The following is a 107,114-nucleotide window of genomic DNA, read 5'->3' on the forward strand; positions in this document are numbered from 1 at the left end:
TCTATCCAGCAAGGCTATCTATCATTCAGAATTGAAGGAGAAATAAAGAGCTTCATGGATTAAGAAAAGCTAAAATAATTTACCACCACCAAAGCAGCAGTGCAAGAAATGTTGAAGAGACTGTTGTAAAAAAAAGAAACAGAAAAAAAGAAAAAAACACAGGACAGAAAATTAAAATGGCAACTAATAACTATCAGTAATAACCTTAAATGTAAATGGCTTAAATGCTCCAATCAAAAGACATAGGGTAGCTGATTGGATAAGAAAGCACATGACCCATATATATGCTGACTACAAAAAGCTCATCTCATAACAAAAGACACACAAGATAAAAGTGAAGGGATAAAAAAAATTTACCAAGCAAATGGAAATTTAAAAAAAGCTGGTGTAACAATACTCATATCCAAAAGCTAGACTTCAAAAAGAGGGCTATAATAGACAAAGGAGATCATTACAAAATATTAAAAGAATCAATCCCACAAGAGGATATAACACTGGTAAACATACACGCACCTAATATGGGAGCTCCAAAATATATTTTAAAATGTCTGGAAGACTTCAAGGAAGAGATAAATAGCAATACGATATTTAGTGGGTAATTTTTTTTTTTTTTGTACAGATAGAGTGGGAGGGAGAGAGAGGAAGGGAGAGAGAGAGAGAAACATCGATGTGAAGGGACACATCGAGTGGCTGCCACCCGCACGACCAACCAGGGCCGGGGACAAACTGCAACTTAGGTACATGCCCTTAGCGGGAACCGAACCCGGGTCTCTCGGACCGCAGGCCGACGCTCTAACCGCTGAGCCAAACTGGCCAGGGCTATTAGTGGGTAATTTTAACACCCCACTTACACCGCTGGATAGATCTTCCAGACAAAAAATTAACAAGGACATAAAGTCTTTAAATGAAAACCTAGATCAGTTGTTCTTAATTGGTATTTACAGAACATTTCGCCCCAAAGCTGCAGAATATACATTCTTCTCAGGTGCACACGGTACATTCTCAAAGACCACATGTTAGGAAACAAAGTAAGTCTCTACAAACTCAAAAAGACTGAAATCATATCAAGCATCTTCTTAGACCACAATGGCATGAAACTAGAAGTCAGTTATAACAAAAACACACAAAAACATTAAAACACTTGGAGGCTAAATAGCATGCTATTAAACAACAAACCAGACATCAAGAAATTAAAAACTTCCTGGAAACCAATGAAAATAAACACACAACAACACAAAACCTATGGGATGCAGCGAAAGCAATCCTGAGAAGGAAGAGTATAGCACTACAGGCCTATCTCAAGTAACAAAAAAAAATTTCTAGTTGACTCTCTAATCTTACAACTTAAAGATCTATAAGAAAAACAAAAAGAAAAACCCATAGAAAGTAAAACAAAAGAAATACTAAAGGTCAGGGCAGAAATAAACGACAGAGACTAAAAAAAAAACAGTTCAAAAGATCAATGAAACAAAAAGCCTGATCTTTGAAAAGATAAACAAGATTGACAGACCTTTAGGCAGACTCACCAAGACACAAAAAAGAGATGACCCAAATGAACAAAATCAGAAACAAAAGAGAGGAACTGACACCACAGAAATACGAAGAACCATTGAAACATACTATGAACAATTATATGCCAACAAACTGGACAATCTTGGCAAAACAGACAAATTTCTAGAAACACAATCTGCCAAAACTAAACTGGGAAGAGATAGAAAACTTAAACAGACCAATAACAACAAAGAAAACTGAAAACATAATTATAAAATTCCCAGCAAACAAAAGCTCAGGCTTTTGGGGGAGTTTTACCAAACATTCAAAGCAGACGTAATACCCATTCTATTCAAACTATTCCAGAAAATCCAAGAAGATGGAAGACTTCCAATTTCATTTCATGAGGCCAGCATAATCATAATTCCAAAACCAGATAAAGACACTACAAAGAAAGAAAACTACAGGCTAATATTTCTGATGAATACAGATGCCAAAATCCTTAACAAAATATTAGCAAATTGGATCCAGCAATACATAAAAAAAAACTTCTCCACATGACCAAGGGGGATTCATCCCAGGCATGCAAAAATGATACAATATTCGCAAATCAATGTGATACACCACATAAAATGAAAACCATATAATATCAATAAATGCTGAAAATTTCACAAAGTTTTCTGATAAAAACAGTAATGTGGGAATAGAGGGATCATATCTCAACGTAATAAAGGCCATATGTAAAAAACCTAAGCAAATATCAATCTTAATGGGCAAAAACTAAACATTCCCCGTAAGAACAAGTACAAAACAGGGATGTCCACTGTTGCCACTCTTATTTAACATAATATTGGAAGTCTCAGCCACAGCAATTACACAAGAAGAAAAATAAAAGGGATCCAAACTGGAAAGAAGGAAATTAAACTATCATTATTTACAAATGACATATTATAATACATAAAAAACCCTAAAAATTCCATCAATAATCTACTAGACTTAATACATGAAATTGCAAAAGTAGCACGGTACAAAATTAATGTCAAGAAACCGACAGCATTCTTGTACACCAACAATGAACACACAGAAAGAGAAACAAATAACAATCTCATTTACCATTGCAGCAAAAAAAAAATTAAGATATCTAGAAATAAACTTAACCAAAGAAGTAAAAACTCTCTTCACAGAAAAATACAGGTCATTGAAAAAAAAAGAAGATATAAAAAAGTGGAAGCATATACCTTGTTCATCGATTGAAAGAATTAGTATCAAAATTCCATACTACCCAAAGCTATATATAGATTCTATGCAATTCCCATCAAAATACCAACCATATATTTCATAGAACAAGAGTAAATAGTCCAAAAGTTTCTATGGAATCAAAAAAGGCCCTGAATAGCTACAGCAATCTTAAGAAGGAAGAACAATGTAGGAGGGATCACATTACCAGACATCAGTACAGTAATCAAGACAACCTGGTACTGGCACAAGAACAGGCATATAGACCAGTGGAACAACTGGCATATAGACCAGTGGAACAACTGAGAACCCAGAAATGGACCTAAGGCAATATGCTCAATTAGTATTTGACAAAGGGGGCAAGAGCATCAAGTGGAATCAAGAGAGCTTCTTTAATAAATAGTATTTGGAAAATTGGTCAGGTAGATGCAAAAAAAATTAAGCTAGACCACCACCTTAAACTTTACACAAAAATAAACTCAAAATGAATAAAGGACGTAAATGTGACCTGTGAATCCATACAAATTCTAGAAGAAAATGTAGGCAACAAAATTTCAGACATCATTCGCAGCAGAACTTTCCTGACACATCATCTAAGGCAACAGAAACAAAGGAAAAAAGGAATACATGGACTACATCAAACTCAAAAGCTTCTGCACAGCAAAACATACAATCATCAAGATTGAAAGGAAACCCACTGTATGGGAGAGCATAATTGCTAATGATACATCAGATAAGGGGTTAATTTCCAAAATATATAAAGTACTCATACAACTCAACAAAAGGAAGACAGAACCCAATCAAAAAATGGGCAGAGAAACTACACACCTCTCCAAACAGGACATACAAATGGCTAAGAGACATAATGAAGAAATGCTCAACATCACTAATCGTCAGAGACAAGCAAATTAAAGCAACAGGTATCACCTCACAGCTGTCAGAATGGCCGCCATCAACAAATCATCAAACAAGTGTTGGCGAGTGTGTGGAGAAAAGGGGACTCTAGTACACTGCTGGTGGGAATGCAGACTGGTGCCGCCACTATGAAAAACAATATGGTGTTACCTCAAAAAATTAAAAATTGAACTGCCATTTGACCCAGTGATCCCACTTCTAGGAATATACCCTAAGAAGCCTGAAACACCAATCAAGAAGACTATATGTACCCCCATGTTCATAGCAGCACTATTTACAATAGTTAAAATCTGGAAACAGCCCAAATGTCCATCAGTAGATGAGTGGATAAAAGCTGTGGTACATATACACAATGGAGAACTATGCAGCTATACTAAGATAGAAAGATCTCTTATCCTTTGAGACAACATGGGAGAACCTGGAAAGTATTATCCTAAGCGAAAGAAGCTAAGCAGAGAAAGACAAATATCACATAATCTCACTTAGTTCTGGAATATAATGAACTAAACAAACTGATGAACATAACAGACCCAGACACATAGAAATAGGGTACAGACTGATTTTCCTCAGCAAGGGGTTGGGGGCAGAGATAAATCACAGAAATGATGGACAGAGACAACAAAACTGGGGATGAAATGGTAGGGAATGGGGAGGAGTGAGTCAATGTGGGAAAAAAATAAACATCTGTAACAGAAATAAATTAAAAAATGGGAAAAAAGGATTATAGATTAGAAAAAAATTTACTAAAAATAAATTAGCAAACATTTCTAGAGTTGAAGATCTTTTCCTTTAAAATCAAAGATATTTTAGAACTAAATAGAGGTGATTACTACAGAGTAGTGTCAATTTATTAAATATCATTAACTATATTTTAAGGTTCTGTTTGTTATGGTTCCTAAATCTTAACTCAATAAACATCAAAATGTCTCAATTGTTTTTTCTTTTTCAAATTTTAATATAGTTTAAATGTTTGTGTTTCCCTAAAATTCTTATGTAGAACCCTAATCCCAATATGATTTTAGGAGGTGGGCCTCTGCAAGATAGATATGGAGGATAGAGTCCTCATGATTGAAGCCACTTACCTCATAAAAGAGACCCCACGGTACTTGCACCATGTGAAGACACAAAAAGAAGGCAGTCCAAGAACTAAAAACTGGCAATTGATCTGCTGAGTATCATCTTGGACTTCCCAGCCTCCAGAACTGTGAGACGTATTTGCCAGTACATGGTACTATTATAATACACCAAATCAACTGAGAAAACACCTAATAACTTTTACTTAGCTTCTGATTTTTACTATGACAATAACTCATTGTATAGTATATTAGTGTCCTCCCAACTGGGCAAAAAGGGTAACTCTAGGAAAGGGCATTTTGCTATGGAGATAGCAATCATCATCACAAACTGCTGTTATCAACTTAGTACTGCATATGAATGTTACATGCTGGGAAACAAACAAACAAACGAAAAAACTTTACCTATCATGTGACCCAGAATCCCTCTTCTCCATGTAAACCCAAAAAATATAAAAACACTATTCATGAAGATATATACATTGCTATGTTCATTGCAGCCATACTCACAATAGCGACGACTTGAAAACAACCTGAGTGTCCTCTGATGAATAATTAAATAAAAAAGATGTGAAATATATTTACAGTGGAATACTGCTCAGCCATTAGAAAGGATAAAATACTGCCATTAGCAACAACATGGATGAATCTTGACAATATCATGCTAAATGAAAATAAGTCAGATGAAAAAGGACAAGAACCAATTACACTCATACATGAAATATAAAACAGTAAGCAACAAATGAACAAACAAAACAAAAACCACATAGTGGTTACTAGAGGAAATGGGACTGGGGAAAGGACGAAGAGCATAAAAAGGGTCAAATATATGGCAACAAAAAGACGAGATTATGAGTGGTGAGCACACAATGCAATGAATAACGTTATCATAGAAATATACACTAAAACTTATGTTATTAGCTAATGTCACCCCAGTAAATTAAAAAATACATATGTAAAAATATTTTATCATGGGAAATTTATCTCAGAAGAATTAGAGATACTAAAAACCTCTTTTGTGAAGATAAAAATAAAAATAAATTTCAAGGACATGTTGATTAAAAGACTCATTGATTAGCTTTTAACAATTCTGAAATATTATTTGCAAAACCATGAGATTAACATTTACATCCAAGTCACAATATTAAAATTAAGCATTTTCCATTCCATTGCTATGTAAAATGAATTAAGAAATAGGAAAACAAAAATAGTACACTGTTTTATGTTTATTAGATTTAATAAAACTGCATGTTTGTTTTTTTCTTAAAAGTGTAAACAATACTGGTATCAAATAAACTAACCATTAACAGAAAATATTCTAATTTTATTTTGCATGTTATTCTCAAGTACACATTTACAATAGTGTCCACTCTTCTAAATGAATTTCATAAGTATTTTACTTTAAGTATTTTACAATGTGTACAGAGGAAGACATATTTAATAGGCCATTTCAATAAAACAATAACTTATGTTCTTGTACAAATGTGTACCTCTTTAAACACCACTTTTTTAGCTTTGCTAGTCAAATTGTTTTAAAAATTAAAATAGCCTGTAACTAATATAGTACATAACAGTAAGTATAATTTCACTTTTTCTTTATAAATGTTTAATCATATTCACTTGACCAAATAATTACCTTTTTAAAGGTTTCAATACTGTGCTAAAAACAAAACTGTGTGACTTCAGCCTCTGAGAAAATAAAGTATGTCAAGTGTTGTGTTCTTTATTTTAAAAATATAAATAACTATCTTATTCTAAAATTTTTTAATGTAAACTTTCATTTAAACATTTCTTTTATATTACTTCAGGGGAAAAAAAAAGAAAGATTTTTTAAAATTCTCACACAAAATAACATGTTTTTAAGAAATGGACAATGAATGAACATTGAAAAAGGGGTAGAACATATATGAAGGCCAAGAAGGTATGAGTTACCAAAATCTTTCTTGTGGCTTTGGTTGGCATTAGGTTTAAAGCACTGTGTCTCTTAAGCATTTGATTTAGAACTAAATTAATCTAGCATTCACAGGCTCTTCAAACCCTCAAATATTTAGATTCTTAAACCTACAAATGTAACTTCTGAATATGAATATTAGTGGCACAGAGGCAGCAACAGTTAAAAACTTTATAGCAAGAGTAGAAGGAAGCACCATAATGAAGTTGCATGGTAGCTATCACTGGAAATTTTTAATCTTCCACAATGTGCCATAGACAATTTAAGTAAACTAAAAAGTATTTTTATTTGAAAATTTGTATTCATAAAATCAAATTCTAATTTAATGTCTGAATTAATTTTATATCTATATTTATGACTCACTGACCATTTAAATGTCAACTCTCAATAAAAAAAGAACTGTGACTTGGTGATTCCAAATAAAACCTGACATTTCATTATGTACATCTTTATCTTAAAAACAAACAAAAAACAAAATAAACCCACACAAGTAGAATGTTAAAATCTTTGCATCTCTGCTGTTAAAAATCGCAGGCAGAACTAGTAAAGTATAAATTAGCACCCATTCTCTGGTACATGAAACCATTGCTTTCTAACTCCTTTCATTGTAAAGACACCTTTTTTCATAGCTTTTGAGTAAGAACCAAGAAGTTTATGTCTGAATAGTCATCCACTTTTTAAAAAAACAAAATCAAGTTATGAAGCTGAAATTGTAAGAATACATTCTATTTAGAAATACCTTAACTTGTTTTTCAATTACCAAAGTATTTTTTTTTTAAATTACCTTGAGTCTTTAAAAATACTAATGTCTTTATTCCCCTTGTTATGCTTCAGCTGAATTTTAATCTCTCTGAATAGTAGCAAGATTGTAAAATGTTCTGTACATCCCTGGATCTTTCTGTTTATTGTACATTTAATAGCTTTCACTATAAACTTAAATTTAGAATTGTGTATATACATATGTAAAATAAGCAACATAGAAGCATATATAAAATTATAACACATTTATACATCCAGTTGCAAAAAATCCTTTGAGCCACAATTTACCTCAAAAATCAGTTCACAGTAAGTCTCATATGAACTCAACCATTCCAAAACAGGAATAATCAAAACCTTTCAATAACAATTTCTAAAAGTGTGTTGTACTGGTAAGATGTAAACACTGAAAAGGAAGTAGACGAAAGCGTATTTTGTCTTTTCGAAAAAACAAAAATTAAATACAAACCTACCGAAGTTCTCATAAGAAAAATTTCATTGTCATGTGGTCTAAAAATACTGATAAGAAAATGACTTTTATATTATAATTAGACCTGACAGTAGTAGTATCTCCCATTCCTATCAGCAGATATTTCCACTGAACATAAAAAATTCATGGAGCAAACTCAAAATGATCAATTTTAGAGTTACCAATCTTATGCATTTTCATCTTTAAGTAGTCTTAGAAGAGTACCATCAAGGTGAATAAAGTAAATAGTTAAATACTAAAAATTCTAAGACATAAAAATAGAATCAGGGATTATTTAAATAAAAGCAACCTGATTGTTGCTACTTTACTCTCATTAAACAAACTAAATAGGATACAGAACACCCTATGTAATTAAATGTAAAAAATCAACAAAAACCAATACTCCATTTGTACACAGTATAAATCAATGTACAGTACTGTATGTGAACGGGACTGATTGGCTTTAAAATAAATTTTCTGCTTTGAGGCCAGCATCCACAAATGTCTGTAGAAGCATTGTCAGGGCAGGTCCACTTCTTTATGATGCCGCATTATGTGCTGGTTCTTTTCCGAAGGTCTCCGGAACCCTTTCTTACAGTACTCACAACGGTGAGGGTAGTCTTTCGTATGTATGGAAATAACATGTCGTTTAAAGCCTGAGGCATCTGTAGTGCTATACTCACAGTATTCACACTGATACACTTTCCTGCCACTGTGTGTCTTCATATGCTTTTTAAGCTCATTCTGTTGCCTAAATCCCTTTCTACATCTCTTACACCTAAATGAAAGGTCTTTTGTGTGAACCGAGAGAATATGGCGACTTAGAACAAATGGATCTGCAATCTTAAAGTCACAGTGTCTACACTGGTGCATTTTTTTACCCTTGTGGGCAGCCACGTGTTTCTTGAGTTCTGAAGGCCTATGAAAGCCTTTATCACACATGTCACACTTGTGGGGGTAGTCCTTCGTGTGCACTGAAATTATGTGTCGTTTCAAATCACTCGAGTTTGAACTCTTGTGGTCGCAATGCAAACACTGGTGTGTTTTGCTTTCTTGGTGAGTAAGAGCATGTTGCTGCACCTCTTTGGTATCTGAGAAATTCAGAAGACATATGTCACACTTGAATGGCATCTCTTTACTATGCTTAGTTTTTACATGCGTTTTCAAGTTAGAAGAGTCTGCAGACCTATATTCGCAATGTTGGCATTGGTATGGCTTCTCTCCAGTATGGATTCGCATGTGCTTTTTGAGCTCTGATGGATGACGAAAACCTTTACCACACTCTACGCAAATATGAGGAAAGTTCTTGCTGTGGACTGCCAAAAGGTGGCGATTCAATAACCCTTGTTCAGCTGTTTCATAGTCACAAAATTTACACTTATGAACTTTATTGGCTCCTTTTTCCTTATGCACCATTTTGTGAGTAAACAAAGCCCCAGCATGAGAGAAATGCTTCCCACATTCATCGCACTCGATGGCTTTCTCTGTCTTGCTGGTCAGCTTGTGGCTTTCCAGGTGGTTGTGTAAATTTATCTTCTTGTTGGTAGTGTAATCACAGTCAGTACAGTGGTATTTCTTTTTGGCAAGGTGTTCAGGATGATTTTTCATGTGTCTTTTCAAAAAACCTCTGGACTTAAATTTTTTCCCACAAATCATGCAAGGATAGACAGTTAAGGGATGTCCATCAGGGCCAATTATTATTGCTAAGAAAAGAAAAAAAAGGCTCATGAGAGATTAAAACAAGTTCTGCTTTGATTTCTTCAAGAATATAAAGTGTATACTTGAAACATTATGACAAGCACTACTAAATTAGATTAACATTACTTTATTATGGCAACAAAAGAGATATAGCAACCTCATAATAAAGAGAATCTGTTCCAGAAACTTCATTCAGTATAACTGTACCAATCTCACTCCCAGGTAAAAATAAAGTACCAATTTAATTTAGGTATGTACCGTAAATGATTCATAAAAATACAGCTCAAAATTACAACTCTGTTTATTCCAAGACAAATTTATACTACCTTAAAATTCAACCACAACTATCCTGGCCAGTTTTGCTCAGTGGTTAGAGCATTGGCAGCATTGAAGGGTAATAGGTTCTATCTCCAGTCCTGGTTGGGGTGCATGAGAGAAGCAACCAATCAATCTTTCTTTTTTTTCTTTTTAATATATTTTTCTTTATTAATTTTAGAGAGGAAGGAAGAGGGAGAGAGAGTAGAAACACTGATGAGAGAGAACACTGACTGGCTACCCTCCTGCATGCCCCCCACTAGGGACTGAGCCCACAACCTGGGCATGTGCCCTGACCAGGAATTGAACTGCGACCTCTTGGTGCATGGGTCGACGCTCAACCACTGAGCCAAATTGGCTGGTCAAGATGTCTCTCTTTCACATAGATGTTTTTCTTTTTTTCTCTCCCATCCTCTTCCCTTCCACTCTATCTAAAAATCAATAGAAAAATATCTTCCAGTGGCAAATTAACCAAAAAAAAAGTTCAACCACAACTCTAAAGAACATTTTAATATGCAAATTAGTCTACCAGACAATGAAAGAAATATGCCCCCCAAAATAACCAAAGTATCTGTCTTATTCCTCTGTAAATGATGCCTGATTTATGCTGAGAACAACAGATTATTTATATTTATTCACTGAAAATTAACATCATATTTTAGAAACTTTTCATTTCTACTAAAATAATCTGAGATTTTAATTTTTTCCTGAATCTCTAATCCAAAAACAATTTCTTTTTTATCCAAGGAAATCATTCATGAATATCACCAAGTTCTTAAAATTATATTTGCTAATTCAATACTCAAAAGCTACATATGGCCTAACAGCTAAAACGCCATCACAGTACCTTTGTGGATACATAATTAGTTTCATCTGAGAGCTCACAAAGCACACTGTGCTGTGGAACTCGTGTGCCCTCACCTGTTTGGTACTGCCTGGAATCAGGTCTTCTCCTTTTCTTTGGTTTTTGTTTAGCCAGTCTGCCAAGTCCAGCAGACTCATCTATGTGCAAGAGGGCACTTGCAGTGCCATTCCGGTTTTCAATTCCATCAGAATTATTACCTAACAATGTGCATTAAAAAACATAATTATACAGTATTCTTTAATTATAAAGAATTAGGAAATCTTTATTAACTACAGGAATGAAAAGCCATGATACTCATGAATGACGAAAATTCCCTATCTAGTTAATAAGTTTTATAGGCATATTTATTTATAAGATTCTAGAAAATATGTAACTTTCAAATCTAGCATAACATACTTCATTGTGACTCAAAATTATAAAGTCTTGGTCCAGCTATATTCAAGATAAAAAATTTCAGGCTGAAAGCCTATACACCCTTACAGAAAATAGACATGAAGGAAATTCTTATTAAAGTTAAAGAAAAAAAACATAAAACTACATAAGCTTCCTTTACTTTTCTTTAAATCACTGAACTGGTACTTCAAATTTCCGAAACCTATGCTATGCTATAAAAACAATTTTTCAAAAATAATTTATGTTTAAGAACCATGAACTATTTTAGCTGCTGTCACTTACCATAAGCTGCTGCCCATGCTATTGGCATGAAAGTCTTTATTTCATTGTCATCAATTTGCTGTTCATGCACAGCAGCAGCAGCTGCTGCTGCTGCAACAGCAGCATCTTCTTCTCCCACAATCACTTCCATATAAACTTCATCAGCAATTTCTGCAACATCTAAGTAGTAAAGTAACAGAACGCTTTGGGACCAGGTTTATAAGACACCAAACATGATTTGTTATTTGAATTCAGTTAATAGACAAAGACAAAAAGGTTCAAATGTTACATATCTAGAACATTATTTTCATAAAGTAAAAATAGTCTTTACATTGTTGAATGAATCATTCCTTGTTCTGCCTTCAACATAATTTCTTTTTCAAGTAAAATTCTAAGCATACTTTAAGAGTAGCTGATTTTCTTTGGAATATGGCATACAGAATATGAAATATGCCTACAATAGTACTGCATTTCTTCAAATATGCATTTTCAACTAAAAGCACACAGAAACATATAAACAGGCCATCTACTTACTTAAATCTTCACCTTCTTGCTGAGAGTCATTGACAGTCATATAAACCATCTTTTCCCTTGGCACACGAATACTGCTATTCTGGTCAAGTAGTTCCCCACAATCATTCTCAGGCTCACTCTCCACAATGTCTACAGTGCCACCTACCAGGAAAGAGGACAGCTCCAAGAATTTATGTGAAAACTTAATTTCACCTGTTTCACTTTAAAAAATCATTAGCTCTTCTAACACTTGTTTTACATTAGCATATTGAAAATGTTTTAAAACTCATCTTAAAAAATATATATATAAATGTTTTCGTCTAAACCACCCCAAAGCAATCTGGTTGACGTGTTTGATTAAGATATTAAAATACTGAGAGCTTCCTCTTACCTAAGTCATCCTCTCCAGGATCAGCTTTAAAAATGTATACTTTAATAACTTCAGGACAAGTGCCATCCACTTTACAAGAACTGATTTCCGACTCTGTGTCCATAGCCATTACAGAGGCATCATTCTGTTCTATTTTGCCAGTATCATCCACTAAAAATTGGGAAAATAAATAAATAAATAAATAAATAATATCAGATACTTAAATAAAATATTACCATTTTCTAAAGTCCTTTCTACAAATATAATCTTTAGCATAACATATGAAACTGGATGATTTAAAAAGTAGAAGAAAAAATGAATACATTTTGAGGCTTCTAAAAGTGGGAGGAGATAGTAAGGTAAAAATATATTTTTCTTAAAGCAAACACCTGGTAACCTTAAAAACGAACAAAAATAATGAAACAACATACCTTATGCAAGGATATAATTATATCCATTAGTTATAAGCATTATTATATTCTTGAACATCTTAGGAATATCCTAGTAGCAAAATCAGCAAACACTGGTCTTATTTTATTATTACTACTTAATGTTCACTGCTCCTTAATAATATATTTTCTTATCCATTTCTATTAAAATTGTAAATTTTTTTAAATATCAAAATATTTTCAGAAAGATACACTGCAATGGTGAACATAAATTCTACTAAGAAACTGTTTAAACATAAAACTACACATACACACAACACATGATTTCACAAAAATAGTGAGTATAGCTCAGCAGTTAGAGCATTGCCACATGAACCAAAAGTTGTGGGTTCGATTCCTGGTCAAGGGCACATACCTCACTCAGTTGTAGGTTCAATCCCCAGCCCCCAACACAGTCATGCAGGAGGCAACCAATCAATGTGTCTCTCTCATATTGATGTTTCTCTCTCTCTCTCCCACTCCCTTCCTATCTTAAAAAAATATATATATCCTCATGTGAGGATTAAAAAAAAGTCTGTGTCTCTGCTGATAAATGCAGTCAATGTATATTTAAACATCCTTACATACCTTAATGAAGGTTGACTATTTTATGTTTGGGGGGGGGGAAATATCTACCTTTTCTTACCAATAAATGCACGCATTGAGTCCGACCAGCTCAGATTCAGAGAATACAGAACATTTCGTATTTTAAACTTAATCCAAGTAGCAAAAGAAAGAGTGTGGCATTACATTTAAGATTTGGAAAATTAACAAAAGTAAAAAACAGTGTGCAAAAGAAACAAAGTTTGGATGGGAATAAACAGCAAAAATAAAATATCCACAAAATGCAACCTTTCCATTCACTGCTATCCTCTTATGGTCATCCAATGGAACAAAATAAAGTTTAATGAAGAGTAATGAGCCCTGGCTCGTTCGGCTCAGCGGTTAGAGGGTTGGCCTGCAGACCAATGAGCCATGGATTTGATTCTGGTAAAGGGCATTTACCTGGGTTGCAGTTCATCCCCAGCCCTGGTCGTGGTCATGAGGGAGGCAACCAGTCGATGTGTCCCTCTCACATCGATATTTCTCTTTGTCTCCCTCCATCCCACTCTGTCTGAAGACAAATAAAAAAATATCCTCGGGTGAGAATTAAAAAAAAAGGAGTAATGAAACAATTTAACGCACCACAAAAATTAGATTTACTAATGTTGAGTACATCAGACAAAGAGTTAAGAATGTTCTTTGTGCTCTACACACAATTGGCCTGACAGAGCAAAAGATCAGTAACACATAGTGGAAAAAAACAACCAAAGATAAGAAAAGACGATTGATTTACTTTATTTTTAATACACTCAAACCTTTTCATTTCCTTTACAGTTTCGTTTCTTATGTTCCCTCGAGAACAGGTGTATTTTGTTATCCTTTTGGTTGTACATTTGTTCAATTTAACAAAAAATCACAACTATAAATCAGACCTTGGGCTAGGTAGAATTTAAAAATATAAAAAATCATGAACTTAATAAGTTTATAATACAGTAGAAAGACAGATAATTCAGATGATTATTTTTAAATGTGATAATACTAATAATATAGCTAACATTTACTGATTACTACAAGTACTACTTATACTACTATGTCTATGAGAAAGGTGTTAAACTATTGCCAACACTGTATACAGCAGACCAAACTGAAGTTTATAAAAGTTGAATGAATGACTTATCTGAGGTTTTGTGACCTCAGATAACAATCAACTTTTGGTATCTTAAGAATGTATATAAGGCCATCAGTGTGGCTCAGCGGATTGTGCATTGTCCCATGGAATGAGAAGTCCCGTTTGATTCTTGCTCAGGGCACATGCCCTGGTTGCTGGCTCTATCCCCATTATGAGGCAACTGATTGATGTTTCTCTCTCCCAAAAATGTCTCTCTCTCTCCAAAAATATCAATGAAAACATATAAAAAAAATAATAATAATGTATATCCTTTTATGAGATTTAAGTTGTTGAAGGCAATAAATCGATGGTTTCCATAAGTAGAGATCAGATGAATATGTTCATGATTGAAGCACAACTCAGCTAAGCCAGTGGTAATAATTTTGACCACTATTTAATTCTGTCTTAAATTCTTGCTTATGAACAAAGAATTTAGATTTTTACATCTTTAAAATACTTCTGAAAATTCTTCATATTTAATGAGATCAAAAATTGCAATTGTCGAAATCAACATTCTTATGTAAAATTACACAAAACATTGAAATAAATTTAGGATTTCAAAAGCCAACATTAAAAAGTGAAAATAGCCCTGGCCAGTTTGGCTCAGCGGTTAGAGCATCGGCCTGTGGTCCAGAGAAACCGGGGTTCGTTTCCCGCTAAGGACACATACCTCAGTTGCAGTTTGTACCCAGCCCTGGTTGGTCATGTGGTTGGCAGCCACTGTGTGTCCCTTTCATGTTGATGTTTCTTTCTCTGTCTCTGTCTCTCTCCCCCCCTCCCATGCTATCTGAACAAAAATGGAAAATTGTCCTCAGGTGAGGATAAAAAAAAAAAGAAAATACATTTTATCTAATTTACTTTCTTATCAGTAATCAAGACCAACCCTATGCTACATAAATTACTTGCAAAAAATTATTTTTAAACATCTCCTAAAATCTTTCTTACAGACAAAAACAGTAACACAAAACATGTGCAAAGTTAAGAAGAAACACATGCATTGGCTTATAGTAACACAAATGTTCATAATAAAGTGTTTTTAATAAATGCTATACAGGGTTAGACTAAATGAAAATTCTAAGGTATACATTTCTTTAAGAAGTTTATTTTTAGAAAGAAGCTATAATCAGAATGGATTGCAAGATGAAGAAGATTGTTCAATTTATAAAAATATGCATGTTCATGGTCTACATGAGTAATAAAAAAAGAGAGTTGGTGAATTGTGAATAGTTGGGTCAAGATCTCAGATAGAAAAGAAAAAAGGTTAAACTAGGAGAAAAGATAAAATATTCCTCAAGGGAAAAACACTATTTCTTTTGAAACCTTAGTAATATTGATATTTAATTTCTGTCGATATGATATTTTGAGGGAGAGGGTTGGACAAGAGCTTGGAATACAAAAAGTAGGAAGAAATCCTGACTGCTGGCTTCAACTACATAGTATACACAAAAGGCAAAGACTCTGGTAAACAGTAAGAGAATGACAGATTGGGTTAGTCACTTAAGAAGTGAGGACATTGAGCAGATATAAAAAAGCTTAATCATACCGAGGTTCTAGGAGCTTAGCAAGGTAAATTCTTTACAATGAATAAATTTGTAAATGCATACATTTGTAAATACATTACCTTCCCTAAAACCTGACTATAACTATCTAAATTATTTTTATATCTAAAATATTTTGTCTATGGTTTTTAAATATACTTTATGAAAATAAATAGGCATCATGTCTGTAATTCTGGTGTGATGTGTATATAGTGTGTTTTTCAAAGCTAAATTTTTTAAAAACATATTCAGCTAACTGAGGTATTTTGCTAAAGCTGGCATTGAAATGTTAAACTGAGATGGCATTACAGGATGAAGATCTCAGCAAATAAGAGAATCAGGAATAAATCTTTAACGTGTTTAGAAACTAATCTCTGAGGAGTTTGATACTCTATGATGATAAAGTTGGCCTCCTTTGGCAAATCTGTTAACAGTGACTTTAAACAAGGACTGAAAAATAAGTGTTACATCTATACACTAGATGTTCTTAGCAATCTCTGTAGGTAACCATAAAATAAAATTCCTAAGGAATAGAAAATCTAATAATTTTACAGCTTGCAAAATGTCACATATTACATATAGTCTGTAAAAGATCTTTATGGTTACTTCTGTTTTTAAACTATGTAATAAAAACACACAGAAATACAACATCTACCCAGAAAAGAAAAGCTATTCTATTACTAAAGAAAAGCACAATTCACCTTAAAATTTTAACCTTGAAAAGGTGTCCTAGTAATTCAACAAGTAAAATTATTTAAACATGATTATTATCAAAGAGGCTTTAGGTATCATGCAACCATGAACATTCTCACTGATTTTAAAATTGCCATTAAAAATTAAAATTTAAAACCAGACCAAAATAAAAGCCTGAATGAAACCGAGTCACCAGATAATGTAATTTCTGCACAACTGCCTTTTTAAAAAATGCAGTACCAAAGAACTAGAGCTTTTAGAGTAAGGCCTATCTCCAAATAAAGAAAATGTAATTTCTAAAAATTGAGATTGCTTCTAATATCTATCTTTTGCGTGGCATTTCACACTTTAGCACTTCAAACATTTTATACTTCTGAATACCTTGTATCACTTTTCCCAGAGAAAGAAATTAAAGCTTTGGATGGTATATGACATACAAGTAAGTGAGTGCCTACGGAAGAGTTTAGGGGAGAAAATGAGAAAGATATCTGTCTTTAGTACTCTATTTCACTTTCATCTGTTACCTCACTTCTCTAAGCTTCTAGAGAAAACTCACTAAAATTTTGCAAGAGAAAAGGATGATATACTGGATTTGCACAGAAACTACACTAATTTAACCTCATGTAAACACAAAAATCTTATTATTCTCAGTGTCCCTACTAAATTATATGACTTTCTTCTCCATTTATTTAAACTGTTTAATCTCTTAAGATTGGATTGTTGTTAGTTCATCAATCACTACACATCCAAGGAACATAACAAATGTCTATTTGGTTTCCTTCTCCCCAGGTTTCCCACCAAATACCACTTGTCACTGCTATAATCAAATTTCCTGAAACAAAGATCCAGTCAGTCACCTTACCCATACTTCTTTTCCTACCATATAAAACAGAAATCATCCTAGCAACTGCCCAAACTGCCTTCTGCTATTAGTCTTCTTTTCCAACACACCTACCCCCATCAAAATATCCAGATGCCTGATATTCAGCAAGTCTTCACTCCTTTATACTTCCACTTCACTTTTTTAAAAGACTATAGTTCTGGCCGGTTTGGCACAGTGGTTAGAGCGCTGGCACATAGACTGACAGGTCATGGATTCAAATCCTGGTCAACATCGCATATACCTGGGTTGCAGGTTCCACCCCCAACTCAACCAGGTTAAGTGCAAGGGACCACCAACCAATGTGTCCCTCTCACACTGATATTGCTCTCTCTCTGTTCTTCCCTCCCTTCCACTCCAAAAATCAATGAAAAATATCCTCAGGTGAGGATTTAAAAAAACAAAATAAAACACTACATTTGTAGATCTACTGTATGCAAATCCAATGACCTGGAACTATCAATAAAATTTAAAGTCTATTCTAATATTTCTCTCTCTCCCTCTCTCTCTCTCTATATATATATGTGTGTGTGTGTGTGTGTGTGTGTGTATATATATATATATATGTGTATGTGTGTAAAATAATTGAAAAAATATATTAACTGTTGTAAATAAAAATCATAGTGTTATTTCATTTTATTTTAAAACAAATACAACAACAAAACCAGTTTAATTACAAGGTTGATCATTCTAATATTTCGTTGCATGTTCTTCCAATTCCTACTGTCATCTCTCATTTTATCATACTTGGAGAGCCACAATCCTATTTAAGGCAAATTTTTACACCTGTATGTATCTAACTAAATCTGCATTAAGAAAAAAAAATGCCCACATTAATGGCCCATTTTTAATACTTGAAAATACTCTATTTGACATTTTTATCCATAAACCTCCAACACCAGCTACTAGGCTGATTTATTTCCCTGGGAGTAACCGAAACATCATAAAAGATAATCCACCAAATTTCACTCTACTTGCCTGACAACTAAATTCACAAATTTTGTCTTCACTGAATGTTTCCACACACAAATTGTGCTCCCTGTAAATTTAAAACTAATCACCCTGCTTAAGCACAAAATAATACCTTCTCTACTTTTGGCAATTATCTTACCAAATAATACCTTCTCTACTTTTGGCAATTATCCTACACTACCACTTATCTAACATCCTCTGTACAAATATTGTATCAACAAACAAGCTTTTTCTCTCTACTCACAAGGTTCAAAACTATCTTCTCTTGAATTCCCCCATCTCCCACAAGCTACTGCTTCATTTCTCCAATTCTTCTCATTCCACTTACCCTAAATTCTCTTCAGTAGGCTTTTTGCCCATGACTTCACCAAAAGTATTCACCAACATCAATCACAGCCAATTCTCAGGACACATTTAACTTGCCCTAGCAACAGCACCTGACAGATGTTCACTGTCCTCTGTGGTTCACTTTCCTCACTTGGTTTCTGTAACCCAACCCATTAGCTCCCTTTTACTTCACTGGCCATGCCTCTTCATTCCTTTGCCACTGCTTCTTTTCCCCTACCACTTAAAAGTAGCAAACCTCAGAGTATAATCCTCGGTCTTCTTTCCTTTATCTATAATCAATTATACCCCTATGTGAAGGCAGTCAAGATGAAAGGAATGTTCATCTATTTTATTTTATTTATTATGGATCCCAGGGAGTCTACAACATTGCTAGGCATATAGAAACAATGCAACATTCATTTGTTAAATGTTTAAGCACTGATGTTCAAGTCACTTATGAATCCAAGACAAACAGATTTTAAAATACATGCCTATATAAGCAAAAATATGAAAATAATGAGTTTGGAATAATATTTGAAAGACATAGCATCACCTTATCTCAAACACTTTATAGTTAATATTTTGTAAATACTTTTTGTTATGTAATCTTAATGTGCTATTTGGTATAATTCAAAATTAATTTTAAAAATTACTATCAGTTATTTTACCCATTTATTCATTCTTGCATCCTTTCTATTGTTCTGTTTCCTCTAATAATTACTCATGTGTAATTATTAAAATTCTGGATAACCTGTGAATGACTTAAATGTAAATTAGCCTTTAATCTGTTCTGAGGTAGCAAACAAACTTCATTATTTACACCATTTGCTGAGGTGACCATTCTTTTCTCCACTGACATATCTTCATAGCCATGTAAAAAATCAGTTGACCACAGACAGATGAATTTGTTTCTGGGCTCTAGATCCTATTCTACTGAAGAACATGTCTATCCTTAATCGTCGGCAAGAGTAAGCTGGCTGGGCATAAATGTTTAGCTATAGTTTCATCCTAATTTTTACACATTGTTGTACTACCTTATGATATTGTGTATTTTGATGTGACTGACATATCCTTCAAGTTCACTAACATAATTGTGCTTATGAGTTGTTTTATCACTCTGTCAATTTCTTAGCACAATGAACTGCCTCAGATAATTCATTATTCTTTTTTAATATTGAGGTAAAATTTACATTCTATAATTTACCTGTTTACAGTGTGTGAAGTATATTTCAGTAGTTTTTAGAAAATTTACAGTTGTGCATCAATCTCCAGCTACTTCCAGAGTATTTCCATCGCCCCAAAAAGATAACTCTGTATTAAGTTAACCCTTTCCACAATCTCTCCCAGTAAAAGATTAGGCAACCACTACTCTATATTTTATTTACAGATATACCACCCTTCTAGGCATTTTACATATTGCTAACACTTCCAAAGTTCATCTATGTTGTAGCATTTACCAGTGCTTCATTTATTTTTATGGCCAAATAATAGTCCACTATATGGTAATACAACATTTTTAAAAACTAATTCATCAACTGATGAGCACTAGGGTTGTTTCCACTTTTTGGCTATTAGAATTAATAATGCTATTATTAGGATTAATAATGCCCTGGCCAGTTTGGGCTGTTAAAACTCAGCTGTTAAAAGTGTCAGCCTGCCAACTGATCAGTTGCAGATTCAATTCTGGTCAAGGGCATGTACCTCAGTTGTAGTTCATCTGGCTCTGGTAGGGATCATGAAGGAGCAGCCAATAGATGTGTCTTTCTCACATCAGTTATTTCTCTCTCTCTCTCCCTCTGTTTCACTCTATCTGAAGATAAACAAACAAAAAAATATCCTCAGGTAAGGATTAAAAAATAATAAAAACAAACAAACAATGCTATGAACATCTGTGCAAATACTGTTGTGTCAAATTATGTTTTCAACTCTCTGGGGCATGTTCTTAGGAGAATGGGTCAAAAGGCAATTCTATGTTTAACTTTTTGAAGAATTGCCCAATTTGCCCTGGCCAGTTTGGTTCAGCGGTTAGAGCGTCGGTCTGCGGTCCGGAGAGACCCGGGTTCAGTTTCCGCTATGGGCATGTACTTCGGTTGCAGTTTGTCCCCGGCCCTGGTTGGTCGTGCGGGTGGCAGCCACTCGATGTGTCCCTTCACGTCGATGTTTCTGTCTCTCCCTTCCTCTCTCTCCCTCCCACTCTATCTGTACAAAAAAATGGAAAAATATCCTCGGGTGAGGATTTAAAAAAAAAAAAAAAAAAGAATTGCCCAATTTTTCTGAAGTGACTACACAATTTTCTGTTCCTGCCAGCAATTTGTAAGGGTTCCAAAGTCTCTTTCTTGCCAGTTTTCCTTTTTTAAAAATCCCATTTCACTGTGTGTGAAGCCATATCTCATTATAGTTTTGATTTACATTCCCCTATTAACTAATGATATTGTACATCTTTTATGGGCTTCCTTGCTATTTTGGAAAAATGCTCAAGTTCTTTGCTGATCATTAAATTGTGTTGTTTGCCTTTTTATTGCTTTGTTGTAGTTCTTTGTATATTATTTCTCAGATTCTTAGATAGAAGCTTTACAAATATATTCTCTCCCATTAAGTTACCTTTCCATTTTCCTGACAGTATCTCTGAAGCAAAAACATTTTCAAATGTGGTGAAGTTATATGCATCTTTTTTCCTTTTGTTCCTTGGACTTTTGGTACCCTATCTTAAAAATCACTGTATAATCCTACTTCAACAATACTTCAGCTATGTTTTATTCTGAACTTTAGAATTTTAGTTCCCACATATCAGTCTTTGATTTGTTTTGAGGTAGTAAACAAACTTCATTATTTACACCACTTGCTGAGGTGACCATTCTTTTCTCCAGACATATCTTGATAGCCATGTGAAAAATCAGATGACGACAGACAAATAATCTGTTTCTGTGCTCTAGATCCTATTCTACTTGTCTATCCTTCAGCCAATAGTGCACCCTAAATCACTGCAGCATTTTTGTTCAGCTGGGAATACTTTGATATCCCCTTCACTTTTTAAGCTTTAGGTGGACATAGAATTCTTCGTGACATTTTGAATTCCTTCAATATTTTGAATATATCACTTCATTGTCTTCTCATCTCTCCTGTTATCTAATGAGCAGCTATTTTTAAGGAAGGATCACTTCTATGATGTCACTTCTGTGTGACTTGATTTCAAGGTTTTCTTTTTGTCTTTTGACAATTTAACTAGTTCTCTAAATTTCTAAGCAGATATGTGTAGATGAATACTGCTTGGCAAATTTGCAAACTTTTCAGTTGTTACTTCTTGAAAATTTATTTATTTAGTTATTTTCCTTGAAACAGTCTTTCGGCCCATTTCCTTCTTTCCTTTCCGTCGGGGACCATGTATGATGGTATTTTTCACAGTGTTCCATAAATTAATGCACCTACATTCATTTTCCTCACTCCTTTTCCAGTCTCAAACTGGGTATTATCTAATGTACCCTCAAGTTCACTGATTCTTTTGCCTGATCAAACCTACTTTTACACTCCTCTGATGAAATTTTTATTTCACTTAAAAAGTCCAAATATTTATTTAATTCTTTTAAAATTTATTAATAATTTTTTGTTTTGAAACATCATAATTTCCTTTGTCTACATGTGGTTTATTTTAGTTCTTTAAAAAAATTTTAAAACTTAACCAAAGTAAAGAACCTATTTGCAAAAAACTACAGGACACTGAAAAAAGAAATACAGGAAAATATAAAAAAGTGGAAGCACATACCCTGTTCACGGATTGGAACAATTAACATCAGTAAAATGTCCATATTACTCAAAGCAATTTATAGATTTAATGCAATCCCCATCAAAATACCAACAACATATTTCATGGAACTAGAACAAATACTTCAAAAGTTCATATGGATGCAACAAGAACATGCAAAGACATTTGAACACATGGAAGCTAAATAGCATGTTATTAAATAATGAATAGGTTACTGAGGAGATTAAAAAAAAAATCAAAAACTTCCTAGAAACTAATGAAAATGAAGACATAACAACACAAAATCTATGGGATGCGGCAAAAGCAGTTCTGAGAGGGAAGTTCATAGCAATAAAAGCCTACCTCAAGAGAAAAGAAAAATTTCTCATCGTCTAACCTCACAACTTAAAGAATCAGAAAGCAAACTATAAGAAAACCCCAGAACAAGTACAAGGAAGGAAATAGTAAAGATCAGAGCAGAAATAAATGACATAAAGACCAAAAAAACAAACAAAAAACAAAAAACAATTCAAAGGATCAATGAAGCAAAGAGCTGATTTTTCTAAAAGGTAGAAAAGATTGATGGACCCTTAGCTAGACTCACCAAGAAACAAAGAGAGAACCCAAATGCACAAAATCAGAAATGAAAGAGGAGAAGTAACAACTGACACCATAGAAATACAAAAGATTGTTAACAACTACTATGAACAATTATATGGCAACAAATTCCACAATCTAAGCGAAATGGACAAATTTCTAGAAACATATAGTCTCCCAAAACTGAACCAGAAAGAGATAGAAAACTTGAACAGACAAATAACAACAGATGTAATCAAGACACTCCCAGCAAACAAAAGCCCAGGCCCCGATGGCTTCACGGGAGGAGTTTTACCAAACATTCAAAGAACTAACATCCATTCTCCTCAAACTATTTCAAAAAATTCAACAAGAAGAAAGACTTCCAAACTCGTTTTATGAAGCCAGCATAATTCTAATTCCAAAACCAGAAAAAGACACAACAAAGAAAGAACACTACAGGCCAATATCCCTGATGAACATAGATGCCAAAATCCTGAACAAAATACTAACAAATCAGATCCAGTAATACACCAAAAAAATTATTCACCATGACCAAGTGGGATTAATCCCAAGGATGCAAGGCTGGTACAATATTCACAAATCAATAAATGTGATACACCACATAAATAAAATGAAGAATAAAAACCACACAATCACATCAATAGATGCCGAAAAAGCCTTTGACAAAATACAGCATCCATTTCTGATCAAAACACTCAGCAATATAAGAATAGAGGGATCATATCTTGACATAATAAAGGCATATATGAAAGACCCACAGCCAACATCATACTCAATGAGCTAAAACTAAAAGCATTTCCCTTAAGAACAGAAACAAGGCAAGGATGCCCACTTTCACCACGCTTATTTAACATAGTACTGGAAGCCTTAGCCACAGCAATCAAACAGGAAGAAAGAATAAAAGGGGTCCAAATTGTAAAGAAGAAAGTGAAACTGTCATTATTTGCAGATGACATGATACTATACATAGAAAACCCCAAAGACTCCATGAAAAATTTACTAGACTTAAATGAATTTGAAAAAGTAGCAGGATACAAAATTAACATCAAGAAATCGATGGCATTCTTATACACCAATGATGAACTCACGGAAAGAGAAACTCAGAAAACAATCCCATTTACCACTGCAACAAAAAATTAAGATAACTAGGAATAAACTTAACCAAAGAAATAAAGGACCTATTCGCAAAAACCTACTGGGCAATGAAAAAAAAATAGAGAAAGATACAAAAAAGTGGAAGCACATAACCTGTTCATGGATTGAAGAATTAAAATCATTAAAATGTCCACACTACCCAAAGCAATCTGTAGATTCAATGCAATCCCCATCAAAATACCAACGGCATACTTCACAGAATTAGAACAAATACTTCAAAAGTTCACATGGAACCAAAAAAAACCATGAATAGCCACAGCAATCTTGAAAAAGAAGAACAAAGTCGGAGGGATCACATTACCAGATTTCAGGTTATATTACAAAGCCACAGTAATCAAAACAGCCTGGTACTGGCACAAGAACAGGCATATAGACAAATGGAACAGAAGAGAGAACCCAGAAATTACCCAGGGCAATATTCTCAATTAATATTTGAAAAAGGTGGCAAAAGCATACAGTGGAGTAAGGATAGCCTCTTTAATAAATGGTGTTAGGAAAACTGGACAGCTACATGCAAAAAAAAAATGAAACTAGACAATCAACTAACACCCTACACAAGAATAAACTCAAAATGGATAAAAGACTGAAATGTGACACATGAATCCATAAAAACTCTAGAAGAAACTGTAGACAACAGAATTTCAGACATCATACGCAGAATGTTCACTGATACATTACCTAAGGCAACAGAAACAAAGGAGAAAATGAACACATGGGACTACATCAAACTAAAAAGCTTCTGCACAGCAAAAGATACAACCATCAAAACAGAAAGGCTACCCAGTGTATGGGAGAACATCATTGCCAATATTTCAGATAAGGGGTTAATTTCCAATATATAGAGAGTGCTCACAGAACTCAACAAAAGGAAGATAAAGAACCCAAATAAAAAATGGGCAGAGGAACTAAACAGACACCTCTCCAAACAGGAGATACAAATGGCTAAGAGATTTATGAAGAAATGCTCAATATCACTAATCATCAGAGAGATGCAAATTAAACCAACAATGAGGTATATCACCTCACACCTGTCAGAATGGCTGCCATTAACAAATCATCAAAGTACAAGTGTTGGAGAGAATGTGGAGAAAAGGGGCTGTAGTGCACTGCAGGTGGGAATGCAGACTGGTGCAGCCACTATGAAAAACAATATGCTGTTTCCTCAAAAAATTAAAAATTGATCTCCCATTTGACCCAGTGATCCCACTTCTAGGAATATACCCTACGAAGCATAAAACACCAATCAGAAAGAATATATGTACCCCCATGTTTGTAGCAGCACTATTTACAATAGCTAAGATCTGGAAACAGTCCAAGGGTCCGTCAGTAGACAAATAGATCAAAAAGCTGTGGTACATATACACAATGGAGTACTATGCAGCTGTAAGAAAGATAGATCTCGCTCTCCCCCTGGCCGGTTTGGCTCAGCGGTTAGAGCGTCGGCCTGCGGTCCAGAGAGACCTGGGTTCAGTTCCTGCTAAGGGCACATACCTCGGTTGCAGTTAGTCTCCGGCCCTGGTCAGTTGTGCGGGTGGCAGCCATTCGATGTGTTCCTTTCACATCGATGTTTCTCTCTCTCTCTGTTCCTCTCTCCCCCTCCCACTCTACCTGAACAAAAAATGGAAAAATGTCCTCGGTCGAGGATAAAAAGAAAAGAAAAAGAAAGATCTCTTATCCTTTGAGACTACATGGAGGGACCTGGAAAGTATTATCCTAAGCGAAACAAGCCAAATAGAGAAAGACAAGTATCATATGATCTCACTTATTTGTAGAATATAATGAACATAACATTCTGAGGAATGGGATAGTCCCAGAAATGAGGAAGTGGGGTATAGACTGACAATCCCCAGAAGAGGGGGTGGTGGGTGAGAGATAAACCACAGAACTTATATGCATGTATGCATAACAATGGACACGGACAACAAAGCTGGGGACAGGGCAGGGAGGGAAGGGGAGGAAGGGAATCAGTGGGGGAAAAAGAAGAAACATCTGTAACAAAAATAAATAAATAAATAAGTTTATATGGAACCAAAAAGACCCCGAATAGCCACAGTAATCTTGAAAATGGACAAAGTAGGTGAGATCACAATGTACTGCCATTTTACCCAGTGATCCCACTTCTAGGAATTTATCTTAAGAAGCCTGAAACACCAATCAGAAAGAATGTATGGCCTAGCTGGTGTAGCTCAGTAGCTGAGCGTCAACCTATGCACCAAGAGGTCACTGGTTCAATTCCCTGTCAGGACCCATGACCAAGTCGTGGGCCAAATTCCCAGTGGGGAGCATGCAGAAGGCAGCCAATCAATGTTCTCTCTCATTGATGTTTTTATCTCTCCCCCTGTCTTCCTCTCCTAAAATCAATAAAAATATATATATATTTAAAAAAAAGAAAGAAAGAATGTATGTACCCCCATGTTCACAGCAGCACTATTTATAATAGCTAAGATCTGGAAACAGCCCAAGTGTCCATCAGTAGACAAATAGATAAAAAAGCTGTGGTACATATACACAACGCAGATGAAAGAAAGTAAAAGATCTTTTATCCTTTGAGACGACATGGAGGGACCTGAAAAGTATTATCCTAAGTGAAACAAGACACAGAGAAAGACAACTATCATATGATCTCACTTATCTATGGAATATAATGAACATAACATTGTGAGTAACAGGGTAGACCCAGAAATAGGGAAGTAGGGTACAGACTGACAACCCTCAGAAGAAGAGGGGCTGGGGGGAGGAAAGAGATCAACCACAGAACTTATATGCATGTATGCATAACCAATGGACACGGAAAACAAACCCAGGGATGGGGTGGGGTGGGGTGGGGTAGGGTGGGGAGAAGAGTGTCAATGGAAAAGAAAGGAGAAACATCTATAACAAAAATAAATTAATGAAAATAATAATTTAAAAAAGTTAAAGTACATAATTTTTTTTTTTTTTTTTAATTTTTAAAGTTACTTTAAAATCTTTATTAGTAAGTTCACTGTCTTGGGATTCCTCAGGATGAGTTTCATTTATTGTACTTTTTCTGTGTTTGAACCATGAGATCTTGTCTTTGTATGCCTCATCATTTTTGTTGAAAATTGATTTTCAAATACACAGTGGCAATGCTTAAAATAATTTTCTCCTATTTCCATGGTTTGGTGCTTGTTGTGTAGTAACTTTTATGAACCTATTCCATAGTTTGTATTGTGTCTGTGTGGCCACTAAAGAATCTAAGTGGTCACTATTGACTGGACTGAGTTTTCCATACAACCAGGAATTCTTCTGATTCTGTCAAGAAGCTCTGTGGACACGTTAAAACACATCTTTAACATTTAGTCAGGCAATTTATACTCCATAATGGCTTCTACTTCCTGCATGCGTAAAACTTCTAGGTTAATTAAAGGTTCATTCAGGCCTTGCCCAGTTTCTCTCTATCATGGGCATATCCTTTGCTTTCCACATTCAAGAGTCCCAGGTATATGTCCCAGCTTTTCAAAACTCCCCATAGATATCTCATTCAAAGATTTTTCTAAGCTTTATGGATATTACACCTAATGTTTGGCCTAATTGTATCTACTGTCTTAGTTATCAATGATGTTCAATAATTTTCTCTAATCTTTCTTGAAAACTCCAGAGAAAATGCTGCTCACTAGCAAGCTCAGAATCTCCATAAAAATAAAGATAGCCTGGCCCTCGCTGGTTTGGGTCAGCGGTTAGAGCATCAGCCAACAGGCCAAAGATCCCTGGATTCAGTTCCTGGTCAAGAGCATGTACCTCTGTTGCCGGTTCAATCCCCAGCCCAGTTGGAGTCATGCAGGAGGCAACCAACTGATGTGTCCCTCACACATCAATGCTTCTTTCCCTCCTTTCTTTTCTCCCACTCTATCTAAAAAAATTAATAAAAAAATATTCTGAGTGATTTTTTTTTTTTAATGTATGCCAAAAATGGAGTTGGCCTTACACACAGTTCTTCAAGGAATCATTATAGACTGGCCAAATAATGACAATTCTCTTGAAATAAACTTTAAAGGAGCTCTGACAACTTTCTGCCCTCTTGGTACCAGGTTCTTGATTTACCACACAAAAAAAGTGGATGTTGACTTTTAAGGTTAATTTGCACAACTCTGGGGGAGTGAATGTGAACACTGCAAGTTTAAAAGACCACCAAATTTAAATGCTGTTACCAAGATTTAGCCTTTTTTCTTGAATAAACAACTTCCTATAATGTTAAAAGTTAGTTTCTGAAAGTAGTGTTCTGATTTCGCATATATAGAAGAGAATTTTAATAATTGTTCCTCATAACTTTGTCATGTTAGTTGTTTTCTGCATGTTGGTTTTATCTCCTGTTTCTGTCTCTCATATCTTTCTCCATAATCATGTTTATGTCTTTCAACCATTTCACTTTGCAACTAGTAAAGTCTGATCACAAGAGCCTTGATTATAATCAATTTCATTATTGTTGCTGCTATAGTAGTTTTTACTTTGATAATGTTTTTATTTCTCTTCAGTTTTTATTCTGTACTCTAAGTTTAACTTCCTTCTCCTTTCATTGCCATGTATTATCACCTGTGAAAATATGTATCTACTGCAATACAGTCTAAATACTTTTCAGTCATAAAGAAAACTTTTTGTCTGATGAATAAAAATATCTTTCTAAATTTTATCAGAACATATTTTTAAAAATTGATCAAGATATCTGTGCTAAAACATTCTTATTTAATCTTCAGAAGTGTTTCCTTTATTTACATTTACTGTTAAAATTCCAAAATTATCTCGTTTTACCAGTTAACCCATCCCCCAAAATCTGGAGAGACTTCAAATGGGAATTTACATATGTATCCAATTAGCTATAAAGAAATAAATACATACATTAAAATATAAAATATGCAATATATCTTATCATCTCCTCTATTCCAAAAACTACTAGATGCAACAAATAAACCATAAATTGTACTGATCCTTAGAGTCTGTGTATCAGATATGATGGTATGGCCTTCATTTATAAATCAAACACTGAACCACTTTTTATTAAATATTCATTAGAACCAAAGTCATAATTAACTAGAAGCTAAAAATAAGCCGACTAATCAAAACACCTAAACTAGATGGCCCTGTAGGAGGCTTGATGTCCATGGAATTTCAATTATCAAGTTAATGTATTTGTTAATTCAACAAATACTATTTTATACCAAGTACACATAGTTTGATGGGTCAGATTCTGTCCTCAAACAAGACATAATCAATATAAAGCAATAACAGTATCTAGACCGTAAGATTGTACATATGGCAGTTATACTGTAACAATGAACATGTGTGTCCAAATACACTACAATAGCATTAAAAATGAACTATTTTTGTCATTTTAAGTAAGATCTTTGAAGGGAAGAAGTTTACCAATATGGACTCTATAACAACTATTAGGTATATATATATAAATCCAATGAATTACTAAAATTTCTTAAGACAACAGGAATGATTCTTAGATCTATATATGTTGAATAAAAAGTCACAGAAACTGAGGTACTTCCATTTCTTATGCTATGGAAAACATTAAGATTGATGCAATAATAGCTTCTTCATTTTCTCTATTGTACATAAATCAGATCAAGGCCATACTTTCTGTATCTAGCCTCTACCTGCCAACCCTAAGAGGCCAACTCCAAACCTCCTCCCCAAAGAGGATTTTATATTAGAGAAATTATTTTTTTCCTAGAATAACAGGATACCAAGAAAGCTGTTATCACTCCATAAAATCATCTTATTAAAAAATTATATTTTAATATATATTACCCATTAAAATTAAATCTTAATTCATTATGATAAATGCTACCCTGACCCTTCTTTCAAACCTAGTTATAAGCTCTAGGTCAAAAACTGTAAATTATTATTATGTTTAGTAATACTCAACACTTTATCTAGAACAAGGTCATAACAGAGGAAAAAAGATCAATGAATGTTTATTAAATCAGTACAATCAGGCTCTTGAGTTATAATGCAAGTTCAGTTAGATACAGAAAATTAGCATTATCATAATGCTGGGCCATGATGGCATACTTGATCACATTAAAGGTAAATAAATGTCTGCTCTCTGCCCCAAAATTTCTATAATAGCTTTGCTGTGTTATGCTCAAAGACGCAAGAAAAAACACACTTGCACGCAGTATTAAGAGGAATACTCTGAAATCTGCACTACAAAACTTGATTCCAAAAACTAGTAGTCCTATGAGTTGATAATTTAGGATTACCAAGTTATTTAAATCATGAGATAGGTGACAGGAGCAACAAACAAACTGAAATCCCAGTAATGTAAAGAACGTATCTAGCCCAGCCGGTGTGGCTCAGTGGTTGAGAATCAACCCATGCACCAAGAGGTCGCTGGTTTGATTCTCGGTCAGAGCACATGCCCAGGTTGTGGGCTGAATCCCCAGTGGGGGACATGCAGAAGGAAGCCAAATGATTGTTCTCTCTCATCAATGTTTCTATCTCTCTCTCCCTCTCCCTCTAAAATCAATAAAGAAAAAAAAATTTAAAAAAAAAGAACGTATCTAAAAATGGTTGTTTGAAGGATTAGAGACACCTACTGGGATTTACTAACAGAAAACTATTATAACCTCTGCTACTTAAGCAAAATTCTATTTATGTCCCAACTGTAAAGTCATGAAAGCTAGCATGCTCTAAGAAGGAACAAACACAGTATATAACTATTTATATTAAGTTTTTAATCGATCTGAAATCTATATAGTTGTTTATGATCTTGCAGATGACTATTTTATTTGAAGATATTAAAATAATATAATTATAAAGCCAATAGTGACTTTCTTTTTAAATGATTGTTATTTTGAAAGAAAAAAAGAAATTGTGGAAGAAAGATAGTGAAGAATTGACTGTATAATGAAGACAATTTTTTTCCCAAGTTGAAATCCTTTCAAGTTTCAGATTAGGTAGCTCAAAGCCTATTCACATCTTTCATGATTTCTATCCTTTTCACCTTTTATCTTTCTAATCATTTACTCTATCCTTATATAGTAATAATTCTTTACTTTGTACCATTTCACTTTTCTTAACTATGACTAATCTTATAGGAGTCAGACTAAAAGAACAATGCTCACAGTCTTGTGTGATTTATCTTAATTTTAAGTCATGGAAATATCACACAGATGTAACAAGAAAAAACAGCCTTCAAAAATACCTTTAACATTTACTATATCCCAAGACTTACAGGAAATCATAAGGTAGTCCTCACAGTTGCTTTTATCACCATCGTGCTGGTCCACAGGGATCCCGTTGGCATCTATGACTGCTTCAGAGGCACAATCTGCTACCAATACTTCTTCTGAAACTACATCAGTTGTCAGAGGATCAGTCACGATTTCTGCGTCTACTACACTATCATGAACAACGTGTTCAATATGTCCAATGTCAGACACATGTATAGATTCACTTGTCAAGACGTGTTCTGGCATAGACATTGAGGCTGAAGCAATGTCGGAAGCTAAAACATCATCTGGGACTGTGCAATGTGCTAAAGAAACTTCTTCGGTTACATCTGAATAAAGCACTTGCTCAGGAATGATGACATTTTCAGATATATCTGCTTCTTCTAAGATATCTGAGCACTGAACATCCTCAATAACAACATCCTCAATAACATCTTGAATTACAACTGAGTCTGGGTCATCAGGAACAAAGTTATGTACAGTTATATCTGAATCCACAACATCTGAAACAAAAACAGTTTCTTGAACTTCCACAACAATCTGATCACCATCCATGTGTGTAGCATCAGTTCCTTAAAAAAACAAAAATTAAAATGACATATTTCAGGTAGGCATGCACGACTATCTAAAATAATGTAAATGTTGTTTAATTTGCACCCAGAAAATAGGCTAGATCTTGTTTTCTCAAACATTAAAATATATTAAAGAAAAAGCGAGTCTACTTTCGACTCATAAAAGATATAGAAATTTTAAACACCAGAACTGTTTTTTACTCAATCCTAATCAATAGTGGTAAATGCAACTGATAAAGGCAAAATTGTGGAACAGTTACAGGAAATTATTCATGAAAATAATTTTTAGAACATCAACGTAAAAAGTCCCCAGGCAACTAAAATAAAATCTTAAGGGATAATAAAAATTAACCAAATAACAAATTTAAAAAAAAATTTAAATCATTTTCCTTCATATTTGTTTTGTTTTCTTTTACCCAAACTCTTTCAACATGTTTCCTTCTTTTCATCACACAGAATTATTTTCTTTCCTTTTTTTCTTTTAGCCTTTATAATCTTACCATTCTATCATAGAATATATTATAACAGTATCCTCCATCTATGACTGGAAATTTAGAAATTACGCTCCGAACTTGGGATATACAATGATTTGGGCATAAATATGACTGGAAATATATGTTATCCTCTGAAATTAGCATACTAAAGAACTAGAACATAAATTAAAATAGTAAGGCCACAATTAAAGAGGAAAGAAGTACAAATGGTTAGGAGCTCTATAGATAAAATTTAAAAAGTGCAGCTGCTAAAAAGTGGTAGATGAAGTGAGTTAGAGCAGGGCCTGCCCTAACTTCACCAGAATAGACTACTCTTCCTATACAGCCTCCTCCCAACTCCACATCCCAATCCACAGGCAGTTCTCAGAATATAAGAAACCCTACTCTTCAATTAGGAATGAAGGTAAAGAAGTAAATCAATAGAAGCCTAGTGAGATTAAATGACTTCACCAAGATCACACAGTTGTCTGCCCAGCATATGGCACTCGGTAAATATTACTCTGAATGAATGCCATAAGTGGAAACAAAAATAAGATATCCTTACCAAAAACATAAGATAAAACAAATATGGTATCTTGGTTACTAGTCTAGAGAAAAGCAAGCATGAAAAGCTCACCTAAAAAGCTATTCAGTTGATTCATGTTCCTGGTTATGACTCAGAACAGCTGAGTTTAAGCAGATACCTAACAATCACTGTGTGCCACTGGCCAGGCCATTAGAGAAACACAGATTCTTCAATAAATAAAAATGAAAAGGACCAAAGAATAATAAAGGCTGTAGAAAGTCTTTAATGTTAGTTAGTATCCACTTGAATTACATATAGAATGATTTATTTATATTTAATCTCTATATAACTACAAAATGCTTTATAATCACTTATCTTCAATGTCTGTAATAATTCACATCAAGAAATAGATCATTTTAATCTGTCTTAAAGATATAAATGTCAAAGCATTTAGTGGCAATAGCACTGTTAAAAAATCTAAATCAGACAAGGGTTTAGACAGTTACTCGTTTTGTGACCTTAGGCAAGTCATTTAACCTCTAAGTTTGTTTCCTGGTCAGTAACGTGTAGATAGTAATATCTGCCATGCATACCTCACAGGACTGTTGTGATGATCAAATGGGAATGTATGGGAAGTGTTCTGAAAAACTGTAATGAGAGGTTTCAGTATTAATATGACATTTAAAAAACAAAGGCCTTGGTAGATTGACTTGCTCAAAGATGAACACCGTGGTGTTAATAATCAGGGCTAAAATGAAATAGCGTAGCCTACTTTGCCTATGACCCAGGCTTGTTTGTGGCAAGGTTAAGCTAACAAGTACTCTTTTTCTCCAAAGAATTTAGACTCTCTTTCAAGCACATTAATTATACTTCACTATGTTTAAGTGAAGAATTATAACTTTGAAATATATTTCCCCTTATTTAAGCATAAGTCAGTAAGAAGACTATACTCTACACACAAACATCAGCACAAACACACAGGATTTAGAAAATATAATGATTATCCTCATGTTTCCTGATAAAAATCAGTAACTATGCTTTAATATATGGCAATATGATCACATAAAATTCAATGAATAAAATCATTAAAATATAACATAAGATTATGTAACAGTAAATACTTTCAAATAAAATGTAGTGCAATTCACTTCACTGTATTGTATACGTAGACTCATGGGATTGTGAATACTTCTATTTTCCATTGTTAGAAGTTTACAGATATAATTTTTCTTATGCTGTCGAGTGAATGAGGCCAGATCCAACTTCACTAATACAGAAGACTCATTGTGGAAAGCCTTTTGAGAAATAAGATTGTGAAAGTGGAGGACCCTGGGTTTATACTTTATCTCCTGGGTAATGAAGAAGAAATGACATGATCCATGTGTTACTTTTAGGATGAGCATTCTACTACTGTGATAGATAAAGAAACTAATGCCCAGCCAGTGTGGCACTTTTCCCCTCTCCCTTCCTCTCTCTGAAATCAATAAAAACATATTTTTAAAAAGAAGAAACTAAATGAGGAAAATATTTTAGTATTACAGATTAAAAATGAGATAACAGTGCTGTGCAAATAGTAAGAACCACATAAAGAGCTCTAGGGTAAGCAGATTTGCCAGCCCATGCACTCCATTATACCCACCTTGGAAGATACCATGCCCTAAATCACAGGAATTATGAATATGTCACATTATGGCTTATGCCATGACAACTTATAGGTGTAAATAAAGTTATGAATTTTAAGAAAAGGCAATTTTACTGGATAATTTGGGTGGACCTAATCTGATCAAATAAACCCTTAAAGCAGAGCATTTACCCCACCTGGCTTCAGAGCCGAAGCAGAATTTTAAGTATGAGAGAGAATGAACTCACTATTGCTGGAAGGGGCCTCATGTAAAGCATTAGAAGGAACACAAGCAGCTACAAGGAGCGATGACCAGAAATGCTGATGACAACCAAACAGAAAATAGAAACCTTGGCTGAATATAAAGTGAAATCAGCAACTATCGGAATTAGCTTGGAATCAGAGTAATCCTGGAGTCCCAGAAAGGTACAACACCCTACCAACACCTTGTATTCAGCCATATAAAATTTACAAGAGATAGCCCAGTAATGCCATGACAGTTTTCTGACCTACAGAAAATGTGAAACAATAAATATTGTTTTAAACTGCTAAGTTTGTGCTCAGGTGGTATGGCTCATTGGTTGGGCATCAACCCATGGACCAAGAGTGTACAAGTTTGATTCCTGGTCAGAGCACATGCCCAGGCTGCAGGCTCAATCCCCATTTGAGGGCATGCAGGAGGTAGCCAATCAATGTGTCTCTCTCATCAATATTTCTATCTCTTTCCCTTTCCCTTCCTCCCACTATCTGAAAAGAAAAAAAAAAAAATCAGTGAAACATATTTTTTAAAAAATAGCCCAGCCCTGGCTGGTTTGGCTCAGCGGTTAGAGCGTTGGCCTGCAGTCCAGAGAGACCCGGGTTCAGTTCCCACTAAGGGCATGTACCTCGGTTGCAGTTTGTTCCCGGCCCTGGTTGGGTCATGTGGGTGGCGACCACTGGATGTGTCCCTTTCACATTGATGTTTCCCTCTCTCTCTCTCTCTCTCTCTCTCTCCCCCCCCCACCCTCCCTCCCACTCTATCTGAACAAAATATCGAAAAATGTCCTCCGATGAGGATTAAAAAAAAAAAAAAAAATAGTCCAGTTGGTGTGACTCAGTAGGATTGAGTGCTGTCCTACGTAGTGAGAGGTTCCGGTTCAATTCCCAGTCAGGGCACATGCCTGGGTTGTGGGCTCAATCCCCAATAGAGGGCATGCAGGAGGCAGCTGATGGATGTCTCTCTTTCACATCAATGTTTCTATCTCTTTTCCTTTTTCTAAAAAAGTCAATGAAAACATATTGTAAATAAATAAATAATAAAATAAAGATAAACTGCTAAATTTGTTTAATGTGAAGGGCAGTAACAGAAATAAATACATATTTTGATCCTAACAATGTGAAGTGGCTTTGGAATCTGATAATCCTTTGAACAGACTAATAGTACAAATACAGATGTTAACTCATGCCAATAAGAACTCAGAAGAAACAACCAAGGTACATAAATCCTACATGGAGTTAATAGAATAAGCTGTCTGTACAGGCTGTTAATAGAAATAATAGTTTTAAAAAACTGTTAGGGCTTAACATCAAGTTAGAAACATGTAACTAGATACTGAAGGAAAGACCATCCTTGTTATGTTGTGATAGACATCTCAGCAAAATTGTATACTGCAGTTATATAGAAGGGATAAAGTATAACAATGAACTAGGAGACTTCAGTAGAGTAGTGAAGATGTGGCCTGGTTTCCTCTTACTGTTTAAGTAAAATCCAAGAATAAACAAACAACAACAAAAAAGTAGTAGGACTTAACAGTGGGAAGTTCTCAGCCTATACTAGTAGAAAAACAAAAGTTAAAATTGAGATTTGTTGTCAGAAAAAAATGTTCTAGCGAGAAACCAGCTGTGACTCTACAACTCTTCACAGATTTCTAAAAGATCAAAATATAGTATCTTTTGAGGCTTTAAGGGTGTGCCTCACACAAGGTAGGGTGCTTCAAAGGAGTTTAAGGGCACTGTCCATCAGCCATCTCAGTAGAAGTCAGAAAAAGACAGTATTATGTAAATAACTTTCTTTCTAACAAAGTAAATTCCCATGACATAAATAGGAGACGCATAAAATTCTCCAAAAAGTTAAACCATCAGAAGCAATGCTAACTTGGATTGAAATGGGAAGAGAGAGTATAAAATAAAGGAAACTGCTGGACTCTCCTAAACTCTAGTGATAGGAAGAAGGCTTATAAAAACTATACAGCTATAGCCCCAGCCAGTTTTGCTCAGTGGTTAGGACATTGGTCAGAGAACCAATGAGTCTCTAGTTCAGTTCCGGTCAAGGGCACTACACCTCAGTTGCAGTTCATTCTCAGGCCTGGTCGGGTTGTGCAGGAGGCAACAGGTCCACATGTCTCTCTCTCACAGATGTTTCTCACTCCCCGCCCCCCTCCCTCCCACGCTTATCTGATGATAAATAGGAAAATATCCTCAGGGAAGATTTAAAAAAAAAAAAAGAACATAACTACATAGTTAAATACTTGCTATCTTAGATGAAAAAAACAAAGATTACTTACAGAGGGGGAACCCTGAACCATCAAGAATTATTCCCAAGGCTGAAACATAATGGAATGTTCCTGGCTGATTTTCAGAATTTCCTTAGACTAGTAACTCTATTTAACTTTCTTTATACCCTCTTTGAGCCAGAATATTCAAAACTGCCCTACCTTTTCTGTTGGGATCAGATGTTCCTTTAGCTTTATAAAAAGTCCACAAATGAAAAGGAATTGTGCCCGAGTTGTATTTAATGAACAAGAGTCCAGCGTGTTAAAAGCACACAATTTAGATATTTGGTATTTCTGAGCTGCTAAATTTCAGGTAAAAATCCGGGATGTTCAATCTGAGAACTTTAGAAGAGACTGGATGAATTTTACATTTAGGAAAGACATAAATGCTTGTAGACTAGATATAGACAATGGTAGAGATAATGGTCCTTCAAAGACATCCAAATCCTACTTCCTAGATCTTTATTTTTCTTCCCTTTATGATTTTAGAGAGAGAGGAAGTGAAAGGGAGAGACAGAAACATCCATGAGAGAGAACATTGATTGGCCGCCTCCCGCAAGCCCCCCACTGGGGGTTGGGCCCACAATCTGGGCATGTGTCCTGGCCGGGAATTAAACCGGTGACCTCTTGATGCATGGGGTCAATGCTCAACCACTGAGCCACACTGGTCGGACCTACTTCCTAGATCTTATACATATGTTATGTGACTTAATAAAGGAAACATTGCAACCCTTGCTGGGTGGCTCAATTGGTTGGAACATCATCCCATTCACCAAAAGGTAGCAGGTTTGATTCCTGGTCAGGGTATATATGGGAGGTGAAAGGTCGAAGTTTCTCTGTCATATCAATGTTGCTCTCTCTCTTCCCTAACCCCCCCAAAAAACCAATATAAACGTATCCTTGGGTGAAGATAAGAAAAAAACAACAACCCTGCAGATGTACTTTGATAGGTCGATTATCTTAGGTGGGCTTCTATCTGGAGTCAAGAAGATATGATAGAAGAAAATGTCCAAAAATTTCAAAAGATGAGAGGTTCAACTTACTTTTGTCACTGTGAACCACATGCAAAGCAGGAGAAGAAATATGGGCAGTCTCTAGAAGCAAAGAAATTGCCCAATTGCGCTTGCTAATAGTAAGAAAACAAAAATCTCCACCTTACAACTACAAGGAACTAAATTTAAGTCTGCACGTCTTAAATGAGGATTCTCCCTCAGAGGCTGCAGAAAGAAATATAGCCATCAATGCCTTGATTCTTACTTGTAAAAACAGAACTCTGTTGAACCAAACTATAACTGGACTTCTGACCTACAAAACTGTAAGGTAAAAAACTGGTGGTGTGTTGTTTTAGGTCATAAATTTGTGGCAATGTATTATGTCAATAATGGAAAACTTACACAAACAGTACCAAACAACAAATACTTTCAGATGAGATCGGGTGCGTTCAGGGTGGTATGGCCATAGACACAACAAATACTTTCAAAGTGTCTTATTAGTGTTCTCTGGATTTAGCAGTATAAGTGCATAAGATGAGAATTACTAAAGATATCTTAAGATTTTGATGATGATGATGTTACTGATTATTTTGGCTATAAGATTTTAACAAAATAACAAAAGACACTTAAGTATGAGTCAATATAAGATCTCAAAATTCAAGCAACCCCTTATTTGGTAGATAGAAAGCAGAACAATCCAAGAAATAGATATACCTATTCCATCAAAAAATGAGTTTGATTCTTGTGGCTGCAATTCAATTTCATCTTCATCCATGGTCTTTGATTCTCATTAGTCACAGTTCCTAAACTAGGGAATAAAGTATATCAAACATTAACTTTTTTATGTCACATTTAAAATGTTAAGATATTTACATTTTTAAAATTCTCAAATTTCTTGATTCATCAAAACCTGTCAATGGGAACATACTGATTTCCAGTGACATATGGATAGCTATATCATAAGACAGGGCAGTTAAATCAAGTATGTTCACAATGGAATTTTTTTTGTTTTAATCACTGTATCAAAATATTACTTACATAAAGTATATAAATAGGAAGTACTTTTCATAAATTAAGTGGCTTAATTTATATATGTAAATTTATATTACCATCATTCAGATTAATATAAAGAACAGTTCTTGCATCCCAAAAGACTCCCACACGCCCTCTAGCCTCCTTTCAATCAGCAGCTTAATGACTCTTTTCAGTTCAATTTTAACACATTCAGGAAATAAATGAGAAATTTTCAGCAAGATTTTATTACCCCATTAAATTTAATTTAGTCTGCAATCTTCCTACCAATCAATTACAGAATGGTAAAAATTCAAAATTCAAAACAATGGTAAACACTCTTAAGATTTCTGTTTAGCTTACAATGACTTCTCTTAACTGACCTTCAAATTGAAGAAATAATTCTCAAAGTATATTTATATTGTCCATACCACAGCTATAAAAAGATAAAAAATAAATTCACAACAAAACCAAAATCCCATCCAAAAGATATCTGAAGCTATAAGTAAGAGTTGAGAATGTATCCACTCTGCCTCTCCCTCAATGAATAAAAATATAACAGATGAACCTGACAGCTTAAGGATATTTATCAAATTTGGCTGAGGGTAACAGGAAAAACAGTCAGTTAATAAAATAAAAATAAAAAACCCTGGCCAGTTTTGCTCAGGGGTTAGTTAGCATGCTGGCCCGAGGACGGAAGAGTCACAGGTTTTATTTCCAGTCAAGGGTACATACCAGGGTTGCAGGTTTGATCCCCCTCCCTGGTTAGGGCATGTTTAAAAGGTAACCAATCAATGTCTCTCTCACGTCAATCTTTCTCTTTCTCTGACCTAATCCACTTCCTGCTCTTCCTTCTTTTCTCCTTCCCTTCTACTCTATCTAAAAAGCAATGTAGCCCTGGCTGGCTTGGCTCAGCGGTTAGAGCGTCGGCCTGAGATCCAGAGATAACCTGGATTCAGTTCCTGCTAAGGGCATGTACCTCGGTTGCAGTTTGTCCCTGGTCCTGGCTGGGTTGCAAGGGAGGCAGCTTCTCAATGTGTCCCTTTTACATAGATGTTTCTCTCTCTCTCTCCCTTCCTCTCTCTCCCTCCCACTCTATCTGAACAAAAAATTTCCTCAGATGAGGATAAAATAAATTACAAAATAAAAACCAATGGAAAATTGTCCTCGGGTGAGAATTTTTTTATAAAGTTAAAATGCCAAGAAAAACAACAACAACAAAAACCCTAGTATATGCCTAAAAGGAAAGTGAGTAGATAGAGGGAGCAGAAAAGGGATAACAAAAGCCATGATTTACCTATGTTGTAAATATAGCACAAACCTCCTAACTGGCTTTTCTATATCAACTTTCTCATTTTTTAATTCACCTTCAATAGTGCTATTAGATGCAGTCTCTCAAATGTTTATCATTTCTGTGAACAACATTAAAAATGTATTATTCTTGTTTAGTTTTCAAATAATGTAGTGCATTGAATATATGTCATTATATATTGTACATGCTCTTGATTTGGGACCTTGATCTTGAAGACACAGCTTCTCTTAGAGGGGCTATCTAAATTCTATAGATAGCATATCTTCCTCTGTGAGTACATCTCTGATAAATAAACAAACCAATCAGAGTCCCCACCCCGAGCAAACTTACCTACCAAGCCAACATTCCCCACCATTCTAAAATATGCCAGGGGCCAGGTACAAAATAATTAGGTTTATCTCCTATAACTGTATTCCAATTCAAAATTTAGCATATATGCTTAAGCTTGCCCATTCTTTCCTGCTAGGATCTGGATTATGCTGTCCCATCTCCTCCTTTGCCTTTTTACAACCTTGGTCTTTACCCCAGCTGAACCTTTATGAAATGGCATGCCTCTCTCTTTCTCCTCTCATCATTTATCTTCCTTCATTGACGATCAATTTTTTATCTGATGTTTTACCATACTTAATTAAAACAAACCTGGAATACATTTTAACATATGTAAAAAAGGAGTGAATTTTCATACAGTGGAGTAAAGACAGCCTCTTTAATAAATGGTGTTGGGAAAATTGGACAGCTACATGCAAAAAAATGAAACTAGAATATAATAAACAGTCTGAGGAATGGGGTAGTCCCAGAGACATGGAAGTGGAGTACAGACTGACTATCCCCAGAAGAGAGGGTTGGGGGTAGAGATAAACCATAGAAGTTACATGCATGTATGCATGAACAATGGACATGGACAACAAAGCTGGGGAGAGGGCAGGAAGGTGGGGGCAGGTAATCAGTGGGGGGAGAAAAGAGAAACATCTGTAACAAAAATTAATTAAATAAAAAATAAAATAAAAAAAGGAGTGAATTTTCTAAAATATAATTTAAATGTCAGATTTCTGTTCAAAAATTTTTAAAGGTTCCCTGTTACTGCCAAATAAAATTCAAGCTCTTAGCCTACAATCCTGTAAGATCAGGCCCTATTTTTATATTATTTTCATAATTTCCCTTTACTACTCTTCTCCTCCTCTTCACCCCCCATCCAACCCAATGTCTGTTTCTTTCTCTCTCTTAAGCCAAAAAGAAATACCCATTTTCTTCATAAAATTAAAACTCTATTGATTTCTTCTACCTAGTTTCTTTTCCCATACTGTCTGTTTGATTTCCCCCTACATCTTCTTCCCCCATACACACACAAAAAGAAAATGCTAGAAACAATCCCTCCTATACCTGAATCTCCACAGCACTTTATATTTTTCTCTTCACTGTGTTTTTAGCATATGTCATGGTTATTTATGCCTTAATGTTCAGATATCAAACTTATAAGATTTATGGCAATGCACAAATAAAAAACTCAATAGTAATTTACACCGTAGAAAAATGAATTTACCTCTGAAACATATCCAATAAATTTTCCAGAAATAGTATATTTTATGACATTTATTTTTTAAAACTGCAAATTAAGAGCTTTATTTGATAGCCATTAGTATGATGATTAACATTTTTTCAACCACTAGAAAATGGAAAATGTACTTGCTTTAAATAAGTTGTCACTACTTCATCTCCCCTGAGTCTCTCTGTCTTTGTACTTCTTATAACTCTTCAAAATATGATTTTTAAAAAGATAACTGCAAAAATATATTGTAAGCATAAATTCATAAAATTAACTCAATTAACAATAGAATAAAAATTATGGAATTGGACACATTGGAGTAATTAAAAAAAAATTTCACTTTACTCATACAACCCCTATACCCCCAAGATAGCACAGCTATGCCAACAGCCCTTTTGACCTGTGATTTCTTCCACGAAGAGATTGTCAGTGAGCCCCCAGCTTCCCCATATGTACAGAATGCTAAGGCTGACTTCTTTTTCACATAATCCAGAATACTGAGTATGCAATACGACTGGGGAACAGTAGCCCACTTTTTTGGAGGATATCAATTGGCTGAAATCCTATTAATTGCTTCATGATACCCTAGAAACCCACCTATAAGGTGCTAGGGACACCTACCCTATGATCACCCCAAGTGGCCAATGGCCACTCACCACTGCTCCATGTGGCTTATGCAACACACCTCATGGTTGATTTCTGTATGTACTGCTGACAGCAGGCCTGAAGGCAACCATGAGGCTCTCAGTATCCACTCTGGCATTGCAGGATTAAGAGAAGGCATACCATTTTAAGAAATTCCCAAAAGAGGATCAGATCTCGACATAAAAAAAGGCCATAGATGAAAGACCTAGAGCCAATATCATACTCAATGGGCAAAAATTAAAAGCATTCCCCTTAAGAACAGGAACAAGACAGGAATGCCCACTTTCACCACTCTTATTTAACATAGTACTGAAAGTCTTAGCCACAGAAATCAGATATGAATAAAAAATAAAAGAGATCAAAATTGGAAAGGAGTAAGTGAAACTGTCATTATTTGCAGATCACATATTATACATAGAAAGCCCTAGAGACTCCATCAGAAATCTACTAGACGTAATAAATAAATTTGGCAAAGAAACAGGATACAAAATTAATGTCAAGAAATCAATGGCATTATTATACACCAATGATGAACTCACAGAGAACTAAAAAAAAAATCCCATTTACCATCGTGGCAATAAAATTAAGATATCTAAGAATAAATTAACTGAAGAAGCAAAAGACCTATTTGCAGAAAACTACAGGACATTGAAAAAAGAAATAGAGGAAGATATAAAAAAGTAGAAGCATATACCTTGTTCGTGGATTAGAAGAATTAACATCATTAAAATGTTCATATTAGCCCTGGCCGGTTTGGCTCAGTGGTTGCAGTGTCGGCCTGCAGTACAGAGAGACCCGGGTTCGCTTCCCGCTAAGGGCACGTACCTCGGTTACAGTTTGTCCTCGGCCCTGGTTGGTCGTGCGGGTGGCAGCCACTCGATGTGTCCCTTCACATCGATGTTTCTCTCTCTCTCTCTTCCTCTCTCTTCCTCCCGCTCTATCTGTACAAAAAATGGAAAACTGTCCTCAGGTGAGGATAAAAACAAACAAACAAACAAACAAACAAAAATGTTCATATTAAACAAAGCAATCTATAGATTCAATGCAATCCCCACCAAAATACCAACATATTTCACAGAACAAATACTTCAAAAGTTCATATGGAACCTAAGAATACCCCAAATAGCCACAGCACTCTTGAAAAAGAAGGACAAAGTGGATAGGATCCCAATACCAAATATCAGGTTATACTACAAAGTGACTGTAATCAAAACAGCCTGGTACTGGCACAAGAACAGGTATCTAGACCAGCGGAACAGAACAGAGAACCCAGAAATAGACCCAAGATATTACACTCTAGCTAAACAAAAAATGGAAAAATGTCCTCAGGTGAGGATAAAAAAACAAACAAACAACAACAACAAAAAAAAAACAACCTAGTACTGGAACAAAAACAGGTATATAAATCAAGGGAATAAAACAAATAACTTAGAAATTATCCAAAGTCATTATGCTCAATTAATATTTGACAAAGGTGGCAAGTGTATACAATGGAGTAAGAACAGCCTCTTTCACAAATGATATTGGGAAAACTGAACAACTAAATGTAAAAAAATAAAACTAAACCATAAACTTACACCCTACACAAGAATAAACTCAAAATGGTAAAAGACTTAAATGTAACTCATGAATCCATAAAAATCCTTGAAGAAACTGTAGGCAACAAAATTTCCAACATCATACGCAGCAGAATTTTCACTGACACATCACCTAAGGCAACAGAAACAAAGGAGAAAATGAACAATTACATCAAACTAAAAAGCTTCTGCACAGCAAAAGATACAATCATGAAAATGGAAAGGCAACCCACTCTATGGGAGAGCATAATTGCCAATGATGCATCAGATAAGGGGTTAATTTCCAATATATATAGCGTGCTCACAGAACTCAACAAAAGAAAGACAAAGAACCCAATTAGAAAATGGGCAGAGGAACTAAACAGACACCTCTCCAAATGGCCAAGAGACATATGAAGAAATGCTCAACATCACTAATCATCAGAGAGATGCAAATTAAAACAACAATGAAGTATCACCTCACACCTCTCAGAATTGCCGCCATCAACAAATCATCAAACAACAAGGGTTGGCGAAGGTGTGGAGAAAAGGCAACTCGAGGACACTGCTGGTGAAAATGCAGACTGGTGCAGCCACTATGGAAAACAATATAGTGTTACCTCAAAAAATTAAAAACTGAACTTCCATTTGACCCAGTGACCCCACTTCTAGGAATATACCTTAAGAAGGCTGAAACATAAATCAGAAAGAATATATGTACCCCCATATTTGTAGCAGCCCTATTTACAATAGTTAAGATCTGGAAACAGCCCAGGTATCCATCAGCAAACAAATGGATAAAAAAAGCTGTGGTACATATACACAATGGAGTACTATGCAGCTGTAAGAAAGAAAGATCTCTTATCCTTTGAGACGACATGGAGAGACCTGGAAAGTATTATCCTAGGCAAAACAAGCCAAACAGAGAAAGACAAGTATCATATGACCTCACTTATTTGTGGAGTATAATGAACATAACAGTCTTAGGAATGGGATAGTCCCAGAGATGTGGAAGTGGGTTACAGACTGACGATCCCCAGAAGAGGGGTGGTAGGGAGGGATAAACCACAGAACTTATATGCCTGTGTGCATGAACAATTCACCAAAAAGCTTCAGGTCCATCCCAGCGGAGGCTATGCACGGGAGGCAACCAATCATTATTTCTTTCTCATGTTGATATTTTCTCTCTCTTGCCTTTCCTTTCTAAAAGATCAATGAGAACATATCTTCAGGTGAGAACTTTTTTTTAACTTAAAAGAAAACATGGTGGGGAAACAATCCAAACATCACTGGAGTTGACCCCAAAAAAGGATATAGAAGCAGAAAGCTTACTTACTTAAAAAAATAATGGCCGAGGACCTCACAAACCTATGAAGATTAGGATAGCCAAGTTTATCATAATATCATAAATCTCTATTAAACTTAATCCCAAAACAATATTTTCCAGGTCACACTATGATAAAACTGTCAAAATTTTAAAAAGAGAATTTTAAAAGCAGCAAGATGTGGATGAAAAGGGTCCCCATACTAAACATGACAAACTCAACTGGAGGTCTGTGTGGCAGCTTTACAAACTCAGAGACCTAAGGTAACCACAAAGGATGGTCTGAAATTAAACCGTTTAACTAAAAGCAGTTTATGGTAGGTAGTCATGTCCTAGGCTGTCATTTTCCTTGACAAAGATCAATCTCTTCCTTCACTGAGCCTACTGCTTTTTGCACCTACGAAAACCTATCTTTGGAATGTTGAAATAATTTTCCTTTTTCTGGACCCCTCAAAGCACAGGCACCACCCTGTGAAGACCACAAATTCCCTCATTATTATCCAGTTAATTGTTGACTCTCAACCATCCAGTACCCATCTATATAAAATAAGTATGTGCCTATCATTTTACTTTTATCCAATCTCAGAGGTTTCCCCGCTTTGCTTTCTCCCACCTCTTCTATCTATCACCAGTGGATTTTATGTAACCCACTTCACTCACCTCTTTTTATCATAATGTATAAAATAATGTGCAAAACTGCCATTCACTGGAGCATAATCTCAATCCACTGAGATTTTGCTTCCCAACAATTGTTGAGTTTGGCTCAAATAAATTCACAAAAGTCCTTCACAGGTTTAACTTAAACAACCACTTAAACAACCAATGGGTAAAAGATCGCAAACAGAAATTCAAATTACTTTGAAACAACAAAAATTAAAATACAACCCCAAAATGTATTGAATATAGCAAAAGACAGTTCTAAGAGGAACATTTATAATGTTAAACACCTACATTAAGAAAGATCTCAAATAAGCAACTTTACTTATCAAGAAAGTAAAAAAAGAACATACCAGGCCCAAAATTAGCAGAAGGAAGGAAATAACAATGATCAGAGCAGAAATGAATAAAATAAAGACCAGAAAAGATAAACAAATCGAAAAGGTGGTTTTCAGAAAAGACAAACAAAATTGCCAAACCTTTAGCTAGAGAAAGAAAAAAAAGATTCAAATAATTAAATCAAAATAAAGAAACTTGAAAACTGATCCTGCAGAAATACAAATAAGATATTAGAACAATGAGCAACAATATGCCAACAAAATGGACAACCTTAATGAATATAAATAGCCCTAATACACATCCTAGCAAAATTAAATCACGATGAAATAAAAGATTTGAATAGACTAATAAAGAAAAATGAATCCATAAATAAAACCTCCTCACAAAGAAAAAAACCTGGGACCAGGTGTTTTCGGTAAATTCTACCTAACATTAAAAGAATAATTAATGTTAATTATTCCCAAACTCTTCCAAAAATAAAGAGAACACAAACTCATTTTACAAGGCTCGCATTACCCTGATATTAAAGATAAATAAGGAAAGCACAAGACAGAAATATTACAGGTCTTTATCTCCAATATAGACACAAAATTTCTCAAGAATATTCTAGCAAGTCAATTCAATGGTACATTATTCAACAGCATATTTAAAAAATTGTAAGTGGCAGACAGTTCAATTCAGTAAGATAAAAGAAATAGTAACCAGAACTGGGAAAGAAAATTGCCAGTATATGCAGGTAACACTATTTTATATAATAAAATCCTAAAGATGTCACCAAAAAACTCATTTGATCTAATCAACGAATTCAGGAAAGTTTCAGGAAATACTATTTACAGAAAAGAACCAGCTGAATTGCTATATGCTAGCAAAGTACTATTTAAAAAGTAAAACAATCCTATTCACAATAATTTTAAAAAAACAATAAAATACTTAGGAATAAATTTAACCAAAGAGAAGTAAAAGATCAGTTAGTCCACTGAAAAGTACAAGAGTTTGATTAAAGAAACTAAAGATAACACAAATAAATGGAAAGATATACTGCATTCATGGACAGCAGAATTCATTATTATAAAATATTTGTACTACCCAATGCCACCTACAAATTCAATGCAATCCCAATTAAAATTCCAGTTTTGTTTTTCACAATAACAGTAAAAACAATCCTAAAATTTGTATAGAATCACAAAAGAATCATGAGCCCAGAAAAAGCCCACACATATGCCAGCAAATGAGATTTTAAAGGGGATCCAGGAATACCCAATAGAAAAAGAAGTCTTGCCCTGGCCAGTTTGGCTCAGCGGTTAGAGCGTCGGCCTGCAGTCCGGAGAGACCGGGGTTCAGTTTCTGCTAAGGGCACGTGCTTCGGTTGCAGTTTGTCCCCGGCCCTGGTTGGTCGTGCGGGTGGCAGCCACTCGATGTGTCCCTTCACGTCGATGTTTCTCTCTCTCTCCCTTCCTCTCTCTCCCTCCTACTCTATCTGTACAAAAAATGGAAAAATATCCTCGGGGGAGGGAGGGAGGGAGGGAGGGAGGGAGGGAGGGAGGGAGGAAGGAAGGAAGGAAGGAAGGAAGGAAGGAAGGAAGGAAGGAAGGAAGGAAGGAAGGGAGGGAAGTCTTTTTAAGAGTCTTGAGAAAACTGGACAACCACTGTGAAGAATGAAACTGGAATCCTATCTTAAGCCATTCACACACACACACAAAAAAACTAAAATAGATTAAAGATGTAATTATAAGATCTGAATCTTTTAAAACTCCTAGAAGAAAACGGAGGTAAAAAGTCCATTGACATGGCTCTTGGCAAGATTTTTTTGGAGATGACATAAAAAGCATGAAATAAGGAAGATGGCAGCGGACAGGCCCGGAGGGGGTTGAGTGTGTGAGAGAGAGAGCAAGTGTGTGAGAGTGTGAGTAGACGTGAAGGTAGACAACAAAACCCGAGCAGTGCAGAGGCACGTAGCAGAGTGTTCCTGTGCTGTGGAACGGAGAGGCTGGCTACTGCAGTAAGTGGCCCTTGACGGTGCTTCACCCTGCACCGCGGGGAGGTCCCACCATTTCAGAAGATCCCAGGTCTTCCCTGGGAGGAGGCAGTGGGAGCGGCTAGGGCCCAGTAAACTGAGCCCAGCAGCGCTCCTGGCACCATCAGACCAGTGCAAGGTAGTGGAGCTCCCAAGGTTCTGGTCGCAGTAGCCGCGGACAGCCAGAGCCCAGCACCATCCCCCATATTAGCAGCCCAATCAGAGTGGAGATATACACCCAGCAAAAGAGGCTGGGAGCAGACATCCATCCCCAGGAAACAGAAGCACATACCAGCAGCAGAGACCCATCCCCAAAAACTACAGCAAAAGCTGAGCAGGAGTTGAGCCCACTGGGCAGCAGCACTCCCCAGCTGCCAACAGTGGGACCTGGGGCTGCACAGAGGCCTGTGAGGTCCAGTAGTCCACAAGAGCAATGGGAAGCAGGAGCCCTAGAGAGACTGGTGTGATCCAGCTGCCTTCCTGCGGGAACTGCAGGGCACCAGAGAGGCCTGTGCTAGCCAGCAGGGACTATAAAATCCAGTTACCCACAGGACCGGCGGGGCACTGAAGCACCAGAGGCCTGAGCAACTCAGCAGTCCATAACACAGGCGTAGAGCCGGCCACCCAAAGGGACTGTGAGATCCAGTTTCCTGCCAAACCTGCAGGGTGTGGGGGCACCTGAAAGGCCCATGCGACCCAGCTGCGCACAAGATAAGCGGAGAGGATGTGAAAATGGAGGCAAAGAGAATAGAAGCTATACAGACGATCTCCTAAAACCAAATGGGAATTACAACTAAAATAAAGACAAATCCTCAGAAAAAAGCAACAGAGAAGCAGCAGGACAGGACCATATAACCAGGAACACTGGTAGAAACTGCAGAAGTGCAAGAGGGTGGCGGGCTGGGAGCCAATGGACAGCAGCAGTCTTAGCTATGAGGAGCACACTTGGGAAATAAAGACCAAGCCTGCTCCACAGTGCAGAGCGCCTGCAAAGAGCCCTAAATTAGCCACAGCCACTCACCTGGATGCTATGGCACAGGGAGGGCAGACTGGGCTGGAACTCTGTGGGGACTCCCAGGATTTGGAGGGCACTCAGAGTTTTTGCTGATTGTGGCCACAAAGGACAGTGGCCAGTATGCTCCTTCCCTGAGCTGTGGGGAAAAGTATCAACCCCCACCCCCTTGAAGATTCAACCTTTTTGAGGTGAGGCAAAGAAATTCAAACTGAGGCTCATTAATGACAAGCATCTATACCATCCTCTGGAAATCCTCTTATGCAGAACACCAGGGCTACATTCCAAGGCACCAGGTAACTGAGACTGCTAGCCTCCAGGAAAAAGCTACAGGATAACTGAACCTTTCCTGGGCTTACAAATCTACCCAGGAAAGTAAGACTTGACAGCGGAGTTTAACGTGGGCCCACAAGGCTCATCCAAACCCAGTAAAGAGAGCCGCAAACATCAGGACCCCAACACCCACAGAGAAAATTTGGCAGGCTCCAAAAATCTCTGAGATAGCCAAAACGGTTAAACAAAGAAACATCCCAAATGAAAGAACAAGAAAAATTTATCAGACATGAAATAATGAAATGCAGCTCAGGAAATTATCAGAGGTAGAGTTCAGAGCCATGATCTTGAGGAAGCTCAACACCATGACTAAGGACATCAGCACCATCAGTAAAGATACAGAAACACTGAAAACCAACCAAGTAGAAATAAAGAATAACATAGCAGAAATTAAGAACACATTGGAAGGACTAAACAGCAGAGTAGAGGAAGCTGAGGACCAGATCAGTGAATTAGAGACAGGGTAGAAAAAAAATCAACCAATCAGAAAACCAAACACAAAAAATAATTAAAAAACAGGAAGACAGCCCTGGCTGGTTTGGCTCAGCGGTTAAAGCGTCGGCCCGTGGTCCGGAGAGACCCGGGTTCGGTTCCCGCTAAGGGCGCGTACCTCAGCTGCAGTTTGTCTCCGGCCCTGGTTGGTCATGCGAGTGGCAGCCACTCGATGTGTTCCTTTCACATCGATGTTTCCCTCTCTCTCTCTTTCTCTCTCTCCCTCCCACTCTGTCTGTACAAAAAATGGAAAAATGTCCTCGGATGAGGATTAAAAAAAAAAACAGGAAGACAGCTTGAGAGAACTGTGGGACAACTGGAAACATAATAACTTTCGCATCATAGAGATCCCCGAAGAGGAAGAAAATGGATTAGAGAATATATTTTAAAAAACAGCAACAGAAAACTTTCCTAACTTGGTAAAGGAAGAAGGCATTCAAGTTCAAGAAGCAGAGAGAGGCCCAAGAAAGAAAACCCAAAACAGGCCCACATCAAGACACACAGTCATTAAAATGTCAAAAATTAAAAACAAAGAGAGAATACTATAGTTAGCAAGAGATAACCAACAGGTTACCTACAAAGGAAACCCCACAAGGCTTTCAGCTGATTTCTGAACAAAAACACTAAAGGCCAGAAGTGAGTGGCATGAAGTAATCAAAGTCATAAAAAACAAGGATCTGAATCCAAGACTACTCTATCCAGCAAGGCTACCATTCAAAACAGATGGTCAAATAAAAGGCTTTCCAGACAAACAAAGGCTAAGGGAATATATTAACACCAAACCAGCACTGGAAGATATGCTAAAATGACTGCTGTAGTAGAATAGGAAGAAAAACAAAACCACACTAAATAAAAATGGCAATAAGTAAGTACATATCAATTATCACCTTAAATGTGAATGGTTTGAATGCTCCAATAAAAAGACACAGAGTAGCTGACTGGATAAGATAGTGTGACTCACATATATGTTGTTTACAAGAAACCCACCTCACAACAAAAGACTCACATAGGCTGAAAGTGAAGCGATGGAAAAAAATCTTTCAAAAAAACAAAAAGTAAAAAAAACTGGGGTAGCAATACTCATATCTGATAAAGTAGATTTCAAAATGAAGGGCATAACTAGAGACAAAAAAGGCCACTACATAATATTGAAAGGATCTATCCAACAGGAAGATAGAACCTTGGTAAACATATATGCACCCAATTCAGTAGCACCAACATATAATAAATATCTTCTGGAGGACTTCAAAGGAGAAATCAACAGCAATACAGTCACATCACTGGATACATCTTTTAGACAAAAAATTAACAAGGGAACACTCTAAATGAAGCGCTAGATCAAATGGATTTAATAAATATCTACAGAAACAGAGAATTACCCCTCAAAACCACAGAATTCACATTTTTCTCAAGTGCACATGAGACATTCTCAAAGACAGACCACATGTTAAGGTACAAACTAAGTCTCTACAAGTTCAAGAAGACTGAAATCATATCAAGCTTCTTCTCAGATCACAAGGGCATGCAACTAGAAATCAACTGCAACAAGAACATCCAAAGACATTTGAACACATGGAGACTAAATAGCATGTTATAAAACAACAAATGGGTTACAGAGGAGATCAAGGAAGAAATTAAAAACTTCCTGGAAACCAATGAATATGAACACACAACAACAATAAATATATGCAATGCAGCAAAAGCAGTTATGAGAGGGAAGTTCATAGCAAGACAGGCCTACCTCAGGAAACTAGAAAAGTTTCTAACAGACTATCTAACTTCACAACTTAAAGAACTAGAAAGCAAACAAAAGAAAACCCCAGAGCAAGTAGAAGGAAGGACATAGTGAAGATCAGAGCAGACATAATTGACAGAGACCAAGAAAACAATTCAAAAAAATCAATGAAACAAAGAGCTGTTTTTTCAAAAAGATAAATAAGATTATTGGACTCTTAACTACACTCACCTAGAAAAAAAGAAAGAGCCCTGGCTAGTACAATATTCGTAAATCAATAAATGTGATACATCACATAAACAAAACGAAGATAAAAATCATATGATCATATCAACAGATGCTAAAAAAAAGCATTCGATGGCTGCCATCAACAAATCATCAAAAAACAAGTGTTGGCGAGGGTGTGGAGAAAAGGGGACTCTAGTACACTGCTGGTAGGAATGCAGACTGGTGCAGCCACTATGGAAAACAATATGGTATTACATCAAAAAAGTAAAAATTGAACTTCCATTTGACCCAGTGATCCCACTTCTAGGAATATACCCTAAGAAGCTGAAACACCAATCAGAAAGCATATATGTACCCCCATGTTCATAGAAGCACTAATTACAATAGCTTAGAAAAAAGCCGTGGTACATATACACAATGGAATACTATGCAGCTTTAAAAAAGAAAGATCTCTTATCCTTTGAGACGACATGGAGGTACCTGGAAAGTATTATCCTAAGTGAAACAAGCCAAGCAGAGAAAGACAAATATCACATGATCTCACTTATTTGTGGAATATAATGAACAGAACAGTCTGGGGATTCCCAGAGATGTGGAAGTGGAGTACAGACTGACAATCCCCAGAAAAGGGGTGGAGGTGAGAGATAAACCACAGAACGTATATGCATGTATGCATGAACAATGGACATGGACAACAAGGCTGGGGACAGGGTGGGTGGGGGTAATCAGTGAGGGAAAAATGAGAAACATCTTTAAAAAAAGAAATTAATTTAAAAAAAAAAGCTGTGGTACATATACACAATGGAATACTATGCATCTATAATAAAGAAAGATCTCTTATCCTTTAGGATGACATGGAGGGAACTGGAGAGTATTATCCTAAGCAAAACAAGCCAAACATTGAAAGACAAGTATCATATGATCTCACTTATTTGTGGAATATAACGAACATAACAGTCTGAGGAATGGGGTAGTCCCAGAGATGTAGAAGTAGAGTACAGACTGACAATCCCCAGAAGAGAGGGTGGTGGGGGAGAGATAAACCATTTAACTTGTATGCATGAACAATGGACATGGACAACAAAGCTGGGTACAGGGCAGGGAAGAATAGAGAGGGGGGAATCAATGGAGAAAAAAGCAAAAACATCTGAAACAAAAATAAATTAATTAATTTAAAAAATATTACAAAGAAAGAAAAGAAAAGCATGAACTAAAAAGGGGAAAATTAAAAAAATTGAGGATATCCAAAAAAGGCTTCTGTATCAGGAAAGGAAACCAACATAATGGAAAAGACAACCTACAGATCAAAGAAAATATTTTTATTAATATTATCAAATATGGGATAATATCTAAAATATATAATGAACTCATATTACTCAAGAGAAAGAACAAGTAATCCAAATAAAAAATGGGGCAGAGAAATTAATTTTATCAACTAGGACATACAATTGGCTATTAAATATAGCTGTGGAATCTTTCTCATTGTCATTAGAGAGAGAGAGAGAGAGAAATTCCAGAGACATCACCCTGTATTTATTAAAATGGCTATAGTCAAGTAGACAACAGATGACAAGTGTTGGCAAAAATAAAGAAAATTAAATCCTTGAGTTTCGTTTGTAGGGCTGTAAATTAGTGCAAACACTATGGAAACAGTATGAAGGTTCTTCAAAACAATAAAAAAATACAACTATAATACGATCCAGCAATCCCAGTTCTGGGTATATATCAATAGAAATGAAATCACTGCATCAAAGAGATATCTGCATTCAAAAAAATTGAATCATTCACAAAAATTCACACATGGAAATAACCTACATGTCTATCAATGAAATATATACGTACAACTGAATATTATTCAACCATAACAAGGAAGGAAACCCTGCCACTTAAACATGAATAGACCTTGAGGTCATTATGGCAAGTTAAATAAGTCAGACACTATACAGTCTTACTTATACACCAAATGTAAAAAAGAAAAAGAAAAAAAAAGCTAACCTCACAGAAAGAAAGAAGAGAATAAGAATTAAACTGAAAGGGACAGAAGGGCTGGGGAAATGGGAAGCTGTTCGTCAAAGATTACAAACTTCAAGTTAAAAAATGAGTTGAGCTCTGGGAATTTAATGTATAGAATGATCACTATAGTTATCAATACTACATTACATACTGGAAAGTTTCTGAGAGTAAATATTGTTTGATCACAAATAAAAAAAATTATAATTATGTGATGAAAGAAGTGCTAACATTGTTATCATTTCATAATATACATATATCGATTTTGTTGTATACCTTAAAGTTTATATGGTATGTTGATGGCATTTCAATAAAGCAAGGGGGTGGAGTTTAACATCCAGAATAACCTTTTTTATTCATCCTCGCCTGCTTTTCTTTGAAAGTTTTAGAGATAATTTTGAAACTTTTTTTCCTTTTTTTTTAAATTAACATTCTAATTTGCTTCCCACCTTCCCCCAACTGCAGAGGCTCCTCTACCACCCCACATTCAGGATTGTGCATTCAGCCATCTTCTCTTCTGCTTATCTTATCCCTGTGGCTTCGACTACCATTTACAAAAGATGATTCCTCAAATCCACAAACTCAGGGTAGGACCTATCACTGCTGATTATATTCATCTGAATAATACCCAGTTTCTCTTGACAAAATCACTATGGTTTTATGTTTAACCCTGTCTGTTAAGATATTAGTCGTCTTCATTCTTTCTTCCCAATTTCACGATAAGATCCTTTCTTTTATTCTCATGATTACTTTAATCTCAGCTCCATTATTTCTTGATTCCTGAGGCTGAAAATAGTCCCTCAAATGGCCTTGCTTCTTTCTGCCATTCCCACGGACACAAACAAAAGACTAGAACCCAGTTAAAGGAAAGTATGATGCCAAAGTACAGAAGCATTTCTTCCATGTACAAGAAGACTAATCCTCCTGAAACACTAATTTGATCATGACACACCCTGCTGAGATAAAGTCATCACTTTCCCATTACTTAGGGTGCTCTACAATATGAACCCAAGCTAATATAACAGACTTATTGCTATTATCAAATTTTGCCACCTAAATAGCCAGCATATTCTTCAATCATGGCTTTTGTGATTCTCAGTAAATCTACTTTGGCATTTCACATCCTAAAATTTCCTGAGAGGTGAGGTTTCAACAAAGTTACACCTATTCATCTATCATAAACAAAGTCAATAATACAGTCAATAACTGCACAGATATTTACATACGCAGAAAGATGCTAGAGATGTCAGACACTTAGGGGTTTGGTAAGAGCAACAGGTTCATATAGCCAGCCAAATATGTCAGAGAGCTAAATCCTGGCAATAAAGAAAAATAAATAAGTTAGTAATAATAACAACAACATCAACTGAAGTGAAAAGCTAACATTAACTACTGAGTAGCACTCCAGGCCTTTTTCTGCAGTCAGCCACTAATTCAAACCTTCAAGTGTAAGAGACAACTTCAATTTCTCATATACATTTACATAGTCTTGCCTTTAAAAATGACTACCTATACCAGTTTTATCAACACAAACAATCATTCAGCAATGCAGTCAACAAATTATTTCCCCCTCAACTTCACTACTGATAAAAACTAAAATAGGCAAAGAAATTTTTTTACACTTCTAAGTATAAAATAAAAAATTACCTTATTTTAATAACCTTTCTTGGGATAGAACTGATAATTCCCTCCAACAATTAGAATAACACCATCTTCTTAAATAGACTATACTGTGATAAAGGTTATAGTATATGGTTTGATGATTTAATTGTTATATATAGCAATCTGAAGTCAAATAAGCAGAATAAATCTGGAAACCAAGTCTAAAGATTAGATGAACAGACCTAATGTTATCTGTTATCAAATACCCTGAAAAAACTTTACCTCAAACCCACTATTACCTCTAACTCAGTTTAACACTTGCCCCAGCTGGAAGAGTCATCATCTTGAAATTACCACACAGATCTTGACCATTAAAATCATGAGCTTCCTGGGAAATTCACAGTTGAAAATTTATAGTTGCAAGTAAAACAAAGAGAAAAAACCTAGCAAATATACAAAAATATTTTTTCCATTTTTCAAAAATAACACCATCAAACATTTAAGAGTTCAGCAGTATTTCATCTATGTTAAGATACTAATGACTATAATTTATATTTAACAGATCCTGATTCATAGATAGTTTAATGTCTCTCTTCTGGACAAGCTTCAACACAATGTTTATTTAACCACATTTCTTAATGAAGTATATGCTTGCTCATGTGCATGCAAAATCAATTTTCGGATTCTGGTCTCCCAAAGATAAATTAATGCCTTTTAATATAAGTCTACTCTAAGTTTCCCTCAAGTCATGATCAGAAAACAAAATAATTTATAGTATACAAGGTAGACAGAATGTCTCAAGTTGCTAGAGATTCAAGAAAACTAAATTTGTAACAATTTTTCACAGAAAACAAAAACTGGTGAAAAGTAGACTAACAGCATGCACTTGTTTCATGATTGTTCATAATTCTCCATAGCCTCTGAAATTTCAAATTTTTTAACTTTTCCAAGGGCAACGTATTATACGTTCCAATATACTATTTAACATGTATTAGCAGCAACCCATGTAGCAGTAATCCAATAATGAATGTAACTCATCTGGAATGATACAAAATGAACAGTTAATGGATACTGCAGGAGTGATAAATACCTCTGCTGCCTAGACAGCAATAATTCTAGGAACTATTAATTATAAATACACATAGATTTCAAAAATGTAAAAATATGAAAGTGTATGCCAAATTGAATAAAATAGTCCTGGGCTGGTGTTCCCCAGTAGTGAGAGCATCAGCCATCACACTGAAGGGTCTTGGGTTAGATCCTCCGCCAAGGGTACATACCTGGGTTGTCAGTTCTATCCCTGGCCCTAGCAAGGGTATATGCAGAAGACAAGCAATCAATGTGTCTCACATCAATGTTTCTCTCTCTCTTCCCCTCCACCCTTCCCTTCCACTATATAAAGAAAAAGGAAGAAGAAAGGAAGAAAAAAAATCAATAGAAAAAAATATCCTCCAGTGAGGATTAACAACAAAAAGTATAAAATACGGCGTTACATGATCACGTATAAAAGTCAACAGTCTGGTCCAGCTGGTGTGGCTCAGTAGTTGAGCATCGCCCCCATGCACTGTGGGTCACCAGTTCAAATCCCAGTGAGGACACATGCCCAGGTTGCAGGCCCATTCCCCAGTGGAAGGCATGTAGGAGTCAGCCAATCAGTGTTCTCTCTCATCGATGTTTCTCTTTCTCTCTTCCTCTCACTTCCTCTCTCTCTGAAATCAATAAAGGAAAAAAAAAAAAAATCAAAAGTCAACAGTCTGGCCCAGCCAGTGTCACTCAGTGGTTGAATGCTCACCCATGTACCAAGAGGTTGCTGGTTTGATTCCAACCAGGGCCCAATCCTCCCAGTGGGGGGCATGCAGGTGGTGGCCAATTGAGTCCTCTCTCATGGATGTTTCCATCTCTCTCTCCCTCTCCCTTCCCTTCTCTCTAAAGTCAATTAAAAAACTCTTTTTTAAAATAAAATAAAGTCAACAGTCTGTTACAACTTGTAACGAAGTTATAATTTGTAAAAACTGCTATTCACCATGTAACAAAAACTACACAATACAGCACAGTACAGTTAACAGAGTAGACATAAAAACCAAGAGATATATTTTGTGCATTAAAAGCATGTATCTGGCCCTGGCCACTGTGGCTCAGTTGGTTGGAGCATCATCCAGTACACCAAAAGATCAAAGAAAAATTCCTGGTCAGGGTACATACCTAGGTTGAGGATTTGAACCCATCAGGGATCATAATGCTGGCAACTGATTGATATTTCTTTTTCTTTCTCTTCTGCGCTCTCTCTCTCTCTCTTTCTTTGTCTCTCTCTCTCTCCCTCTCTTCCACTCCAAAATAAATCAATAAACATATACTCAGATGAGAATTTTTTTTTCAAGGACATCCCCCTGTACCATCTTGGCTTCTACTACATATGTGCTCAGCAGTGAAATTTCTTCTACTATTTTTGTTGTTGTTGTTGTTAGTCCTCACCAGAGAATTTTTCCATTTATTTTTTTAGACAGTGGAAAAGAGGGAAGGAGAGGGAGAGAGAGAGAAGTAATGTGAAAGAGGCACATTGACAGATTGCCTCCCAAATGGCCAGGGCTGCGGATTAAATCTGTAACCCAGGTACATGGCCTTGACCATGAATAAACCCAAGACCCTTAGGTCTGCAGACCGAGGCTCTAACAGCTGAGCAAAACTGGCCAAGGCCAGCCAGGGGAGAATTTTTTTTTTTTAAAGCACATATTTGAATCTATATATTCTATACATTTCATACAAATACAAACATCTAACAATTTTTCCAAATGATTCTAGAATAAACCAAAGGAATCAAATAGCTAAAACAATTCTAACTTTTTCTGACTCTGAAGAACCATAAGAAGCAATTTTATATATTGTGGCTTAATTCACACATAGTTAATATTTATGTGTATAAAACATAATTTTTTAAAAATAAAAATTAAAGCTGAGTGCACAGCCAGGTGACTCGTTTAGTTGGAGCATCACTGGGTACACCAAAAAGGTTGTGAGATGAATCCCCAGACAGGGCACATACAGGAGACAACCAATTAATATTTCTCTTTTACATCCATGTTTCTCTCTCTCAAATAAATAAATAAATAAATAAATAACCTAGGGTGAGGATAACAACAACAACAAAAAAAAAATGAATTAAAGCTGAGTGATTTTACAACATTCACTTCTAAACAGTTAACAAAAGCCTAGTACTAAAGTTTCTAAAAAAACTAATTTTTTGAAAATATCTAGCCTAAAAGAAGCAAGTTTTCATTTGCTTCCTTGTTCAATTTTGTGAAACATGTCACACTGTCCTGTGCAAAAGTCAACTAACTGTACACTACATTTATGGAAGAATTAAGGTAAAAAGAGTAAATAACTTTTTAACATTGTTATGAAACGTTTCCCCCTCCAAGACACCTTGAAAAGGTATCAGAGTTCCCCGGAGATTCCTAAACCACATTTTGAGAACCACTAATCTAGATCCATATGTAACATGGATGTATCTCAAATCCCACTGTTGAATGTAGAATATATGAAATGGTACATTTAATATGATACCTTTTCTACAAAGATAAAATACAAATAGATTGTTTTGGGTACACAAACCTGACACTGGTTACCTCTGAGAGAAAATGAGAATTGGGATGAAGCAAAACCCTTTAACTGCACCTCCAGTATTTCATTTCTTTAAATGAAAAAAGAAAAAAGATATGAAGCATATATAAAACAAAATGTTATAATTTCATCTGTCATATCTAGGAGATAGTTACTTTTTTAGTGATTTTGAAACATTTCATAATTTAAGAGTTACTATATTAATTATGTTACTCTAGTTTTAAAAGCTTTCAAGACTTCACAGATTTTTTGGTATATACTTAATTAAAATTCCTCTTTCAATGAAGCAAGTTTAAACTAGTACCTCTTTATGTTATGCTGTAAGAGATCTGCATTTCATAAAATAATATTTAAAAAAATAAATTGGTAAGAATAATGGGCTGCCTGCATTTGTTATCAGTTGAGGTTTACCAGAGGGAGTTATTGAACTACTGTTTTCATATGGTGCTAGTATATAATTGCTTTGATATTTATACCCTCTATCAAAAATACATCATCTGTTTAGGTACTTAATTTCAATTGGAAACGTATTCAATTCCACATAAATCTCTGTACTCAAACAATATCTATGCGCCAGAACATTCTTCTAAGGGGACAAAGCAAAATAAGAAACTATCTCTAAAATTAGAATCTTCAAAAGTTTAGAAGTTAAAATACAAACCTAGAGTTAGAATATAACAAATTTAATGTTAAATTAAAAAAGTCTACACTGCCTCTATGTGACAGAAGAAAGAATAAGCCTGGAAAAAGAGTCACGAACAAAAAGATATTAAGTAGTAGGAGTTGTAATGACTTTATGGGCAAACAAATTTTCAATAAATATTATGGGCACCTATTATGTACCTGATACATTTACTTCAGCAATACTGAGTCAGAGGAGTAAAAAAGAATTGGGTAGAGTTGTTCAGTAGGTGACTGGAAATGCTAGATGAGACATTTAGACAAAAGGTAGGCATAATAAGACTCAGTGAAGCGAGGGAAGATGTTGAAAAAAAAGAACAGAGGACTGATCTTTAATGAGTACCCATATTTAGGTCATGAAAAGAAGAACCACAGCAGACAGAAGGCACATATTTTCTGAAACACATACACACACACTTTTATGAGACACACCAATTAACTGGAATAGTTTTCAATTCTGGGAATAATAAATTTAGAAATAAGTGAGGTAAAACACATTTAAAAAAAAAAAAAAAAAGATGTTACAGACAAGATTCTAATTAGATTAACAGTGAACACTTAGAAGGAACTGAAATGAGTCACTGAGTGTCAGAGAAGAGCATAAGGCAGAGCACCTGAGCTTAGAAAGAAGGCATTATTCTTGCAGCAAAAGAAAAAAAAAAAAAAAAAGCCTATGTAGAAATAGAGGAAGAAAGCTCAGAGATCAAACGTTTATATCCTATAGCCATTTATTTTTCCCAATTAAGTAGAACGTTTTCTATGAGGATGAGAAACATCAAAGAATGGGGTTGTGTTTAAGAGAATAATAATGTTTGTGCCCAGCCGATGCTGCTCAGTAGATGAGTGTCAACTCATGCACCTAGAATTCACCAGTTCACAATTCCCTCCGTCAGGGCACGCGCCCAGGTTGTGGGCCCAATCCCCAGGTTGTGGGCCCAATCCCCAGTGAGGGGAATACAGGAGGCAGCCAATCAATGTTCTCTTTCATCTATGTTTGTCTCTCTCTCCCTGTCTCTCTCTAGAAACCAATAAATAAAAAATAAAATTTAAAAAAATGCTTGTAATTGTCAATATACAACAATTACAAATATGTTATGATTATTGAAAATAAAAATGTAAACAGAACCAGAGCACAGTCTTTTTTTAAAGGAAAGCTGCATCCTGTTAAATACACATGAATTAAAAACACCTCATTTATCAAAGATAGTTGGCTAATTAGTCTACCTATCAGTTTTCTAGATCATTACGTTCTACCCCTCAAACAAAAGACATTTTATGTTTATCCATTTTCTATGGAAATTCTTTAAATTATACACTTACCTGTCTTAATTATATACTTGAGTCTAATTTACTCTTAATCTTGAACATCCATTGTTGCTATACTGGAACATTTGCTGCAGCTGTACTGTACAGCATACAATTCTATCTTCTTTAGAGCTCTTCTATGTCTTTCCCAGCTGTCAAGATATAAAGCAACTACTTCTACAGTTTATGTTTACCCTTAATACTTCAACAGCTATAATGCATTAGAAATTTATGTCTAATCTCCTTTCTGCAATCCACTTTCTTAAACTTTTCTAAAGTACATTCGTGATCAACATAAAATGTCTTAGGGAGCTTCAATGTTTCACTTGTTGCCTAGGAAAATGGATACTTTTGTTTTTGTTATTTTAAAATTCTAGGAAACAAGCGCTGCACATGTTTTCTGGAACTTCTGCATCTAGGACATTCGTGTATTAATCAAAGCATGAGCTTTAAAAAGCTTGGTTTAGCAATGAGTAATAAAAAGATTATTTTTATGAGGGAGTTATTTTCACCAAGGGAAAGGAGAAGGTTTAAGGCCAGATGTAGGGCATTGGATTTTTAGGAATTATTCTTGTAACCTCTTTTTTAAACTGGCTTCCTAAATTATCCCTGTACTTTTCAACCATGGTCAATAAATTTTTTTCACTATCCGAAATAACACTTATGAGCAAGTTTATTTGGTATTTGTATTTAGGACAGAAAAAGGAGTAGCTGAGGAGAAAGGAATCATTCAAACAGCAGCAATATTCTTGGTATTCTAGTAATATAAAATTGATTAACACACTGGTCATTGTCATTATTTGTCAACTTTGAAACTTCCAACGGTTGGAGCCAGGACTGATAAATCTGAAGTACAGTTCAGGTGTTCCATTGCTCAGCTACTTTTACAATCTACTTTTTTAGTCAAATTTCTACCACCTCCCTACCTATTCTCCAGCCAAAGTATCTGCTGTGTTCTTAAGAAACTTGACTTTAACAATGCCCTTTATCCACTCCCACCCCGGTGTAAAAGTCCTAAGCATCTTTCCCTTCCCAACTTGCGACACGCTTAAGGGAATCCTCTAATCCTTTCCTGCAGCTCGAAATAAATTCCTTTTTCATATCTTATAAAATGAAGTTTTCAATACAGTTTTCCAATTAAGAAAACTTGCATTATGCAACTTTATCACCCATTAAACAATAGCGGTGATAAATTTTTTCCATCAAACCCAGTGTTTCGTTTTTCAGGTTCACGAGAGACAAGTGTTGGAAAACAATCGTGCGGCAGACCAGTAACAGCCACAAATGACTCTGGTTAATGCTAAAGTACAGATAAAATCTGTTTGGGTTCCATCAGCTTGGTGAGCCCACGTTTCTGGTGCGCCAGGCGCTCCCTCCCAAAGCACCGAACGCTGCCGCAGGTCACTTTAAAATGCAGCGGAATCAACAGTCGTCAAAGACATACACGAGACAGGGCAGGAAGGTGGCGCTACCACCGAGCGCCTGTGGCACTTCTTGGCAACGACAGCAATGGCCACGGGGTCGTGAGCACGCGCCCCCCCCCCTTCCGCGCGCACACGCTGCGGTACCCGGCCTACTCGCCGGGTCACCGTAGCAGCCGCCGCCGCCCGCTCTCCACCCCTCCACCTCGCCACATTGGCTGAAGCGGAACTTTCTCTTCCGATACCGCCTTCAAGATGGCGGCTCCCCCTCCCGGCAATCCTTTCAATCGTTCCCAGCACCAAGCGCAGAGCCGCCACCATGTTGTCCCCCGACCCACCCCCCTCACCGATATTTACATAGTGAATATCCGCCCGGCAGGCCTGCGGCCTTCACCTACGCCTGCAGCCTTTGCCTCCTGGTCAGACTATGCCCCGAGCGTTACTATGGGTCCGCACAGGCGCCCTCCCAAAGTCTCTCGCAGTCCCTGGGTCATCCGGCGACCCCCCTTAATTGCCCGTCTGTCACGGAGCGCAGCCCAGTCACCGCTCGAGCAGCCGGATTTCTCCCCAGGCCTAAATGTGGCCTCCTCGGGCCCGCTCGGCGCCACGGCCGCGGCTGCGCCCAGCACTCACCAAACCTAGATACCGGTGGTCAGCGTCGGTGGCGGCAGCTGTAGGCCTGCCTTCCTCTGGAGCACTGGGCCGAATTTCTAGTATGGGGGCGGGCGGGGGTAGGAAGGAGGAGCTGAGCTTAGAACAGACAAAAAAAAAAAAAAACGGTCCAGCTCACCGGCACGGGCCCGCCGTCAGCACGTCACGTCACCGCTCGGGAGACAGACCTAGGAAAATGCGGAAGGGTAGATGGGCCCCTTCCGCCCACTGGGTTCTAGGGCACCTCTAGGGTCTCGGGACTCCAAGCCCAGTAGCCTGGCTGCAACGGGGTTTCCGGCGGCTGGAATCTCTGTCAGAACGTTCTTTCCTCCTCTTCCGCGCTTCCGCCCGCTGCCGTACTGGCACCGCTGCCTCCGCCTTGGCATAAGCAGTCCCCGGTCTAACTGTGTGCGGCTGCCTCTCATCATCTGTGGGCCTAGGCCGCCGTCCTGGCTCTGAAGGGCCTTTCCTGGAGAGGCGCTTGCTGGAGTTGTTCGCAGGCCCTCAAACTCCTGTCTGCAATAAATGTGTTTCCTTCATCTAGTGGCTGGATAAGAAGATGAAATTAGCAACACTCGCCATCTCCTTCTTTCTGTTAAAATATGTATTTTGGAAATGGAATGAAAATAAGCTTGCTAGTCAAAATGGGTATGTAGGGAAGAGGAGGGATTTTAGAGCAACTACCCAACTTGTCAGTTTTAAATATTAATATCAGAAAATCAAGCTAATTTGAATATGGAAAACTACTACACTTTGAGAGTGCTTTCACATATTCCAATGTAAAACAATTTTTAATATGTGATTATATTCTGTGTTTCAGAATTTAGGAGCCTATGAATATGTCGTGTAACTTTGATAAATAGTGAACATTTTTATGTAACAGAGACTACTAGCTGGATGTGATGTGGGTCTGGGGTTTTTGTTGTTGTTTTTAACAACTCCTTAAATAAGTACCTAAAATTTAAAGAGACTTGACTTTAGAGAGAAAGTGGAAAATGTTAAGCAGACAACATTTATCAACTCCAAAAAATGTATTTTGCATATTCATTACATTACTATGATATCTTTTCATAACATTGCACAGAAAACAAAATGTTGAGGCTACATTTATATATATATATATATATATATATATATATATATATATATATAAATATATAGGTACGGTACAGTCTTAAGATCTGAACAGTTCTAAATGCCATTACTAAATGCTGTTCTTGCTAAATAAATGTTAAAATGTAGGGTATTATTTTATAGACACATGCCTATAAATAGGTTGAGCTTCACATAAGAGGAAAAGGTAAATGTAGAAGAAACATGAAAAAGTTCTGGATGTTCCTTATAAATTTCTCATAAGGCAGAGTGAAGACCTAGTGCTTTCATTTCCTCCAAGAAAGAGAAAAAAAATGAGATTGAGAGCAGAACATTTTAAAAATATATAATATGAACAAAAAATACTTGCTTTCAAACTAGTCAAGGGAATTTTTACTACTGTTATTAACCAAAGAAGAGGTTCAGGCTATAATAAAAATCAAAAAGTATCTAAACAAAAGAATTAGCAACCCAAGAGACACTGAGTCAGATGGCAACTCAGCTGCTCTGTGGCAAGACTAAAAGACATGCTCAAATGTTAATTCATTATTCAGAGGAAAGATTCTGTCTAGGTCAACTGGAATTAGTTAATTCCAATATATGAACAAGGGGCAACAAAATAAGATGAAGTCTGTGTATGTCCAGAAAGGGCTTAGTATTGAGTCAAGTTTAGCAATATAGAAGCTTAACAGCTACTCTGAGAACTGAGGCACAAGATGTACACAGACCCATCCTTGCCATTTTGGCTCAGCAGTCAGAGTGTTGGTCTGTGGTCCAGAGAGACCCGGGGTTCAGTTCCCACTAAGGTCCTGTGCCTCAGTTGCAGTTTGTCCCCGGACCTGATTGGTTGTGCAGGTGGCAGCTGCTCAATGTGTCCCTTTCACGTCAATTTTTGTCTCTCTCTCTCTCTCTCTCTCTCTCTCTCTCTCTCTCTCTCTCTCCCACTCTATCTGAAAAAAAAGAGGAAAAATGTCCTCGAATGAGGTTTTAAAAAAAAAGATGTACACAGACCGCACCTTACTAATAGCCTCCTGACTCAAGTGATTCTCTGAACAATGCTCATTCCCTTTTTTTCTATTATCACAGTTGACCCTTACACAACACAAGTTTGTACTCTGTGTGTCCACTTACACAATGTTTTCAATAAATATAAGGTGTCCTTGAAAAATATATACAGAAATAAAGTGTAATTATAAAGCCAGTGTTTATTAAATACATTCATTTTTAAAATGTAATAGAATCTACAGACAGCCTATATACATTGGGGGTGGGGGCACTCTGTCTACAGGTAGGCCTCCTTATCCCTGGGTTTTGTATCAGCTGGTTGAACCAATCATGGATTGAAAACAGTATTTCCCACCCACCATGGGGAAGCTATGGATGCACAGGGCCAGTGATATGCATTCTTCTATTTCACTTTTTATAAAGGACTAGAGCACACATAGATATGGGTTTCTGTGGGAAGCAGGAGAGCTTGGGGGTATTGCGGTCCAGAAACCAATCTGTATATACCAAAGGACTACAGTTAAGTTTTGGGGGAGTCAAAAGTAACCCTAGCCCTTGAGTTCTTTCAGGGTCCCCTGTAGTGATGCAGGCACCTCTCACAGACGCCAGAGAGGTGTTTTGGGGCAGCCCACTGAGAAGGGGAAGAGGGCTGTCCCCAACCTCAATCCTTGTCCTGTCTTATAAATGAATTTATATGAGAAGTTTCCTTATGACAGTGTAGTGTGTGTGTGGTGGGGAGGGCTTGTGAAACAAAGAAAATTTTATTTAAAAAGCTAGAAAAACTATAAATCTGGCTTATGAAGCACAAACAAGCTCTCAGGTAATCTGAAGAGAAAGTTGGATGGGGGTCTGAGGCATATACCTGGCTATATATAGGTTTCATATTTCTCTGATTAATATTTTGGTATAAATTAATTCTCAAAGGTCAATTTTTACTTTGTTGTTGCCTTCCCAGAACTCATGAGAAGCAGCACCTGGCAATTTTATCTTGTCAAGTCTTGAGACTGCTGGCTTTTCTGCTTAGGGAGCAAAAAATAAAACTGTGCCCTGGCTGGTTTGGCTCAGCGGTTGGAGCGTCGGCCTGCGGTACAGAGAGACCCGAGTTCGCTTCCCGCTAAGGGCACGTGCCTCGGTTGCAGTTGGTCCCTGGCCCTGGTTGGTCGTGCGGGTGGCAGCCACTCGATGTGTCCCTTCACATCGATGTTTCTCTCTCTCTCCCTTCCTCTCTCTCCCTCCCGCTCTATCTGAACAAAAAATGGAAAAATGTCCTCAGGTGAGGATAAAAAATAAATAAATAAATAAAACTGCTCTGTTTGTTTAATGCATGGGTGGGGAAACTTTTTACTGCCAAGGGCTGTTTGGATATTTATAAAATCAATGTGGGCCATATAAACTTATCTATTTAAAAATTAGCCTACTGTCCAGCTGGTGTGGCTCAGTGGTTGAGCATCGACCCATGCATCAAGAGGTCAACAGTTTGATTCCTGGGCAGGGCACACGCCCAAATTGTGGACCCGATCCCCAGTGGAGAGTATGCAGGAGGTGGCCAATTGATGTTCTCTGTCATTGATGTTTCTCTCTCTTTCCCCCTCTCCCTTCATCTCTCTCCAAAATCAATAAAAGGAAAAAAAAAATTTTAATAAAAATTAGCCTACTATATTTTGTTAGGCTAACTTAGTGAGTGATGTTAGTTGGTATTGATTTCACAGGCTTTATAGCCCTCTGGCCAGAAGTTTCTGGCCAGAAGTTTCCTACCCCTGGTTTGGTGGGTGAGAAACACTCCCCAGTTTTCTGCATTCATTCCTTAGGAAGGCTTTTAACCATTTGCTCTCAAGTGTACTTGGTTGGGAAAGATAATCACTTGTTATTTGCAGGCCAGCTGCAGATTGCCTTCTGTGTTCAGCCTTGTTTTAACTTTCCTGTCTCAGTTTCCCTATTCCTCCTGCCCTGGAATTTTCCTTGATTCTTAAAACCCCTAACAGTAGTACTAAAATGTATTTGTTTTTCAGAGCAGTTAATATGTATCAGGTAGTTCCAAGCTTACCAAAATCAAGTTTTTGATACTATTTTAATAAAGTAACAAAAATGGCACCAGTAAGGGACAGTATAAGGTCTTTTGATCTTTTTCAAAGAAACCAATTCACATCTATATTTTGTTTAGAAACCTCTAGTTAAATATCCAAGTTCATCATTCACAATTTCTCCCACAAAAAAAACTAAAATGCAAACAATTCAGCTAAATTTTCCACCATTTTATAGCAACTATAACTTTTCATCTGGTTTCCAATGTCACTCATTTCCATGGAAGACCTTACTAGGGACAAGATTTATAACCATATTTCTACCAACTCTCTTCAAAAAAATTTAGACTCTTAATAACATACCCTTTGAAACTTTTCCAGCCTCTATTCACACACTTCCAAAGCTGTTTACATATTTGTAGGTATTTGTTATAGCAGCATCACACTACTTGATATCAAAGTTTGTGAAAAGAAAAAGAAGGACAATCTGTATTAAGATACCCCCTCCCCCCCCCCCGAAGAAGAAGAAGAAGAAGAAGCAGCAGCAGCAGCAGCAAAAGGTAGAGATAGAGGTGTGATGGACGTAGAAAGTGATGTATTTTATTTATTTATTATTGTCAACGCAAGAAACATTCAAATCTGAGAAGAATTTTTGTGAGTTTATTTAAGCCGAAAATAATGACCATTGCCTGGAAGCAAAATCTCAACAAATTGAAATAATGCTCCAGAGAACAGTAGTTTTGCACCTTAGTAAAACATTACAATCGAAAGAGAAGACATGCAATCTGTTGTTGCTGGATTAGAGACGTGGTAGAAAGCAAAGTAGGGAAACCTCTGGGATTGGACAAAAAATGAAATGACAGATACATCTTATACATAAATGGTTAACAGTCAACAATTACCTCAGTTATAATGAGAGGATTTGGGGTCTCCACACAGTGGTGCCTATGCTTTGAGGGTACTGGGAAAAAAAATTACTTTGACATTCTAAAAATATGATATCATAAATATAAAAAGACTATAGACAGGCTCAGTGAGGTAAAGATTGACCTTTGTCAAGGAAGATGCTAGCCTAGGATTTGACTACCTGCCACAAACTGCTTTTAGTTAAATGGTTTTATTTATTTTTATTTTTTTAATTATTATTAATTTGTTTTTGTAACAAACGTTTCTTCTTATTCCTCCATTAACACCTTCCTCCTCATTCCTCCGCCCCATCCCCAGTCTTGTTGTCTATGTCTATTGGCTATGCATAATGCATATAAGTTCCGTGTTTTATCTCTCCCTCGTCCCTATTAACCCCTCTTCTGAGGTTTGTCAGTCTATACCCTACCTCTATGTCTCTGGGTCAATTTTGTTCATCAGTTTGTTCAGTTCATTATATTCCACAAATAAGTGAGATCCTGTGATATTTGTCTAACTTTGCTTGGTTTGTTTCGCTTAGAATAATATTTTGCAGGTCCCTCCATATCATCTCAAAGGATAAGAGATCTTTCTTTCATATAGCTGCATAGTATCCCACTGTGTACATGTACCATAGCTTTTTTATCCACTCATCTACTGATGGACACTTGGGCTGTTTCCAGATCATAACTATTGTATATAGTGCTGCTATGAACATAGGGGTACATATATTTTTTTCTGATTGGTGTTTCAGGCTTCTTTGGGTATATTCCTAGAAGTAGAATCACTGGGTCAAATAGAAGTTCAATTTCTAACTTTTTGAGGTAACACCATAGTGTTTTTCACAGTGGCTGCACCAGTCCGCATTCTCACCAGCAGTGTACAAGAGTCCCCTTTCTCCACACCCTCACCAGCACTTATTTAATGATTTGTTGATGGCCATTCTGACAGGTGTGAAGTGATACCTCATTGTTGTTTTAATTTGCATCTCTCTGATGATTAATGATGTTTAGCATTTCTTCTTATGTCCCTTGGCTATTTATATGTCCTGTTCGGAGAGATGTTTCTTTATGTCTTCTGATCATTTTTTAATTGGGTTCCTTGTCTTCCTTTTGTTGAGTTGTATGAGTACTCTATTTTTTAAATTAACCTTTTATTTGATACGTCATTGGCAATTATGGTCTCCCATACAGTGGGTTCCTTTTCCATTTTGCTGGTTGTTTCTTTTACTGTGCAGAAGCTTTTGAGTTTGATGTAGTCCCATGTGTTCATTTTTTTCTAGGATATGTTGTTTCTGTTGTCTTAGGTGATATATCAGTGAAAATTCTGCGTATGATGTTCGACATTTTGTTCCTACATTTTTTTTTTTAGGATTTTTATGGATTCACGGGTCACATTTAAGTCTTTTATCCATTTTGTGTTTATTTTTGTGTATGTGTAAGTCGATGGTCTAGTTTCATGTTTTTGCATGTAGCTGTCCAATTTTCCCAACACCATTTATTAAAGAGGCTGTCTTTACTCCACTATATGCTCTTGCCTTCTTTTTCAAATATTAATTGGGCATAAAGTCCTGGGTCCATTTCTGGGTTCTCTGTTCTCTTCCACTGGTCTATATGCCTTTTCTTATGTCAGTACCAGGCTGTTTTGATTACAGTGGCTTTGTAGTTTAACCTGATATCTTTTAATGTGATCCCTCCTACTTTGTTCTTCTTTTTCAAGAATGTTGTGGGTTTTCTGAGGTCTTTTTTGGTTTTGTATAAACTTTTGGAGTGTTTGTTCTAGTTCTGTGAAATATGTTGTTGGTAGTTTGATGGGGATTGCATTGAATCTATAGATTGCTTTAGGTAGTATGGACATTTTAATGATGTTAATTATTCCAATCCATGAAAACAATATATGCTTCCACTTTCTTATTTATTATCTATTTATTTATTTATTTATTTATTTATTTATTTTCAATGACCAGTAGTCATTGTGAAGAGTTTATTTACTTCTTTGGTTAAGTTTATTTCTAGGTATCTTAATTTTTTTTTTTTCTGCAATGGTAAATGGGATTTTTAAAAAAATTTCTCTTTCTGTGAGTTCATTGTTGGTGTATAAGAATGCCATCAATTTCTTGACATTAATTTTGTGTCCTGCTACTTTGCCAAATTCATTTTTTTTTTTTTCTTCACCTGAGGACATTTTCCATGTTTTTGTTCAGACAGAGTGGGAGAGAGAGAGAGAAAGAGAAAGAGAGAAACATCGATGTGAAAGGGACACATCAAGTGGCTGCCTCCCGCACAACCCAACCAGAACTGGGGACAAACTGCAACCAAGGTATGTGCTCTTAGTGGGAACCAAACCCACGCCTCTCTGGACCACTGAGCCAAACCAGCCAGGGCCCAAATTCATTTATTAACTCTACTAGATTTTTGACAGTCTTTAGGGTTTTAGGTGTACAATATCATGTCATCTGCAAATAATGACAGTTTCACTTCCTTCTTTCCAATTTGAATCCCTTTTATGTTTCATTCATGTCTAATTGCTGTGGCCAAGACTTCCAGTACTATGTTAAATATTAGTAACAAAAGTGGGCATCTGTGTCTTGTTTCTGTTCTCAAAAGAAATGCTTTTTGTTTTTGTCCATGGAGTATGATGTTGGCTGTAGGTTTTTCATATATGGCCTTTATTAAGTTGAGTCATGATTGCTCTATTTCCATATTGCTGAGCGTTTTAATCAGAAATGGGTGCTGAATTTTGTTGAATGCTTTTTCAGCTTCTGTTGATATGATCATATGGTTTTTATTTTTTATTTTGTTTATGTGTTATTTCACATTTATTGATTTACAAATATTGTTTTATCTTTGCATCCCTTGGATAAATCCCACATGGTCATGATGAATAATTTTTTTGATGTATTGCTGGATCCAATTTGTTAGTAGTTTATTAAGGATTTGGTATCTCTGTTGATCAGGGATATTAGCCTATATTTTTCTTTCTTTGTAGTGTCTTTATTTGGCTTTAGAATTAGGATTATGCTAAACTCATAAAATGAGTTTGAAAGTGTTTCATCTTGTATTTTGGGGGATAGTTTGAAGAGAATGGGTGTTAGATCTGCTTTGAATGTTTGGTAAAACTTTCCCATGAAGCCTTCTGGACCTGGGCTTTTGTTTGCTGCCAGTTTCTTAATTACATCTTTAGTTTCCTTTGTTGTTACTAGTTTGTTCAAGTTTTCTATCTCTTCCTCGTCAGTTTGGGAGACTGTGTTTCTAGAAATTTGTCCATGTCTCCTAGATTGTCCAATTTGTTTGCATGTAACTGTTCATAATCTTTTGTATTTTTGTGGTGTCAGTTGTTACTTCTCTTTTGTTTCTAATTTTGTTTATTTGGGTCCTCTATTTTTGTTTCTTGGTGAGTCTGGCTAAAGGTCCATAGATCTTGTTTATCTTTTCAAAGAGCCAGCTTTTTGTTTCATTGATCTTTTGAATTGTTTTTTTAGTTTTATGTCATTTATTTCTGCTCTGACCTTTACTATTTCCCTCCTCCTTCTAGCTCTGAGTTTTTCTTCTCATTTACTTCATAGTTTTTTTTAATTTGTAGGGTTAAAGAGTCAATTAGAAATTTATTTGTTATTTTGAGGTAGGCGTATGGTGCTATAAACTTCCCTCTCAGGACTGTTTGTGCTGTATCTCATATATTTTGTGTTGTTGTGTGTTCATTTTCATTTGTTTCCAGAAAGATTTTAATTTTTCCTTGATCTCATTAGTAACCTATTTGTTTAATAAAATGCTACATACCCTCTAAGTCTTTGAATGTTTTTGTGAATTTTTATTATAATTGAGTTCCAGTTTCATGCTGTTGTGATCTGAGAAGGTGCTTGATATGATTTAAATCTTTTAAAATTTGCAGAAACTTAGTTTGTGCCCTAACATGTGGTCTATCTTTGAGAATAACCCATGCATACTTGAAAAAAAATGTATATTCTGTAGCTTTGGGGTAAAATATTCTGTAAATATCAATGAAGTCCAACCGATCTAGTTGGTCTTGTAAGGACTCTATGTCCTTGTTACTTTTTTGCCTGGAAATTTATCCAGTGGTGTCAGTGGTGTGTTAAAGTCACCCAGTATGATTGTATTGCTATTGATTTCTCCCTTGAAGTCCTCCAAAAGTTTTTAAATATATTTTGGTGCTCCCATATTTGGGGCCTATATGTTTACCAGGGTGATATACTTTTGTTGGATTGATCCTTTTAATATTATTTAGTGACCTTTTCTATCTCTTATTATGACCCTCATTGTAAAGTCTATCTTGTCATATATTGAATATTGCTACACCACCTTTTTTTCATTGTCATTTTCTTGGAAAATTTTTTTCCATCTCTTCATTTTCATCCTGTGTGAGTCTTTTGTTGTGATGTGAGTCTCTTGCAGACAGCATATGTATGAGTCGTATTTTCCTATCCAATCAGCTATCTTATGTCTTTTGATTGGAGCATTTAAGCCATTTACATTTAAAGTTATTATTGAGTGCAGCTGGTGTGGCTCAGTGGTTGAGCATCAACCCATGCACCAAGAGGTCACCGGTTCGATTCCCAGTCAGGACACATGCCCAGATTGTGGGCCCAATTCCCAGTGGGGAGCATGCAGGAGGCAACCAATAGATGTTCTCTGTCATTGATGTTTCTATCTCTCTCTCTCTAAAATCAATAAAGAAAAAAATTTTAAAGTTATTATTTATAGTTATTAGTTGTCATTTTAATTCTCTCTCTCTCTCTCTCTCTCTCTCTCTCTCTCTTCCTACTTTCACAACAGTCTCATCACCATTTTTTGCAGTGCTGGTTTGGTGGTGGTAAATTTCAAGGTATTTCTTACAACAGCTATGTCATTTTTTATTTCTTCTTGATGTTTATGCATAGTTTCTACCTCTTTTTTAAAGCTGGAGTAGTTTCTAGTGACCTCTTCATAATTCTTATTAAGTTGCTTGTAGTTCTCACCAAATTGTTTGAACACCCTTAAAATTATTGCTTTGAATTCTTTATCTGACAAGTTGCTTTTTTTCACTTACTGTAGTTCCTCTTCTGGTGAGTTCTCTTTTTCTTTCTTTTGGTGGTTGTTTCTTTGTCTCCCCATTTTAGTCATCTGGTAGCTCTAGACCCAATGAGGGATGTTTGGATGTGAAAAGGACACTGTATATCACATAAGACTTCTGTGCCTCCCAGACTGTATTGTTGCATGTTGCTACTTGGTTTTACAGGCCTTGTTGGAGCCCCTGCTTTGCGCTGATCTATGGGGAGCTAGATCCCACAGTCCTCTCTGGAGACCTGGTTCCATGCATATTGTGTGGGCAGCTGGGTCACACAGGCCTCTCTGTAGCCCCAGCTCCCTTCATGTCCTATGGGGAGCTGGATCGCACAGGTCTTTTTGGAGCCCCAGCTCCCAATTGCTCTTGTGGGTCACTGGTTTGCACAGGCCTCTCTTGAGCCCTGGCTCCTCACCACTCTTGTGGGCAGTTGGGTTGCACAGGCCCCTATATGGGCTGGGGAGCACTGCTACCCAGTGGGGCTCAGCTCCTGCTCAGCCTTTGCTGTAGTTTTTGGGAATGGGTCTCAGCTGCTGGTCTGTGCTTCTGTTGCCTGAGGATGGATGTCTGCTCCCCAGCCACTGTTGCTGGTGGTATATCTTGACTCTGATTGGGCTGCTATTGCGAGGGATGGTGCTGGGCTCCCAGCCATTTGCAGTTTCCATAGCAGGCACCTTGACAGCTTTGCTACTGTGCACTGGTCTGTGTTGACATTGGGGTCCACTGGTCTGATGGTGCTAGGTCCACTAGTAGGCTCATGTTTCTCAGCTCTAGCCGCTCCTACTGCCTCTTCCCAGGGAAGACCTGAGATCTTCCAAAATAATGGGACCTCCCCATGGCACAGGGAGAAGCATCCTAAAGAGACGCTTATCATGGTAGCTGCTGCTCCCCATTCATAGCACAGGAACCTTCTGCTCCTGCATGAGTTTGGTTGTCCACCTTCACGTTTACTCACTCTCTCTCACACACTAGCTCACTCTCTTATACACTCACACTTTCTCTGGTCCTGCCCACCACCATCTTTTTCTAGTTTAATGGTTTTAATTTCAGGCCATCCTTTGTGGTTACTTTAGGTCTTTGAGCTCACAAGGCCACAACACATGTTTTACCAGAGCTTTTAAGGTTAGTATGTGGCATCTTTTCATTCTTTTTTTTTTAAAGTATTACAGATGTCCCTCCTATTTTTATCATTTACAGCCTTCTTGCCTCTCTCCTCTCACCCTTGCCTTCAACACACTGTTATTTGTGTCCATTGGTTATACATTTGTGCACATAGTTCTTTGGTTTATCTCTTGCTGCCCCCTCACCATTTTTTTCTTCTGAAGTTTGTCATTCTGCTGTCTACTTCAATGTCTCTGGGACAATTTTATTCATAACCTTATGTTGTTTATTATATCCCACAAATGAATGAGATCATCTGATACTTGTCTTTCTCTGACTAGCTTATTTCGCTTAGCATAATACTCTCCAGGTCTCTCCATGTCATCTCAAAGTATAAAAGATCTCTCTTTCTTACAGCTGCATAGTAGTCCATTGTGTAAATGTACCATAGCTTTTTAATTCACCCATCTAGTGATGGACGCTTGTGCTGTTTCCAGATCTTAACTATTATAAACAGGGCTTCTATGAACATAGAGGTGCATATATTCTGTCTGATTGGTGTTTCTTAGGGTATAGCCCTAGAAGTGAGATCACTGGGTCAAATGGCAGTTCAATTTTTAAATTATTGAGGAAGACTTCCAGTCAAGATGGCGGGTAGGTAAATGCCATATTGCGTCCTCCCACAACCACATCAAAATTACAACTAAACTACAGAACAACCATCTTTCAAAACTGCCTGAAATCAAGCTGAATGAAAGTCCTACAACTAGAGAATTAAAGAAGCAGCCACACCAAGACTGGAAGGAGGGGTGGAGGCAGAGGCACAACAGGCTGGTCTCACACCCATGTGTGGCAGATTAGGAGGACACTTAGTATGGGAAGGTCCTGCCTGAGGACTGAGGGGATTTCATCCCACACCAGGCACCCTCCTCAGGGTTCCAGTGCCAGGAAGAGAAGTCCCCATAATTTCTGGATGGAAAACCAGCGGGAACTGAGGCTCAGGGAGGCTAAGACAGCTGGAGCCCCAGGCAGCTCCTCTTAAAGGGCCTGCACATGGATTTATCAGACTCACTCCTTCTAAGCTTGGAGGGGAGGCAGCTTGAGGGGAACCAGAGACATACAGGGAAGAACTAAGCTGTTTGGGCACTGGAGCGAGGGCTGGAGAGGGGGCGTTCCCAGGGACAGATGTGCTGACAGAGGCCTTTGTTCCTTTGGTGAGCCCATCCCTCGGGAGGCAGACAGCCGCCATATCTGGGACTCCAGAAGCCTAGCTCAAACTGTTTGCCCTGCCCTGGTGGTTTCCTGAGGCCCTGCCACACCCAACTTTCATGCCCACCCAAGCTTTTGCCAGTTGGTTAACCATAGGATTGGCCTGTCTAGGATCCTGCTTCAGATTTTCCCAAATTCTTTTAAACAAGACGCACCTGGTCTCAGCTAACCCCATATGTCTCGTTAAGTAATACATAGAAACAAACACAGGGAGGCAGCCAAAATAAGGAGACAAAGAAACAGGTCCCAAATGAAAGAACAGAACAAAACCCCAGAAAAAGAACTAAGCAAAATGGAGATAAGCAACCTAATAGATGCTGAGTTCAAAATACTGCTTATAAGGATGCTCAATGAACTTAGTGAGAACCACAGTGAACTTAGTGAGGGCCTCAAGAGCATAAAAAAGGAGCAGTCAGAAATGATAGATGCAGAGTCAGAAATGAAGGAGGCACTAACTGAAATAAAGAATAATTTACACAGATTCAATAGTAGAGTAGGTAAAGCCAAGAAGCAAACCATCGATTTGGAATATAAGGAAGCAAAAAAACCACCCAATCAGAACAGCAAAAAGAAAAAGAAAAAAAAAAAAATGAAGTTAAAGTAAGGAGCCTGTAGTATTCAAGCTTGCCAATATTTGCATCTTAGGGGTGCCAGAAGGAGAAGAGAGAAAACAAGAAACTATTTGAAACAATAATGGCAGAAAACTTTCCTAACTTGGTGAAGGAAACAGACATACAAGTCCAGGAAGCACAGAGAGTCCCAAACAAGATGAACCCTAAGAGGCCCACACCAAGACACATCATCATCAAAATGCAAAAGGTTCAAGACTGAGAATCTTAAAAGCAGCAAGAGAAAAGCAGTTAGTTACCCACAAAGGAGTTCCCATAAGGCTGTCAGCTGATTTCTCAAAATAAACTTTGCAGGCCAGAAGGGAGTGGCAAGAAGTATTCAGAGTGATGAAAAGCAAGAACCTACAACCAAGATTACTCTATCCTGCAAAGCTATTATTTAGAATTGGTGGCCATATAATGAGTTTCCTAGACAAGAAAAAGCTAAAGGAGTTTATCACCACCAAACCATTATTATATAAAATGTTGAAGGATCTTCTTGAAGAAAAAGATAAAAAATATAAACAAACAAGATGGGAATAAATACATAGCTATCAACAATTGAATCTACCAAAAAAAAAAAAAAAATTGAACAAGCAGAACAGAAACATCTCATAGATATAGAGAACATTTTGTTGGGTGCCAGATGGAAGGGGGGATGGGGGAATGGGTGAAAAAAGTGAAGGGATTAAGAAGCACAAATTGGTTGCTAGACTGACAAACCTCAAAGGGAAGGGGGCTTGGAGGTGGGAATAAATAAACCAAAGAACTTATATGTATATATGCATAACCAGTGGACACAGACAACAGTGTGAGAAAAGGCAGGAGGGTAGGGGTAGAAGTGGAGAGAAGGGGGGTCAATGAGGGAAAAAATGAGGAACATCTGTAATACATTCAACAATAAACATATAATTAAAAGAATTTTTTTTTTGCCCTGGCCAGTTTGGCTCAGTGGTTTGAGCGTTAGCCTGTGGCCTGGAGGGACCCAGGATCAGTTCCCGCTAAGGGGATGCACCTCGGTTGCAGTTTGTCGCCAGCCCTGGATGGGTCATGCAGGTGGCAACCACTGAATGTGTCCCTTTTACATTGATGTTTCTTTCTTTCTTCCTCTCTCTCTCTCTCTCTCTCTCTCTCTCTCTCTCTCTCTCTCTCTCTCTCTCCCCCTCCCTCTCCTTCTCCCCTCCCCCTCTCTCCCACTCTAACTGAACAAAAAATGGAAAAATGTCCTGGGGTGAGGATAAAAAATAAACAATTTTTTTTTTAGGAAACTCCATATTGTTTTCTATAGTGCCTGCACCAGACTGCATTCCCACCAGCAGTGTGCAAGGGTATCCTTTTCTCCACACCCTCACCAGCACTTATTGTTTGATGATTTGTTGATGGCAGCCTTTCTGGCAGGATGTGAGGTGATACCTCATAGTTTTTTTTACTTAACATCTCTCTAATATTAGTGACTTTTTCATGTCTCTTGGCCATTTGTATGTCCTCTTTGCAGAAGTGTCTATTCAGATCCTTTGCTCATTTTTACATTGGGTTGTTTGCCTCTCTTTGGTTTAGTTGTTTAAGTACTTTATATATTTTGGAAATGAACCCATTATCCAATGTATCATGGCAAATATGTTCTCCCCTATAGTGGGTTCGCTTTTCATTTTGATGCTGATTTATTTTGCTGTGCAGATGCTTTTTAGTTCATGTAGTCCCGCTTATTTATTGTTTTTTGTTGTTGTTGTTCGCTTCTCTTATCTAGCCAATGTATTGTTGAAGATTCTGCTTCATGTGATATCTAAATTTTGCTGCCTACATTTTCTTCTAGAATATTTATGTTTTCATGAGTTACATTTAATATTTAATTCACTTTGAGTTTATTCTTGTGTGTGGTATAAATTGGTGGTCTAGTTTCAGTGTTTTGCATGTAGCTGTTCAATTTTCCTAATACCACTTACTAAAGAGACTGTCTTTATTCATTGTATGCTCTTGCCTCCTTCTTCAAATATTAATTGAACATCATTCTTAGGTTGATTTCTGGATTTTTTGTTCTGTTCCACTGATCTATATGTCTGTTCTTGTGCCAGTACCAGGCTGTTTTGATGACAGTGGTTTGATAGTATAACGTGATATCCAGAATTGTGATCCCTCCAATTTTGTCCTTTTTTTCCCAAAAAATTTCTGTGACTGTTCAGGGTCTTTTTGTTCCATATGAACTTTTGGAGAATTTGTTCTAGATCTGTAAAATATTTCATTGGTATTTTAGTAGGGATTGTATTGAATCTATAGATTGGTTTAGATTGAATGGATATTTTAATTATGTTGATTCTTCCAATCCATGAACATGATATTTGTCTAACTTTCTATATATTTCTGTATTTAGTATTTCAATGACCTGTATTTTCTGAGAACAGATCTTTTACTTCCTTGGTTAAGTTTATTTCTATATATTATCATTTTTTTATTGCAATGGTAAATGGAATTTGTTTGTGTGTTTTATTTCTTCTTTCTGACAAGGGACTAATTTGCAAAATATATAAAGAACTTACACAAGTCAACAGCAGGAAGACAAACAATTCAATTAAAAATTGCAAAGGGACTTCCAGTCAAGACCGTGGTATAGGTAAAAGTGGCATGCACTTCCTCCAAAAACCACATCAAAATTACAACAATCATCATTCAGAACCACCTGAAACTGAACTGATTAGAAATTCTACTACTATAATATCAAAGACGCCATATCCAGACTGGAAAGAGGGGGTTAGAAGAGAAAGGATTGGTCCCACTCTGACATGTGGAGGATACAAATTAGGAGGAATACCTCAGCTGTGAGGGCTTCCCATAGGAGCAGACACTCCGCTCCATACCAGGCCCCCAGCCCAAGGTCCCAGTAAGAGAAGTCCCTATAACTTCTGATTGCAAAAACCAGTGAGCTTCAACTACTCTTTTGGTTATTCCTTCCAATATGTTATTTATTTCTGCTATGTTATTCTTTATTTCTACTTGGTTTTTCAATGCTTTTCAATCTATACTCATGTTGTTGTGCTTCCTCATGATTATTACTCTGTATTCTCCCTCTGACATCTTGCTCAATTCCATTTTATTTATTTCTTCTCCTGCCAAATTATCTTGTATTTTTTTTTTTTTTGCTTTGTTTTGTTTGTTTTTTTTTCATTTAGAAATTCTTACTTTGTTTCACTATTTTGGCTGTCTGGGTTTTGCAGCCTGCCATATTTTCCCTGTGGGTGTTGGTGTTCCACTGGTTGTGGCTTTCTCTACTGGGTTTGGATGAATGTGGCAGGACCCATGTTAAACATCACTATCAAGTCTTACTTTCCTGGGTAGATTTGGAAGCCCAGGAAAGGCTCAGTTATTCTCTAGCTTTTTGCCTGGAGACTATTAGTCTCAATTACTTGATGAGCCTTGATTTGTAGCCCTCAGCTGAATGCAACCACCCACAGCTCCATGAGGATTTCTAGTGGGTACAGCACATGCTTGCTGACAGATTTTAGATGTTAAGGGGCCTCAAATAGCATTTATCTGGGCTGGGCTGGTGGTGGTAAATTCCTGTGGGAGGGGTCATTGCTTTTTCCCAAGGCTCTGGGAAGGGGGTCTTTGAGTTGCATGGCTATTGTCCTGTAAGTGATTCAGTACAAGTGTCTCCGTGCCCTCCTGTCCAGCTCTCAGCTTCCTCCTGAGCAAGAAGCTCAGTACACACAGCTCCAGTACAGTCCACTCTCCTTCTGCTTGAGGCCAAGGTGAGTGGCTGTAGCTGATTTGGTGCTTTTAAAAACCCCACTTTCACCCAGCTGGTGTGGCTCAGTGTTTGAACATCAGTCCACATACCAAGAGGTCACAACTTTGATTCCCTGTCAGAGCACATGCCCAGGTTATGGGTAAAATCCTCAGTGGGGGCATGCAGAAGGAAGCCAATTAATGTTCTCTCTCAACAATGTTTCTGTCTCTTCCTCTCCTTTCCTCTGTCTCTCTCTCTTTCTAAAATCAACATAAAAATCCCGAAAGACTCCATCAAAAATCTACTAATCTGATATTGAAAGTGGGACACATTAGAAATGGCGGCGAAGTGAATGGAGCTACACAGACCATCTCCCAGGATCAAACTGGAAAATAAAGGCAAATCGTCAGGAAGTGGCAACCGAAAGACACCTTGGAGGAACACATAACCAGAAACACCAACTCAACCCTGGTAGGCTTGCGAGGATGCGAGAGGGGGCCGGGAGCCCACGGTCCACAGCAGCCTGGGCAGGGACCAGGGAACTCGGCGGGAAGTTACTGCTACAGCCTCAAGCCACCCTGCATGGGTCCTGGGAACTCTGTTGCCTGCTAAGCCCTCGGCTGGTGCCGCACAGACTCGCGGGGACCAGGGGACTGTGCTGGAAGCTACTGCCACCTCTGTAGTGTCCCGCCATGGCAGCTCAGTCCTGGGGTTTCTGCTGAGTGCAACGCCCTTGGCTGGAGCCCCAGCCAGGCCGCCCTTGGCTGGAAGCAGAGCCCTGGGGTAAAATGTCCCAGGTGGCTCCACAACGCAGAGTCTGGACAGAGGCTAAATTGGCAGCAGCCACTCACCTTGGGATCCTGCAGACGGAAGGCAGACTGGAATAGAACTGTATGGGGACACTCGGGTTTTGGAGGGTGCTAAGAGCTCCCACTGAGTGCAGCCACGCAGAACTGTGTTCATTTTACTCCTTCCCAGGGCCTGGGGAGAGGCAGTGGCCCTTCCCTCAGAGATTCAACCCCACCTGGTGGCCATTGAAATGGTAATAAAGGCCCATTAAAAACAAACACCTGCCTCACTCTCAGGAAATCCTCTTACACTGAGTACCTGAGGGACTTTTCAGGCATTTCAGAAACCAAGGGTCTTCAGGTGACCTCTACTAATAGCCTCGAGGCAAAAAAAGCTAGAGGATAACTACCATTCCCTGGGCATGCAACACTAACCAGACAAGCTAAGACTTGACGGTGGTGTTTAAAGTGGGTCCTCCATGGCTCATCCAAACCCAGGAGAGGGAGCCACAAACAGCAGAACACCAACACCCACTGGGAAAAATTGGCAGACTCCAAAGCCCACTGTGATAGCCAAAATGGTGAAAAACAGAAAGAAAGCCAAATGAAAGAACAAGAGACCTCTACCGAAGATGAGATAAATAAAGTGCAGTTAAGCAAGTTAACAAAACTAGAATTTAGAGCCATGATGTTGAGAAAGCTCAACAGCATGTGTAAGGACATAAGCACCATGAGTAAAGAGATAGAAATGTTGAAAATCAACCAGTTGGAAATTAAAAACCAACAGGAAGAAATGAAGAGTGACATATCAGAAATAAAAAACACATTGGAAGGTCTGAAAAGCAGAGTAGGGGAAGCTGAGGACTGGATCAGTGAATTAGAAGACAGGCTAGAAAATATCAACCAATCAAAAATCCAAAAGAAAAAAACAATTAAAAAACAGGAAGACAGCTTAAGAGGACTGTGGGACAACTGGAAACAGAAAATATTCGCATCATAAGAGTCACGGAAGAAGAAGAAAATGAGCAAGGGTTAAAGAATATATTCAGCCCTGGCCAGTTTGGCTCAGCGGTTAGAACGTCCGCCTGCGGTCCGGAGAGACCCGGGTTCGGTTCCCGCTAAGGGCATGTACCTTGGTTGCAGTTTGTCCCCGGCCCTGGTTGGTCGTGCGAGTGGCAGCCACTCGATCTGTCCCTTTCACATCGATGTTTCCCTCTCTCTCTCTTCCTCTCTCTCCCTCCCACTCTGTCTGTACAAAAATGGAAAAATGTCCTTGGGTGAGGATAAAAAAAAAAAAAAAAAAAGAATATATTCAAAGAAATAATGACAGAAAACTTTCCTAATTTGGTGAAGTAAGAAGGCATTAAAGTCCAAGAAGCACAGAGAGCCCCAAGTAAGAAGAACCCAAACAGGCCCACACCAAGACACATAGTAATCAAACTGCCAAAAATTAAAGACAAAGAGAGAATCCTAAATGCAGCAAGAGACAAGCAACAGGTTACCTAAAAAGGAAACCCCATAAGGCTCTCAGCTGACTTTTCACAAGAAACACTACAGGCCAGAAGGGAATGGCATGAAGTAATCAAGGTCATGAAAAACAAGAATCTGAATCCAAGACTACTCTACCCAGCAAGGCTATCATTCAAAATAGAAGGTCAAATAAAGAGCTTCCGAGACCAAAAAAAAAAAATGGCTAAGGGAATACATTAGCACCAAACCATCACTGCAAGAAATATTAAAAGGACTGCTATATTTACCAGGAGAAATGGGGAGGAAAATATCACCACACTAAACAAAAATGGCAATAAATAAGTACATATCAATAATCACCTTAAATGTAAATGGGCTGAATGCTCCCATAAAAAGACACAGAGTAGCTGATAGGATAAGTAAGCATGACTCATCTATATGTTGTTTACAAGAGACCCACATCACAACAAAAGACTCACATAGATTGAAAGTGAAGGGATGGAAAAAAATCTTCCAAGCAAACTGAAAAGAAAAAAAAGCTGGGGTAGGAATATTGATATCTGATAAAATAGATTTCAGAATGAAGGCCATAATTAGAGACAAAGAAGGCCACTACGTAATATTGAAAGGATCTATCCAACAGGAAGATAGAACCTTGATAAACATATATGCACCCAATATAGGAGCACCAAAATATAATAAAAATTTCTGGAGGACTTCAAAGGAGAAATCGATAGGAATACAATCATAGCAGGGGACTTCAACACCCCGCTGACATCACTAAATAGATCCTCTAGACAAAAAATTAGCAAGGAAACAGAGACTCTAAATGAAGCACTAGACCAAATTGATTTAATAGATATCTACAGAGAACTACACCCCAAAACTACAGAATTCACATTCTTCTCAAGTGCACATGCGACATTCTCAAAGGTAGACCACATGTTAGGGCACAAACTATATCTCTACAAGTTCAAGAAGATAGAAATTATATCAAGCATCTTCTCAGATCACAAAGGCATGAAACTAGAAATCAATTGCAAGAAGAACATACAAAGACATTTGAACACATGGACGCTAAATAGTATGTTATTAAACAATGAATAGGTCACCGAGGAGATCAAGGAAGAAATCAAAAACTTCCTGGAAACCAATGAAAATAAAGACACAAGAACACAAAATCTGTGGGATGCAGTGAAAGCAGTTCTGAGAGGGAAGTTCATAGCACTACAGGCCTACCTCAAAAAAGAAGAAAAATCTCTAATAGACTACCTAAAGAACTACAACTTAAAGAACTAGAGAGCAAACAAAAAGAAAACCCCAGAGCAAGTAGAAGGCAGGAAATAGTAAGGATCAGAGCAGAAATAAATGATATAGAGACCAAAAAACAATTCAAAGGATCAATAAAACAAACAGCTGGTTTTTCTTAAAGATAAATAAGATTAATGGACCCTTAGCTAGACTCAACAAGAAACAAAGAGAGAGAACCCAAATACACAGAATCAGAAATGAAAAAGGAGAGATAACAACTGACACCACAGAATACAAAAGATTGTTAACAACTACTATGAACAATTATATGGCAACAAATTCGACAATCTAAGCAAAATGGACAAATTTCTAAAAACACATAATCTCCCAAAGCTGGATCAGGAAGAGATAGAAAACTTGAACAGAAAAATAACAACAGAAGAAATTGAAGATGTAATCATGACTCTCCCAGCAAACAAAAGCCCAAGCCCGGATAGCTTCACAGGGGAGTTTTACCGAACATTCAAAGAACTAATACCCATCTCCTCAAACTATTTCAAAAAATTCAACAAGAAGGAAGACTTCCAAACTCGTTTTATGAAGCCAGCATAATTCTTTTTTTTTTTGAAATTTTTATTTATTTATTTTTTTGTTACAGATATTTTACCTTTTTACCCCATTGGCACCCCCCACCCCCCCACCCCTCCACCCTGTCCCCGGCTTAGTTGTCCATGTCCATTGGTCATGCATACATGCATATAAGTTCTGTGGTGTATCTCTTCCCACCACCCCACCCCCCATCCCCTCTTCTGAGGGATGTCAGTCTGTGCCCTACTTCCATGTGTCTGGGTCTACTGTATTCCTCAGACTGTTATGTTCATTATATTCCGTATATAAGTGAGATCATGTGGTATGTGGTATTTGTCCTTCTCTGCTTGGCTTCTTTCACTTAGGATAATACTTTCCAGGTCCCTCCATGTCGTCTCAAAGGATAAGAGATCTTTCTTTCTTACCGCTGCATAGTATTCCATTGTGTATATGTACCACAGCTTTTTGATCCATTCGTCTACTGGTGGACACTTGGGCTGTTTCCAGATCTTAGCTATTGTAAATAGTGCTGCTATGAACATGGGGGTACATATATTCTTCCTGATTGGTGTTTCAGGCTTCCTAGGGTATATTCCCAGCAGTGGGATCACTGGGTCAAATGGAAGTTCAATATTTAATTTTTTGAGGTAGCACCATATTGTTTTTCATAGCGGCTGCACCAGTCTGCATTCCCACTAGCAGTGTATTAGAGTCCCCTTTTCTCCACACCCTCGCCAACACTTGTTGTTTGATGATTTGTTGATGGCGGCCATTCTGACAGGTGTGAGGTGATACCTCATTGTTGTTTTAATTTGCATCTCTCTGATGATTAGTGATGTTGAGCATTTCTTCATATGTCTTTTGGCCATTTGTATGTCCTGTTTGGAGAGGTGTCTATTCAGCTCCTCTGCCCATTTTTTAATTGGGTTCTTTGTCTTCCTTTTGTGGAGTTGTATGAGCACTCTGTATATATTGGAAATTAACCCCTTATCTGATACATCATTGGAAGCCAGCATAATTCTAATTCCAAAACCTAAAAAAGACACAACAAAGAAAGAACACTACAGGCCAATATCCCTGATGAACATAGATGCCAAAATCCTGAACAAAATACTAGCAAATTGGATCCAGCAATACACCAAAAAAACTATCCACCATGACCAGGTGGGATTCATCCCAGGGATGCAAGGCTGGTACAATATTCGCAAATCCATAAATGTGATACACCACATAAATAAAATGAAGAATAAAAACCACATGATAATATCAATAGATGCTGAAAAGGCCTTTGACTAAAATCCAGCATCCATTTCTGATAAAAACGCTCAGCAGTGTGGGAATAGAGGGATCATATCTAGACAAAATAAAGGCCATATATGAAAGACCTACAGCCAACATCATACTAAATGGGCAAAAACTAAAAGCATTTCCCTTAAGAACAGGAACAAGGCAAGGATGCCCACTTTCGCCACTCCTATTTAACATAGTACTGGAAGTCTTAGCCACAGCAGTCAGACAGGAAGAAAAAATAAAAGGGATCCAAATTGGAAAGGAGGAAGTGAAATTGTCATTATTTGCAGATGACATGATACTATACATAGAAAACCCCAAAGACTCCATCAAACATTTACTAGACTTAATAAATGAATTTGGCAAAGTAGCAGGATACAAAATTAACGTCAAGGAATCGATGGCATTCTTATACACCAATGATGAACTCACAGAAAGAGAAACTAAGCAAAAAATCCCATTTACCATTGCGGCAAAAAAAATAAGATACCTAGGAATAAACTTAACCAAAGAAATAAAGGACCTATTCGCAGAAAACTACAGGTCATTGAAAAAAGAAATAAAGGAAGATATAAAAAAGTGGAAGCACATACCCATTAAACCATTAAATTAACACCATTAAAATGTCCATATTACCCAAAGCAATATATAGATTCAACGCAATCCCCATCAAAATACCAATGGCATACTTCACAGAATTAGAACAATTACTTCAAAAGTTCATATGGAACCAAAAAAGGCCTCGAATAGCCACAGCAATCTTGAAAAGGAAGAACAAAGTTGGAGGGATCACAATACCAGATATCAGGTTATACTACAAAGCGACTGTAACCAAAACAGCCTGGTACTGGCACAAGAAGAGGCATATAGACCAGTGGAACAAAACAGAGAACCCAGAAATGGACCCAAGGTAATATGCTCAATTAATATTTGACAAAGGTGGCAAGAGCATACAGTGGAGTAAGGACAGCCTCTTTAATAAATGGTGCTGGGAAAATGGACAGCTACTTGCAGGAAAATGAAACTAGACTATCAACTTACATCCTACACGAGAATAAACTCAAAATGGATAAAAGACTTAAATGTAACTCATAAATCCATAAAAATCCTAGAAGAGACTGTAGGCAACAAAATTTCAGACATCATATGCAGCAGAATTTTTACTGGCGCATCACCTAAGGCAATAGAAAGAAAGGAGAAAATGAACACATGGGATTACATCAAACTCAAAAGCTTCTGCACAGCAAAAGATACAATCATCAAAACAGAAAGGCTACCCACTGTATCAGAGAGCATAATTGCCAATGATATATCAGATAAGAGGTTAATTTCCAATATATATAAAGTGCTCATACAACTTCACAAAAGGAAGACAAATAATCCAATTAAAAAATGGGCAGAGGAACTAGACATCACTCCAAACAGGACATACAAATGGCTAAGAAACACATGAAGAAATGCTCATCATCACTAATCATCAGAGAGATGCAAATTCATACAACAATGAAGTATCATCTCACACCTGTCAGAATGACCGCCATCAACAAATCATTAAACAACAAGTGTGGGTGAGTGTGTGGAGAAAAGGGGAATCTAGTGCATTGCTGGTTGGAATGCAGACTGGTGCAGCCACTATGGAAAACAATATGGAGTTACCTTAAAAAATTAAAAATTGAACTTCCATTTGACCCAGTGATCCCACTTCTAGGAATATACCCTAAGAAACCTAAAACACCAATCAGAAAGAATATATGTACCCCCATGTTCATAGCAGCACTATTTACAATAGCTAAGATCTGGAAACAGCCCAAGTGTCCATCAGTAGACGAATGGATAAGCTGTGGCACATATACACAATGGAGTACTACGCAGCTGTAAGAAAGAAAGAAAGATCTCTTATCCTTTGAGGCTACATGGAGGGACCTTGAAAGTATCATCCTAAGTGAAACAAGCCAAACAGAGAAAGACAAGTTTCATATGATCTCACTTATTTGTGGAATATGATGAACATAACATTCCGAGGAATGGGGTAGTCCCAGAGACGTGGAAGCAGGGTACAGACTGACAATCTCTTAAAGAGGGGGGTGGTGGGGGAGAAATAAACCATACAACTCATATGCATGTACGCATGAACAGTGGACATGGACAACAATCTGGGGAAAGGGCAGGGAGGGAGGGGGAGTGGGGAATCAGTGGGTGAAAAAAGGAGAAACATCTGTAACAAAAATTAATTTTAAAAAATTTAAAAAAATCTACTAGACTTAATAAATCAAGTTGGCAAAGTAGCAGAATAGAAAATTATTGTAAAGAAATCAACAGCATTCTTATACACCAATGATGAACTCAAAGGAAAAGAAACTAAAAAAATAATTCTATATACCATCATGGCAAAAATATTAAGGTACCTAGGAATAAACTTAACAAAAGAAATTAAAGACCTATTTGCAGAAATCTACAAGACATTGAAAAAAGAAATAGAGGAAGCTATAAAAAAGTGGAAGCACATACCTTGTTCATAGATTGGAAGAATTAATATTATTAAAATGTCAATATTACCCAAAGCAACTTATAGATTCAATACAATCCCCATCAAAATACCAATGACATATTTCACATAACTAAAACAAATTCTTCAAAAGTTCATATGAAAAAAAACAAATAAACAAAAAACCCAAATAGCCACAGCACTACTGAAAAAGGACAAACTACGTGAAATTGCAATACCAGATATCAGATTATACTACAAGGCTACTGTAATCAAAACAGCCTGGTACTGGCACAAGAACAGACATACAAAAACAGTGGAACAAAACAGAGAGTCTGGACATTGACCCAGGACATTATGCTCAATTAATATTTTACAAAGGTGGGAAGTGCATACAGTGGAGAAAAGACAGCCTCTTTAATAAATGGTGTTGGGAAAATGGGACAGCTACATGCAAAAAAATGAAATTAGACCATCAACTTACACCATACACAAGAATAAACTCGAAATGAATAAAAGACTTAAATGTGTCTCATGAATCCATAAAAAACCTAGAAGAAATGGTAGGCAACAAAATTTCAGACATCATATGCAGCAGAATTTTTACTGATACATCACTTAAGGCCACAGAAACAAAGGAGAAAAGGAACACATAAGACTACATCATATTCAAAAGCTTATGGACAGCAAAAGATAAAATCATCAAAATGGAAAAGCAACCCACTGTATGGGAGAACATAATTCCCAATGATACATCAGATAAGGGGTTAATTTCCAAAATATAGAGAGTGCTCATACAGCTCAACAAAAGAAAAACAAAGAACCCAATTAAAAAATGGACAGAGGAACTAAATAGACACCTCTCCAAATAGAATATACAAATGGCTAAGAGATATATTAAAAAATGCTCAACATTACTAATCATCAGAAATGCAAATTAAAACAACAATGAGGTATCACCTCACACCTGTCAGAATGACCGCCATCAACAAATCATCAAATAAGTGTTGGCAAAGATGTGGAGAAAAGAGGACTGTAGAACTGCTGGTAGGAATGCAGACTGGTACAACCACTATAAAAAACACTATGGTGCTACCTCAAAAAATTAAAAATTGACCTTCCATGTGTCCCAGTGGTCCCAATTCTAGTAATATACCCTAAGAAGGTTGAAACACCAATAAAAAAGAATATATGTACCCCCATGTTCACAGCAGCACTATTTACAATAACTAAGATCTGGAAACAGCCCAAGTGTCTATCAGTAGATGAATGGATAAAAAAACTATGGTACATATACACAATGGAGTACTATGCAGCTGTAAGAAAGAAATATCTCTTATTATTTTTAAACAACATGGAGGATCCTACGGAGTATCATTTTAAGTAAAACAAGCCAAGTAGAAAAAGACAAGTATCATATGATCTCACTTATTTGTGGAATATAATGAACACAACGTTCTGAGGAACATGATAAACCCAGAGACCTGGACGTAGGGTACAGACTGACAACCCTCAGAAGAGAAGGTGGTTATGGGTGGGGGAGATAAACCACAGAGCTTCTATGCATGTACGTATAACTGATGGACATGAACAACAAAGCTGGGGACAGGTTAGGATGGTGGGTTGGGAGGATGGGGAGGATGGTGTCAATAGGGAAAAAGGGAAAATCATCTGTAACAAAAATAAAAATAAATAAATCTTTTAAAATAAAATTAAATAAAACTCCCCACTTTCTTAGTGGGGTGTGTACACCACTAAGAGAGCCCTTGTTGCTGTTTGTGGGCTCCCAGCTCACCCCACACACCTTCACAGTTCCTACCGGACTGAATTTAGCATCCCTTTTCTGTCCCTAGTTTCACTAGCTTTTTTCCAGGTGCTCTTCGGATGGTTTTTCCAGATGATTTGTCTTTATTTTAGTTGTAATTCAGTTTGGTCCTGGGAGACAGTCTGTGTAGCTTTCATTTACCCTGCTGCTATCTTTTCCCACATTTTAGTTTATTTTTGTGTATGGTGTAAGTTTGTGGTCTACTTTTATTACTTGGAATGTGCCTATTCAATTTTTTTACACCATTTATTGCAGAGACTTTATTTATTGTATGTTCCTGCCACCTTTGTCAAATATTAATTGGCTCTAATGGTGTGGTTTGATTTCTGGGCTCTTTGTTCTGTTCCACTGATGTGTAAATCTGTTCTTGTGCCAGTACCAGACTGTTTTGATTGCAATGTTTTTGTGGTATAGTTTGCATCTAGTTTTGTGATCCCTCCAACTTTGTTCTTCTTTCTCAAGATTATTGAGTCTACTTAGGGTCTTTTAAAGGTTCCATATAATTTTTAAAAGTATTTGTTCTACATCTGTAAAATATGTCATTGGCATTTGAAAAGAGATTGTGTTGAATCTATCAATTGCATTGGATATTATGGACATTTTAATTATGTTAATTTTTCCAATCCATAAACACAGTGTATGCTTCCAATTGTTTTTATCCTTCTATATTTCTTTTACCAATGTCCTATAGTTTTCCAAATACTGATCTTTTACCTCCTTGGTTAATTTTATCGTATTTTTGTGCAATGATATATAGGATGAAATTTTTATTATTTTTTAAAATGTTTTTATTGATTTTTATAGAGGGAGAGAAAGAGAGAAACATCAATGAGAGAGAAACATAAATTAGCTCCATCTTGCATATACCCTTCTGGGCATCAAGCCCACAGCCAGGGCATGTGCCCTGAATTAAACCAGTGAACCAGTGACCTCTTGGTACATGGATGGATGATCAAACACTGAGCCACATGGTCCAGTCTGAGACTGTATTTTTAATTTCTCTGTGTGAGGATTCACTATTGGTGTATAAAAATGCCATTGATTTCTGGATGATAATTATGTATCCTGCTACTTTGCCAAATTCATTTATTAGATATAGTAATTTCTTGGTGAGGTCTCTAGGGTTTTTATGTAAAATATTATGTCCTCTATATAATAACAGTATCACTTCCCTTTTTTCAAATTTGGGTGCCGTTTATTTCTTCTTATTATTTTTTAAAATTAATTAATTTATTTATTTTTGTTACAGATGTTTCTCCTTTTTCCTCCACTGATGCCCCCCTCCCCTTCCCATTCCACCCTGTCCTCAGCTTTGTTGTCCATGGTTCATACATACATGCATATAAGTTATGTGGCTTATCTCTCCCCCACTGCACTTCTTCCGGGTAGAGTCAGTCTGTACCCCACTTCCATGTCTTTGAAACTACCTCATATTTCAGACTGTTATGTTCATTATATTCCAAAAATAAGTGAGATCATATAATACTTGTCTTTCTCTGTTTGGCTTGTTTAGCTTAGGATAACACTTTCCAGGTCCCCCCTTGTCGTCTCAAAGGATAAGAGATCTTTCTTTCTTACAGCTGCATAGGACTCCACTGTGTATTTGTACCAAGCTTTTTTATCCATTCGTTTACTGATAGACATTAGGGCTGTTTGCAGATCTTAGCTATTGTAAATAGTGCTGCTATGAATATGGGGCTACATATATTCTTTCTGACTGGTGTTTCAGGCTTCTTAGGGTATATTCCTAGAAGTGGGATCACTGGGTCAAATGGAAGTTCAACTTTTTATTTATTGAGGTAACACCAAATTGTTTTCCATAGTGGCTGCACCAGTCTGCATTCCCACCAGAAGTGTACTAGAGTCCCCTTTTCTTCCCTTGGCAACACTTGTTGTTTGATGATTTGTTGATGGCAGCCGTTCTGACATGTGTGAGGTGATACCTCATTGTTGTATGAATTTGCATCTCTCGGATGATCAGCGATGTTGAGCATTTCTTCATGTGTCTCTTAGCCATCTGTATGTCCTGTTTGGAGTGGTGTCTAGTTCCTCTGCCCATTTATTAATTGGGTTCTTTGTCATCCTTTTTTTGAGTTGTATGAGAACTCTATATATTTTGTAAATTATGCTCTCTCATACAGTGGGTAGCCATTCCATTTTCATGATTGTACTTTCAGCTGTGCAGAAGTTTTGAGTTTGATGCAGTCCCATGTGTTCATTTTCTCCTTTGTTTTTGTTGCCTTAGGTGATGTGTCAGTGAAAATTCTGCTGTGTAGAAGAATATCATGTCCGAAATTCTGTTGCCTACAGTTTCATCTAGGATTTTTATGGATTCCTGAGTCACATTTAAGTCTTTTATCCCTTTTGAGTTTATTCTTGTGTAGGGTGTAAGTTGATTGTCTATTTTATTTTTTTTATTTCTTTCTTTCTTTTTTTTTTTTTTCTGCATGTAGCTGTCCAATTTTACCAACACCATTTATTAAAGAGGCTGTTTTACTTCACTGTATGCTCTTGTCATTTTTGTCAAATGTTAATTGAGCATATTGCCATGGGTCTATTGCTGGGTTCTCTGTTCAGTTCCACTGGTCTATATGCCTGTTCTTGTGCCAGTATCAAGTTGTTTTGATTACAGTGGCTTTGTAGTATAACCTGAAATCTGGTAATGTAATTCCTTCTACTTTGTTCTTCTTTTTAAAGATTGCTGTGGCTATTTGAGATCTTTTTGGTTCCATGTGAACTTTTGAAGTATTGTTCTAGTTCTGTGAAGTATGTAGTTGGAATTTGGATGGGAATTGCATTGAATCTATAGATTGCTTTGGATAATATAGGCATTTTAATGATGTTAATTCTTCTAATCCATGAGCAAGGTATGTGCTTCCACTTTTTTATAACTTTTGATATTACTTTTTTTCAATGACCTGTAGTTTTTTGCAAATTGGTTCTTTATTTTTTGATTAAGTTTATTCCTGGGTATCTTTATTTTTTTTTGCTGCAATGGTAAATGGGATTGTTTTCTTAGTTTGTCTTTCTGTGAGTTCATCATTGGTGTATAAGAATGCCATCGCTTTTTTGACGTTAATTTTGTATTCTGCTACTTTTCCAAATTCATTTATTAAGTCTAGTAAATTTTGATGGAGTCTCTGGGATTTTCTGGGTATAGTATCATGTCATCTGCGAATAATAACAGTTTCACTTCTTCCTTTCCAATTTGGTTCCATTTTATTTATTTTTTCTGTCTGATTACTGTGGCTAAGAATTCCATTATTATGTTAAATAAGAGTGGTGAAAGTAGTTATTCCTGTCTTGTTCTTGTTCTCAAGGGAAATGCTCTTAATTGATGCCCATTGAGTATAATGTTGGCTGTATGTCTTTAATATATGGCCTTTATTATGTCTAGATATATCCCTTTATTCTCACACTGCTCAGCATTTTTATCAGAAATGAATGCTGGATTTTGTCAAAGGCTATTTTGGCATCTATTGATATGATCATGAGGTTTTTATTCTTCATTTTGTTTATGTGGTGCATCACATTTATTGATTTGTGAACATTGTACCAGCCTTGCATCCCTGGGATGAATCCTACTCGGTCATGATGAATAACTTTTTGATGTGTTGCTGGATCCAATTTGCTAGTATTTTGTTCAGGATTTTGGCATCTATGTTCATTAGGGATATTGGCCTGTGGTTTTCTTTATAGTGTCTTTTTGTGGTGTTGGAGTTAGAATTATGCTGGCTTCATAAAACGAGTTTGGAAGTCTTTCTTCTTGTTGAATTTTTTTGAAATAGTTTGAGGAGAATGGGTGTTAGTTTTTTGAATCTTTGGTAAAACCCCCCCTGTGAAGCTATCTGGCCCTGGGCTTTTGTTAGCTGGGAGAGTCTTGATTACATCTTCAATTTCTTCTGTTGTTATTGGTTTGTTCAAGTTTTCTATCTCTTCCTGGGCCAGTTTTTGGAGATTATATGTTTTTAGAAATTTGTCCATTTTGCTTAGATTGTTGAATTTGTTGCCATATAATTTTTCATAGTAGTTGTTAACAATCTTCTCTTTTTCTCTGTTATCAGTTGTTACTTCTCCTCTTTCATTTCTTATTTTCTGTATTTGGATTCTCTCTCTTTGTTTATTGTTGAGTCTAGCTAAGATTCTGTCAATCTTGTTTATCTTTTCAAAGAACCAGCTTATTGTTTCATTGATCCTTTTAATTGTATTTTTGGTCTCTATGTTGTTTACTTCTGGTCTGATCTTTACTATTTTCTTCCTTCTACTTGCTCTGGCATTTTATTTTGTTTGCTTTCTAGTTCTTTAAGTTGTGAGGTTCAGTAGTCTATTAGAGATTTTTCTTGCGTCTTGAGGTAAGCCTGTGATGCTACGAACTTCCCTCTCAGAACTGCTTTTGCTGCATCATATAGATTTTGTGTTGTTATGTGTTTATATTCATTGGTTTCCAGGAAGTTTTTACTTTCTTTCTTGATCTTCTCATTGACCCATTTGTTGTTTAATAACATGCTATTTAGCTTCCATGTGTCAAATGTCTTTGCACGTTCTTGTTGCAATTCTAGTTACTTGCCATTGTGGTCTGAGAAGATGCTTGATATGATTTCAATCTTCTTGAACTTGTAGAGACTTAGTCTGTGTCCTAACATGTGGTCTATCTTTCAGAATGTCCCATCCACACTTGAGAATAATGTGAATTCTGTAGTCTTGGGTGTAAATCTCTGTAGACATCTATTAAATCCATTTGGTCAAGTGCTTTATTCAGAATCTCTGTTTTCTTGCAAATTTTCTGTCTAAGGATCTATCCAGTGATGTCAGCAGGGTGTTGAAGTCCCCTGCTATGATTATATTGCTATCCATTTCTTCTTTGAAGTCTTTCAGAAGATTTTTAATATATTTTGGTGCTTTTATATTGGTTGCATATATGTTTATCAAGGTTATATCTTCCTGTTGAATAGATCCTTTCGATATTATGTAGTGGCCTTCTTTGTCTCTAGTTATGGTCTTCGTTTTGAAAACTATTTTATCAGATATGAATATTGCTACCCAGCTTTTTTTTTCTTTTGCTTGGAAGATTTTTTTCCATCCCTTCACACTCAACCTATGTGAGTCTTTTGTTGTGAGGTGGGTCTCTTGGAAACCACATATAGATGAGTCATGCTTTCTTTTTCAATCAGCTACTCTGTGTCTTTTTATGGGAGCATTCAATCCATTTACATTGAGGGTGATTATTGACATGTACTTATTTATTGGTTATATTTTTCTTCCTATTTCTTCTGCTAATTACAGTCCTCTTAACATTTCTTTCAGTGTTGGTTTGGGGCTAATATATTCCCTTAGCCTTTTTTTTTTTTTTTTTTTCCCTGGGAAGGTCTTAATTGACCTTTTGTTTTGAATGACAGCCTTGCTAGGTAGAGTAGTCTTGGATTCAGAACCTTCTTTTTCATGACGTTGATTACCTCATGCCATTCCATTCTGGCCTGTATTATTTCTGTTGAGAAGTCAGCTGAGAGCCTTATGGGGCTTTCTTTGTTGGTAACCTGTTGCTTATCTCTTGCTGCTTTTAGGATTCTCTCTTTTTCTTTAATTTTTGGCAGTTTGATTACTATGTATCTTGGTGTGGGCCTGTTTGGGGTTCTTCTTACTTGAGGCTCTCTGTGCTTCTTGAACTTGAATGCCTTCTTGCTTCACCAAATTAGGAAAGTTTTCTGTCACTATTTTTTCAAATATATTCTCTAACCCTTGCTCATTTGTTTCTTTTTCAGGGACTCCTATGATGTGAATATTATTATGTTTCCAGTTGTCCCACAGTTCTCTTAAGCTGTCTTCCTGTTGTGTAATTCTTTTTACCTGTTGGTCTTCTGATTGGTTGATTTTTTCTACTCTGTCTTCTAATTCACTGATCCAGTTCTCAGCTTCCTCTACTCTGCTATTTAGACCTTCCAATGTGTTCTTTGTTTCTGATATGTCATTCTTCATTTCTTCTTGGTGGTTTTTAATTTCCAACTGGCTGATTTTCAACATTTCTATGTTTTTACTCATGGTGCTCATGTTCTTACACATGCTGTGATCTCCCTCAAGATCATGGCTCTGAATTCTAGTTTTGTTAAATTGCTTAACTGCACCCCATTCATCTCCTCTTCAGTAGTGGTCTCTTGTTCTTTTATTTGGCTTTTGTTTCGGTGTTTCACCATTTAGCTATCACTGTGGGCTTTGGAACCTGCCAAATTTTCCCTGTGGTGTTGGTATTCTGCTGTTTGTGGCTTCCTCTCCTGAGTTTGGATGAGCCTGGGATGACCCATGTTACACACCACCTAGTTTCATAGTTAACATTGCTACCCCAGGGAATTGTACAGTTATCCTCTAGCTTTTTGCCTGGAGGCTATCAGTAGTGGTTACTGCTTACCGAAGAACCATGGCTTCTCAGTTGAATGAAAAACTGCCTCAGATGCTCAGCCTAAGAGGATTTTCTGAGGGTGGGGCAGATGCTGGTTGTTAATGGGCCTCAATTAGCATTTCAATGGCCACTGGGTGAGGTTGAATCTCTGAGGGAGGGGCCGCTGCCTCTCCCCAGAGCCCTGGGAAGAAGTAAGGTGACCACAGTCCTGCCTGGCTGCAACTCAGCAAAAGCTCTGAGCGCCCTCTCAATTATGAGTGTCCCCACAGAGTTCCAGTTCAGTCTGCCCTCCCTCTGCTGGATCCCAAGGTAAATGGCTGCTATTTTAGCCTCTGTCCTGGCTCTGCACTGTGGAGCTGCTTGGGAGTTTAACCCATGAGTGCCACTCACAGCCAAGGCCGCTGCTCACAGCTAAGGCCGCTGCTGACCATGGGTTCCCAGCACCCCTCTCGCACTTTCCGCAAGCCTAACAGGATTGAGTGATTGTCCTTGGTTATGTGGTCCTCCAAGCTGCCTTTCTGTTGCCTTCTCCTTACGATTTGTTTTTTATTTTTGTTGTAATTATAGTTTGGTCTTGGGAGATGGTCTGTGTAGCTTCCATTCACTGTGCCATTTTGCTGAGTCATCTATACTCAAGCTTTTTAATTGATTTTTCTTTTTGCTGCCTAAGTGATATTTTCTATCTTGTCTTCTTTAAAAAAAAAAAAAGTTTATTGATTTTTAGAGAGACAGAAAGAGAAACAACATGAGATTACAGAATCAATCAACTGCATCCTGCACTTCCCCTACCAACAATGAGTGTGCAATCTAGGCTGTGTCCTGGCAACTTCTTGGTGCACAGGACAATGCCCAACTAATTGAGCCACATGGGCCAGGGCTACCTTATCTTTTTATTTGATGATTTGAGCCTCAGCACTCTGTAACCTATTGTTTATTCTTTCCTGTGTGTTCTTTATTTATTCTTTTTATTTTTTTTTATTTTTTTTTTATCCTCACCTGAGGATATTTTTTCCATTTTTTGTACAGATAGAATGGGAGGGAGAGAGAGGAAGGGAGAGAGAGAGAGAAACATCGACGTGAAGGGACACATCGAGTGGTTGCCACCCGCACGACCAACCAGGGCCGGGGACGAACTGCAACCGAAGTACGTGCCCTTAGCGGGAACCGAACCCGGGTCTCTCCAGACCGCAGGCCAATGCTCTAACTGCTGAGCCAAACTGGCCAGGGCTCTTTATTTATTCTTTATTTCAGGTATATAATTCTTCATTTTTGATGGGTTGTTCTTCATGGTTTCTATATCCTTTCTCAGTTTGTTGACCATTATTAAAACCATTACTTTATACACTTTCTAATAAATTGCATGCCTCACTTTTATTTAGCAGTGTTTTTAGAGAATCCTCCTGTTCTTTCATTTAAGATCTCTTTCTTTGATTACCCATTTTATCTGTCTCTTTGTTTGTTTCTATGTATTGCATAAGTCTACTATAACTCCAGTCTTGGTGATACGGCCATCTATAGTGCATATCTTGTGAAACCCAGTAGTGCTGTCTGCTTGATCTTCTGAGTTTGGTGCCCTAGGAACATCTCTTGTGTCAGTTTTGTGGGCCCCCCTTTTGTAATTAGTTCTGACTGCTCCTGTCCCATTCACGAGTGGGCTCAACCCTTGGGTAGGCTAACTCTGAGGTTACACTTTGACCCTGTTGTGTCAACTGTTAAACAGATGCTAACAAACAACAAAAAAAAGAGCAAACCTAAACAACACACACACACACACACAATACCCACTACAACCATCACCACCACCAACAAAATATAAGAACAAAAATAGTAGAAGATTAGATACTGAAATAACTTAAGAGAAATAAAAAAACAATAAAAAAGAATATAATAGATAAAAGAAAAATAAGAATAAAAATAAAAAATAAAGATAAAATAATATTGCAAAAAGTAATCGTGATGAATAAAATACAATATAGAATTTAAAAATAAAAATAGATTTAAAAAAAAAAGGATAGAATAAGAAAAGGAATGGACCCTGACCATTGTTACTCAGTGATTAGAGTGTTGATTAGTGCATCAAAGGGTCATGGGTTCAATTCCCGGTTAAAGGCACTTACCTTGGTTGCAGATGCCCAGCCCCAGTCAAAGCATGTGTCAGTGGCAACCAATTGATGTTTCTCTTTCTCTCTTTCCCTCCCTGGCCCCACCTCCTATTCTCTCTGAAAATCAATGGAAAAGATATCCTCAGGTAAGAATTAAGAAGAAGAAAGAAAGAAAGAAAGAAAGAAGGAAGGAAGGAAGGAAGGAAGGAAGGAAGGAAGGAAGGAAGGAAGGAAGGAAGGAAGGAAGGGAAAGGATGGAAGGAAGGAAGGAAGGAAGGAAGGAAGGAAGGAAGGAAGGAAGGAAGGAAGGAAGGAAGAAGGAAGGGAGGGAGGGAAGGAGGGAAGGAAGGAGGGAGGGAGAAATTAGAGAAATAAGATATATAAAAGAAAAGAGAGAAGAGAATTTTTAAATAAAAAAAATTTTTTAAAGAAAAACATTGAGTCTGCACCATGCTTACCCCAGGCACCCTGGCATCGGCGGTGGGTACTACCTGAATGGGTATGGAGGGGCTCCCGGAGGGCCTACGTTTCCCGGAGGAACTCAGATCCGCTGTATGGTTACTTTGCTTCAGTAGCTGGACAGGATGGACAAATAGATGCTGATGAATTGCAGAGATGCCTGACACAGTCGGGCATTGCTGGAGGATACAAACCTTTTAACCTGGAGACTTGTCGGCTTATGGTTTCTATGCTGGATAGAGATCTGTCAGGCACAATGGGCTTCAGTGAATTTAAAGAACTCTAGTCTGTACTGAATGGCTTGAGACAGCACTTCATCAGTTTCGACAGTGATAGGAGTGGAACAGTGGATCCTCAAGAATTGCAGAAGGCCCTGACAGCAATGAGATTTCGGTTGAGTCCCCAGGCGGTGAATTTGATTGCAAAACAATATAGACTACATTGCCTGCTGTGTGAAACTGGTGCTCTGACAGACAACTTTTGAAGAAGAGAGCAAGGTGTCGTGAATTTCCCATATGATGATTTCATTCAGTGTGTTATGAGTATTTAAATCAAGAGGACACTGTGAACAACATTGACATTCCAGCTGGAGTGCTCTTGCTCTTTGCTTCCTTCAGTGACGTGTGTAAACTTGCTTTGCCACTTTTCCTTAACAGCTTTGTTACCTTATGTACATCTGAAGTTTTTGTTTTCAGTTTAGATAATAAATTCTTTGGAATTTTATTAAAATAAGATCAGTTCTGTTTCACCTTTATGAGCCATTGTCATGCCTTATTTTCTTGATAAACCCATTTTATGTAAATTGAAGTGTGCAAAATGTTTAAGGCACACTGTGTTGTCCTTCCTCTCCTAGGAGGGTTTTTGCACGGTATTGAAAGCTTTATGTATGGGGTATTCTTGTCATGTAAAATGTTTTATACCTTCTTGGATGCAGAAAAACCATGGTAATCCATGTCAGGGTTCACCTTAATGGAAACTTAGTGCAGCTTTCGAGCTTACAGATGTTTTGATGGCCATACAAATAGGAACAGGAGTGATTCTTTTCTGCATCTTGAAAACCTCATAAATAATTTGAGTGGCAAATGCTGTCTGTCACTGAGATATTTTTTGTCATCATCCATGTAGACCTTTGTTAGCCATACTAAAAAACCTTGTACATTATGAGTTTAACTATGTAAAAAAAATTAATAGAAAAAGACTAAATGAATATACAAAAATATTAACTGATTATTTTGGCTAATAGAATTCTAGGTAATTTAACCTCCTTTATACGTTTCAGTGTTTTCCAAGTTTTCTATAATGTGTGTGCTTTCCTTTAAAGTCAGATGTTGATTTTTTAAATATTGATACTTTCATTTTGATATACCATGTGTTCACACTTACATTAAAAAATTTACACAGCAAAAAAAAAAGAAGAAAAGAAAAACATTAAAAAATGGAGTTTGCCTCCACAGAAACTTATGCCTGCTGTGATCACCTTATGGATCCGTTGTCTGTAGAGGTTACTAAATTTTGCTCATGTTTCTGAATCTGGCCACATGGCTGGTCCAAGACTTCTAAGAAGGTTTTCTGATGCAAGCTAATGTTAGTCACTGTCCCTGGCTGTCCCTCCCCAACCTGACTGAAGCTTGGTAGGACGGAGCCCCAAGTAATTTGGTGGGCAAAGCCCCTGGAGCTCAGAGTCAGGATCTGTGTCAGATGTCACACATTGAATGTCACTGCTCTTAACTGCTATCTTGTCTCCCACAGAACTGTGCTTCACCAGGCTAGCCACATACCCCAGACCTATGTGGTTTAAATAGACTAACATTGGGGATTGTGCTTATAACCTGTAGAAACAGGGGCAGGCACTTCCTTTCTTTTCCAGGGCCGTGCTAGCTGACCTTGCAGAGGAGCTCTGCTGTGGTTCCTTGTAATGTAGCCAAAAGCCCAGCACATGCCCAAATAACTCCAAGAGAGAAGCCCAATTGGGAGACATGTTACAAAGCCTCAGATCTGTCTTGCTCCCTGGCACCCCATTGCTACCACACTAAGTACAAAGGGATAAAAACAAATCAACCCCACTTGGAATTCTATTTTTCTGCTTGGCTGGCCTCAACTGGTAGAGGGGCAAGGTTGGCTACATCAATGCCTTCTAACAAACCAAATGTCAGAGTCTTCTGCACCATCAGCCTAGCAGTAGAGGCACAGGTTTCCAACTCAGCACCATTCCTCTTTCAGATCACAGCAAAATGGGGCAGATCTAGCAGTTCCAAAAGTAGGGGGGGGGTAAGGTTCTCATGTATTTAAGGTTGGCAATACTGATCCTCTTCCCCATGTCCTCTCTGCATGTCCTCCTGTCTTCCTTCTGTGTTCCCTGCTCTCAATATTTTAGATCAACTACACTTCAACTTGTTTTTCAACCAGATTTCTCCACAGTTTAGCAACAAGTCCAGTCTGGTGTTCGGAGAAAATAGAGCTTTTCAGGTACTCTGAAGCCATTTTGGAATCTTTGTCTTAATTTTTTAAATAGAAGCTCCAAAAGTGCATCTATGTTTCTTACATTCTTGTTTATAAGTAATACTTGCTTATAATTTTTTTAAAATGTGAGATCTAGTTTTGATATCAAGGGTAAATTAGCCCTTTAAATAAGTTGAGTAGCATTTCCTTTTTAAGTGAAGACTGTTTTCTGCAAATTTAGGATAGGAATTATTGCTTTCTTATAAGTTGGGCAAAATTCTGCTATATAACTCGGTTCATGTGCAGTTGGGGAAGAGATTAGATCTATTCACTGTTAAAGTCATGCATCCCTAAATAACAAGAATCTGTTTGGACAAATGTGTTCTTAGGATATGTTGTCATTGTGCAAACATCATAGAGTGAACCTACACGTATATGTGATTTTCAACCTGTGCAGGCACACTGGTGAGCTGCAAGAATTTTTAAAACATACAATACTAATACTTGACTTTTTAGTCAGGGTCACTGACTTCTTTTCCCTTAGATTAACAAATAATAATAGTAATAATAATAAAACAGCAGCCAACACAATAATAGCCATCTAGTGTGAACAAATCAAAATTAGAACATTTTGTTTTTGTTAGATCAGCAAGACTATATTTTTCTGGTGTGCTGCAGAAATTTAGTAATTAGGTTATAGAGAGCAAAGCTGGCTGGTGACTGATCCTGAGTTTTCAAAGATCAGCCCTGACTTTTATCTATGTTTTTATTTTATAGGGAGCTTGATACAAACTTCTGCAACTGGCATTTCTTGTTGGACTTTGGGGAGAGCAAGCAAATACAGAGACAAAGGCAGTTAGCTATAAACAGGAGGAAATGAAGGTGGCAGAGAGCTGAGGTGGAAGGAAACTGGGTGAACTGCATCAGCACCCATTTATCCTGCTATTCATTCTATTTTCTGAGTTCTAAAAACTAACAAATTCTCTTAGAAGACAAATTCATTTAGAGGAGTATCAGGCCAGCTGGTACTTCCTTGTTTGCCTCTGAAAGCTTTGTAGTTGGCCTTTTGTATTATTTAGTCAGGGTGAGGTGATAAGAGCAGGCAAGTATATTTCCCACTGGTTATTAGGGGTATCAAATCATTGTTCCCTCTTCTGAATTTTGAATTCTTTGGTAATGGTTGCTTAGGACCATAAGTTTAACTGTTTGAATTATTTCTCTGATATATTTAATTAAACAGTTAATATTCATGGGGCCAAAAAGTAGCCCCAAGAGCAATACTAGAAGAGGTCCTGCTATTGTTGATAAGATCGTTAACCATGGAGACCAGTTATATAGATCATTGAACCAGTTGCTTCCTGATTTTCTTAATTCTTCTTTATCTTTAATTCTCTAATTAGAGTCAAACTGTCTCTTATTATTTCAAAGTGGTTAGCATAGAAACAGCAGGTCTCACCTAGTGCCATATATAGACCTCCTTGTTTTAAGAAAAGATCAAGTCCCCATCTATTCTGTAATACTACTTCAACTAGGGAATTTAGAGACTTTTCTAAATGGGTGATAGAGTTTGCCGGGTCTGAGAGGTCTTGATCTCTTTGTTTATATATATATTTTATTATTTTTTGGTATATGCCCCTAGTGGGAATCAAACCTGGAACTCTCTGGTCCACAGGCCGACACTCCAACCGCTGATCCTAACCTGCCAGGGCTATTTGTTTATTAAATGCCTTAAAATTTTGGTCTCCCATAACTAGTACAGTCCTACCAATGGCTGCAAAGCCTACTATTGCTAAGTTTACTAAGAGTGGAACTAATATGGGTATTGCCTGTTTTTCCCTTCCAGCTGGGATTCCAAAATGTTCATGCCCTCCTTCACTGGAGGAAAAGTAGACCTGTGGGGTTATATAAATTAGAATACATAGTCTAAAATCATCATTATATGAGTTAATATAGGACGTCAGTCCAGTATTACAGGCAAATCAAGTCCATTCTAGGGCTATGAGTAATCTGGGGCCTCTGTCTTCTTGGAGGTCCTCTGGCATAGGAATCAAAATATAAGTTCTGGGTTCCATAGGATGTGTTAGTGGCAATAATGTGTCCATCGTGGGTCCAACTGAGGCTTCATAGATATTGAGTTGGCTGGTAGTGATTTCCCTGAGTCAGAGAAACAGAAGTCCCAAGTAGTATTTCAGGATGAGAGTAATTTTACCGTCAAAGGGTCATCTGTTTGCGGAAGGGTCTATTTTTCTTGTATCTGGTTGTGGTGTGCCTTCTTTACCTAAAAGTGATGAATCCAGAAATGGCGACCTGTCACCTTTAGGGCTGTTAAAATGGTGAGGTTTATAGGCAGGGGACCAGTCCATCTAGGTTCCAGCAAAATAGCCTGAATTTTTTTTATCGAGATCCAATCTCCAGGCTGAATATTGTGGAGATTTGAGTCACCTAGAAGAGAAGGCCTAGAGAAAGAATCTCATCATCTGATGCTTCTTCTGCTGGATGAGTTGCAGAGCCTGTATGCACTTAAGAAGAAAATTGTTATTTAGTTCAGTTAGAGCTTCTTCTTCCAGTTTGGGAAAAAATGGTAGTTGCCTCCTGTACATTATTTCATAGGGAGAGAGACCCTTAATATAGGGAGTACATTGGACCTGCAATAAAGCAAAAGGAAAAAGGCTGACCCAATGTTCACCTGTCTCTAATTTTAATCTAGTAATAGTCTCTTTTAGTGTTTGATTCATCCTTTTTACCTGTCCTGAACCAAGGCCTGTATGCACAGTGTAATTTCCAAGTCGTTTTTAAAATTATAGCTAAGTTGAACACATAGAGGGTAAATAGCATGTTATTACACAACGAATGGGTTACCGAGACCAAGAAAAAAATTAAACAATTCCTGAAAACCAATGAAAATAAACACACAACAACACAAAATCTATGGGATGTAGCAAAAGCAGTTCTGAGAGGGAAGTTCATAGCACTACAGGCTTACCTCAAGAAGCAAAAAAAATTTCTAATAGACTGTCTATCCTCACAACTTAAAGAATTAAAAGCTAACAAACCCTGGCCGGTTTGGCTCAGGGGTTAGAGTGTCGGCCTGCGATCCTGAGAGACCCGGGTTCGGTTCCCGCTAAGGGCACGTACCTCGGTTGCAGTTTGTCCCCGGCCCTGGTTGGGTCGTGTGGGTGGCAACCACTCGACGTGTCCCTTTCACGTAGATGTTTCTCTCTCTCTCTCTTCCTCCCACACTCTATCTGAACAAAAAAATAGAAAAAATGTCCTCGGGTGAGGATAAAAGAAAAAAAAAAAAAAAGCTAACAAAAAGAAACCCCAGAGCAAGTAGAAGGAAGAAAATAGTAAAAATCAGAGCAGAAATAAATGACATAGAGACCAAAAAAAAAAACAATTCAAAAGATCAATGAAACAAAGAGCTGGTTTTTTCAAAAGATAAACAAGATTGATGGAACCTTCGTTTTAGTCACCGAGAAACAAAGAAAGGAAACCCAAATACACAAAATCAGAAATGAAAGAGGAGAAATAACAACTGACACAATAGAAATAAATAAGATTGTTAACAGCTACTATGAACAATTATATGGCAACAAATTCGACAATCTACACAAAATGGACAAATTTCTAGAAACACACAGTCTCCCAAAACCAGACTGGGAAGAGATAGAAAACTTGAACAGACCAATAACAACTAAGGAAATTGAAGAGGTAATCAAGACTCTCCCAGCAAACAAAAGCCCAGGCCATGATGGCTTCAGACGGGAGTTATATCGAACATTCACAAAAGAATTAACACCCATTCTCCTCAAACTATTTCAAAAAATTCAAGAAGAAGGAAGACTTCTGAACTTGTTTTATGAGATCAGCATAGTTCTAATTTCAAAATGAGAAAAAGACAGTACAAAGAAAGAAAACTACAGGCCAATATCCCTGATGAATATAGATGCCAAAATCCTAAACAAAACACTAGCAAATTGAATCCAGCAATATATCAAAATAATTATTCATCATGACCAAGTGGGATTCATCCCAGGAATGCAAGGCTGGTACAATATGCACAATTCAATAAAAGTGATACACCACATAAACAAAATGAAGAATAAAAACCACATGATCATATCAATAGATGCTGAAAAAGTGTTAAACAAAATCCAGTATCCATTTCAGATAAAAACACTCAGCAATGTGGGAATAGAGGGATCATATCTCAACATAATACAGGCCATATATAGAAGACCTACAGCCAAAATTATACTGAATGGGAAGAAACAAAAACATTTCCCTTAAGAACAAGAACAAGATAAGAATGCCCACTTTTACCACTCTTATTTAACATTGTATTGAACGTGTTAGCCACAGCAATTAGACAGGAAAAAATAAATTTAAAAAATCCAAATGAGCCCTGGCCGGTTTGGCTCAGCGGTTAGAGCGTCGGCCTGCGGTCCTGAGACACCCGGGTTCAGTTCCCGCTAAGGGCACGTACCTCGGTTGCAGTTTGTCCCTGGCCCTGGTCGGTTGTGTGGGTGGCAGCCACTCGATGTGTTCCTTTCACATCGATGTTCCTCTCTCTCTCTCTCTGTTCCTCTCTCTCCTTCACACTCTACCTGAACAAAAAATGGAAAAATGTCCTCGGGTGAGGATAAAAAAAAAAAAAAATCCAAATGAGAAAGGAGGAAGTGAAACTGTCATTATTTGCAGATAACATAATACTATACATAAAAAAAACCCAAAGACTCCATCAAATATTAACTAGACTTAATAAATAAATTTGGCAAAGTAGCAGGAGACAAAATTAACATCAAGAAATAGATGGCATTTATATACACCAATGATGAAGTCACAGAAAGAGAAACTAAAAAAAAATCTCATTTACCACTGCAGCAGAAAAATTAAGATACCTACGAATAAACTTAACCAAAGAAATAAAGAACCTATTTGCATAAAATGATAGGTCATTGGGAAAAAAAATAGACAAAGATATAAAAAAGTGGAAGCACATATCCTGTTCATAGATTTGAAGAATCAACATCATTAAAATGACCATACTACCCAAAGCAATCTGTAGATTCAATGCAATCCCCATCAAAATACCAACGACATACTTCCCAGAACTAGAACAAATACTTCAAAGTTCATATGGAACCAAAAAAGACCTCAAATAGCCAAAGCAATCTTGAAAAAGAAGAACAAGGTTGGAGGGATCACATTACAAGATTTCAGGTTGTACTACAAAGCCAATGTAATCAAAACAGAGTGGTACTGGCACAAAAACAGGTATATAGAACAGAGAACACAGAAATGGACCCAAGGCAATATACTCAATTAATATTTGAGAAAGGAGGCAAGAGCATACAGTGGAGTACAGACGGCCTCTTTAATAAATGGTGTTGGGAAAATCAGACAGCTACTTGCAAAAAAATTAAACTAGACCATCAACTTACACTATACACAAGAATAAATTCAAAATGGATAAAAGACTTAAATGTG

General features: G+C 37.0%; 1 protein-coding gene and 1 pseudogene across 14 annotated transcripts; one reads left to right on the plus strand and one right to left on the minus strand.

The window, feature by feature from the left end:
• Positions 1–8,338: 8,338 nt before the first annotated feature.
• Positions 8,339–61,828, minus strand: LOC118643107 (zinc finger X-chromosomal protein-like). 14 transcript variants are annotated; one of them, XM_036281011.1, is made up of 12 exons: positions 61,699–61,828; positions 59,689–59,767; positions 56,379–56,522; positions 55,704–55,793; positions 38,981–39,074; positions 33,716–33,770; positions 31,554–32,123; positions 12,328–12,477; positions 11,958–12,098; positions 11,445–11,603; positions 10,826–10,966; positions 8,411–9,594 (listed from the first exon to the last, which is right to left on the minus strand). In XM_036281011.1, the coding sequence occupies exons 7-12, from the start codon at positions 32,104–32,106 to the stop codon at positions 8,411–8,413; spliced, it is 2,328 nt and encodes a 775-aa protein (XP_036136904.1). In that variant the 5' UTR covers positions 32,107–32,123; positions 33,716–33,770; positions 38,981–39,074; positions 55,704–55,793; positions 56,379–56,522; positions 59,689–59,767; positions 61,699–61,828. The 14 variants fall into 14 exon arrangements, with proteins under 14 accessions (XP_036136903.1, XP_036136904.1, XP_036136893.1 ...); XM_036281000.1 differs by lacking the exon at positions 33,716–33,770 and having other exon boundaries at positions 56,379–56,467; positions 59,703–59,767; positions 61,699–61,826; XM_036280999.1 differs by lacking the exon at positions 33,716–33,770 and having other exon boundaries at positions 56,379–56,467; positions 61,699–61,826.
• A 2,137-nt stretch (positions 61,829–63,965) lies between these two features.
• LOC118643105 lies at positions 63,966–99,776 on the plus strand (annotated as a pseudogene).
• The last annotated feature ends 7,338 nt before the right edge of the window (positions 99,777–107,114 follow it).

The sequence above is a fragment of the Molossus molossus genome, unplaced genomic scaffold (genome assembly GCF_014108415.1).
Source record: "Molossus molossus isolate mMolMol1 unplaced genomic scaffold, mMolMol1.p scaffold_m16_p_30, whole genome shotgun sequence".
In the NCBI taxonomy this organism is placed as follows: Eukaryota; Metazoa; Chordata; class Mammalia; order Chiroptera; family Molossidae; genus Molossus; species Molossus molossus.

Coding starts and splice junctions, on each gene's coding strand:
- LOC118643107 (XM_036281010.1), bottom strand. CDS start 39,041: ATGGATGAAGATGAAATTGAATTGCAGCCACAAGAATCAAACTCATTT. Junction 12,478..31,553: donor GGACTACCTTATGATTTCCT/GTAAGTCTTGGG, acceptor CCCAATTTTTAG/TGGATGATACTGGCAAAATA. Junction 11,604..11,957: donor GCAAGAAGGTGAAGATTTAA/GTAAGTAGATGG, acceptor TTTACTACTTAG/ATGTTGCAGAAATTGCTGAT.